Genomic DNA, 119,333 nt, shown 5'->3' with positions numbered 1-119,333 from the left:
CTCATTTAAATCTGCCCCTGGAGTCTGTGGAGGCCTTTTCAGGCGGCTGTTGAGTGCAGCTGGACTCCATCTTGTGGTTTACTCACAGACTTCATAATGGACTCAAGTTTGAATCTTTTAGATGGAAAGAAAAATGACTGTCATGCTGGAATCGTTGTGTCTCCAGGACAGCAGACCTCATGACTCTTTTAGTTTCTGATATGAAACCATCTCTTCAAAATAACAGCAGAATGCGCAGCGTCTCTATCGGGGTAATTTTAATGGTGCTTTTAGAATCCCAGTCCAATTATGTCTCAGTCCATTAGCGTTGCTGACAGGAAGGTCTGTTATCAGCCATCACATGACATGAGTAAAAGCACTGAAGTCAAGTTTGAGCTTCTCTCTGAGTAACTCCTAGCGTACAGCTAATAAGTACAGAGGGAACGGTTGTGCGCTTCGCTAGGCACTTTTATTCCCTAAAACAGAGGTTTTGTAAACCAGGAATACGCTCCGAGGTTCAGTCCTGATCAAATAAAATGTCTCTAAAGGGTTTGGGACATGTCAGGGGATTTCAGATGAATTCAGAGCTGAGATATTTATTAACAGTTGCTCCAAAATAACCCAAGACACAGGATACTATAGGCTGTACTACATATTATTACTATTTCTTACCACATTTCATAGCAAACCTAAATAATAAAAATATGAATATTAAACACACAGGCCAGAGATTTTGTCTGAAAACATTAATCGAGCTGGTTCTTTTATACTGAAAAGGTTCTACCGGAAGTTACAGTGCGGCGGCGTGCGCAGATGTAGATGCAGTTTTCAATATGACCACAAGGGGCGCTAAACATATGTAAGAACCACAGGAGTGAGCGTAAACTGCACTTCCGGTGTGAATATTCACAATAAATGAAATGATTAGAAGGTTACAAGAACATAAAATGAGTAATATAGCCCAGTGTAGTATGATAAATGATAACGTTTATCATCATAAGTATGATAAAGTATACATGAAGGAGATATCGAGAACAAATATTCTGAAGGGATTAAATAGGTAAAGAATAAAACAACTCTCTTTTTATTCATTAGATTGTTCAGTGATTAAAAAAAAACAAACTTCTTGAGTTCGTGATTCTGGATGATTCCAGAATCCACCAGATTCCCGCAGATTGCTTAATAAAACCACTCCTACGGACACAAATTTACCTTCCGACGTCAGATGAAGGTCTAACCGAGGAGGAGCCTCCGTGACACATCGAAAAGGACGAAAACAGAGACATCTTGGCTGTGATCGGCGTTTAAACTGCTGCCACAAACGAGAAAAACGAACAATACTTGGCTCGACAGTTCGATTTAAGACTTATTTACGTCACAGCTGCGCGACGAGTAAACAGTTTGGTGAGTAGAACTCCAACAAATGCTGGTTAGCATAGCTTATTCTGCTAATAGTACAGCAAATAAGTGTGTTGACAGTGTTTTCATGTTTTTCTAATGGACGAACACAAAGAGCATGTTTATGGTCCTTATTTAGTCCTTATTTTTGAGGTCCTTGTCTTATAATGTTCGATATTGTTTGGGAAAGTAAGATAGCTTCGAAGGCTTAGCTCATGAAGAGAAAATCGATTTGAGAAATTGTTTGGGTGTCATTTAAGATTCCAGGAATATTTCCTTATGGCAAAGTGACACCCCCTGTTCCATAAAATCGTAATCTGGTGTAATCTGTGGCGATGTAACTGAGCAAAATAATCTGAAATTCTCAGGGCCTGGCTAGCTTGTTTAGCTGTGTCTTCCGGAGGTTTCCGATCATGTATTTATGTATGAGTAGTTTTCAGGATAAAGTCATTTTCATCATAGTCTGTAAGCTTCCACTATCATATTCCTATTCACACCACATATTCCATCCAAGCAAGTGTATATTTTACTATCGACTTCAAAATCTTGCCCACTCATGATGACTTGGCTGATATTGACACGGCGGCTAATGGTTAGCACCGTTAGCATCACTCCCACTTTTGTTTACATCCTTGATGTCATTTTCTCTCCCTTTTTCTTGGTCTCCTTTAGTTTCATTGAGCTTTTACCAACCCGCTTTTCTGAGATGGAGTTTCCAGATTTGGGAGAACACTGCTCCGAGAAGACCTGCAAACGTTTAGGTTAGTAAGAAGCCACATTTATTCAGGCGTAACCTGCGACCACTTTAGTTGTGTCAAAAAAAAGTCCTGACGTCCAATTTGATCCCCTTAAGTCGGTTATTTAAAAAAATTCCTTGCAGATTTTCTTCCGATGAGATGTGACGCCTGTCAGGAGATCTTTTGCAAGGATCATATAACATATGCAAATCACAAATGCACGTCATCCTACAAAAAGGTAATGGCAGAAGAACCAAATGGTTAACTCCTGTTAACATGAGGTAGCATCTGAAACACTCGCTAATGTTTCTATTTTTCTGCAGGATATCCAGGTCCCAGTGTGTCCTTTGTGCAACATCCCCATCCCAGTGAAGAGAGGCGAGATGCCCGACATTAAAGTGGGCGAACACATCGACAGAGACTGCAAATCGGACCCCGCTCAGAGAAAGAGAAAGGTCCAGATAACCCTGATGTGTCCGGCGCGGCCGTCAGTCAGCAAACAAACAATAAAAGCCTGGTTGTCTTTCAGATTTTCACCAACAAATGTTCCAAAGGAGGCTGTAAGCAGAAGGAAATGATGCGAGTGACGTGTGACCAGTGTCACCTAAATTTCTGCCTTAAGCACCGACACCCTTTAGACCACGACTGTAAGCCCGATGGCAAATCTCTGTCCAAGTCCGGGTGGGTGCAGCCACGTCCTGCAGGTCCGTCTGAAGGAAGAACACGCGGCGCCATTCCATCTGATCTCATTTCTTCTTCTCCAGACATGCTGCTGTGATGAGGGCGAGCGCTTCCTCCTCCTCGGCGTCCAGCTCTTCCTCCACGGGGAACCCTCCCCCCGTTTCTAACGGCATTGGCAGAGCGCACAGCAGCAGGTTAGGCCGCGCACGCTCTGACTCCTCTGCCATAAAACTGGCTTATCAGATGGCTTTCTCCCCCCTCTCTAGCGCCCCCCAGCGGCTCCCCACCTCAGTGTCAGCACAGAATGTCATCCCTCCATCAGCATCCTTCCAGGCGGGCATGGTGAGAACATCCCAGCTGTAGTTACAATGAGACAGAATCACAACTGCTGACTTGGTGCGTGTGCGTGTGTGTGTGTTCCGCCCCTTCAGACGGAGGATCAGGCCTTACAGAGGGCGCTGGAGATGTCGCTGGCGGAGTCCAGACCAGTCCAGCCTCCACTCAGGTGAGCCGATATCGGGCGGAGCCTTTTCACACGCACAAAAATGGCGTTCGCGCCTTGAAGGGGGCGCCGCGCAGCGTCACGCGAGAAGGCTGCTCACACACGTGCGCTTTTGCATGTCAGCCCTCAGGAGCAGGAGGACCTGGCGCTCGCTCAGGCTCTCGCTGCCAGCGAAGAAGAGTACAGACGCCAGCAGCAGAGACAACAGGTACCCGGAAGGCTTAGCCGACACTAGCATGCTAACAGGAAGCCCGCGGAGGTACACTGTTGCCACGGCAACCCATTCCCTTTGAGATTTCTCTCCTGGCCGTTGTCGGCCGCAGTTTCTCCGATAAATATTTTGACTTGTGGCGTGAGGAGAACTTTTAACGGGGTTTTTTTGTCCTGTTTTCTCCCCCCCCACGTTCAGGGCAGAGAGTCCCGACAGTCCAACTGCAGCCTTTCTTAATCTGAACACGCCGCCGTCATCTGAAGCTAATAATCCACCAGCAGCCGCACATCTGGGACACAGCCGGGAGCAAGGACGCATGGACCGCCGTCTCCGACACAAGCACACGCGCGCTGAAGCTGCCGTTTTTACGGAATTCCTCTGTACATATTTTATATACAGATCTGATTTAATCATTATTATCCCTCAGTTAAAGAATAAATTATTCCTGATCTAAACAGATGGGATGTTTTCTGCATTTTTTAACTTTTGATCTCATGCGCTGATGATGTAATAACATTGACTGCGCACAGATTACCATGGAAACGACCACTAGAGACTCCTAGGACCGCGTCCAAGACAGACGCGTTAAAACCACTTAAAATTCCGACACTGGTTGGAGGGAACTGCGGCCGGGGGTGACCAGCAGGGGGCAGCACAGCGGCGGAAATCAGCTGGGACTATTCTTTATCCAAACGACGTCGACAAGCATGCAAAAAATATCAATTAGCTGAAAAATAAAGTTCCTTTTGAACAGAGATGAGGGTGTAATTTTAGGGGAGGGTTGGAGTGAAGCTGTCCACTGAATGGCTGTTGCTTCTCTTATATTCGTAAATGCTTGAAATGAAGCCAAAAGTGAGCAGTGTTTCATCTATGAAAGTTCTCACAAAGATAGAAATATGAGGACGCATGTGAGTGTGTGTTTACTCTTGTATGGGTGGGGGGTGTTTTACAGTGAGGGTCCTCACAAAGATAGAAGATTGAGTGAACAACTGGATTATGAGGGAAGAATTCACAGCACAGAAGGAAAAAGGTGTATAGAAAATGGGGGGGGGGGGGCAGAAATGATTGCTATGGTAACAACCGTCTGTGTGCAGGAGCAGCACATGAACTTGTTAATTCTGAATACTCATGTGAGCAGTCATTAGATTCATTAGTTTCAAACCTGCAACCTGTGATCCTCATGTGACAGCTGCTCCACGGTTCTCCCCGACTCCCCAGAACCGTGGAGCCCAGAACCCAGATCCTCTTCTGCAGGCCTCTGTACCATGGTGGTCAGAGCTGCCGGTTCAGATTCTCCAGGCCTCTCCGGGATTCTCCAGACTTCTCCAGGCCTCTCCAGGCTTCTCCAGGTTCTGGAAGCATTTTTCTTCCCCTCTGATGATGAAAGTTCTGCTCCTCTGTCTGAAGTGTCCTCGCCTCCTGAGCTTTCATTCGCAGCATCTCAACATCTGTCCCATCTGCTGCTCCGTCTCTGTCTGTTGTTGCTTCCTCCCAACCTTCAATTCCTTCAGTCCACCGGCAGGAACTTGCTCAAGGGCTCTTGGGAAGTTTCAGTAACCTCCTGACAGGCCTCTGCTCCTCCTGACAGACTTCTGCTCCTCCTGACAGGCCTCTGCTCCTCCTGATAGACCTCTGCTCCTCCTGACAGGCCTCTGCTCCTCCTGACAGACTTCTGCTCCTCCTGACAGACCTCTGCTCCTCCTGACAGGCCTCTGCTCCTCCTGACAGACTTCTGCTCCTCCTAACAGACCTCTGCTCCTCCTGACAGGCCTCTGCTCCTCCTGACAGACTTCTGCTCCTCCTGACAGACTTCTGCTCCTCCTAACAGACCTCTGCTCCTCCTGACAGACCTCTGCTCCTCCTGACAGGCCTCTGCTCCTCCTGACAGGCCTCTGCTCCTCCTGACAGACCTCTGCTCCTCCTGACAGACTTCTGCTCCTCCTGACAGACCTCTGCTCCTCCTGACAGACTTCTGCTCCTCCTGACAGACCTCTGCTCCTCCTGACAGGCCTCTGCTCCTCCTGACAGACCTCTGCTCCTCCTGACAGGCCTCTGCTCCTCCTGACAGGCCTCTGCTCCTCCTGACAGACTTCTGCTCCTCCTAACAGACCTCTGCTCCTCCTGACAGGCCTCTGCTCCTCCTGACAGACTTCTGCTCCTCCTGACAGACCTCTGCTCCTCCTGACAGGCCTCTGCTCCTCCTGACAGGCCTCTGCTCCTCCTGACAGACTTCTGCTCCTCCTGACAGACCTCTGCTCCTCCTAACAGACCTCTGCTCCTCCTGACAGACCTCTGCTCCTCCTGACAGACTTCTGCTCCTCCTAACAGACTTCTGCTCCTCCTGACAGGCCTCTGCTCCTCCTAACAGACCTCTGCTCCTCCTGACAGACCTCTGCTCCTCCTGACAGACCTCTGCTCCTCCTAACAGACTTCTGCTCCTCCTGACAGGCCTCTGCTCCTCCTGACAGGCCTCTTCTCCTCCTGACAGACCTCTTCTCCTCCTGACAGGCCTCTTCTCCTCCTAACAGACCTCTACTCCTCCTAACAGACTTCTGCTCCTCCTGACAGGCCTCTGCTCCTCCTGACAGGCCTCTTCTCCTCCTGACAGACCTCTTCTCCTCCTGACAGGCCTCTTCTCCTCCTGACAGACCTCTTCTCCTCCTGACAGACCTCTGCTCCTCCTGACAGGCCTCTGCTCCTCCTGACAGACCTCTGCTCCTCCTGACAGGCCTCTGCTCCTCCTGACAGGCCTCTGCTCCTCCTGACAGACTTCTGCTCCTCCTAACAGACCTCTGCTCCTCCTGACAGGCCTCTGCTCCTCCTGACAGACTTCTGCTCCTCCTGACAGACCTCTGCTCCTCCTGACAGGCCTCTGCTCCTCCTGACAGGCCTCTGCTCCTCCTGACAGACTTCTGCTCCTCCTGACAGACCTCTGCTCCTCCTAACAGACCTCTGCTCCTCCTGACAGACCTCTGCTCCTCCTGACAGACTTCTGCTCCTCCTGACAGACTTCTGCTCCTCCTGATTGACTCCTGCTCCTCCTAACAGACCTCTACTCCTCCTAACAGACTTCTGCTCCTCCTGACAGGCCTCTTCTCCTCCTGACAGACCTCTGCTCCTCCTGACAGACCTCTGCTCCTCCTGACAGACTTCTGCTCCTCCTAACAGACCTCTGCTCCTCCTGACAGACCTCTGCTCCTCCTGACAGACCTCTGCTCCTCCTGACAGACTTCTGCTCCTCCTGATTGACTCCTGCTCCTCCTAACAGACCTCTACTCCTCCTAACAGACTTCTGCTCCTCCTGACAGGCCTCTGCTCCTCCTGACAGGCCTCTTCTCCTCCTGACAGACCTCTTCTCCTCCTGACAGGCCTCTTCTCCTCCTGACAGACCTCTTCTCCTCCTGACAGGCCTCTTCTCCTCCTGACAGGCCTCTGCTCCTCCTGACAGACCTCAGAAACAGTCTGAGGTTTGTTCAGGCTCAGCTATCCTGATCATCAACACCAGGAAGGACCGAGGTTGCGTGACGACTGCTCCATCAAGGGCAGCCTGAAATGTGATGTTCCTCTGGGCTCCTTCCTGGGCCTCCTCGTTACCGCCTGTTATTATTTGTAGAAACCAGCAGTCAAGCCAAAGGTGTTTTTCTCAGCGATAACACGAGTCTCTGAGGTGAAACCAGGTGGTGAAACCCGCTGCTTCCTGCACATAAATCGGATTTATTAAAACTCGGCTTCATTTTTGTGGGCAAAGATTGCTCATTAGCCGCGTTAGCCTTTCAAAGAGACGCTGACCGTTCGATCTTTTTCTCTTTTTCCCCTCTTTTGTAACCTTGAGAGGTTCTTCCCTCCCGCAGCTTCGAAGAGGATTTTGTTTCTCTTTTCTAAATTAACTGTCTCTTGTTTTTAATCGCCTCGGCATTTAATTAAGCGGTATTCCTGTAGATGGACTGCGCTGCATGAATAATTGATGACAATTGCAATTGATTATCTATCGAGACTCTTTACAAAAGAGCACCATTAGCAGCCAGATGAAAGCGGCGCCGTTGCTGCCGCGCCCAAACCGCCTGTCAGAGCAGCCAGCAAACCCAGCAGAGGCGCATACGGTTCCCAACATTAGGCACCGATGCAATTATGCCCTCATCTGCACGCGTTTCCAAGGCAACCACGGTATAATGGAACAGCGTGGTCAATAAATGAGATCCGTGGTGGCAGGTTGGGTTTAACCAGCGGCGCGCCGCTGTAAACACCCGCAACAGGAACAACAGCACAGCAGGGATCCGTCCGACGCAGGTGTTGCGTCATCGCACTCTGCGACCTTCTTAGCCTTGTGCTGAACTTCCTGCAGCCTGTTTTGGTTCCTGTTTGGACCTAATTCCTGTTTTTTTGCCTCCTTTTTCATCTTTGTTACATCATTGATACCAATGCCGCAGTTATGGCCTTGAGAATCCACCTCCTGATGCAGCCGACTGCTGTTTTCTGAGAATCAGTCACAACTTCTGGAAAAAGGAGTCAATATATGAACGTCTCCGAGGGGTCCTCGGAGGGCCAAATCAGTCCGCCGGACTGACAACAGCAAACTAGGACTTTTATCAGTAGTGATGTTTGTGATCTCATCGGCATAGACAGGTGATCGAGGTTCAGACTCGATCTGACTCCGTCTGCCTGCTGCTGACTTTTAATTATTGACCCTTGTGCCCCCCCCCCGTATCTGCCCGGAACCTCCACGTTCCAGCTGCTCTGATTTCTTTCTGGATGGAAATCAATCTGTTTTCTCCTTTCTTTCAAAGCGGTTGCCATGGAGACGCTCCCATGGAACAACACCCAGAGGTATTTCAGAATGTTATTCCAAGCCGTCTGTGCGGATGCGAGATAGACGAGCGGATTAAAGAAAATGGATAAATGGAGGAAGGGAGCGAGTGATGGGGCGGAAGGATGGTGCTTGTCTTGCACAGGTGGTGTTTGCTGCTGGGGGCCACGCTCCGGCCCCCTCGCCGTGCGAGCAGGTGTCTTGTGGCTGAGTGACGGATGTGATTTGACAGCAGCTCGGCCTTGGTCTGGCAGCTTGTCTTCAGGGTCGGCGGGGGCGAAGGAGATGTCAGAATAAAGGTTCCGCGCGAGTGGTTCAGAAGTTAGAGCGGCTGTACACGTGACGGAGCGGTGTCAGAGCATCCCGTGATCACGCTGAAGCCTTCTGGAGGCTGATTCATAGATGCATGCACCGTCACAAGCTGTCCACGCTGATCGTGGGCTGGTCTCCTCATCTATGGAGGACTTGGTGCAGAGGGGTCCCCCTTCCAGCGCACAGCGGCGCCGCAAGGGGGCGCCAGACTTTATTTGGGGGCTTGAACTCGTGAGGGATCGATGCCGCTCTGAGGCAGCATTTTGTCAGGAAGCGTCCTGATTATGCACACACACACACACACACACATGCACACACACACACACACACCCCCGCCTCGCAGCTCTGCAGCGAAGTGTCGACGTCTGAGTGAATGTGGAGGAGGAGTTCTTGCTGGGGCTGGGGGGGGGGGGGGAGTGAGATAGCAGCAGACAGATAGCGATGAACGGTGGGAGAGCAGCGGCATCGGCGTGAGAGAGCACCAGCAGCCTCCTGCAGCGTTGGCGACAGTCCGAAGCTTTGGACACGACTGGAGCGGTCCGGTAGGTGTGCCCCCCCCCCCTGCACCTGCATAGTGATTTTTGCTTTCGGTTGGGAAATGCTGGGGGACCCTCCTCTGTTCTGTGTTTTTCTTTTAAAACATTAGCCAGGTTACGGCTGCTCCGCCGAGATGCAAACTTATGTAATCGGACCTGCGGCCCCTCGCCTCGGCGCCGCTCCAAAGTGTGTGAGCCGTCCTTCATTCTGCCTCTTTCATGACTCCCTGTCTCGTTTCCAGTGATGGGGAATGATGCACCGGCACATAAAGCGCCTGCTCGTCTGTCCCTGATTCCCCCTGAGACTCCTGCACAGGAGTCCTGGGCTTCATTTCCCAGATTTAACATCCGTCTCAGACGTTTCCCCCCAAACTGGGAATCAGCAACATGATAGAAGAGGGAGAGGAGAATCTGCTGCATTGAGCGCGCGACATTCCACTGCTGCCAACTTAATGCCGACCTCGCTTCTCCCACTTGTTTGATGCCTCTGGCTTTTATTTTGCTCGGTCATTGTCGCATGGAGCAGAGTTTCCTTTGTTAAGCGCTTTGTTGAGCTTTGGGAGGGCAAACTTCATTCACCACCTTTATTTTCAGCTCTGTAAATCCTATTGTGCCGCGTCTGTGCTGCCATGCATCCTGAGCCTCAGTTGCATGGAAAATAAGATGTCATTTAAGCAGCATAACCAGCAAGCGACTCTCCATCAAACATCTGCTTATTTAAATCGAAATTGGCTGGAAATCTGTTTCCTCCACTTGGGTCCCATTTCCATGCATGAAAAGGTGCGTAACAGGAGAGCTCTCTGCAGAGGATGATGTGACATGGATCCCATGGAGGAGGCGTCCGTGAACAAGAGATTGTTGATTGTTTTTTGGGAATCAGCGTGAAGAGCTCTGCAAATGAGCCATCTGCTCCTGAAAGCCTCACGTTACTCTCAGAGCCCTCCAGCTTGAAAGACTCCAATCGCTTTTTGTTCATTCAGTTTAGCCGGTTTTATCCCGTACCCAGCTCCAGCTCCATGTCCTGGCTGCTCTGTGGCTCGGAGCTTTGAGGAACCGACTGGAACCGGATCACAAGGCTCGGGCGGGTCTCTTTTGACTCTGACTCAGACTCCAGAACCTCTCCAAAGCATCGACGTCGCAGCCACTTCAGCTCTGTCCTAATTTTGAGAAAAGTGCGTCACTTAACGTGAGTGCCGGAGGCTGAGACGCTGGAGTTCTGCTCGCATTCAAAAAACATCTAAAAAAAAAGAGCCCATTTGGGCTTGACTAGGTGTATCCGTCTGCCCGACAGGCTCAGTCATGATTAAAGAGATGAAAAGTATTCCCAGGACGCCTCCGACTAACTCCCACCAGCCAATTAGGGAAGCGCTTCTCGGAGCTGTTGTGGCCCAGCACTAATGCACTGACAGGAGTCTTTGGAGCGAAGCCTCGTTAACTTAATTAACAGTCCGACCGTCGGTGCGCTTTTGTCCTCTCATTTCAGACCTGAAAAATGTCCGATTTGGAGGATTTGGGGAAGCTGGGGGGTCCGGCGAACGTGTCGGAGAGCTACCAAATCAACCCCACCAGCGTGATCGTGTCGGTGGTCTTCTCCCTCATCTTCCTGCTGGGCACCGTGGGCAACAGCCTGGTGCTGGCCGTGCTGCTGCGCAGCGGCCAGGTGGGCTACAACACCACCAACCTGTTCATCCTCAACCTGAGCGTGGCCGACTTCTCCTTCATCATCTTCTGCGTCCCTTTCCAAGCCACCATCTACTCCCTGGAGGACTGGGTGTTCGGCTCCTTCATGTGCAAGGTGGTCCACTTCTTCATCAACCTCACCATGTACGCCAGCAGCTTCACGCTCGCCGCCGTCTCCGTGGACAGGTACCAAATCATTCAGAACAAACAATGGGTGTGGGTGGGAGAGGAAAGAGGCTCAAAAGTCATTTATTCGGGCCACTTGCAGACAGGAAATTGAATTATTGATCCGCAGGATTATCAGGTAACAAGAGTCTACTCACGCAGTGTCTCATCAGGCCTGATCGATTCACCTCCTTGTGTTTAGTAACAGAGAGAGGCAGGAATCCATTCAGCACCCAGCCTTCATTCCAAGAGCGAATCGATATGATCTGCATTTATATTTGAGGGCTCTTTTTTTTTATACTGCGTGGGCTGGAATTGGCATTTCATTCCTTTACCACATCCTTTTTTTTTTAATATACCTCTGAAGGATAGTCATTAATCAAGCCCCCGCGAGCCCTCGCAGAGTCTGCGATGGAATTAAATACTTAATGAGGGACTCGTGTATAATCCTCCCCGCCGGAAAGGTTCTTTAGAGACGTTTCCAGCCGGGGTCGTGTTGACCGAGCCAGATTGCGGCTCCGCGGTGGAAACCCTCCGATCAAACATGTCGGAGGCTCCGTGAGCGAGATCCTAATCTGCTGCAACAGGTGGGAAAAATATGAGTTCTTGATTCGACCTTTGACCCCAGTCGGCGAGCGTCCAGTGAATGAGCGGCTGTGGTTGAATCTCACCGCCCACACACTGGTGTTTACTGGGATATTGTGAGGGGGAACGAGCTGATTCCATTAATTAAAAAAAGGCGAAGATCCCACTAGCTCACTCTAATGATTAGAGTCTAATCCAACACAACCGGGATGAGTCGGGTTCAGTTTGGGTCCAGAGAAGCGCTGAAACTGTCCAGTGTTTGAACCCGTCCTCAGATTTCATCGATGCTATCAGAACACTGTCTGAGGAGCCGCGGCTCCCCTCGCCACGGAGGCGGCGTCTTCTTCTGCTGGGATCTCAGGCAGGAGCGTTTCTGTGTGTGGAAGCAGCTACTCCTGTTAAACACCTCCCCGTTCCCGTAATTTTCTCTTCTTCTTCGCTTGTTTAATCACGGCGCCACAGTCGCAGTCCGAGGTGTGACTTCATCGCCGCAGGCAGCGCGGGAACGCGCGGCTGTTGTCATGGTTTCGAGTCCGTTCAAGATCAGACCTTCCAAAAGCCAGTTTGACATATTTCTCTGAGGTGTCTCTGGGACTCGTGCTAGACCGTGTGATTAAACCCAGGCAGCAGACCCATCCCCCACTGCTCCCATATCGGCCTCCAGTTATTACCCAGTTAAACTACCACTGCGCGCCCACCGAAACTGCTGTTTAAGTGATTTTAACTCTCTCGTCATCAGGTATCTGGCCATTCGTTACCCGCTGCGATCCAGAGAGCTCCGCACCCCGCGCAACGCCGTCGTCGCCATAGTGATCATCTGGGGCCTTTCTCTGATATTTGCCGGCCCGTATTTGAGCTACTACGACCTGATCGATTACGCCAACAGCACCGTCTGCATCCCCGGCTGGGAGGAGGAGGACCGGAAGGTCCTGGACACCTGCACCTTCCTGTTCGGCTACATCATCCCGGTGCTGATCGTCAGCCTCTCGTACACCCGGACCATCAAGTTCCTGTGGACGGCCGTGGACCCTCTGGACGGCATGTCGGAATCCAAGCGGGCCAAGCGCAAAGTGACCAAAATGATCATCATCGTCACGGTGCTGTTCTGCATCTGCTGGCTGCCCTACCACGTGGTCATCCTCTGCTACCTGTACGGAGACTTCCCCTTTAACCAGACCACCTACGCCTTCAGGCTCCTGTCCCACTGCATGGCCTACGCCAACTCCTGCGTCAACCCCATCGTCTACGCGCTGGTGTCCAAACACTTCCGCAAAGGCTTCAAGAAGGTGTTCAGCTGCATCCTCAGCAAAAACGGGCGGAACAAGGTCCACGCCGTGCACGTCGCCAACACCGTGCCCGGCTTCGGGCCCGCCTCCACCGAGGTGTCGCAGATGCACGAGGAGAACGTGAGACAGAACGAATGCGAGATGATCAACAGGCCGAGGGCGGAGCCAAGAGAGGCCACCGTGACGCTCAATCTGCCCTTCCAGAGGCAGACGTGACGCGGCGCCGGGAGCGAAATGAGAGGTTATTCACCGTACGCACGCCCAGAAACACGAGGCGTGTGCGCGCGCATACGTGCTCGTGCTGTGTCCGCATCTCATTGAGCTTCTGCTCACGTCTCAAACCGACAGCTTTGAAATCAGATTCTCAGAAATGAAATTCTAAGTGTTTCCTGTCTCCACCGATCGCCTTAACCAGGGCAGCGGCTTGGTTGTCAACGCAGCGGCGTTTCAGGTGTCGTCCTCCCGCTTTTACCCTGACAATCCTGCCTCAGACGCCTCCGCTGCATCGTAATGGGAAGAACCCTCACATGAGACTTTGGCCTCTGTCCACGTCACTGGAAGAGGAGGAGGAGGAGGAGGAGGAGGAGGAGAGCTGTGGGGTCAGAGGTGGACTGGTCAGGGGTCTGATCTGATGTGTCAAAGACCTGAAACGTCAGCCGAGGATGTCTTGTTGTCTCCTGCATGCAGCTGCTGTCAGGGTTTATCGTTACTTCTGCTTCCTTTGTTTTTTCCGTGATCTGGTGCCACTAAATCCCGTTAAGAGCGTTAAGGTGGTATTCAGATATCAGGGTAGGGAGGAAGGGAGGAAGGACTCGACGGGGAGGAAGGACTCGACGGGGAGGAAGGAGTCGACAGGGAGGAAGGAGTCAACGGGGAGGAAGGACTCGACAGGGAGGAAGGAGTCAACGGGGAGGAAGGACTCGACGGGGAGGAAGGAGTCAACGGGGAGGAAGGACTCGACGGGGAGGAAGGACTCGACACACGTTCCTGCTTTAACTGTGCTCTGCGATTGCTGCCTACTGGCACGTGTCTCTGTGGCGTGACATCTATTTAAATCGCTATATTTGGATATTTATGCATTTTTGAGCCTCGTTCATCAGCGCAGTTTTGTGTATTTAACCATATAGAAGATGTGATTTACACCCCAAACCTTTTCTCTCTGTCTTTGCTGTGAGCTTGTGTCCTACCTCAGAGCTGAAAAAGAACCTATATCCCACAGAAGAGGCGACAGAACCTTTGCTCTGCCTGTGTGTCAGGTTTGTATTTGCTGTGAGTGTTGCTCTCTTTATTCTCCCCTGTTCAAGAGAGACGATTATATATATTTAAATAAAGCTTTATCAGAAGGTTTTATGTACTTCAACACCAAATAAAATATTTTCGGAGGTGATTTCTTTTGTGGAGGTTTCATTGATGACGGGCGGATGAACAATGACGAACGGAATGTTTTGAAGATGACTGATCGTGGACCGACCCGCTGCAGCACTGAGCTGGCGTTGGCGCCAGAGACGGGAGGCGCGCTTCAATATGCGCTGCACGCGTGCTCGGTGCCTCGGGCTGGAGTCCGACGGCTTATTAATGAGATCTCCGATCACAGCCGACCGTCCCCAGAGAACAACGCTTCTCTGGCAGGTGAAAGCAGAACCGCCAGCGCAATACGGGCTGAAACTGTCCGAAGTGATGCCCGACATTTAAGCTGGGATGCTGACTGGTCCTGGTTGCATGGAAGCCACTTGGAAAGGATCTTTTTTTTCATACAGTAGAGCAGCCCATAATAACAGGAAGAAGCTGTGCAGCTATTTAAAGGAACGGCAGGGAAGGCGAGGCTTGTGGAGTCATCATCGGTCCTTCACACACCGCTGACAGCAACAGTTAGCAGCCGTGCTAATAAAGCTAATGGTACAGTGAAGACAAAGACATGCTACACAGCTGGGAGTGAACCAATGACCTTCGTATCGCTGGAGGCTCCACCTGCAGGCCCGTCCACCCTGGCAGAGACCTGGAGGAAGAGACAGGACACACTGGAGGCATCAGCACATTTCCCATCCAGTCCTGGTACCTGGATGAGGTGGCTGGGTTATGGATCCGATACACACACACACTTCACTGGTAATTGCACACATATTGGGGGGGAAGGTCCTTGCTGCGCAATTGGAACAAAACAAACATGGAGCAGGTATCACCGTGGCAACGGACAGAGGCATTGTTAAAGCTACTTTGTTTTGCATATTCCATTTGTCTGACTGAAGGTTCCCCCTCTAGAACCTGGTTGTCCTGATGGTAGAAACAAGAAACAAGCCCGAACGAGGTGACCTGCGGCGTGCGAGAAGAGCTGATCCGAGAGAGCAATAGACAATAGGCACAGGTGAGAGAGAGCAGGTGAGAGCGATCAGGACAATCAGGACAGGTGAGACAAAACCGGCCTGATGAGGACACAAGAAAAGCTCCGTCCCTGACAAGACCCCTGTTTTGTCTCAAAAGCCAGAAGTGGTGACAGGACGATAGAGACGAGCGAGTTCCTGCAGCTCTGTGGGGCTCCGACCCCTCAGGAACAGTGAGATTATTCACACCGGCCGGTTAATAATCACCACAACGTCCTGATTTTGCTACTACGCAGAAAAAAGTCCGTTTTGAGGAGCTTGAATCATTGTGGAAGAAAGCTGAACTGTGGATACATTTAATGGAAACAAGGAGAAGACGGAGTTTTAGTGACGTCACTGCTTGAGAGGGAACCTTGAAGGTGAGTTTCTATATTGGTTTCCCTGGAAACTGAAGCTGCAGGGTCCTTACAATGATCACATTGACAGTTGAAATCACAGATTTCACGTTGCCGAGGATCTGTCAGGATCCAGTTTGAAACCGGTTTAAATGGACAAAACGGTGGGAATGAGCAGAACTTTAGTTTGGAAAGAACGTCGAAGGGATGCGAAACACAACAGAGGGGTGTCGGAACTCGCAGCCGGCTGATTACAGCCCCGGCGTGACCTCGCCCACCGGTCAAAGGGCGTTTTAAACATGTGAGCATCACAGCTCTGAGACCGTGCTGGTCTGGTTATCCAGCCCTGGCTGATTGGCTTCATAATAGAGCCGCGCTCCTCGAGCTGACACAGAGCGGAGAAAGAAAGACTCGACTTCTCTCAACACTTCATCCACACTGACCTCTCTCGGGTTTCTGCCTCCAAACCCTCAATTACAGGGCAGAAGAGAAAATGAGGGTTTGTGGTGGCAGCAGTTGCAGCTTCCTCGTGCAGTCGGAATTCACCGAGGAGCCGCCTGCGTCATCAATAATGCAAGACCATTATCATCCACGCAGATCAAAGGTCGCCGTGGGCTCCCTGCGTGTTCGGGGGCGCCCCCTACAGCTGGTAGGCGATCACTGCAGGTCCGTGCTGCTATTTTACCTAATTATGCATCAGAGGTCAAAGGTCATCTGCAATAATAAAGAGGAAGGTTCTGGAAGCAGGAACGAAGGCACACAGTATTGTTTTTTAAATATATATTTTATTCTTTGTAAATAATAGAAACTTCCTTTTTAGGGTGAAGAAATTTGATACTCTATTTTTTTTTTTAAAATTCAAAAGGTTATAAATATTCATTTAAATAAAAAGGAGCTGATTATGGGATTCCATTTAGGACTGGTTGGTATAAGACGTCCCTGTGCTGCAGCCCTGTTCTCCAACCCCACCTTTGTCACAAAACGTGCGCCGCAGCCCGCCGGCCTTGACTGTCGATGCTCATTTTCCTTTCGCTTTGCTCCTCCGACAGGATTTAGTCGCTGCAGGGACTAACGAGGCTGCAGGCTCCGTCACATCAGCCTGCGCGGAGCCAAACTCGCTCTAATAAATGTCATTATTGCGCGTCTCTGCGTCACTCCGAGGCTGGAGCACGCACAGAGCCATCGGCTACATTTACCTGTAATTTCTCATCAGAAAACACAAACTCGGAGGGGAAAAAAGCGCTGGTTTTCCGTCACACTCGGTGCCGTAAGCATCTACGTGCAGACTTTATAGCGCTGGAGGCTACAGCGAAAGTGCCGCCTGACAGATTCAATCAAAGGAAAAACCTGCAAAAAAAGAGCTTTTAAAATAAATCTGATTTCTGATAGTCATCAACAGGCATTTTAAATAATTAAATAGAAAATTTGTTATTCTTTGCCACAAACTGTACATGTCTGGTACCAATATGTATAAAAAAGCCCCCCAGGTGTGTCTGTAGAAAAGAGACCTCCAGTCGTATCAAAAATATGCAGCATTCTGCTCCTCTGCAGGTCACACGGCTACATCTCCCTCAGAAGAGGGGAACCAGGTCTTCTTCTGCTACCACATTAATGCGGCGGCGCTTTCAGACCCGGTGAGAGCCGGCGCCACCTCCATTATCTTTCGTCATCCATCAGAACCACTTCCGCTTCACCGTCGTCTCGCTCCGCTCAGTCAATTTTCTCCACCTTCCCGATGATCTTCTCCTCAAAGAGGGGCAAGACGGCGTCGTCCTCGCGCACCTCCTCGAACACGACCCCGCAGTCGAACTCGTCGCTCACCTTCTTGAAATAATACCTGAAACCGGAACGGAGGGCGTGTCAGCAGGTTAGCCTCGCCGCAGATCCGGACGGTGGCAGATCACCTGTAGTTTCCTTTCTTTGTCAGCAGCTCTTTAAACTGGCCCAGAGTGACCACCCTCCCCCGGACCGAGGTCCTGTACGGGATCAACTCCTCGCAGAAGTAATACGCCACGGTGACGTTCTCCCACGGCGGCTTTTTACCGCCTTTAGGTCTGAGGAGGAGAACGGCGGTCAGAAGAATTCAGATCAAAGCTCAGCGTCAACATTGGTGTGTGTGTGTGTTCTCATATGGCACCTAGTGAGGACCAGAGCATGCGGAGAGTCCTCACAAGGATAGGACAATCCTGTGTGTTTGACTCAAGAAAAAGAAAACGGATTCTCTGTGAACCTACTCGGGCTCGGAGAGCTCGCTGTCGGACACGGCGGGCACCACGCTGAGCGGAGGGAAGAGCGCGGGCCTGACGGCGGCGCGCCCCCTCTGGATGACCTCCATCACATAACTGAGGGACATGAGAAGAAAGTGTTAACTCCACTGGCACCGGGACCAGGACCGGGACCAGGACCAGAGGCACCAAGCAGCTCCCCCCCTCACCTCTGCTTGGGCTGTAAAGTCCCAGATTTGATCTTCTCCTCCTCCAGCCGCCGGCGCACCTCCTCCAGCTGGATGAGGGGGCTGGGGGCCGGGTTGGGAGGCATGGTGGGATCCTGAATGAAAGGGTGAGACGGAAGCACGTTGTCCCGCTGCGTGCCGACGCACGGATGCGCCGATCCCGACCGCTCAACAAAGCCGAGGTGGGATCCGTTGTGGTCGTTGGCTCTCGTGGACCCGGCGGTGATCCTAAAAGAGAAGGTCACTTTATTTGGCATGCGGGAGACAGTGGTTGGTGTCTTTAACCCTCCCCACTGACCCATATGGGCTCCTCTTGTGTTGAACCATTTCTTTCTGTCCCTCCATCAGCCACAGCAGGATGTTCTGGTTCTTCTCCACGTCCTCAGCAGGTCCTGGCATGTCGTAGGGCCGAACGTCCTCACCTTTCCTGGCTGCTCGTTTGAACTGTGGACCTGCTTTATTCCTGCAGAAGCAGAACACTCGTGAGTAGAGAGCAGTGCTTCATACCAGACGATTAACAAAACCAAATGGCTTTACCCAGCATGCTCTGCAAAGCTGGCTCCCAGGCCGTCGGAGTAGCTGCGGCACTTTGATCCGTAATGGAAGCAACTGTGCAAACGCGCCGACGCCTCAGGCTCCGCCAGCTCTCTGTGGTGGATGTAGTGAGCATGTCTGTTGTGGTACAGGTGGCTGGCCTCACCCTTGACAGCGTGCCTTGGATATTTGCCCTGACAGGAGGGCACGGTCGGCCCAAACCCGCTCCCCTTGGTGCCCGGGAGCCCCTCTGGTGAGCGCGACTTGGGCGAGTGACGGCCGGTGCCCGGCGACTGGCAGCCGGGGGTCTTCATGACTCGACGGACGTGGTCGTCCAGGATGCTCTCGGGGTTCTCCTCATGAGCGTCTCTCATGAAAGGACCGCTGTTATTAATGTCGACCAAGCGGGGGTTGTAATGCTGTGATGAGGCACTAGGGGGCGCTCGGTGAACGGATAATCCTGACGCAATGGGCATGACTTCATGGCCCTCCTCCTCCTATAGAACGAAAGATAACATTAGAATGGAAACGCTAACGCCATACATTAAAAACAAATGGGTACAATACACACAAGATACTTTTATCGACCATCTTATTTCCGATATCGTTGTTCTGGTGATGTGTTGTACTGCATTTGACCACTAGATGGCGGAGTTTCATTGGGTCAAGAAAAATCTGAATCAGTTTTGCACATTTCACACACGGTTTACTTTAAAAACTCGTGTTTTCCCCCCGTTGTGCTTCCTGTATGAAGTGAAAAACCCTTTGAGACAGAAGAAAAAGAGAAGCTATGACAGTTATGATAGGAAAAACAGCAGTTGGTAGGTGGGCTCTCTTAAGTCCAGCAGCCCGTCTTCAGTCTCTCCGTGTCTATTGTGATAATAATTAAATAAACCTTGATTTGTGAGCGAGTGCCAGATTGACAGAGTTGGCCAAAGCTCTTTCATTTGCTTCAAATGGGAAAATTTCTCATCCCGTGCCGACGTAAAACTTCGCTGTTACAGTCTTGGATTTAACAGCATTTTAGGAGATGCCAAATTCATTTGGCAGGCTCTGAATTATTGATGTGTCTTTGTATCAAGGCAGGATGCAAGCACGGGACCCGTGAGTGCACGGTTCCTTTCGCAGCTGAAGAGGTGAGCTGATTGCCACGGCAACGCTTTACTGTAAAACGGCTCCGCCGCAGCTCGTTCCTATTAAATCAATCATCTCGTTTCGAGTGTCTCAGACTTTGTTGTTGTTTGAACTCATTTATCTGCTCCAAAGCCTGATTTTTTTTTTAAATTTTTTTTTTTTGCATTAAACCCCGGTGGGTTTGATTCAAGCGCATCCACGTGGCTGCAAATTCTAAATAAAACGTCACGTCCGTTTAAATCAAACGGTCAATTCATTCCTGAATTACAGCCATGTGTGTTAAACAGCGTCTTTGATATTATGGTTCACGTCTCCTTTTTGTAACGTACACCCCGTACCGGACAGAGGCATTTATTTAACGCGCGCCTGCAGCTTTATTAAAGCAAACTGGGATGGCCGTCTCCCTCCTTTCAGGTCCAGAAACACAGAAACGATCTGCCTTGAGACTCATTACTTGGCCCTGCGCACTGAGGGAGGTTCTATTTGAGCTAGCAGCAAACATTTCATCGCTGTTCAAGCGACATCAAACAGGCTGCGCGCTGTTCCAGGCTTTACAAGTGGCCAAGCGTGCAGGTGCTCCATCAGAGCCGGAGCGCCGGCGGGCCAAAGACGGAATCCTCCAAACGAGCCGCCTTTTTTTTTTTTTTATTCTGCACTCAAATAATTCAAATCATTTCATTAGAGCCAAACAGACTCAAGACCCCTTTATCACTGAAACACACACACACACACACACCGTTTCTGGCCTGGAGGTCATTCAGGGACCACTCCAAATCCATGCTGCTTTTCAAAAACCTCTAAAATAAACTCAGCTGAATAAGGTGTGTGTGTGTGTGTGTGTGTGTGTGTGTGTGTGTGTGTGTGTGTGTGTGTGTGTGTGTGTGTGTGTGTGTGTGTGTGTGTTGGCCTGGCCACCTGTCCGTGCTACCTGCCTCGTGGCCGCCGGAGCCTGAAAGTGCTTCTGCTGCAAATGGCACAAAACCGCCTCATAAAAATCCAAAAGCCGTACCAGCCGCACTCTCCTCAGACGCTCCTCCAGCTTCTCCCCCGCCTCTCTCTCCCTCAGGACGCCCTCCAGCCTGCAGATCAGCTCGGCAGCAAACCTTTCCGGCTCCACGTGGATGTCCTTTGGAATCCAGTTCGGGCGCTGAGGGGAGAGACGTCAAACTGTAAACCGCCTGATTTCCTGTCAGCGCCCACCGCCAGATCCTTGCGGACGATTTCAACACCCCCCCCCCCCTCCTCCGGGAATGAAGTACGTGAGCGTGGAACACAGACATAATCCTTTCTCCCGCACACAACCGAATCCCCACACACAAACAGTGGCAAAGGCACCAGCGTGTGGTCGCCTCCTCCCAGCAGGGAGCGGGGAGCAGCTAATCCCCCTCCCACTCCGAGAGCACTTCCTTTACTTCCATTTAAAAGAAAAAAAAAAACATGACGGGAACAACAAGGAGGCCCCGGAATGACCAGTGATGCATCCTAAGTGGACGTTAAGTCTGGAGTTTTGCTGTGATTCCGTAAACGCCGGGCAGAACCGCAAGGTGACGGCGTTGGTTAGAGGGGAAGAGGGGAAGTACAGGAAACTCACTGGGATCGGAGGTAGAGGAACTCGCCCGTTGGCTTTGGCACTTTCCTGCATCTCTCGGCGATGCTGTTTACGGTGTCTGTAGGGCGGAACGCCGTCTCTGGAAGGAGCAACAGAGAGATTCTCGTGAAACGTCCTCGTGAATAAACAACACGGGCAGCTTTGAAGCTCGACGCGCTTTCGCTGCATTCGTGAGGCCCGATTCATCAGGACGGCGGGCAATATTTTACGCCCCCCCCCCCTTTATCCCCCCCTCCGCCACGTGGCACCGGCCATCCCAGGCGGTTGAAGCCCCCCCAACTGTGAACTGGGACTATGAAGAACCCTTTCAGGCCCGGTTCAAACGTGTTCCTGTGACACATTTTTGCTAACAGGGTCAGTAGGTTACGAGCTTCACTTGCCCCGACAGTCAAGCAGGACCTCCGAGACGGAGGCGTGCGCGGGGGCGCGTGCACGTGAGAGGATACGTACATGCTGCTGTCGGTGAGGGAGAGCGAGTCCGCGTCGCTGGACACGCTCCGCTGCTCGCTGTCGTTGGCGCTGGTGGCGGGAGCCGCGGCGTAGCCCGCGTTGACGTAGTGCGGGGCGGCGGCCTCTCGCCAGGGCGCCGGCCTGCAAAAACAGCAACTTTATTCGTTCGTAGAGGGTTTCGGTTTCGATCGATCGGCAACGCTCGGCTGGTTTCTGGCGTGTTTCCGGCGGTGGCGATCGGGACGTGTGACACGTTAAAACTGTTGATCGGATTTAAGAGACAAGTCGATCTTGTGTTAGCTTGACTGGATTAGCCTGGTCAGCTGTCTGGGCTAATGTCATTTTAAAAAAAAAAAAGCCTTCCCCAGACCATAATATTGCCATTGTCTGTCATCTGGTGACATGATTCAATTCCATAAATTCCAGATAACAAATGACCTTTTGTGAGGATATTTGACCCCGGTTTTTTGACTGGTTTCAACAGCCGCTCACAAGCCGCTTCAACCCCCCGAGAGCTGTGGTTTCTGCTGCTCTCACCCCTTTTTCATCTTAAAACCAGGTTGGCAATCCCCCCCTCCCCCCTTTTTTATTTCTAAATCAGCGGGTTTGCAGAGGAAAAGTGTCAAAGCTGAAGCTTTGAGGGCAGCGGGGGGGAATTACCTGAACCCTCCACCGTCCTTGGAGCTGTCGCCGCGGGCGACCCGCTGCGGCGCCGCCTCCGTCAGCAGCCTCCGGGCCAGGCGCTCGCCCTTGGACCGCTCCTCTGCGCCACGGTCACACCTCCATTCATCGGACTCATTTAAGGTGGGTAAATAACCCAGGAGATCCGCCCCGTTGCCAGAGACGGAACTCTGGTCGCCGTGCGGCTTCGGGCTCTCCCCCCCCGTCCGCGTGTGCTCCAAATACACGTCCGACTTCAGAAATAAGGGGTAGGAGTTTCCCTCCATCAGCGTCTGGATCTCAGTCTGAGCCTGCTCAAACATGGCGGGATCCACGTGCAGCTTCAGGACGCAGTCCCGGATGAAAGACTTGGTGGCAGCTTTGATCTGCCTGGAAACGATGCCGCCGTTGTCCAGGATGTACTTCCTGTAGATGGCCTTGGCCAGCTTCACCTTCTTCTCCTCGCTCCCCTCGCGGGAGTCCAGTTTGCGGAAGCCGCTGCAAGCGAACCAGAAGTCCAGCATGTCCGCGCGGTCCTCCTGCCCGAGGAACGTCCTGAACAGATGGATGCCGTCCTGGTCGTCCAGGAGCGAGTGGAGCGACTCGGCCCACTTCAGATACGGGGGCGTGGGCGAGGCGCTCCCCTCCGGTTCGTAGCCCAGATCCAGGTCGGGCCGCCTGGGCGTCGCCGCGGGCGCCTCATCCTTGGAGGACAGGCAGAGGTTGCTGCACTGGCGTCCGTCGCTGCTCACCAGCTCGCCTTCTTCTCCCGGGACCGGAGGTCTGGGCGCGTCCTCAGTGAAGCTGCTTCCAAGGTCGGCCAGGCGGCTCCTGTTCCCGCTCATGGTCCCGGTGTCCATAAACCACGTGCCCATAGAGCTCAGCGGGTCCGGCGAGCACGTCCAGATCTCGACCTACGCAAAGCCGCTCCTGCAAGAAGGAAAATACATCATGAGCGTCGTGGCGCCGCAGGACGTCCCGGCGACCCGCTAATAGATTTAGCTCAGAACCGCTTCATCGTTTGTCTTCTTCCAATTCCGTTTAGAGGTCAGCGGGTGTGGAGCAGAACAGAAAGTCCCCGAGAACGTGAGAACAACAAAGCTTTCAGGTGCAGACAAAAGCCTCGGGTTCAGCGCCGGTGCAGGTGCAGCGGCCCGGTGGACGGCTCGACCGTCCCCGCACGGCGCCGTTGTCTTCCACCCCGGAGAGGGGCTCGTTGGGGGCGCTGCGTTGACGTGACAACCGCGTCCGGCTCAAGGACACATCCGGCTACAGCAGCTCCGGGATATTTATACCTCACATGATCCCGATTTCACCATCACCTTCTGAGGGGCTGAAACAAAATAGTCCGTTTGTGACGTCAGACAGGTTCTAATTCCCGCATTTGGCCCGACTTCAGGGCGCACCCACGCACACTAATCACAACCTTGATTGAACAAAGACAGTAAGTGGCGAATCTCTGCTGCATTTCTCTGCACATTCCTCCGGCGCGAGCCGCGTGCGTGCAGCTCCGAGAGAGAAGGTGCATCGATGATTGGAAGAGATTGATCGTCGGTGCGGCGCACTGATATTTAACCCGGCGGTGCTGTGGTCACAGGTGTGTGCGTGCGTGTGTCTGTGAGTGGGTGTGACCCGACGGGAACGCGGAGCTTTGGTGGGACCTCTGCGGGCGTGCCCGTGTCCCCTAAACTGTGCCCGTTTGTTCATCAGAACTGAGCCTCTCATCACATTCATGTCTTGGCCTCTCCAGAACTGCACAGGGCAGTGGGGGAGGGGAACCAAAAACAAACTCCGAACACACACGCACGCACGCACACGCACTGGCAGGCCTTCAGCAGCCGACCGACAAGTGCACAACTTAGTCACCCAGCCGCTGATGTCCGTGCGCGACCTCCGCCACCGGCTGCGAGCCCAACACCGACCCGCACGCCGACCGCAAACACGCCCGCCCCCCACCGCCCGCCCGAGCGCACCCAGGGAAGCCCTCATCCGTGCCCGAACAGAAACATTTCCGACCAGCAGAAGCAGAGATGGCACACGTCTCCCGATCAGCGCCGCAATCCCAGCCCCGGAGCGCGGGGAGGAAGGAGAAAAGTGGCGTGTACTCAACCCGGGGAGGATTCCCGTCCGCGTCCGGCTGCATGTGGAACCCGGCCCGGCCCAAGTCACCGCCGACACTGCCATGGTGGCGAAGGCAAGACTTTAAAATTAACAAAGGCAACAGTGGGCTCTCCGCCTCTCCATGGCTGTCTCTCCGCGTCTCTGTGCGGAGCCGGAGCGACGCCGCGGATGACGCGCAGCGCCGCCTCTGGCCACCGCGGGTACTGCCGGTGTTCGGCTCCGGCGCATATGGCGCAAAAGTGATCGTGAGTTTGATTTTATTGCAGCACTGTAAGCCCTTTCTGCTGACACTCCTGCTTCAAGCGGCCAGCCAGTGACCCATTTTGCAGATATATTAAAATTTATGGGCTGTACTAAACCCATGATGACTCGCATCAGCCTGGGAGATTAATCTGTGACGTGTTTATGACACAGATGGTGAACGCCAGCGAGGCACCTCCTCTGTGTAAACAGCGACGTGTTACAGCCGTAAAAGTGTCATTTATCCTGGCGACTCTGTCATATATCCTGCACCAGGGCTGCACCACTTAAAGTTGGCGAATCAAGAGGCTCAAAACCACTTGGCTCCATCTGTGCCGCGCGCACGGTGGCGGCGGAGCCAGCTGTTGTCCCCCACACTCAGCAAAGATAACAGCTTCTGTCCAAGCCTTTGATTATGCAACGAGCTTAAACCCTCAAAGTGCACGGGGGACAACAGGAGGATGCATTTCGCTGGTTGTGAGCGGCTCCAGGCTGCCAGGAATCCACCTCGCGGAGGAGTGCAGCGCGCGCGGCTTCATATATTTATGACGGCGAGATAAAAGATTAAAGAGACCAAACACATGTCAGCTTCTTCAAAGAAAAAAAGGATTTTCAGCTGGCAATAATTCAGACAGTCCGGTGCTCAAACTTTCCCTGAGAATCGGACTTTGGAGCAGAGGTTTGGCAGTTTAACAGCATAAACCTGGTGTTCTGGAAAGGCGCGTGAGTTGTCTGTGTACCTTCGGAGGAGGGCGGAAGGTGGTCGTCTTCCTCACACGTCCTCCGGCCACGTGTCCGCTCACCCCCAGTCCCATCACGTCTTCCTTCAGAAGGTCGGGAAGGTCACCTGGCATCACCTGGACGAGAGGGGGCGGGGCCAGAGCCGCCTCTGCCGTCCACCTGTGCCTGCAACAGAGGCGAAACATGAGCCCGTTCGTGAAGGCGTCCGCTCGTCTTCCCCATCACGGGGGGCGAGGTTAGCAGGAGCCCCAGAAGATTAACACCAACGTGTGTGCAAATCGTAGGAGGAGGGGCTTCAGACTAAAGCAGGTCACGTGACTGAAACCTGCTCTGGCTCCAGCAAGAAGGTGAAGGAAAAGTACCCAACATCTCCATTGGCAACGGCAGACCAGAGGCCAGAGCAGAACAATGGATGGGGAGGCGGGGCTGACCCCAGATCTTTACCAACAGAAAGCTTTATTCTCCCACATCAGCTCTATTACATCTGCTATTACACTCACAGAGGGTTTGTTTATTATGATTATGGTCAATCATGAAGCTAGCGCGGGCGCGTCGGCCGACTCGGCCCGTTCTCCTCTCTTTTGTTCCACCTGTCAGTGTGGATTTAGCCTCCCCGCTAGGTCCGGCTGAAACGGGCTAATCTCTGTTGTGGGCTCTCCGAGGAACAAAAGCCCATTAAAGGTGTTTAAGCGAGCGCTCCCTTTCTGGGCGCCAACAATGGAGACGTGGGGTCCTCAAATTAGCTGCCTTTAAAGAACCCGGGAACAGAGGAACACAAAGCCGTCTTTCAAAGCTCCAAAATCTGATCGAGACGTTTTATTCGGACCGTCACGTCACCAGTGTTTGCCGAAGGTAATGAGCAAATGTATTCCGGAGTCCCGCTGACGTCCTTTATCCTGAATATATCATGGCTAACAAGGATCGGACTGGATTAGGCACAGGGGGTTGAGCAATCCTCACATTGGTGCTCATTTTGCGGGATATTCCGGCTCCGACCTCCAGAAGGGAACGATCTTACTAAAAGGCAGCCGTGTTGCCCGCGGTGATATAACGCATACGTGCGCCGCCTGCGCCACAATGGCGGCGGCGCGGACGCCCGCAGCATTTAAGCTGTTGGGCGTCTTCGGAAGTCTGATCCTGGGCTGAAGATTCGCTGGTCAGATCAAATGATGCGCTCTGGTCTTTGATGGGAGGGAGGACACAACAAAAGCAGCATGACGCCGACACCAGACGCCGATGTCAGGCGTCATAACCGCTAACAACAACAGCAGCGGCCGCCCGGAATGGACGGCCGCCGCTCCCACCCTCCGATTCAAAAGCAGGCACGATTCCGGGATGCCGGGTTACCTTTCTGTCGGCGTCTCCGTCCCGCTCAGCTGGACGGCGCCCCGTCCTCCACGGTCTGCGCCGAAGACCGCCGCCATCTTTAATCACAACAGAGTCCATCTGTCGACGCTTCTTCCCTTTCGAGCCTCTTTCTCTGTTCCAGTCTCTCTGTTCCAGCCCTCTGCGTTTGTTGTGTGGGGGGGGGGGTTCTTATTTCCCATCCAACATCAAACCAGCACATCGAGGGGGCTCGTGGGCCGCCCAGCAGGGGGGCAGCGTGAACATGCTGCATTGGCTGTTGTTCTTTTCCAAGCCGCAGACAAACTGACCACATTTATTTCCCCCCCCCGGAGCGACGAAGACTTCCTTAAAATAAATAAATAAATAAATAAAAAGCGCCCCAAACAAACCAGCTGAGTTTTCCGGGCCTTTGATTTCACCAAACCAGGCCTCTTCCAGAACCGTCCCAGAACACCAGATCTGTCCCCGGGAAACTTGGATTCACTGACAAAAGCGGGCAGCTTTTCCTCCGCCGAACATCTTAATGATTCCCCCTTTAATTGTGTCTTTTGTCCAGAACAAGTGATTTAATTCAAAGTGACGCGTCAGTTTTGTTCCCGTCTCCAAAGGTGGGAAGCGAAGGCGTCGTGGAGCGCCGCCGCATTGTTCCGTCCAACTCTTTCAGGGAACAATAGGAGGGAGTTGGATGTCGAAATGGTGCGCGCTCTCACCTTCCTCTCCCGCTGGGCGGCCGCTTGGATCCCGTTCCTGCCGGGCGCCATCACAGGCGCGGTCCTCCGCGCGCCCTCCCCTCTCCAGCAGTTCGCCGCACTCACAAACCTGTTCGCCGCCCTCGCCGGCGTGGCGTTGAAAGAAGAGCATCTTTACTTTGTAGTGAAGCTTCAGCCATGCGACCCTATTGGAGGGAACGAGGACCGGATGGTTGTCTGCGCGACGGGACCGTCGCTATGGTTACAGACTCAACGTGCACAGGTTATGTGCATAATTGCTGTTTAGGTGCCGGGAGGCGAAGAGGCAGAAAACTAAGCAACTGGGGGGGAAAAAGAAAGGAAGAAAATCAGGGTAGATGAATGGAGGAGAGAGATGGATGCAGGCTAATATGGGAGGACGGGGGAGAGACGTTATGGCCTTTGTTATGATGCCTCATCACCTTTCACGGGGATTTCACGCTCGCTCGTCTGGGTGAACCGGGGTCAGACCCTGCACAGCCGTCTGTCAGACCGCTTCTTTTCTCATCGCCGTGAGAGACCCGAGCTGTCGGCTACAGGGGGTGAAACTCATATAAAGGTAGCTGCCACATAAACCTGCCTCAATACTGTAGCTCGTCGTCCGCAGGTGATGCAGATATTTGTATATTTGGCTAACTCGTTGTGTTTTAACAATGATCATTATATGCTAGCTGATGCTTGGGAAATTCCGGATGAAGTCGTCATTGTGATGTTGAAATGATTGTAGAATGAGTAACTTTTCCTTATGTTCTGTCCCCAGTTGCTAAGGTGTGCAAAGGTTGGGGAGAGCAAGATGGATCATTTACTAGTTGGGAAACAGGAGCACGTGGGGAAGCGCTGCTGGAACAGTAGAAAACCTGTCTGGAACTGCAGTCGGGGTCCAGACTCTTCGAGAGGCAGCACCCCGTTTGGCTGAATGGTAAACTTAAGCTCTGATTCTGTTTGAGGTTGGTTGGCTCTTCACTTAAATTCTATGTGATTGATTATGGTTAAAACCTTGTAATTGCAGGAAACATGTTGCTACATCACCACACAGGCTTTTGTGTTTGGACACCAGTGTGAGGTCATGTTTATGACAAAGTAACATATCTACAAACACCTTTTCCCCCTTTAAATAAATGAGTTAGAAAGTGTTAAATAATTACAGTTAATTCACTAGCTAAGCTAAGCTAACGATGCCAGGAGCTACATTAGCTTATTTATTATTATTATTAGCTTATTTAGCTTATTTATTTCTACAAAGCTTATTTTAGCTGAACAATGGGGAAACATTCATAGTTCTACAAAGATAACTTAACTTAAATTAACTTAAGTGTCTGTTTAAGACTGAACACAGTCAAAACAGGTGAAAGTGTGTTTAAAATGTTGCTATAGCAACCCGGTTAGTCAAACAGCCAATTTCTAAAGACCATAAATAGTTCATTAAACATTACACGGTGAGTATACATAACTAATTTGTTGCTTCATTCTCAGCTATTAAGAACATCAGCAGATAGCACAGGCTGTCGGTGTGACTTTCCTGAACATTGATCAGAAAATGTGTTTGCCTCAGTCTTGTTTACACAAGAAAGGATCTCAGTTTCATAAAAGAGCGTCTGTGGAGAAAAATAAATATGCTCATGGATTCAGGGCACAGAAGTATTTTTGCACAAGCAGAGGGAGAAGTATGATGATCTTCCAGAGCAATAAATAATTGAATACACGGTTGCAGCAGTGCTTATTATTCTCTGAGGGAGAATATTGCACTGTTTAGAGTTCATTAACAAGTGTTTGCATATTCCTGATTAAAACACTGTTCAGGGCAACCTCACAAGTAGCTATTATTATCTCCGAAATGCTAATAAAAACAATATTTGTCATTGTGTTTAAGGGTATTTCCAACATTATTTAGCCGTAGACTTTAGTCTTTGTGTCGATGACTTGCAAAAAACAGAAAACAAAAAAAAAGGTCAAGGTCAAAACTCCGCAATCCACATCTGTGATTTCCACTAACTCGCTCCCAATGGAAATGAGTCTTATTCATTTTTCAAACAGCCTCTAGGATATGTGATCCATAAAAAGAAGGAAATCCCTTCAGGCCAAGATTCATCTTTGATGTTTTGAAAAGAAAGACAGGGGAAAGCTGCAGTTGGGCTTCATGCATATTGCATTGTTGAGAAAAAGAATCACAAGCTTGGTTCTGGATCTTAAAACTGCCTTTAAAACACTGCTCAGTCTGCACACACTGATGTTACATGAATTCAGGGGGTTTTATGCTTTCCAAAACATTCCAATATGCTCATTTCATGACCATCTAACTTTTTATATTAATAAATGTTAATGCTATGGTTTGTGATTAGTTTTTCATTTTCCATTTACCTTCACACTTAGAAAACCTAAAGCACCTAAAAACAAATAAACTGGCGTTCTATCTACTATGTTACAAACCGGGAGGGTGGAGAAAAGATTCCTGCGTGATTGTTGCGCAACACAAACCAAAACATGGTAGCTGATGGCGCCATCCTGCGGCAGAATAGGTACACTGCAGCTGCATTGAAATTTGAGTCGATAAAGGAAATAATTCAAAAGTCGGTCATTTCTCGACTGTGACTCACATACTGACCAAAAGATAAAAAATGACCTTTTCCAGGGTAATTTTGGCTATAGTATTTAAAGGATACCGGGAGTCCGAACAGCGCAGGCGCGGTGGCCAAGTGGTAAGGCGTCGGTCTCGTAAACCGAAGATCGCGGGTTCGAACCCCGTCCGTGCCTTTTGGAGACTTGTCCTCTAAGTTCTCTGACCGACCCACTTGGAGTCAGCTACATCCTCATGCATATGTGTTGCGTTTTCATAGAATCCCACAGCGAATCCCACAGCGAATCCCACAAAAAGGAAGCTCACACCGATGATGAGGAAGCTGCCCTTCATCAGCCCATTTACTCTCATATATTCTTTTTTTCTGTCTCTGGTTCATTATTTTCCCAACATTTTTACACTGGACACTGACTTGAATTCATTGTGCTGTCAAAGACACTGTGACTGACATCCACCAACAATATCTTTTCTGCCAGCAGCTTGTTTCCATGGTAACCTCTAGACCAGCAGCGTCATGTTAAAAACACACATCAAATCCAACTCGTTTTTTTCCATTTTTTTTTTTTTGGGTTCCTCTGTGGAAAAACAAAACACTTGTTTGGATGAGGAAGGACACGTGAGGAAAGCTCGAAAAATACTGTTTATTGACCAGATGGGGTCAGTAGGAACGAAGAAATGATCTCATTCTGACACACACACACACACACACACACACACACACACACACACACACACATACACTTGAATAGAACACAACAAACCAAGAGATGCTATGTCAGATTTTTCTCGCTGTTTGGGCCAAAACCTTTATCAAGCTCCATCTGCTCTGTTAGGTCCGAACGACCTAAAACGTGAGAGAAACAACTGAGGCAAAGACAACAGCTGTAAGTTTGACTTGCAGCAAGGAGGATGGAGAGATGTGCTCAGTTACAGATCTCCAGCACGTCCTGAGGCACCTCCTCCGCCATCCTTCTTTTATTGAGATTAGGAGGTCCCCAGTTACACAGAAATCAAATGTGCCTAAAGGGAGGGGGAAACACAAGATAGCAGGTCCCATACAAAGCAAAAAATGTAGCCATAATGGTGAAAATATGCGTAGGTCTTCACTGATTCGATTAGTTTGGCTCGCGCACAGCATCATATCAGACAGATAAAAGAAGAACACCTCGTCCTTGAATAGGGGTACGAGTTCACACATCAAGCATCATGAACATCAGGCATTAACAAATAATAAGAAACATTAAGTAACGAGAAACAATATAACAAGAATACAGAACATAACAAGGTAAAAGTGGAGGAGAAAGAGGAGATAACTTTATTATAATGATTGTTAATAATGATCGCCTTTGTTCCTCTTCCAGAAGATTTCAGATGATGTTCAGTGAAATCTAAAACACAATCTCTTGCTAATTTCCCTGATGGACACCCCCTAAAGGGATCAATAAAGTACTCTTGATTGTAACGAAGGCAAACCCTTGATTAAAGAACACGATTAGCATGAAACCGGTTCTGCCAGCCGGCGGCGCAGAACGTTCTCCTCCGAACGTGCGGTGCAGGGAAGGTTGCGTCGGTGCCCGTTAGTGGGGGCCGTCTCGTGGCGTGAGGTCGTGTCGGATGAGGGGTGACACGTTTCACCTGTCTGAGTCCGGGCCGTCGCTCCGGCTCAGACAGGTGAGGGCAGAGACACGGACCAGAGTCTGTCTGCATCCAGCCAGAATGTTGCCTAAAGAACCCACCAAAAGGGTGAAATCCATCACAGATGTTCGGGCGGAATCAGACGTCGGTTTTCCTTCTTTTTCTCCTGCCGGAATTTCAGAAATGTTACAAAAGCAAACATTTGGAGTTGTTATTTGCTCTTAATGCAAACAGGAAAACCAGACTTTCCCTCTTCAGGATATGACTTTGGAACTCTTTCCTGTTGAAGGTCGACCAGCATCGTTTCATTTGGCTCCGGCTCTTGTCTGAGGGTCGACGCCGGCCTGAGCTGGGACGTTTGGGCGGGGTTTGTTTACTGTGATTGCAGCCATGGTTGCGGTGGATTTAATGGGTGTCGGGGCGGAAATGAAGGCTTTTGGCTTGAATGTGAGACTTTTACCAGCGTCCCGTGAAGGAGCCAAACCCAACATCAGCTGACCCCGAATGAGTCACGACCCACATACAAAAACAAGCACCCAGTTGGAAGAAAGTTGGACCTTTGAAAAGTGTCTAAACGCGTTTTAGCACCGCCTATCGGCGAACAGTGGAACTGCAGGCAAACTTGATCAGGCACAAACGTGTGCGACAGGTCCTCGGTTCCAGTTCCCAGATGTTCCAGACCGTCTAGAAAGAAAAGCTAGGGTGGCGATTGCCACGGAGACATGTTTTTATTTACACAAAGGCACATTTAGTGAGTAAATATTACATGTGGGCTGTTTGTAGCCGCAGAGGAAATCTGGCCACATGGCGTATTTCTGGGAGAACGGCGCCCTCCTCAAACACCGCGCCGCTTCCATGTCGCACTTGCACAGCAGCTTTTCACATTTGTCTTTCAAATCATCTGCAAACACAAGGAGATAGTGGACATGGAAATGTCTCCCTTCAACACACACTTGTGACGCTTTAGCGTTGCAGCTCAGCCCAGGTTTCCTCATCAGCCGGGACATTTTTAATGAATTCTTTTTGCCCTAAATGGTTCTTTTGCTGCTTATTCCCTTTAAAGAATGCATCTAATAAGGGCTGAAACATTTAGTGAATATTTAAGAATGGCAAACAAGCAGCATTATAAACGCTTTAGGCTGCTGCTAGTTAAACACAGGAGGGATCGGCAGATAAAGACGACTAAAAATCCAGTTTTAAGTTTAGCTGAAAGGTCCCTGTAGGGTCCAACCTGGCAGATTAAGTCTCTTTTGGGGCAGAGAGGCCCCAGACAGAACATGATGAGTTCCCAAACAAGAGGGATGTGAGCTGCATGGAGGGGCTCACTAAACAGAGCATGCGGGAGGGCCTGCCCCCCCCCCCCCCGGCTGTTACACTCCTGCGTTCATCCGTCTGACGTTTGCCAGCGATAATGTTCCGAGAACAAGTTGGAAAGTCTGCCGCCAAAATGAATGAGGCCTCCGTACCGACGGAGGGAGCTTGGAGCAGATGTTTGGATGCGACGGGAGGGTGGAAATGATGGGATGCTAACGAGCCGGGGCCCGGAGAGAGGGAGGCTCACCGGTCGGGTTCGCCCGTGGGCCCCGAGAGAAATCAGGAGAGGGAGCGCAGAGACGCAAAGAGGTTATTAAAAAAGGAGGCCTTACCGCACGCCACCGTCTTCTCCTCGCACTTCCACCGGTACTGGTCTGTTTTTGTGTGGCAGCCGAAGCGCTCCGCGTCGCCATAGCAGCAGTCGTGTCTGTGGCAGCACCTGCGGACGGACACGGCGGTCAGTGTTGGGACTCCAGACCGGCTGAGGTCGAGACAGCCGTAGGTGGATGGTTGCAGCCCTGTGGTTGAAAGCACGCCGCAGCTATTTTAACGCCAGGGTCCTTCAGAACGGATCGTTAGCGCTCGGCGGGGCTGAGGAAGGAATTTCCTTCCTATTTTGAACCAGAGTGCCCTTCATTTGGTCAACGCCACCTCCTTCCTGCCCACCACCCAGAACGTGGGGTGCGTTTATAGACAGCAACTGTGGGCATTGGGGTAAGAGGCGGGAAGAGAAGGTCATGGGGAGAAGCTGCGTGGAGCAGGGCGCAGCAGGTGCCTCGCTCACCAGTCCGCCCTGTCTCTGGGCCAGCCCTGGCCACCCAGGCCGCAGTAGCATCCATACATCATGTAGGCCAAGGCGGATCTCCCCGTGCTGCATTTGATGGCTCCCGCCAGCTCCAGCAGCCCCCGCTTTGACCGAGCGGCCCGCCGCTGGCCCGTGGAGGCCGCGGTCACTGCAACACAAAGGAAGATTAACATGCGCCTCTGCAGCGGCTGACATCTATTTCATTGGGAATGGACAACCGAGCGAATAATTTATTTCATAAAAATCCATAAAGTTGAACCGCCGTGTCCGGCTCAATAAAAACACAAGGCGGGTGGATTAACTGCAGAACCAGTGAGAGTTAACCAAAAGTCGGCTTGTTTTCCTTTCTCTTTCTTGTGGTTTAACGGCAATTAAGCGTCAGAATAAGCTCAAAACTGCCTAAAGATCTTCCCTCATTCATTTCCCCTCATCCCCATCCATCTGCATACATAAACACGAGTGGGTTCCCCTCTCTCACCTTTAAAATAACCTGTCGGGAGTCCTGAGCGTCCAGGAGCTCCTCGCCAAGACAATAATCTTCTTACCTGATAACAGGAGAAGAATCCGATGAAGAGCAGTCATGGTGCAACAGGCTGCCGAACTCCTCGCACACGAGTCCCAACGCGCAGTGAGGGTGAAGTGTTTGCGAGGAGAGCTTTTTTTAGATACTGTTTCAATAATCTCCTGAGTACTGTCACCAGCGGCCCGCTCAGCGCGCCCCCTAGCGGAACCAGCCTGTAACTTTGGACCACTTACGTGGGTTCTTATAAACAAGTTCAATAAGTAAACAACTGAACTCAACAATGTCTTCACTTTAATGCCTGGTTTTAGATCACTGTTGTAAAGTGATCTGAAATATGGATGGACTATTTATGCTTTTATTTCTCATTTCTGAAGTCAAAAATGAAACCAAACTAATTTAAATATTATGGCCAACAGGCTTCGGGAGCTAAATTCTACATCTTTGCAGCAGCTGTGGTGTTTTTAAAGTTTCATCCGTCCAATTTTCCTCTGGTTGTAAATAAGCACGTCAGCGAGCAGCACAGACTATAAAACAAACATTGACGCTGCAGCTGTTATTACTGTCAGCATGCTTTATTCTTTTTTCTCTCTAAAGAAACACTCGTCTAAGTTCAACAACAAATACTTATTTGACAAATTGCAGACCTGGCACGGGTTGTGTTGTATCGCTGCATTTCCATCTCCTTTCTTGCATTTCCAGATGGGGCCTTTTTCAGCTCTGACACGCCGCTCTCTTTTGTCATTTATAATGTGGTGAAGTCAGGCGGCTAAATCATAAAAGGCATGCTTTGGCTGATAACGGGAAACATATTCACGGTGTTTTTGTGCGATTCGGCGCTGTGGCTTCTGCACAGTGTGCGATAAGCACCTCCTCCTGGCAGTTATTTTAGCTGGCGAGATGAGAGGAGACAGATTCTTCTAACCCTGACTATCAGATTACTTTTGCTCAGTGGCTCCATTGTCGTTGTCATAAATCATCCAGTCAACATTTAGATATTCAATATCAAGTCGAGCACGCCTGACTGAAAATAATGTCACGATTTGAAGTGTAAATAAGCTACTACAAGTGTAATAAACTCTATCATAGGGGTTTGGTGGCCAGAGAGCTACAAAGGGAAACGAAATACAGAATAATGCACAATTGTCTCAAGAGCTAATGCAAAAGTATCTACGTTTTTTTTTTTTTTTTTTTTTGTTGCGGGGGGTCAGATACCTTATAATTGATTCATAACGGCGGATGTCAATTAAATACCTGCAATTCTCACTTTGGACACACAGGGGCAGAAGTGCAGCGTGTCCTTGTTTGGTTGCGCGCTTTCAGGACACCGAAGAAGACGAAGGAAAGAGCGGCCTTCGGCGGTACGGCACCAAGCTAGATGATTATAGCCAAAAACGCAGAGTTACTTTCGTTTCTTTCAAATGACCGCTGCGAGGCCGGTTTTGAAAACAGGCAAATTCATGTAAGTACGTAGAGCGGCCCTGTTAAATGATTTGTGCGACATTTCCCAGACTCGTTCAGCTCGGTTTGCTTTGGGAACTAACTTGTAGATGCCTGTGCTTTGTTAGCTCCATCTACTTCCTACAAACTTAGTTAAGTAATGCCGCTCGGAAGGACAGAGTGTCTCTAGCGAGGCGGAACACTTAAGTTTTAGAGCCTCGGACGAACAGGGCGCGATACAAACTCGCACGGATTATACACTAGATTGATACCGAGGTGTCCTGACTCAGTGGTCCCCAATCGCGCGAAACACACGTGTGCTAGATTCTATGCATCCATTGTCGGACAATCGCAAATATACCACAAACGTTGCGTTTCTCGTTTTGGTGTTGTCTTTACAGCAACGAAATCCCCCCCTACGAATCATTGTGGCCAGAGTAAAGGGTGCTGTCATCCTTCACTAAAAAAGTAGGGCGAAATGAGTATTTTCCAGCGCATCACAATATTTATGACTCATGCTTTCTATTCTGGAGCTAAGAAAAGTAGCAAGGGAGGAAAACAGGAGGGCAAATCACCAGGAAGGTTCAGACGATGACACTGCACAACCACAGCACCGCAGACAACACCAAAGAGTCTAATAATGGTCCAAATGCCCATGGTGAGACAGAAATGTTACCATGGGCTTGGTGGTTTTTGAGGGCTGGGTTTGGATTTCAGGTGTTCATGATGCTTTTTGCAGTGGTGAACTCGTTCTTGTACCTTTGCAGGTGGCAAACAAGTGGGTGCTGAAAGAGCCAAGATGTCTGGAGCGTGTCAGGACAGGAAGGGTCGCTGGCAGGAGATCCAGAAGGGGCTTCAGTTCATCCAGTAGGTGGAATGTGTTGGTGTGAATCTGCGCTCCTGTGTGGTGCCCAGGTGTTTTATACTGGACCCTGCAGCGCTTCGATGAGTGTCGAGCATCTGTAACAGCATCTTTAGGTTTTGAAATCAAAGGGAGGCTCCAAAAGATGAAAATTTGCCCAAAATCATGTGTGTTAAAGTTGGTAGACCACTGGGTTTATTTATTCTAGTTTATTTATATGATCCTGGACACAAAAGATGGTTAAAAAGCTGAATGGAATTATTCATTTATTCATATCATTCAGGTGGAGCTGGGAGCTGCCTTCATCATTAAGTGCTAAGGAGGGAAAATGAATTTCAGGCTCAAAGAGGAGCAGAAGTTGAATCAGCAGATTGTCACAAATCCTTTCATTGTGTGTTTAATTGTGCAATTTTATATTGTTGAGGGGAAAATCAGGAACATGTGTCCTTCAGTGATTTACAAATAATTTGAGTCTGTTTGAGTTACTCTTTTGTACAGCTGGAGATTTCTATCTTAATACACCCGCTATGTGGCATTTCATAGAAGTGAAACGCTTTTGTGTGGGTGCGGTGCTACTTTTGGGAATTGAAACTGAATGACATAGCTTTTGTTTATATTCCCTTCAGGTCAACACTTCCTTTCCCTGGAAGCCAGGAGCTGTACGAGGTAAGAAATAAAAGATGATCAGATCCTCCCTCCTATTAGCGTCTAACTTTCCTTCTATGTTGGATCTTTAAAACCCTCAGGTGTTCATTGGGGATCTCGTTTGGAATCTTTTCGGAGAAGGAAACGATGTTTTCAGAGAAGGCGACTGGACAAAATCTATTGAGATGTACACAGAAGCCTTGAGTGTAGCGGAGTACGCTGACTCTGAGGAAATCTATGTTCCAGCAAATTTACTGGAAAAGCTGTATGCAAATCGAGCTGCTGCGTACCTTAATATTGTTCCGGTAAGTAGGAGGGAGTGGTCACCTTTGCTGTCGTGTTGTGCCAAGTGTGCAGCAGGTAAAATAGATTCCCGGGCCTGGATTGAACAGCCAGTCCTCAGATCTCCGATCTACCAGAAACGAGGAGGCGTGTGTCCGTCCGTCAGGGGCCATGAGAGAAAACAAAGTCAATAGTTTTGTGTGTTTAACTGCGTGTGTATTTTGGTGATCGCCTATTTTGCATCACGTGACGCTCCCGCCTCGACACATTTCACACTCTTTGCTGAGAGCAACGCCAGGACCGTTTGGTGAAATGATGCTGTGGGGAAAACATTCAGTCTTTTCACGATCGCTGGGACTTGAGTGGGTTTGCAGCCAAACCCACTCTGCTGTCTCCTTCAGGGAAATCACTGCGAGGGCTCACTGAACACGTCAGATCAGTGTGTGTTTGTGCTCGCGTGTGCGTGCGTACCACTCTCTGCAACGCTGACATCTTTTTGTCTTTTGCCCGTTTCATAGGGACTGCACGACCAGGCCTTAAAAGACTGTGAAAAAGCTCTCCAGTTTAACGAGGGCAACTACAAGGCGCTTTACAGAAAAGCCAAATCCTTGAAGGAAATGGGAAGGCATCAGGAGGCCTACGAGGCCGTTGCCAAATGCTCACTAGCAGTGCCTCAGGTTGGTTGCGCAATTCCTTACAATAGTTTAAAAAAACAAAACAATTAAAAGAAAGAGGTCAGATGCCACGCAGGTGGCAGACAACACACCCAGTGGAGTCATGGTTTTGGATTGTTGTCTGGTGCCTTGAAGAGCAGGTTTGAGCTCAATTGTAGATTAAAAGATTGTGCTGTTGCACGAGTGCACGTCAGGCGGGGGAGCTGCGATTCCCGAAAGGCCTCGGCTCCCCCAGCGTCTCGCCGGGGTTCATAAAAACAACCCTGGGAGAGATTTAGATCAAAATGACTGAAGTTTCATCGGTTCAGTTGCTCTCTGAACAGTGTCGGAGGTGTTGAGTGTGAGTTTGTTGTGTGTCCAGGACTCCAGCGTCATACAGCTGACTCAGGACCTTGCTAAAATTTTGGGATTGAAAATCCGTAAAGCCTACGTGAGGACTAAGGTACACGCACCTCCAACAGTCTCAGCAACTAGTTTCACTCTGCCTGGGTCTCAAATGAAAAGTTGTAACTTCTCTCCCTCAGCCTGCCCTGAATGTTTTGCAAAGCTCGAGTTATCAAGATGCAGCGTGCGAGAAGGCAAGCGGCCGTTGTTGTGTTGTGTCGTGGCCATGCACCGGCCTCCCCAGATCCCCTCTAACCTCTCCTCTATTTCCTCAGGCTTCGCACGGTTCGGCTTCGGTTGAAGAAATAGAAATTGGCAAGTTGAACCGCCCCCCCCGTTGATGATGGAGAGAATGTGGACAGGAGACGCTGATCTGGGTGTCCTCGTCTGTTTCAGATGTTCCTCGGCAGGGCCAGGACGGGACCAAGGCCCCAGGCCCGGCCTCGGTCCAGCCTCCTCTGGCCGAAGCCGGCGTAGAGGAACTTCCTCCTCCCCTCCCCGCCAGCAACAGTATACCGTCCGAGCCGCCGGGTTTCGAGTCGGTCTCGCGGCCCGTGTCGGTGCCCTCCCCGGTCTCCCTCCCCCCGTTCGTGAACGGCTGCAGACACAGCCAGCCGCGCTCCGTGCCTCAGCCCAGCCAGGACTTTGACGGTGACATCATCGGAGACGACCTGGATAAATTGCTGGACCAGGCGGAGCCCGAGGTCGCCGTGGTGAGCACCCAGGGTGTTTTCGTCTCCTGTAATTCAAAGAAGAGACTGTGCACGTGTGATCGGGGGTGTGGCCTTTGTTTCAGGGTATACCCACGATGAAGGGGCCCCTCCCCCTGCCCACCAGCATCACCGCAGGCGGTTCCATGCCCAGTTCCTTCCTGATGCCCTCCCACAGCTCGTTCTCTTACAGCGGTAGCGCTCAGCCCTGCGTCACTCTGCCCCCACCCTACCACAAATCAGGCTCCATTGGCTACTTTGGGATGGACAAATTTGTTACCGTCCCCCAGCCGCTGGACTCCCTGGATTCTCTCTCCATTACCAACTTTAAAAGAGGTTCGCCTTAAAACCGCTGTAGGCTTCACCCCAACAGGGTTGATCTGTCTTAATCCCTCCTCTGCCCTCATTTCAGATTATGCTGCAGGTCCGTTTGCTCTGCAGGTAACGTTGGGTTTCCCCTACCACTTTCTGACTGCGTTGCGGGTTTGTGTTGTGGTTGAATTCCTTTTCCGCTGCTGTGCAGTTTAACAGTGATATCCCCACGGGGATGGCCGTGGGGATGCCGGAGGTCAAGGGGCTTCCCGCAGCCGCCGACTTGGCAAAGAATCCTTTAAGTGAAACGCACGAATTCAGACAAGCGTGCTCGTTGTGCTTCGTCAAAACTGGTGAGCACTGGTGTTTCACTCTCGTCCGGTTCTGGTTCGGTTCATTGGACGGTTAGAGGTCAAAGGTGACGGCTCTGTGTTCACAGGCCCTGGCGTGCTGGAGTACGTCCTTCACACAGAGGAGCATAAATGCAAAAAGGACACTTTGCTGGGCAGAATGAAGGTTTCACCAGATAAATCATGGAAGCTGATCCGGCCCAGACCAACAAAGACCCAGTATGTTGGGCCGTACTACATCTGCAAAGGTACCACGGCTCCTCTGCCGCCATCACGCTGCTTTCTGCCGGTGCCATAACGGACGCTGTTGTTTCAGAGGTGGCTGTGGGAAAAGAGTGTTTGTATCCTGGCCACTGCACGTTTGCGTACTGCCAGGAGGAGATCGACGTTTGGACTCTGGAGCGAAAGGGATTCATCTCCAGGGAGCTCCTCTTCGATCCCTACGGGCATCACTCCAACGCCAGGTTGACGGTCCCCAAGATCTTACAGGAGCATCACGGGATATTTATGTTCCTGTGTGAAGTGAGTATCTCCTGAAACACTCCCGTCAGGACGCGCGTGACCTTTGCAGCCGCCGGCTCCTGGTGGCAGCGTCGTCTTTTATTCCATCGTGGGGGGGGCGGTGATCCCGGTCGTCTCGTTGCAAATTGATGTTTAGCTCAAAGATGCTTCTAACAAAACCCATTTTTCTGCTGTCAAGACAACAGATGGCTGCTCTTTCTCAGGGCTGTTGTTGCTTTTTGAAAAATGAGGCCATTAGATGCAAAAATGTTGGTGGCTTGTGGATGTAATGGTGTGTTTCATTATTGGGGCTTCATCCTCTGCGCTTTTTTTGGGTGGCGTGGGGGGATTTTAAGCTGTTTTTCAAAAGAATTGAGACGGGGGAATCGGGTCCAGATGTTGTCTGGAGCTGCAGGAGGATGCGCGTAGAGGCGTCGGAGCTTTTGGGATTGAGGAAGGGGTTTAGTGCCGAAGAGTGATGATGATGATGATGATGATGATGGGCACACGAGGAAAAGCAGCTCCTCCTTCATGTCGCTTTATCTTTCAGGTCTGTTTCGACCACAAACCCAGAATCATCAGTAAAACCAACAAAGACGACCCCTCACTCTGCTCCCATCCAGTCACAAAACACAACTTTGAGCTCCACAAGTGAGTCCTTTATCTCCAGCTTTAATGATTCCGGCGATTCCGAGAGGTTTGACCGCGTTCCCCTTTTGTAGGTGTCTGGTTCACATTTTTAAGGAGAACACGGTTCGCTACTCCAAAATCAGACCCCTGAATCCTCAGTGCCAGCTGGACGTTTGTCGCCACGAGGTGCGCTACGGCTGTGGGCGGGAAGACGAGTGCTTCTACGCTCACAGCCTCATCGAGCTGAAGGTCTGGTTGCTGCAGCACCAGCAGGGTGAGACGGCCGACCTGAAATATCAGACGGACTCTCAGCAGGCCGGAGAGCAAATGTTCATAAAACAAAGGGTCTTCTGCATCCCATCAGGCACCACGCATGAAAGCATTGTTCAGGAAGCAAAGAAGTTCTGGAGCACAACCATGGCGATGCAGGGAAACCAGGTGAGATGGCTGATGTCTAACGGCTCGTAGACCTCTGCGACTGATCACGGGATTTCCATTTCCCCAACAGATTTCGGGTTCACAAAGAAGATTCGGGCCTCCAAACCTGAAGATGATGTTTGTCTGCGGCCAGTGTTGGCGGAACGGTCAACACAGCGAAGCCGACAAGAACAGGAAGTACTGCTCGGCCAAAGCCAGACACACGTACGAGGGGGGTCTGGGTGGTTCGGACGGGGGCGGGGTTTATGTCACGGACGAGAAATAGGACTCTCTCTTTGTCTCAGGTGGGCCAAAGACACCAGGGTGGTGCTCGTAAGTTCCCTTGGAGAGGGAAAGTGGAGAAAGTGGACAACAGTCAGACCGCTCCCGACCAAAAAACCCATCCCGTCTCAGTTTGAGGTATTTCCACCCCCCCAGATCGATGAGGCTGAAGCGACTGCCCTGCAGCTGTTGACCCAGTTGTCTCCCCCCAGATATGCATGCACGTAACAGCTTGGAAGAAGTGCCAGTATGTTGGAAACTGCACCTTTGCACACGGCGTAGAAGAGCGAGACCTCTGGACCTACATGAAAGAAAACAACAGTGAGTTTTCCCGGGAAGAGCCGCTCTTCCTTTAGCCACCCGGCTGATCCGTCTCCCCCTTCAGTCGCAGATATGGATCAGCTCTACGAACAGTGGTTGCTGTCCCAGAGGCCCGGCTGGGGGGAGGAGAGCTCCAGCAACTCTGTCCGGGAGAACGGGAAGCAGATCCACATGCCCACAGACTACGCCGAGGAAGTGGTGAGTCGGATACCGGAGCCGTTTCAAACCGGGTCGGGGGAGGGGAAAAGGCTGATCCGGCGTTGGCTTTTGATCACAGGCGGGAAATCACTGCTGGCTGTGCGGCAAAAACTGCAACAGCGAGAAACAGTGGCAGCAGCACATCACCTCGGAGAAACACAAGGACCGCGTCTTCAACTCCGAGGACGACCACAACTGCTGGCAGTACCGATTCCCCACGGGCGCCTTCCGAGTGTGCGAGAGGTGAGTCGGGGACGTTGGAGCGCGGAGCGCCGTTGAAGCCGCGCGCTGACCCCCCCATCCCCCTGGTTCGTCTGCTTTGTCGCCACAGGTTCCTCGCAGACACGTGCACGGAGGACGAGTCGTGTAAGCTGGCACACGGGGAGCAGGAGCTGAAAGAATGGAGGGAACGTCGGGAATTCCTTTTGATGAAACTAGCAAAAGCTAGGAAAGATCACCTTATAGCACCGAATGACAATGACTTTGGAAAATACAGTTTTCTGCTTAAAGACATTATATAATGAGGTTCCGACGGTGCTCCTTCACTGGAGGCTGATGCAGTATTCTAAGAGACCTTCAATCAGGTGACTGTTCGAGGCCCCCGGGGGCCCCCGCAGGATTCGGCCCGTTCGTGGCGTGTTGTTAAAGTTCTGGAGCGGTCCGCTCTGGTCTGAACCGCAGGAGGGGGCAACATGCTCGCGCGGGCGTCGCTCGGCAACCGCGGCGAGATTGGCACGTTTAAACCTTGATCCGAGGCTGCGTTCTGAGAGTTGACTTCATTATCCTCCTTTAGTTTGTGTACATTAACATTTTACCCTTCAGTACAGTGAAAGCATGGAAGTCTTTCAAAGTTTGCACTCACTTTTTCCTCAATAGTGTTACCAGTGTAACAGCCGCCACAGAAATAAATCCTACTTTTTTTTATTTTAAACGTGTTTGACCCGTTTTATTACATGTGGATAAATTAACAGCATTTGCCTGGTTTTAAATCTCACTATAGGAGGTCCAACTTTGTCCCTAAAGAGAAATAAATCCGGTAGACGAGCAAATCGTTCATCTTTAGGCTCTCTCCTGTCCTGGAGAAAGGCGTCATTCCCGCCTTCCTCCATTTGTGGAGACCCGCCAGCGGGGCGTGCATGACAGGCAGGGATGGAACCTGCGCTCAGGCCAACACCTGCTGCAGCTCCTCCACCTCCAGCTTCCACGTCCGCCTGTGGAGCGCGGCGAGCTCGGAGAGGTCCGCCATCTTCACGGCGCGGACGCGTGGCTCCGGGGAGGCGGCCTGGATCACACCCATCACCATGACATACTTGCCTGCGAAAACAGCAGCAGATGGTCGATTGTTCGACGACCGATTCAAGACAAGGAAGACGGGGACAGCGGAGACGAGGCTGCTGTCAGATTTTCGCGTGACCGGAAAGTCTGTCTCCCTTTGGGCTGTCTTTTTTATTTTTTTCCCCCAAATCTGCTTCCAAACACAATGAACGATGTAAATTATGAGACAACAGAAATGTCCTCTGAGAAATCAAACTTTTGTGTCTTTAAACAAATGCTGGTTGTTATCCTGCTGCTCATGAATGTGCATTTTCTCCCCTTTGAGAGGACATGTCCCGCAACAGCTGCCAATAACGGCTCGTTGTGGGTTAGTTTTGTCCTGATAATGTCCCCCTGCCACAGTGATACGACAAACGACATGAATTTGCAATCGGGGCGACATTTTTGCAGACTCATCTCACGGGTCTGTACCTGGAGATAGACACGGTTTCCCTTTGGGGATGCCTTTCACGCCCTGAACAGTGAACGTCCCCGTCTCATCCATCAGCAGCACGGAGTCTCTGTCCAGCTGGACCTCCATGACGGTCCCCTGCATCCACACCAGGGACACCAGCAGAGAGCGACCCTTGCCCGGCCTCACACAATACGAGTCCCCGCAGTTTTCCGCCGTCCTCAGCTGACTGGACAAGACTTTGACGGGCGGCGGTCGCTTCTTTTCCGTTTCTGTCTTAGACATCCCGAGCTGCTACGGCATTGTCGCCACCTGATTCTCCCGCCTAAACTTAGGAACTAAGCCCCTCCTCTTCCTGTCCACAGGTGCCACTGTTGTAGTTAAAAAGCGACAGACGATTTTTGATCAAATTAGATTATGTCTCGATATAGATAAGCGTTTGTTTAACTGCTGGAGGTAGTAAATAAACGTAGCTGTTAATCGGAAAGCTATTAATATAACGCTTTTAAAGCGTCTAACGCCCAAAATAGTGTACGTCACCATGCGTCCCGGCTAATAGCGCTAACAGGCAGCCACACGTCATTTCCGGTCGCAAACTTTTCACCATAAAGATCTGTCATCGGAATTTTTTTTAAATTAGTTTCATTTTGTATTTTGAGAATATTAAAAAGCAACACTGCAAAAAAATTGATTTCATTAAATAAGTTTTATTTCTTTAAGAATAACTGAGGAAAAGTGTTAGCAATTTCTGTACAATTGTTTCATCTTATTCCCTTGGATTTGCTGAAAACCTTTAATAATCAACAGAGCTGTTATGCTGCCACATAGTGCACTTTTAACCTAAAAACAATGATTAGTCCACAGGCATCTGTCCATTTCCTTCTAATACCAAGAAGGTCCTTAAACCTGGCTGTTGACTCCAGTTTGAATTTTTTTTCCCCCGTCGGCTCCTCGTGGATCCCAGTCCATCATCAAAAAAGAGGCACATTAGAAATACTGCCATTTTCCAAGGACGGTGTCTTTGATTGCATCCACAAACTGTGCAGGCACCCAGTAGACCCAATACTGAGAAGCTTCTGTTGGACCCAACTGAAAAGCCTGCGGAGGGACGAGGAGAAGGATCAGCGCAGGAGCGGCGGCTCGAATTCTTTCACAGATATTTCAGATCGAGATGGTTGTAAATCGGGAGCGGACAGTTACCATCATGTGATAGCCCTCGTGGTCCTCGATGGGTTCAGAAACTACGTTTTTAATGGAGCCCATCGGTACCTTCTCTGTCCTCTCTGTGGAGAAGAATAAAAACACAGGTGAATCCCCGCAGAGCCGCTTTGAGCGTCAACGCTCCGGCGGGCTGAGCCGACCTTTAGTTCCGATCCACAGCTGATCCTGCTCCAGCTTGAACGTGAGTCGAACTTTTCCTCCGGACTTGTTGAACATTCCGGATAAAGGCACTGTGGGTAGGCGTTCCTGCGGGCACGACGTCACCGTGGGTCAGCGTGTTTGGTGATGAATAACCCCCCCCCCCCCCCAAGGGTTTTTCACTCACCTTTGTTCCTTTAATAGCCGGCATGATGTCGTCTGGTTTACCTTTGTCCAAAACCTTCCTGTGTTGCTGCAATGACAGGGCAGATTTGTAAAGGCACGGAGAGGAGCATCCACCATCAGAGAGGACGTGAACCCCACCTTCTGTCTGCACAAAGGCTCCTTCTTGTTCTCCTCCGCTTTCACCTCCTGCTGCATGACCTCTTTGGGCGTATTCACGGCCAACACGTCGTTTATCGTCGATCCCACCACCATGATTTTGGCACCGTTTGTGATCTTTATGTCACGTAACGTCTTGTCCTCCGGGAGCAAACCTTTGTACATCACTTTCTGCATGGCCGGAGGGAGACCTGGAGAGACGGCAGAGGGCATTGAAAGGGCCGACCACGGCGAACCACGGGCGGCTTCTCCTGCCATCTTACCCGTGAGAGAGTGAATGCTCTCCTTTAGTTTGGCTCCGGTGTTGTCCACAGGGATTTTCAGGTCATATTTATTTTTGTTCCAGATGATCTTCAGCTCCACCATCTCTCGCTTGTCGTCCGCTTCATCTCCGTTGCTAATACTAGAGTCCTGAGTTGAGGTATTTGCTGCGTCCGTGTCGCTTTCTGCGCAGCCTTTTACAGAATCGTTGCTGACCGGTTCAGCCCCTTTTGGCTCCGACTCCATTAGAACGTCCTCACTTCCTGGAAGAAGCACGAAAACGTTTATTTTTTGATTAAAGCGGTTCTCCGACAGTGACCGATTCACCTGGAAGGCCGGGTACAAAGAAACTTTTGCATTTACATGCTTGCAGGAGGAGATTTTTTTTAAAAATAAAAATAAAATAGAGCTTTAATTCCACCTCATTCCAAAACCTGACATTAACGTGCTTCTAAAGCTGCACTTTTACAGGTAAACAAACACATACATCAAGGCAATGCTTTGTTTTTAGGGGAAAAATGTCAATGTGCGCGCTCAAGGAGGCCCATTAAATACAAATTTGTCATGGAAATTCTTTCATAAAGCTTGTTCTGCTCCTGAATGATTGCTTAAACTAATCTGGGGCTCTTCGCCGTGATGCCTGTCTGGTTTATTGTTTACTTTCTTCATAAAAACTGATGTTAATCAATTTAACGTCGTCGAATGAGAGAGCAACCGGGAGCCTTCAGAGATGCTGCTGTAGAGGGAGCGATGACGTGTTACATCGATGCTAAATTCATAACCACACTTAAACCCTTTCAGATTCCCCTTTGAGCTGACGCCAGAGAAAATCCACAGTCACACCACGACAAGATGAGTGTTATTATGCAAGAAAAGTGGCGCCAAGCAGCCCTCCAGTACTGTTAAATAATCCAAGTGGTCTTAACCTTGAGTCACCACCTATTTTTTATCCTAATATAGTGGATAATATTGCTGCAAATATTCTCTAAGATCATCATCTTTGACATCATTCAAGTCCATACATTAATGGGCCACGTTTGACATCCGTGCCAATTGAAGGAATTCCCCTTGTGATTGAGGCACAAAGGCAACATCAGTTATAATTAAATGATAAATGTTAAAATAAAAGCAACTCGGTCCATTATCATCCTATCGAATGCCAGTTAACTCTTAAACTGACAGCTAAGCACAGCCCTCCAAACTTCATTTGTCAGTGCCGTCTTAACTGTTCAAGTAACAATCGTGAACTAATGACGATGAAAATAAAAAGTGAGTAGATATTAGAGAATGTGTCCTGAAGTCCAGTTTCGCTGCTTCTGCACCCCCATTTCGGTCTTCTAGCTCTTTCTATGGCCCAGTTTCTCGTTTGGGGGGGGGGGGGGGGGGGGGCTGTTCTGAGTTGTGCAACTAAAATTAAATATAATAAATACACGACAGTGTGCGACACCAAAATATAGCTATAAAGATGGAGATCTGGAGAAAAAGACGGTTTGATCACGTCAATCGTCAAATCGTTAACGTATCCGATCTTAACATTTAAACTGCACTGGTACTTCATTTACAATCCCCAGCACTCCGTGTTAACTTTATCCTGATCATTAGAAGAAATTTACAATAAAGTGAACAGAAACACTAGTAAATTACCCCTTGACATGAACTTTCATTTTCGGGTACATCTTGCTAAATTAAACTGACGTAAGCTATCGGTAACGTTAGCTAGCATCAACACTGGGGAACATTTTTTGAAATAACGTGACGGAGAACACAAATGACCAACGAGTGGCAAAGACCGGATCATATTTAAATATGCCAGCGAGAAACATGGGTCATTTCATTAACACTGTCCTGGCTTAGTGTAAAGATATCGGGCAAATTATGCTATAACGTTATTTTCTCTATACCCACCATCCAGGGTCGCCATGATGATTGTGTACAATCTGTTGTAGGCTGAAGCGAAGAGATGACAGAGAGCAAGATGACTCCTGCTGTTCAGGAAACAAACATTTCCACCGTTTTAATAAAGCGGTGGGCAGGAGAGGAAATTTGAGCAGTCAAAGAAAAGTTGGAAACTGCATATTTCAAGCACTCTGGAAACGCTAACTACCCTCTTAGATGTCAAATGTCAGGATATTTTTAGTTTCATTTGGCCGGCGAACGTGACAGAATGCACATGCGTTGCCAAAATCCACTACTCCGAATAAAATTTGTTGTTAAAAACATTATTGTTTTATTATTTGACCAAAGTGATGAGATAATAGGTCTGTAAGAAAACAAAGTTTAGTAGTATCACTAAAATCTAGTGGCACGTCGGTGAACCCGGAAGTACATGGTAGGGTATTATCTCGTTTTGCACGGGTTTTCTGGAATTGCAGCTAAAAATAGAAACCAATAGGTGGCGCTGTGTTCAATCAGTATTGGTCAAGTTCTTCTTCGTCGTAATAACTGTTTAGGGTATTCAAATTATTAATAGCGTTATCACTGCTTTAACTTTAAAATTATGGGGTCTTTTTCAAACACAACAGTACAGTGACCTATGTCTCATGTTTTAATTACTGTCAGGTCATTATGTATCCCCAATTTCACACTTTTTTTTTCATTTTTATTGAGGAATTTTTGCTAACCACGTCATTACATTTTAAACTGTCTTAGAACACGAGCAAGGCAACAAACTATATATTTTGCATCGGATAATTTAGACTTTCTCACTTCTCTTCTACAAAACGCTTCTAATTCGTCTGTTAAACTTCTATTTCAAATGGCATTCAATCCATTTCTGACTGTACAGCGTGTTTATTTCTGATATGTTTGTATTATGAATGATAGAAATTGTGAACTCTGAAGTCAATTCATTTCCTCCCCTTTTCTTGATTTGGAAGAAATGGTTTTAATTTTAACGAGAACAATGCAGTAAAAAGGCAGCACGATTCCTCCCTGTTCGTCTTCCTGCACGTTTCTCCCGGTTCCCTCTGGAAGGCAGCAAAGTGAAATGGGTGGGGAAAAGTTCCCATGAAGAAGAAGCTTCTGCATCGGGATGAGGACGAATCAAGGAAGAGAAAGCAAGAAAAAAAAGTTCCTAATCAGAGTCACAAGTTGTCATGCGTCGCGGGGATGACAGGGGGGAGTTGCAGCGGAGCTCCTGCCTTCATCACACCGCCTCTGGGCGCCATGGAAGCGGATTAACCTGTCGGGGACGCGAGCAGAAGGGCAGCCGTTCACAGATCCGCAGCCGGGATGAGTTAAAACATTTGGCAGAATAAACCTGACATAAAAGTTGGTAACCGGGGCCATGGCGGACAGAAGGACTCTCAACATTGTTATTCTGGGTTTGGGCTTTCTCTTCATTTTTACTGCGTTCACCACATGTGGGAATGTTGAGGTAAGTCCACCGTTATAACTGTGTTATTACTCGTGAGTGGCGTTTGTGCTGAAAAGGTGCCCCGAGGGGCATTTATGGGATGGTTGCAGCTTATCGTGTAGAATAGTTATTAAAAATATAAGTGGCTTGGTTTTCAACACAGACTTTTAATATTTAACGTGAAAACGTAAATACGCTGTGGCGTTCAGGGACCGCTCGGAGATGTAGGTCATGCGTTCCTCGTGCTTCTCATTCTGCTCAATGATCAGTGATCAAACTGCGCGACTCGAGGATACAATTATGCCTCGTTTTCTGTAATCTGACCACGTGTTTCCGACATTTCGTTTCTCCGCAGCACACTGTGGTGAAGAGTCTGGAGAACTCCACTTTCAGCGGCAGCGGCTTCCACAGGTGGGGCCTTGAACTACCCACTCAACCATCCCTCTTTCGTACGTTTGTTCCAGCTGAAACCAGCACGTTCACACTCGTATTTACATCCCGCAGTCTAGGAATCATCTATGGGGTCTTCTCCTTCTCCAATCTACTGGCACCGATGGTGGTCGCGGTGATCGGACCCAAGATTTGCATGTTCATAAGCGGCCTTCTTTACAGGTAAAGGTTGCCGCGGTGATTAGATACAGGATGCTGTTGCTGATGCCCTTGGTTCTGTGTGTGCAGCGGTTATGTGGCGGTGTTCATCGCCCCGTCAACGTGGGCCCTTTACTTCACCTCGGTGCTGATCGGCGTGGCTGCAGCCTGTGAGTGAACAGAACACGTCAAGGTTTAAACGTTGCCCCCCCCCCCCAATGTAAACGCCATCTTTCTCGCTTCCCCTCAGTGCTGTGGACGGCTCAAGGACAGTTTCTGGTGGCCAACTCAGAGGCTTCCACCATCAACAGGAACACTGGCATGTTCTGGGCTCTCCTACAGTGCAGGTACCAACCCCCAATACACCGGTCACATGACCCCACCGGAGGCGGAGCAGGAAATGTGTCTCGCCATGTTTTCTCCTGCCGCCGGCCGTTAAGTCGTTGTAAAACCTTCCTCCTGCTCCGAGATGATTCATCTCCTGGGTTTCTAAGCGAATTTGCGCTTGTTAAAATATGCAAATTGTTTTAGAGTCATAATTACATTGACTGTCACTTCTGCCAAAGCCCACAACAGGGCAGCGCTAATCCGACCACGCCGCAGCGAACTCACCAATCAGCCCTTCACAGACACAAACACACACACACACACACACACACACACACACACTCACGTCATCTTTAATAAACAGCAGCAGTTATCTCTCCGACACCTTCCTGCTCCTTGGTTGGATTCAGTCCCGTGGAAGCGGTCTTCTTCCACGCCGTGGTCACGAGGAGTCGCCCGATAAGACCGTTATCTGTTCCAAATGCGTCCTTTCCTCTGCTGAATGACCCGTTTATCTCCTTGCCAGCATGTTGTTTGGAAATCTTTACGTCTATTTCGAGTGGAACGGAAGGACGGAGATACCAGGTAGAGTCAGCCCAGTGTGTCATCGTCGCCGTGACGACGGAGTTCTTGTAGAACGTTAACGTCATCGTCCCCTCGCAGACGACAGCAGGAGGAACGTCTTCCTGTCCCTGATGGTCGTCTCCGTAGTGGGGACGCTCAGCTTCCTGGCGCTGAGCGCGAGCCGCCACGAGGAGGACGTCCTGTCCGAGGACGAAGGCCAGTCGCTGCTCTCCACGCCGATGATGTAACGTAGCGTCCAACCTTCACGCGCACGGAGAGGGGAGCCTTGGCGCTACTGACGGGACCTGTTTCCTGTTGTTTAGGTACAAGAACCGGGCGGACAGCGCCATCCAGGACACCAAGTCAGACTTCAGTGAGTTTCATCAGATTGTTGCGCAAGTCTGGATGATGCTGCCTGCAAACTGGACCCATCTGTGATGCTCCAGTAGAACCTTGAGCTCCCGGTGATGCCAGAGATCAGCGCGGGCATCATCGCTGCCGCCAGCAGACCCTTTTGTTTCCCTCCGCGTGAAAAAGCAGCACTCCTGCCGGGCTTTTATTCCAGATGTTATCGTTGGCCGTCAACAGGAAGCGCGCCGCTGCCAGCAGTTGTTGCTCGTTGTCTCGTGTGCGCGGAGACGTGAGCACACCTGCGTTAAAGCGAGCGCTTGAGCGAGCGCGCTGATTCATGTCCCATGTGAACAGGCTGCCTCTGAAAATCCTGCACTGGTTTGGGATGAATCAGCAATTCTGAGGAGGTTTCTTGTCCTCTCTCGTGCTCAGGAACCATCAGGCAGCTGCTGAAGGATAAAACCATCGTGCTGCTGAGCCCCAGCATGGCGTACAGCGGTATGTTGAGCTGAACTCGGGCTCCCGGGCTGCAAATGTGCTGGTGACAACTCTGAGCTCGCCCCCCCAGGCCTGGAGCTGTCCTTCTACAGCGGCGTCTACGGGACCTGCGTCGGGGCGACGGCGCAGTTCGGAGCGGCGGCCAAAGGCTTGATCGGCATCTCCGGGATCGTGGTGGGCGTCGGGGAAATCGTGGGTGAGTTTAGGCTCTGGGTTCAGATCATTGGTGGGGGTGGGGGTGGGGGGGGTCATCTGAGTTCACCCACGGGCTGTTCCGCCAGGCGGGGGACTCTTCGGGCTGCTGTGCAAGAACAATCGCTTCAGACGGACCTCTGTGGTGTTCCTGGGGATGGTCGTCCATTTCGTGGCCTTCTACCTGATCTTCCTCAACACGCCCGACGACGCGCCGGTGGTCTTCAGCACCGCCACCCAGAAGGAGCCATTTTTGACTCCCAGGTAGCCCATTGTCGCGCCGACGGCGATGAGGGCGGCTGGGTCTGGGTCTGAACGAGTGTCTCCTCTCCTCAGCGTGTCCATCGCTCTGCTGTGCAGCTTCCTGCTGGGACTGGGCGACAGCTGCTTCAACACGCAGCTCTACAGCATCCTGGGCCGCGTCTACGCCGAGGACAGCATGCCCGCCTTTGCCATCTTTAAATTCGTCCAGGTAACCGCAGATTCCCAGGCCCCGCCCACTTCCCCAGAAACTGGGCAGCAGCCTCCCACCAGGGGGCAGTAATGATGCTTCGCTGTCCGTAACCACTGTCCTGCTGCTGCTTTGGAGACTCGTTTTAATAACACCCTTTTCCCGCCAAAATAAGAGCATGTCCTGTGTCAGTCTGTGTTTGCAGCCGTGGCGTTCTTCTACAGCGGCTACCTGATGCTGACGTGGCAGCTGCTGCTGATGGTCATCCTGGGCTTCGGCGGGACGCTCTGCTTCTTCATGGTGGAGAGGATGCAGAACTTCTCCATAGATTTGCAGGAACATTAGCCATAAAAGCGCCGACGCCTTTTTAATGTCCTATTTTTGCACAATTCAAGCTGGACAATCGTAATCAAACACCCTTTTTGTCGACCTTCTGACCTTTTTAAGGATTGAAGCTATGAAAAAGCAGCTGCTCTGTCTGATTTTTACGCAAAAAAATCATCATTTTTTAACTCTCAGGACGTGTTTTGCTTTGGAATCTGAATTGTCAAGTGTCTTTTGAAGCATTAATAGTATTAACTCGGCTCAGCGCTGCTGCCGTCTTTAATCTGTAACATGATTTCAGTCTCGTACTGTCGTCTCTAACCTGCTTCGCTTCCAGCTCAGGTTTCTTATTTAAGATTCTCCGTTCCTGTTGCTTCGGCCGAGCACGAGAAATATCGGATTTCGCTTTAATGATCAGCGGCTGACAATCGTTGGATCGTCTCTGTTGCTTGTAATTAATAAATTTACATTCATTTTACAACACAAGTATCGGTTGCCAGTTCTTCCGGAACAGCCCCTTCTGGATTATCTAGATGACTTGTGGACTCGGCTGCCACTTCATTGCATCATAAACAAGATAAATCTCCTGGACTTAATCTTGATTTGCCAGATTTATTTGAAAATCCATGAGCCCATTAATCAAAAGAGGAGCGTCGAACAGGTCTCGGTGAAACAGAGAGGGATATAGACCCGGGGACCTCGCTGGTAATTGAGTATCGATTAGATTATAATGAGAGTAAGCAGTTTTGTGTGATCTGAAGTCAATTGTATCAGATCCTTGACAATAACAAAGCGCCGACAGGCTAAGTGAATTATGCAGCATTTACCCACAGAAGTCAGGATTCACGCCACGAGAGAAACGTGCAAGCGACCACGTTTAGAGAAGCCCGTCGGCAGGAGGCGGGACGCTCCGGCCTCAGAGCGCCTGATTTAGCTCCTTCCTGCATCTGCGGCTCAGCCGGTTGCGTCGCTATTGTGGCAAACGTGCGCGAGGAGGCTCAAAGGCGCCAAATTTGAGAGCAGAGACGCCCCCAATCAAATGATTAACAAGCGTGTGTGATCAGACGAGTTAAGCGGCAACATTTGTCTGCTGCGTCTCTCCCCGCTGCTAGCGCTCCGCACAATAGTCGCAATCACCGGCAACAACAATTAGACTAATGGCTCGGCAGCACGCGCCGCTCGTTCACGGATCAAAGGTTCGTGCAAACAGTACTTGTCGTATAATTGGGAATTAGCGTCAGATTAATTCGGCAAACAAATCAGATTTTGCGGCGCGTAATCGTGTCGGATCCGCCGTCACGACCACCAGAAGCTGACGGAGAAGCTGAGCTCCAGCGAGCGGACGTAGTGCCAGTGCTGGACGGGGATGAAGAGCACGTCTCCGGGCTGCAGCACGCAGTCCAGGTACGGCGCCTTGGCGAACTCCGGGAAGCGCCGCAGGTCGGGGTTCTCCACCTCCACCTGTGGGGAGACAGACGCAGAAGGGAAGAGCTGCATATCTTCTCCAAGTGTCTCTCTGGACTTTGGTTCCCACCTGACTGGTGTTGTGGAGGAGCTGGGACTGGTGCGGGTACAGCTTATCGGTGTCCTCTGGGGAGTACAGACGGATGTATTTGCTTCCCACCACCTGATGTATGCACGCGGGAGAAGCCCATGTAAACAAACAGCAACGGAGGCTCGACTCTGGACATAACTCATTCACGAGGCGCCGCTTGTATCCTCACCTGAGCCAGGAAGTTGTGCTGAGGGTCCTGGTGCAGAGGAGAAACTGTGCCTCCGGGCCCGAACCACGCGTTTACAGTAATATCCTCCTCATCTCCCTCGCCGAGGCAGCAATAATCAGGGAGGCGGATGTCTTCTTTTAGCTCTGGTATCTGAGGCAACATCCATCAAGCACAAGCACAGCGAGAGGACCTTTAAGACTCCTTCACTCTCTAAACACCCCGTTTGTTAACTAAATATGTGCAGATGTTACCCGGCGGCCATTTCAAAGACGAGCTCTCGGACTGTTGGACCAGCCTAACTTCCTCTTTCCTCCTGCTTTCAGCATCGGTGCAGGAGTTAGCGCTGCTTTTAGCACTCACTTTCAAACCTCAGCCTGACTTCATGTTAATAAACCATTTGTTGGCAGTGTAGAAGCTTTAGCATCTGTTTCAGCTGTCACCCATGCTAGGTATAGGTTAGAAATAAACCGATCAAACCAAACCAATTTGAATAAAACCCTCAGAAGTCGCCTCAACAAGCTCAAGCCACTAGAGGGCGATCAAGACGCTCTGCCTTTACATATTAGCTTGCTATTGATTCATGCAGACAAATTAGCAACATTAACGCTTCAACTTATTCCTGGAAATCTCAATCTTATGAATATTTAAAGATACACTCTATAGTCCAAGGACAGAGCTCACCCACCCGACATTCCTGCCACTTTTCCAGCTCATTTCCCGCTGTAGCCGCCGGGCGAGGGAGCCGCCAGGGGCCACAGCCCGTTTCTGATGAATTAGCCCTGAAATCTTTTCCTGTCATTACAATCAGGACTGGGCCCGTCAAGAGTTTTTCTCCCCGGCGATGATTCCGATTCCCCCTTTTTTTTCCCCCCATGCAAGTGCGCTGGTGCTGAATACCAAAATAACCCCACCTGTCTGTTCTCGCAGATTTAATATCTGGGGCCCTCGCTGCGCGCAGGACCAGACGCCGCTGTCGCCGTAATGATAACAAACGAGGGTTCGTGGCCGCAACACTTAGCTTTCAGATGAGTCGCTTCATAATGGGTGCCGTCGTTAGACATGCAGCTCCGCTCCCCATTCTCTGCACGTAAGCTCGCTCCAGGCTGGAGTCTCCAATTATTCTCCATAATCAAAAGAAAACGCGCTGGCAAATGATAACGAACGTGCGCTAATTACGTAAAGGGAAACATCTGATTTGTTTTCCCAGCTCCACGTGCGAGCCAACGGCTGATTACAGGAGGTGTGAAAAATCGATGTGAGTGATGAGTCTTTGTTTGGCCTCATTCGAATTCATCATAACGGCCCAAAATACCAAACTTTGAGGCTGACAAGGTGCCCTTTTTAGAAAGTTCACCGCCAGACGCCGCATCGACTCGCGGAGGACAATCAGGACAGCGGAGCCGAGAGCGTTCAAACAAAAGCTGGAGGAACTGAGAAAAGTGAGGACAAAGGTCAGACTGAGGGGCGACGTCATACCTGGTCAAACAGCTGGTGCTGCGCGAGGTAGCCTACAGCTTTGGCTCCGCCCTAAACAACCGTGCAATTAAAAAAAAAGCACATTATTACTCTAAAGTCGGGAGCACAACCTTCTTCACGCTCACACTCACCTTTCTTGTGATGTAGCGGTCGATGAATTCATTGACGGTCAGCAGCGTCTGCGACCACTCCTCGTCCGTGTACCTGGACCCCACCTCCACGGGGACGGTCCGGCACCCGGCCACGGACCGCAGGTACTCGATGCTGCGTGGAGGCGGAGGAGCGAACGCGTATTAAAAACAACTGCTCATTCAGGATTCGGCGACGGCGCAGAAATACATCATTTGTGCTCCTCCGGGTGTCTTCCTCTTCCTCCTCCTCTGCCATCAGTCGCCAGCAGCCGTATGTCAGCTGTCAGCGGCGAGCGGCGAGAGGGAGGACAGTGAAAGATATCTTCAATGGAGGGGCGGTTATATCGCACTCTGGTGTCACGCATTAGAGGCCTTCAATCACAACTGTTTTGACAACTAAACCGACTGGAACTCGTCTCATTTCGCCGCCGCTCCCGCACATTTTCTGGCAATTAAGCCTGAAACGTGCGCGGGATGTAACCCGGCGCCCGGCGCCGACCCGCGGTGAGATTTAGGTCACCTCCTGCAGCTTTTGTCTTCTTCCCGCAGCCGCGGCGAGGAGCTTTTAGACGAGGCGGATTTCGGCGGCGAAGTTAATCGACTCTCCTGCTGATGATTAATGGCTTCATAATTGGGGGGGTGACACAGAACAGAGCAACGTGCATACGCGCACTGATTAATGATATCATGCAAATGGCGCTCTTTGAGAGCCCAAACCTCCAGGGGTGCTGGTTGAAGGCGGGCCAGTGGTCAGTGATCCCTTCTAGAATGGCCGGTTTGTGTGGGAGCAGGTAGTTGGTGCTGAAGCTCTCCAGAGAAGGGCGCTTCACTCTGGGAACTGCCAACTCGTCTCTGATCACAGGAACGTGTGGGCGCGCCGTCTTTATTCTCTGTTAATGATGCCAAACACAACGCCGGCTCGTTACAGCCGTTCATTTCCAACAGACAAGTCAGAGAAAGCAGAACGAAACCTCGTCTCTGTGCAGTTGGGTTGTTACTGAACGCCCAGGAACGAGTATTAAAACACTTTCTGACAGCGACGACGTGGCCAGCGCAGCTGAAATTGTGTTCAATGGGAGGACATTTAAATTCCACAGTATTAGGAGCTGTAGGAACTTTCCCTGCGAGATGAATTATTCATGTTCCATCACTGTAACCTGGGGCTCAGCGCTGTGACACTGGCTGCCAGCGCTATAATGAGCTGCTGTTCCAGGGCACCGTGAGGCTGCACACCCACGCGCTAATGGGGGGAAGTTTCAAACACAATCAGGGGGTCAAACCTGGTATTACACAGCAGTTTGAGATGAACGGACGAGCCGGAGTCTAAACGGTTGTTCTAGCACTTAGCGTGCTGGCCAGGCAGGTCACGGCCGAAAACAACAGCCTTGACAAAAACCCTGGTGTATATTTCGATGAGAACATAAACATTGAAACGACAGAAGCGCTGGAAGAGAGTGAGAGCATTTTCAACAAACAGCCCACCCACCTTGACCTCAGAGTGTTCAGCCTCGTCCTCTTCCTCAGTGGATTTTCTCACTTCCCGCTGCAGAATCTGAACAATAACCTGAAGTATATTGTCCATGATGGCGGCGCCCATCAGCAGAGCCATGTCACACGTCCGCACAGCCTGCAGGACGTCATCCGCCGACGGATCCCGGTGACACAGCGCGGCCACTTTGAACAGGCAGCCGTAGGAATAGACCCGTCTCCAGTCTTTGTCCACGTGGCGCCAGGTGCCCGTGTTGAGCTTCTCCCACGAGTAATCCAAGATGATCTGAGCCTGAAGCATCCTGCGGGTTCCTGCGGTCTCCCGGTACAACAGCTGTCTGGACCGCCTCAGCATCTCCACCACGCTTGACTCCACTTTGTCGCTGAACTGTAGCGGGAACTCTTCCTCACTGAGAGGAAGGACGGCGGAGATCTTTGACCACAGCGTGGCCATCGAGGGCAAGGTCTGGATCAAAGAGCCAGAGTGAAGCTCAATTACAACAGTGGATTCCCAAAAACCTGCAATATTAGAATAAATCTGCACCATTTGGTTGGTGTCTACACAGTCAGGGTGGTTTCCAGAGGTAAATATCATCTCTGCCTGTTAATCATTGCCGGTGTCAGTTTGCTGCCCACCCAGTGATCCATGCACACTCCAAACACTTGCAGATTTAAACTCTTCACGTCCAAATTGGCAAATGCGAAGCAACAGTGACGCCATTCTGCCGCGTTGCTTCCATAACTGCCAACTCTGCCTCCATGTGACTCCGGCTCTGTTTGGATGCTTCCTTTAGGAAATAAAGCCAACGGATACAGCAGCCAAATCTGAGCACATGACTCACACATAAATACAGCTCGGGGAGCTTAAGTGAATGGTTGTATTTAGGTATTATCACTAGAAATATGCAGCGCAACTTATCTGTCTAAACTATCTGTTTTAGTGAGGTGGGACAATTTGCAAAATAAGTCTGTGCAAACCAAACTATATAATTTCATTACTATTGAAATTAATATTATCCGTGAAGCCATTGCACATTAACTTTTCCTCCCCGTGAAATTGGCTATAATGCTGAAATAAATTTCCGGAGAGACACCAAAAGGTAAATAAAGCAGCCTGTCTACAGCATTCAGTTTAATTAATCAGCTACGTGAATTTCATCCTCAGAATCAACCTTGACGTTCGAAGGTTTCGAGACCAGTAATTCTAAACAGTATAAGTTGTACGTACCTATTCCGATATTTACACCGTTACTTTAATTCAATTTAATTGATCAAAGATTGTTAAAAGACGCAGATGTAACCGCATCTTCTCTACATGTCACACAGCAAAATTATACCGGAGGGAAACAGGGATAAAAAAATAACAGTTCCGCGTGGTAGGTTCCCCAAATCGGTAAAGAATATCAAAGCGCTCGTCTGCGTTCCCGTAGGTAGTGGTAACAACTGCCTGTGCTCCACCTTATGAAAATCTCATTTTAAACCCACATTACTGATTCATTTTTAATGTAGACGCACCTGAGTGCCAACCAGCACCGGCGTCGCACTGCGCATGCGCCCTCCCACACGCTGCTCCTACACTGTCCCATCTGTCAAAACGGTGGCAGCACGAAAACGTGTTACTCTCTCATCAGAACTCTTTTATTTAATACATTATCACCCAGATGGAGGAAAACTGAAATTAAAATTTAGAGTGAAACCTGATTATATATGCAGTGGGGTAAAGATAAATAAGTTAAGCCTTCATGATGGTGGTTACAGCACAAATTTTTGGCTCGATTGGAGGTTTAGCATTCATGTCTCACACAGATCCTTGAGAATTTTTATATTCCGTCTCTCTTTTCATTCAAAAGAAAAGGGGAAAAGCCTGAACAAACAGGACAGGAGAGCACAGGTGTAGAATCTGTGAACACACGTCACCATTATCAAATGTCAAACACGATGAAATTCAAATAATCTCGCTACAATGTTTGCAGCTGTTACTGTATGTAAAACAGATCGAATCAGGAGGGGGAGCCTACCTCACCGGGGCCCACAAGGGAATTTAAAATGCATCAGGCACTTCAGCTCATTCTCCCTGTGTAAACTGCAGAATTCTCTCGCTTCCCCACATGGAGGTGGGGAATTAACACGAAGGCAAAGAATGCAGTGGGGTGCGTTTACTCTTTAAAGTTCTTACATTTAGGAAAATGTAGATTGAAAATCTAACACAATTTAAAGAATACAAGCCAAGAGAAAACAATATTTGATGATAAGTTTTATAAAGGAACTCGAGAAGCTGGAGAAATAGGCTGAAAGAGGAGATAGACAGAATGTGGGGTGTGAAGGCAACACTGGTCCCAGTAGTGATCAGGGCACTAGGGGCAGTAACACCCAAGCTGAGTAGATGCTCCAACAGCTACCAGGAACCACATCAGAGAAGAGCGCACTCCTGGGAACAGCTAAGAACCTATAGTTATATATATACACAGCAGTTTCAGCATGATCGCAGCACTCAGGTACCGAGTGCTGGCATGTTCAGAGTCTTGACACTTGTGCTGTGAACTGGGTTTCTGCACCTGTGCACGCAGGTGCATGTGGTAGCAGTGGACTTGGTCCCAGTAGGGGAGGTATGCATTATTCTGACACATCTCACTCTGCGCTCGCAAGACACCGTGGGTTTACGCTTAAGGTCAGAGACGTGGCCCCTTTACCTCCCTCTTCACCAGGGAAGGTCCACCTGTCTGGTCTCCGTCAGCAGGGGTCAGTGAACTTTATGTAAAACGAGGCTGCAGTCGCTCCTGCAGGACCTTGTTAGCTGGTATCAGTCTGAGATAAATGGCAGGTTTGACTCTCAAGCGATGAACACGCTTTCACCATGTTCTCCACACGCCATTCCTTTCCAGTAAACCCCCCTCACATTGCTTTAGTCTGTACCAGCAGCGCTATTAGGAAAGGCAACTAACATCCTGGTGGCCCACCTGGTGGCAGGTTGCGGTATAAATCACCGAACTCCTCCATAACACACAAACACCACACCACAAATCAAATGATGTGATTTAAACATCCATTTTAGGGATTTTTCTTTAGCCTTTGTTCTAAGCTAAGCTAATTGGCTGCTGGCGCAATGAAAAAATGCAACTGTATTTCTTTTTATAAGTGACTTTTGTTAATCATTCATCAGTCGCTGTGTTTGGTGCGTATAAATATCCTCCCTGTATTCTCTACGTTAGTCACACGGCACAAAGAGAAAGAAATGTTGAACAAAAGAGAAGTGTGTCAGCCATCGCGCAAGCAGCGGAGAGCGAGGGAGGGAGAATTCGTTCTCCTCGGTCGCTCGCTCCCGGTAACAGCAGAACAAATGGAATAACAGCAAATTCTAACCTGCAGAAGAATAGGCAGAGCAGCGACGGAGAATGCAAAGGAGGTGATGAAGGAGAGTGAAAGAGACGTGATGTCTGTTCCCTGATACCGCAAGGAATCGAGGGGCATTAAAGCCTGAATTCTTTCCTCCCGCCTCAGCGGACGGGCTGAAAATAAAGGTACCGTGATACAGCGAAATCCTCCAAAACTGCATTTAATTTATCTCGGCTTGAGAGGGGGGATGGGGGCGTTCTCTGTTGTTTGGAATCTCGACTGTTCCTGTGCTTGTGTGGTAATTAATTTGGTGTCTCTGCAGGGCCGTGACAAAGAACATCGGCGGCGGCCCCGTGTTTAGCCGGCGGCTTAACCGGGCGGCGGAGACCGTGACAGTCGGCAGCGTATTCCCAGAGGCCGGAACCGCTGCGACGCCCCGGGAGGGATGTAATCACCATCACCACACTCCAGGTGCTGCTGACATAAAGGACGGACACGCGCCTCTGGCGGCGTTGCCATGGATCGGAATCCAATTAAACACTGTTTAGCTCGACATAAACTGCCCGCCGTAGCCTGTTGACATGAAATGAACGCATTGTTGTGGCACAAAAAGACCATTACGACAGAACGCGCGCCGTGACCCTCGGCAGAACCCACTTGAGCCACTCGAGCTTGTTTCTCGGCTGAGGCGAAGTGGTGGCTGCCCGTTCAAAACTGGGCCGTTCTGCCGGGATTTGAAGGCCGCTGAGCCTGAAACGCAGCGTTGCGTTTGTACCCGAGACGATCTATGCAGATGTGAAACCTAGCCGAGGTTAAAGGTCGCCGTCTTCCTGGAGAACCTAGTAACGGGCGCTTAGAAACCCCCCCGAGAAGGTAACAAACGAGAGGCGTTAAATTAAACGTCCTGTGAAATCACCAGCGGATCAGAAACGAGCCCGTGGGAGTTTTCCACAGACAATTATCCCCCGTGTTCGCCGCCCTCGGCTGGCGGCGACCACAGGTCAGGGCTGGCTGCGCCGGGTCAGGGGCGGGGATAACGGAGCTCTCCCCCGGGTTCGCTGCACAAACATGGCGCCTGCCGATGCGCGACACGCATTCCAACCGAGCCAAATTAGCAAAACACCCTTGCCCGCTTGCCCCGAGCAGGTGCTCGGTTCCAGAGGCTTAATGTGGGACGCGGCAGCGCCGGCGGCCTGTCAGAACCACTTTGGATCAGATGGATGCAGCCAGGTGTGCCCCTGCATTTGGGGCTCAGGTGACACCTGCTAGTTCCCTTTAATTAGAGCTCAAACAGCTGTTTTAGCACGGGCAGACCGGGACGGTGGGCCCGGAGTCACATCCCTGCCCCACCGTTTGATACCGTGGCGTCTGATTATCCCAGCGTAACACAGATAAACACATCAATATGTGACAGAAGGGGAAACGGGTTCGACTCGCTGTCACGGTGAAAAACAAGAGTGTTGAATGTGTTTCCTGCTGGGATAAACCTTTTTTGTTTTTTACTCATTTGAAGAACGGGCCACTTCTGACAAATGTGACTCACTTGCAAAGCAAGGTGAAGATAAAAGTGGAGGCGGTCTTCACCTCGTTATTCTGGTGCTGTGGAGAATCTTCCGGCGGCTGCGAGCTCAGAGGGCCGTTAGTTTGCTTTGATCCTTCTTTGATGCGGTTAGGAGCGTCGTCCGACAGTTTCCAGTTTCCTGAAAAATGACTTCCTTTTGCTTCCCCAACAAAGCTAAAAAGAGGTGGGCGGTTGGCTCCTGGGGCTCGCTGCGAACGTGCGGGAGACCCGTGCAGGTAGGGGGCTCGCGAGGAATCGCTGCACATGGCCCCCTCCCACGGTGCGGAAATCTGCAAGTCGCAAGGCGCCGTGTCGTGACGCTGTGGGAAGAGGAGTCGGAGCATTTCCGAAGCAGCGGGTCGTCTTTACCGGGTGCTGCACCTCACAGCTGAACTCCAACAGGATGGTCTATTTAAAAGAAACCAGACAATCTGAAGGATTGGTTCTGAACCGCCCCCCCCCCCCCCCCCCAACCCTAAAGAGGTGGCTCAAAAACCTCTGCACCGCTTCAAAGCTCCGTTTATCACACAAGAAGTTCATTTGCCAGCAGAGAGCAGCATTGTGGCAACAAATCCTCCCCCCACTGCGGCTAATCACTTAGCATGCGAAGAGGAAACGGAGATAGCGGCCTATCTCGTGCTTCTTTTGTTGACAGTGTTTTGACTCCGAGAACTCCGTCGTGTCATATTTATGAATGACATCCTCAACATTTCAGAAGGAGGCTGCGGAACAGAGATTAAGCCTTCACACTGCTGTCAGACGGCGTTTATTATGAGCTACCTATAGGCCTCCGCCGCACACGTTCAGATTTACTAGTTTCATTCAGTTTCAAAGGGGGATCAGGCTAATCGCTTCAGCTAAAGGTGCCACAAAGAGAAAAGTGTCAACACAGCAGCTAAAATCACCGAAATGAGTCTCAATATCAGAGGTTTCAAATCTGTTGTTGAGTCTACAATGACGTGTAAACAGAACCTTTTCATTTCCGAACAATAAAGGTGACAGAGGAGCGTCCAAAGCCGAGGACGAGCTCCACCGTGGAGAGACGTTCCGCAGTCAAGAACGCTTTCCGGCAGGATCGTGCAGGAATAAAAGGTGTGGGTGTCTGACATTGGCACACGCTACCACCAGCTTCTAACTGGGTCGGCGCTCACCTTTGCACACGCGCTGAAGGAGATGTTCTCGGGCGCCGTCCTGCACGTGTAGAAGGCAACAGAGGACAACTTATGTTCCCTTTTTCTCTCAGAAAGGCACAATTGCACATCGTTCTTGCGTTGTCTTTGCAGGAGATGCAGCCAGGAGTCCATTAAAAGGCAGAAAAATCCTCCACACACACACACACACACACCCCGGGGCTCACATCACAAGCGGCTGTCAACCGGCGGCAGATACATCAGCCAAGTTCTGTGTTCCAATTTTGACACTTTGACCTCTGACGAATTCCGGATTTTCTGAATTTCCATGTCACAACAACAAAGTTGCCGCTGTTCTCCGCTCCAGTTCCGGTGAGTGCGTCAGGGTGAGTGTTACTGTCACGCTGGTGGACAGTTTGTTGTTGCCAGACTACTTTTTTCCAACAGAGCAAACATCGAAATAAATACACCCTTTCTCACCTCGGTGGGTCGAAGGCATTTACTCAATCCCTGCAATTCCCACTCTCACCACTAGAGGCGAAGGACATTAGCATCCAGAACTGGACCAGTTTACTCTCAGAAGCCTGTAAAACTCAGCTGGGACTCCACATTTACCTCTGAAATGACGTTTCATCTTGTTTTATACGTATTTTATCCACAACCACCTCAGATTTTATGCTACAGGCACATTTCTTCTTCCACATCTTCGGAATTATAGCCTTCGGAATCATAGCCAAGGTCACATAACATGTAGCAAATTAAGCACCGAGTGAAGCAAAATGACAGGATGTGTTGCACAGTTGTCAGAGAAAAACTATGTAGAAAGTCTTATTGATCTTTTTCCTCCTTTTTCCAAAGTCCATATTTCAAAGTATTTTGTGGCACACTTTTGGTTGTGGCACACCAAAGAGGATTTAGGAGTAATCAATAACGTACTTCGTGGGCCTAATCCACGAAACCAGTCAAAATGTGAGTGGGAAGACCCTTTGATCCTCCGTCTGGCCCGGAAAACTCGCTCTTTGCCATAATTCCTCGTGTTGAAACACAGAAATGACTCCTTCGCTCGCAGGATGCGAAACATTTGGCAGTGAACTGAGATCCGGCAAACTTGGCAGGCGGAGCGAGGCTGCGTTTCCACTGCCGACAGACTCCAGCCGATCCAGTTTAACTCGCACAATCTTCCCCGAATATGCGCCCTCTAATCTTCACGCTGATGCGAAAGGAAACAGAGCAACATTCCGTTACGGGCGCGGTCCGGCTGGAATCTCCGAGGTGATTCAAGCTATTTTCTTCTCTCGGAACCAAGGAAATTCCTCAAAAGTCAACATCGTTCTGCTGTTTTTCTTCAGCCGGAGGACAACGTCAAGGTCGAGGACGCTGTAGGCGTCGCCGTCATCAGGCACAACAACAACAGTGATTATTCACACCAAGCATCAACAAACCGAAAGCCTGAAAAACAAAGAATGGCAGAAAGTGGAGGATCGGAAAAGAGAGGAACTCCTCCCTGTTTGTTTCTGCTCAGATGATAAAACCGGTTTGATTCCACCGATAAAGTCACATTTTATTCCCATGCTCCTAAATCACAATTTGGCCCCGGGGGGGTGGGGGTGGGGTTCATCCGCAGCCTCTCGCTGCAGGAAGGGTGAAGAAATTAGGGAGGAAAGAGGGAAGAAGGGAGGGCGAGCTCGCAGAGGAGCCAGAGGAGGGACACAGGGACCCTGTGAGTAATTAACCGTTAATGACCCTCGTCCGCACTAGCGCGTCCAACCGGGGTCGGAAAAAATCCGTCCAGATTACGCAGTTGAGGAATTTTCATTAGAACATCTCAGGCGGAGGGACGCGCTGCTAAGCAACACCGGTTATCACGCCCCTGTTCCGTGGCGTCAGACCAGCGCCGTGTCGATATCACGACCCCGGCGACGCTCCGTCCACTGGATGTGTTTACGGTTAGCGGGCGGGCCTCAGACATTATTTACACCGCCGCAGTGACTCCGTCCACAGATCAGATCAGAGCTGGGTAATATTGCCTCACATTTCATTTCCATTTCTCTCCCCGGCTACAGCACGCGCGGGCATGATTACCTCTCCACCTGCGTGATGGAGACGATCCCTCGGTGGGCCGGGATCCCTCCGCGCTTTCATTACAACACAACCATACATCTTCCCCGTATCTCGATGGCGTTCGGGGAGCGTCGCGGCCGTCCGGGGAAGCGTTCGGAGTCCAGCACTGTATCATCCGTGGCAACCCATCAACGCCAGCCTTTGATTCTGATTTAGAGGGAGAGGCGGCCAGCAGGGCCGCCAACACGATCCTCCTCACGCCACAACGAGGGACCATCGAGACCGACTCGCCTCCAGGAGAAGCCTGAGACAGGGCTCCTCCTCCCGCCATGAATTATCCACCGCTGCGCGGGGCCTTGATCAATTAGTCAATCTCTCAACTGCAGCCCGCAATTAACGAGATGATGCGTCCCGGCGTCTTCCGTGTTCGCCAGACTTTGGCAATTAAGTCGGCCGCAGCTCTCGGAGCGGGCGCGGGTCAGGGATTTATCTCCAACCACTTGGCCTGCGCTGCTGAAAATGAGGGACTAGAAGGAACGGCTCGGATTGATGTGCTCGGGGATGCTGTTAGAGAATTGATTTTCTTATAAATTCAGAGAGAAGGTGCCAATCACCTGTGCTGGTGGTCCAAGAAAACACCCAGTCCGAGCTGAATCTGAAAGAAAAGCCGGGGTGGAAGCAGACGTGAGGGATGGGGGGGTTCAAACAGAATACAGATTGGTGGAGGGATGCGCGGGGCCCCCGGTGCTCCTGAGCAACACACCGCCAGGCTGACTTCACTCCAACAGACCGCTGCACGTGTCAGGGGGACTCTGGCGGGCCATGCTGGCTGTAATTGGAGAAATCTGCTCCTTTGGCCTGCAGCTGCAGTCGCTCTTACACGCTGGAAACCCTGCAGCTTTTTACTTTCTGATGCTGCCTGAACTCAGCGCTGCCCCACAGGCTCCGACCTCCGACCTCTGACCTAACGCTGCTGCAGCGAAAGCTCCTTTTTTACCAATGAGAAATGGCGTGATGACGACATCAGGTGCATGTTATGATGGATGGATGGATGGATGGATGGATGGATGGATGGATGGATGATGGATGGATGGATGGATGGATGGATGGATGGATGGATGGATGGATGATGGATGGATGGATGGATGGGTGGATGATGGATGGATGATGGATGGATGGGTGGATGGATGGGTGGGTGGATGATGGATGGATGGATGATGGATGGATGGATGGATGGATGGATGGATGATGGATGATGGATGATGGATGGGTGGATGGATGGATGGATGGATGGGTGGATGATGGATGGATGATGGATGGATGGGTGGATGGATGGGTGGGTGGATGATGGATGGATGGATGATGGATGGATGGATGGATGGATGATGGATGGGTGGATGGATGGATGGGTGGATGATGGATGAATGATGGATGGATGGATGGATGGGTGGATGATGGATGAATGATGGATGGATGGGTGGATGATGGATGAATGATGGATGGATGGATGATGGATGGATGGATGGATGGATGGATGGATGGATGGATGGGTGGATGGATGGATGATGGATGAATGATGGATGGATGGATGGATGATGGATGGATGGGTGGATGATGGATGGATGATGGATGATGGATGGATGGATGGATGGGTGGATGATGGATGAATGATGGATGGATGGATGATGGATGGATGGATGGGTGGATGGGTGGATGGGTGGATGGATGGATGGATGATGGATGGGTGGATGGATGGATGGATGGATGGATGGATGGATGGGTGGATGATGGATGAATGATGGATGGATGGATGGATGGGTGGATGATGGATGAATGATGGATGGATGGATGATGGATGGATGGATGGATGGATGGATGGATGGGTGGATGATGGATGAATGATGGATGGATGGATGGGTGGATGATGGATGAATGATGGATGGATGGATGGATGATGGATGAATGATGGATGGATGGATGATGGATGGATGGATGGATGGATGGATGGATGGATGGGTGGATGGATGGATGGGTGGATGGATGGATGGATGGATGGATGGATGGATGGATGGGTGGATGGATGGATGGATGGATGGATGGATGGGTGGATGGATGATGGATGGGGATGATGGATGAATGATGGATGGATGGATGGATGGATGATGGATGGATGGATGGGTGGATGATGGATGGATGGATGGGTGGATGATGGATGAATGATGGATGGATGGATGATGGATGGATGATGGATGGATGGGTGGATGGATGGGTGGATGGGTGGATGGATGGATGGATGGATGGATGGGTGGATGATGGATGAATGATGGATGGATGGGTGGATGGATGGATGGATGATGGATGGGTGGATGATAGATGGATGGATGGAAGGAAGGAAGGACGGATGGATGGAAGGAAGGAAGGATGGATGGAAGGAAGGAAGGAAGGAAGGAAGGAAGGAAGGAAGGAAGGAAGGAAGGAAGGAAGGAAGGAAGGATGGATGGATGGCCTTGAAAGCTCAACAAAGCGACGCCACCATGAAAGCCGAGCTAAAAGCCCCCCCCCCCCCCCTCCCCTCCTGGTGTAGCCGCGCCGCCGCTCCTGGAGAGACAGGAAGCGCCGCTCACGTGCCGCCATCATCTCCTGAGCCGACGCCGCTTCCATCAGAGCTGCCGGGGCCAGATACATCCCATTTCTTGGCTCATTGAAAGCGCCCCCACCTCCGCGCCGTTCTCTTTTCAAATTAGCCACGCTTTGTCGGAGGAGCGTCCTCCTCGGCGGACAGATGAGATCCGTCCCGCGGCCGACCGCTGAGGCGACCCCGCGCACGCACACGCGCATCAGCTCGTGATTGAACGGGCTTAAATGTGTCATAATTTGAGGTAATGGCTCGCTCTGGCACCTCATTTAGCCCGCTCGTACAAACAAGCAAGAGGAATTGCGTCCGGTGGCGTTTGTAAAATATCTCCCGCGCTCGGTCTCGGTGATGCATCGGGTGCTTGAGTTCGGCAATTTAATTCCCTAATTGCATCAGATGTGGCCGCCGCCACCTCCCCCTAAAGCGGCGGCGTGTGCTTGGCTCCATGTGAGGCCGTCTCAATCATCACGCGTGTCCCCCTGAATTGTACATGACAGCCCGCATAATTGCCGGGACCCCGGTGGGTCTCAGCAGCCCCGATGAGGCCTGGTTCAGGGAGGCTTTTCTTCCTCGTGGGGAATCAAAAGAGAACATTACAGGTGTGATGAGAATAATTAAATATAATTAGCATTCGGATGCTTGGAGCCACGTGCACGGCGTTGGCCTGAATTGTGGCGTTCTGGTAAATTAGGGGCGCCGCTGATGCTTTGCCTTTTTATCCATCTCGTCTCCAACCGACTGTGCATTAACGACGCGTCGTCATATAAACCACCAGTGGAACCAGCACAGGAAGCCATTAAGAGGACACATTTACATGTTTCTATATGTTTCCACGCTCCGTTCTCCACAGAGTCGCCGTCGGCGGCGCCGATGGGGGAGGCTGGCGGCGGGGGGAGGAGGGATTTCATGTTGTCTCTCGCCTTTTGAAGCACAATTGCACTTTTGCCCATAAGCCTCCCCATAAAATGGCAATAACGGCCACAGTGATGAAGCTAACGTCTAGCAGAGAGCAGCCGTTGGAGGCGTAGACGCTGATAACTCAGGGTAAATAAACGCTGTTTTCCGGGGCTTTGAAATGTTGCGTGTCTGTCCGTCCTTAAAGAGCAGAACATGAACATCGTACGTTAAAAACCACCACGCTGGCATCGTAATACCGCTGCGTTCGTATAATATAAGCGTGGCGATGGCGGTTCGGATGGTTTTGAGATGAATGACTGCTGAGTGGTCCGTCTGAGATGGCAAAATGCTAAAATGCTAAAAGCTAATGTGGTTACAGGCCAAGCTAGCCTGTGAGCGGCGTCTGTGGACGCATGGGTGGACGGGTGGACGGACGGACGGACGAGCCCTGGGTCTTCTGGCTGCCTGGGAGAACGAGGGGGCTGGAACCAGCCTCCTCTGCAGCAGCAGATGGTCGGACATAATGACAGAGGAGTCTGTGAGCTGGAAAGCAAACAGATTAATTTGATTTCAATGAAACAACAAAATAAATCGAGCTCACAGCCCGACTGGTTTGGTTCATCAAACAGGCCTTTATGGGCATCCTAATTATAAATTATCAGTGTGGTTTTTGTGCTTTCCCAGAACTGGGATTGGTCAGGTTACATTCAGCAGCGTCACTTTCCTTCTGATTTATTTCCCTCCATTTCTTTACTCCTGCCTCCAATTTTATGAGTCATTTAGAACATAAACCGCATTTTCAAAAACAACTTTATGCACGTCTCCGCTCCTCTTTCCCGCTGCAACTTTTTGGACGCCGTCAGCACAGTCGCCTCCCAGCAGGAAGGTCCCGGGATTTGACCCCACGACCCTGATTAGGAGTGTGTGGAGGTTGTCAAACTCCGCTGTCCTTTTTGTAATTACTGCTTCTTTACACGTTTATTAATTCTCCTATTATTCCTAATTGGGGTCACCAGGAGTGTTGGAGCCCATCCCAGCTGACAGCTTGCAGGACACACACACACACACACACACACACACACACACACACACACACACACACACACACACACAGTGTTTTGCTTTTGAACTGTGGAAGTGAAACTGGATCACCTGGACAGAATTTACACAGACAGAACATCCTTGAAGGTCCTGGAACTAAACCTGGAGCCTTCCTGCATGTCTCAAGGCCCGACGAGCCAGAACCGTGCGCTTGTTTTGGCTCCGGCGCCGCCATCTTGGCAGGGTCCCGAGTGTCCGTCTGACTTCTGAGCTGCGAGGCTCTTCAAAACCCACCACCCGCGTACGCGAGAGACCTTTTCATCCGTCTCAATTACCTCCGAGATGAATCCTGGAATGTCTAACGGCTCAAACTCCCTGTGAGTGATAAGATGGCTGCGCCACCCTGGACATAATTGGTACGTCAGTAATCCATTTAACCCCCCCGGCGAGATAAGGTAAGCGTGGGTCGCAGGTCCAACGAGCCCCGATAACAAATGAGCGCTCACTGTCGGCGTAGATCCTCCTCACACTCGTGTGAATATTGTCAGCTTTTAAAATGCCAAATTCCGGCTCCAGACCTTTTCCATTAGACAAATAAAGCAAAGCCTGGGATTTTCCTTATAATGCAGTGAAGAAAATCCCTCAGGATTTAACGGAATTCCACTTAATTCAGCGGCAGAATCTGTTTTAGCATATGAGCACAGAAATAGCGGGTGCTTAATTAAAAAAAGGAATGTTTCTGGTGCTCGGACGGACTAATATTCCCGTCCTCTGATATATTTTGCACAATCACTAATTGATTTCCTTTCATCATTATTAAGCTTTGGAAATATGCTTCCTATTATTCGCGGCGGCGGCGGCGAAACGCAACCACAGAGTGACGATCGGGAAGGTTCCGGAGGCGCAGAACTTTCCGAGGGATCCGTTGTCCCTCCCTGCCTGCGCTCACGTCCTGTGAACTCTGACCTGCGGAGCTGTGGCGAGGACAGAGTGATGATTTAGAGGTCAGGAAGCCTGAGCGGCGCCATCTGGACCTCTGAGGAGGACATTGAGAGGAAAAACCACAGAGGATGTTTGCATGAACGTCGAGGAGACCCTCGAGCGATGAAAGAAAAAGAGCTTTTGTCACAATCAGGAGTCCAAGGTTCTCTTCCTCCGCCTGGTTCAGCTGGGCCCTTTCACGCCGTTTCATCCCAATTTTCCATCCTCAAAAGTCACCAAGGTCGCGGAAATATCCCAGTTTTGTGCACCTTTTTGTCACGAGAGCAGCAGCAGAAGAGTCGGGCGGCCGTGCGGCTGCGCTGGGGTCCTTCAGGGCTCGCTAGCGTCCCCGGGGGGGTTTGGGGCTGCGCTGCTCCTCAGCAGTAAGGACTGAATTAACTCCGCTTCCCTGCAGCGCGTCGGCGCCACTTCCTCTTTTGCTCTTTGTGCTTCAGCAAAGAACGACTGTAGGCAGCGGCGGGCGGGCAGGGGGGACGCCAGGCCGGGGGGGACGCCAGGCCAGGGGGGGACGCCAGGCCGGGGGGGGGGGACGCCAGGCCGGGGGGGGGACGCCAGGCCGGGGGGGACGCCAGCCTTTAGAGTGTTTTCAGCTCCGCTGTGACCACGCTCGCTCCAAACAAACCGCTGAAAATGCCACCGCGGGTCGTTGATGGGAGCCGACGCCGTGTGGGGAGAAGCAGAGAGAATGAGAGGAGGATGGAGGAGAGGAGAGGAGGATGGAGGAGAGGAGGATGGTGGAGAGGAGGATGGAGGAGAGGAGAGGAGGATGGAGGAGAGGAGGATGGAGGAGAGGAGAGGAGGATGGAGGAGAGGAGGAGAGGAGGATGGAGGAGAGGAGAGGAGGATGGAGGAGAGGAGGATGGAGGAGAGGAGAGGAGGATGGAGGAGAGGAGAGGAGGATGGAGGAGAGGAGGATGGTGGAGAGGAGAGGAGGACGGATGAGAGGAGAGGAGGATGGAGGAGAGGAGAGGAGGATGGAGGACGGAGGACGGAGGAGAGGAGGATGGAGGACAGAGGTCACCCAACCGTCGCCGTGGCCCCAGGACCCCCCCAGGACCTCCCCAGGACCCCCCCACCCCCCAAGAAGAGCACCACCGGTGGGGAGGTGGGGGCACAGGGCAGCGTCATGAGTGAAGGTCTCTGGGGTGTGCTGCAGACGTGCACGCACACACACACACACACACACACACACTAATGAGGTGATGAAGCAAATACACATTCGTCATTTCACACTGCTGTAACTCTGCTACAGGAAGCAGCGTCGTTTTCCTCCATCTATCCTTCTGTCCGTCATCCCTCCATCCATCCATCATCGACCTATCCATCCATCCATCATCCCTCCATCATCCATCATCCCTCCAGTTACTGTTTATCCATCCATGTATCCATCCATCCATCGTCGACCTATTCATCCATCCATCCATCCATCCATCCATCATCCACTCATTATCCATCCATCCATCCATCCATCCACCCTTCCATCCATCCACCATCCATCCATCCATCATCCATTCATTATCCACCCACCCATCCATCATCCATTCATTATCCATCCATCCATCCATCCATCCACCCATCATCCATCCATCCATCCATCCATCCATCCATTTATGATTCATCATCCATCCATCATCCATCCATCCATCCATCCATCCATCCATCCATCCATCCATCCATCCATCCATCCATCCATCCATCCATCCATCCAACCATCCATCCATCCATCCATCATCCCCCCAAACCCTGGTTTGGGCAGTGTTCCCAGCGTTCCCAGCGTTCCCAGTGTCCTCCTCACCTCTCTGCACAGTGAGTACCATCTCAAGGCTTTTCCTCCCCTTCGCATGAATCATGGAGGGACGGAGCCGCAGGAAGGAATTCAGCGTTTCCGTCGTCGGTTGTAACTTTAATTTATTTATTCTGTGAGACTAAAGCAAGTCGACCGAAAATACAGCGCCGGTCTCTAAATTAATGAGGGAACCTGGGATCAGAACAAGAGTTCTGGAGGTTGTGAACCTGTTAGCAGGGTGTCCGTGTGATTAATGGGGAATCAACTGGTTAAACTGGAATCTGGCTTCAGTTTCTTTAAACCAGTTAGATTTTTTCCTCTGTTTTTGAATATCCTGACTTTTCTCCTCCGGCTCCTCTCGATTTTTCATTTCACCATCTTGGGACATTTGCACGTTGTTTGTTGCATCAAAACAACTCAGTTACCCATCATGCACTGTTGTCCACCTCCTTAAAAGTCAGAACTGATTCATTAAAGCCAGCTGTGCTGCGAGGCACGTCAAAACGACTGCGGAGGGGGAGTTAGAGCGCCCCCTATCGGTCAAGTGGAAACACTACAGCCTAGGAACTGAAGATTTTCCCCCCTTCATGTTAGCTGCTAATTAACTGCTTTAATTCCGTTAATCGAGCTGGTGCCTCCTCAGAAAGGCCCTCGGAGAGTTTTACACATCATGGTGTGAGTCTCTGCACGGGTCAGGCCAGCGTGCGCTCGCTCACGCGACGCACGACTTTGATGAGGAGGAATAATACAGACTTAATTGCCTGGAGCTAATAATTTAAGGCAACGCCAGCTCAGTGCCTTCCTGTGATGGCGAGGATGGCGGAGACCCCCCCACCCCCCACCCTTCTATCAGATGAGCCGCCGGTTCAAGCTGCTTTTCCCCATTAATGTTAATAAACTGAAGTCTGAGGGAGCTCGGATGCTAATTCGAGCGTCTGCAGCTGCAACTCGGAGCGCTCAACATTTAAGCCGCTCGCAGAACTCTCTCCTGTTCCCTGTTACTATGGTGTTGGCCTTGGCTGGAATAATGGAGAGCTCCCACTAGTTTGATGAAAGGACTGGAGTGCTTTCTTGTTTTGTACCGAGCGGAGCCGTGTTTGGGGGGTATTAGGCCAGGAACATGCGGCTGATTAGGAAGACTGGACCTCAGATGCTGCAAATCAGTCCCTTTGTGTTGCTATCTAGAGAGACAACAGAAAGAGGATTAAAGTCGTTTTTTAGACCCTCGGGGACGGAATCTAAAGCAGGCTTTCCAGAATGCATCAGTGAAAGAATAAAACGGAGCATTTTTTATCAACATTGTCCCTGAAAATCACTGATTCTAATGGGGCCTTTGTTAAATCCTCATTAGCCGGCGCTAACGGCACAGATCATCAGACATGCGGAGCCAAGCTAATGTTAACATTTAGATGTAAGTTGTGCTTAATATCAAATTTAGCTTTGACCTATTAATATAGAGGGAAGAACGTGGACCGAATGCCAACGTCCTTCCATTTTGATGGAAAAAAAGGAAAGAAAAGAAAACCCCTCAAGGATGTGACGCACAGGGATGGGCTGAGGAACGTCGGTGCCGGAACAGTCTGTCAACAGATCTGACGCAAGCACAATTGGAATATTTCAGAAGGCCTGGTGCCGTGTCAGGGTGCGTTCAAAGTCGTTCATCTCCACTTAAGGTTCCTCTCTACTTTAAATATAAATCACAGGAGCGAGCGAGCGAGCGCCGGGGCTTCTCTCCTCGCCGACGTCGTGAAGGCATCTGCAACTGAAGCGTGATCAAACGTCTGCCACGGCCGCGCACGCGGTCTCTCGTGCAACGCAGATCTAGGCCGAATCAATAAACTGCAAGTCCGCGTGGACTCGCGAGTTCTGTTAAAACCTGCAGAAAACGGCACCGACTCCGCAGCCGCTCCAGCTCTCTGGCCTCCTGGGGGGGGGGTGAGACCTTGGCTCCTCTGACCCCCCCCCCCCCAAAACCATCTCTTCTTCACTGCTGCGCGCGTGTGAGTGCGTGCGTGTGCTCTGGGTGTTGCGTTCAAGGACCGGATCAGCACTCCCGAGATTATCCTCACGCTTCTGGATTGATGTCTGTCAAGCTCCTATCAAATCTAAACTACATCCAGGTGAGATTAGGGGTGAAGGGTAGTTCTGGTGATGTCGAGGTGAGCTTAGACGAGGCAAATCCATCCCTGCAGTAGATGGGCTGAGCACACACACACACACACACACACACACAAGATTAATATTATTGGGATAAAGTTCATGTCCAAACGATGTCTGCTCACACGCTAACCTTGACCAGAACGGGCGATAATTCCGTGCGAGTCTGTGACTGGAGGGCCATTTGGAGCCTTTTCGTGTTGTTGGTAGGAGAGTTTATATATTTGGAGGGTAAATATCAGCCTTTCTCGAATGACGCTGGATCTGGGTTGAGTAAGCCCTGTTGCTAGAGGTCAGCTAGCTTAGCGTGTGATAAATATTGCAGAATTCAAACAGCTAGCCCAAAGAGACAAAACAGAGCTGAGCCTGTTTATCTCTAATTCATCGGTTTATAGCATCGGAACATCGCAGTGTTTACGTTTCAGCTTTAAGGAAACGAATTAGTTAATTCTGATGTGTTCTAAACACATGATGGTTGACATGTTGCGATGGCTGATCCAACCATGCAGCTGCGGAAAGGTCTCAAGCTGGAACGGCAAAGAATTCATCAGTAATCCTTTAATCCCGTCTATTTTTATCGGGAAACTGCGTCAGACTTGCGTCGCTCTGTTGCGGCCTGAGGTCAGAGGTCAAACCTCACCTTTCTGGTGTTTCTTGAGGCGATACCTTGCTGGTTAACCTCCAGAACGATGAGAACGCAGCAGGATTCCCGGCAACCCTTTGATCTCACCTCCAGGCTTTAAACTTCTAAACTGACCATTGGCCTCTAGAGGGCAGTAAAGAGTGCTGCAGACCCCCAGACGGTATTCCAAAAGACGCTCCCGGAGGCCCATTTTCAGGACTTACCATCGAGTATCGATCAAAAAGCCTGATCCGATCGATCCGATAGATGCTTGTTGAGCTGTCCAGGTGTCCCGGTGTTGGCCGGGAAGACCGACATAAATCCACAGCCTCGTTAACGATCGGCGCCTTGATTAACGAGTTGCGGATTCAGTTCTTTGGGATTTAAGGTTGCCGCTAATTATCCTCCAACATCATTTTACACACACTGCAGAAAGGATAAATTAATCAATGGGGAAATAAAACTTAAATTAACTGGATCCTATTAACAAGATTCTGTTAATTTAAATTTAAGCGGGGGCCATTATCAGGTCCCCTCGACTACTCTTCTCCGTGACCAGGGCGGAAAACGATCTCACCTCTCTGATGGCGAAGCCCTTACGCTCAGTGTTATTGCCCTCCGGAGGGTTCCGTGCACGGCGTGTGCCTGGGGGGGGGGGGGGGGAGGAGGATATAGCGGCGCCATTAATTTGCCATCTCCGGAAAAGGGCGTCAGTGATCTGTGAAATCACTTTGTTCGTTGGAGACGGTTTCTGTTCATTTACGTCTGATAATGACTCGGATTATGTGAGTCTCCCCCGGACTCCTGCCTCTCGCTGGCATGAGCAGTATGTCAGGCGGGAACGCTCCCCCCCCCCCAACACTCAAACGGCCCCGGCTTTGGGGTAATCACAAGAACGTTTTGGTGGAACGGGGGAGGGGGGGGGTGTTCCGGGATCCTCCCTGTGAACCAGCCAGGCTTTGCTTCTCCATGATCCAAGGCATCATGTTGGGGGGGGGGGGGGGGGGACATGAAGCACTCCGCTCGCCGCCGCTGTTCGGTTCTGCTCGTGTGGCTTTATGGCTCCACGGGACGTCTCTGGCACGTCTCTGCCGTCTATTGTCTCTCCGCTTCTGTTCCGTGTGGGAAGCTGTCGGTTCCTCCGAAGGCTCCCGAGCCTCCTAAAACTTTTCCTGGCGTCGGCGTCGCCGCTGCAGATGCTACGTGGGCGGACGCCGGTGAATGTAAACTCACTTGAGTTTGAGACCTCACGCCGCTAAACAGGAAACAAGTGGGACGACCACCCTGATTGGTCCAGAACCAGAACTACTGTGTTCTCACCGTGGGTCCTGGTTGCTGCCGTAACAGGGCATAACAGGTGGCGCCCCCTGGCTGTGTGGAGGGGGTGTAGCGCTGCGGGTCCCACCTATTGTTTTAATCTGACGCAACACTGGCTAGCTAAACATCCGCGCGCTATCCAGCTGTTAACCAGGAAATGTGAACGTCTCATGTTTACAAAGACACAAACGGGGTTTCCGAGCATCGGACCGCTAACGTTGTCGACACGTCTCGGCCCCCGCCAGGTCGTACGTCCTCATCATGCTTCTTTTAGCCGAGTCAGCTGATTCCGAACATCGAAAAGCGATTCCTCGATATATTGGCGGGTGAGTCCAGCACGGTACCGCTACGCCGCTGCGAGCGGGTCCGCGATGACTCCGCGGCACACTCCGTACCCGCTGGATTGCGCTTTCACGCTGCAGAGTTATTTTCTCCTCCTCATCGCCTCTGATGGGGTGGGGGGGGGGGCCGAGCAGGGGGCCGTCAGTGAAAATGGAGCCCATTTGGGCCATTTTATTTGCTGCTCCATCATCAGAAATGGCTGCGATGAAGTCGCCACCAGAACCGAAGCAGAGTCATCTTCACGCTAACGTTCTCCACCGTCGGCACGTCGACGGCTCTCCTTCGTGATTAAACCAATCCTGGAACATCAGACTTCGTCTTCCAGTGCTGCCGGTCCGATGTATTTTTTTTTTTAAAAAAAAACAACCTTGATTTGCAAAAAAGGGAATGTCAAAAATTGTTTTCTTGCCAGAATCCCTTTAAATATTAAAGACCCTCAAAAGTATCTTTTACATTTGCAGACCTGAAAGAACTCGAGTCTGTTTTTTGCTCCAGCTGAAGCTGAAAGAACCCAATTAACCCGTGTCAGAGCCGGAGCAGCACCGGCAGCAGAACCCCTCAGCACTCAGGAGATCACTCTCTGCTATTAAAGCTAACGCGCTCGCAGGCGCCACACTTTTTCTAATTGAAACCTCTGGGACTTTTGAGCTTCGGGGGGGGAAAGAGCTTATAAATGTCTGACACTTCGGATCAGAATTCTTCAGCTCCCGGAAGTTCGGACCCACAGTCGTCCGCCAGCTCTTCAAATCTGGGAGCCAAAGTCATAAAGACGACCTCACAGAACTCTTAGGCTAACGATGGCGAATGAAAGAATTAATCAAGGAAGTTAATGAATAAATAAAATCCATTTCGGAGCTGTTGACGAGCCCCAGGGTGGACCAGAGGTCACCTGACCCAGCCGTTAGCGTGGGGCCGCTGCTAATGTCCACCTCATTAAAGCCCGCCCAGATCTTCATTATCGTTAGTGTCTTTTAATGTTTCACTATGTTTTCTATGTAAATTGAGCTTTTATACCGAAACTGTCTGAATCTAAAGGGTTTAATGTGCAGATTATCCATAAAATAAGCCTAAATTTCAGAATCTGCATCACAAATTTACCTATTGAAACTATTTCTGGGAACAAGTTTAACACAGACACTTTAATAACGGATGCAGTCGGATCCCCGATGGCGTCTCTGTGAGTCAAACTGGGTTTTCTGGAGGCCCCTGATCAGCCTTTGTTAGCGCGGATCAATGCTGCGGAGTTCTGTCCAAACAGAATCCTCTAATAAAGCTGTCAGACGGCAGCTTTGTTCTGGAATTTCTCTCAAAACAAACTCTACGGGCTGAGCTAGCATTCCTCCACGTCGCAGCACAGAAGGACCCAATCTCTGGAATATCTTCTCAAATGCCTCCTTGGATTCAACACAGACATGTAAAAGTTTACGTAAACCCTCTGTTTTGAGGGGAAAAAAACACATTTAAAGCTGCATCTAGTCCGATAATCCATCCCAGCTAATCCTCTTAAAGCAAATTAACAAACAGATGTAACGAGACGCTAATTTAACTTTAGCTGTCCGACCGCTACGCTAAATGTTGCGCAGTAGCGCTCAACGTGAGGACCAGGACCCCCCCCCCCCAGACTCTCCTGAAGCATTTCCCTTTTATCAGGTAGATAAAAGAGAGGCTGGTGTTCAGGCGTTCCTGGAGAGACGGGTTTGTTGTCGCCGCGACTGCGACCAGAACGGAGCAGCCGAGGCGCCGCACGTGCGAGCTAATTAATTTGTGTGGGCTGCTGTTGGACCGAGCTGAAGTGGGGGAGAGCAGAGATCGTTTTTGTGTTAAACATAAACGGCGAGACGCCGCTTGCACATTGATGCCGACGTTTTAAAATCATTTATAGCATTTTTATTTTATTTTTATGACACTTCGGGGATGCTTTCCGGGTTTCTACGCTGCTAGCTTCAGCTTGATGAGCCTCTTGTGTTCAAATACCCCCCCCCCCGATTTTATTAAAACGACTCACTCCTGATAACGGAGCGATGGTGGTGACAGCGTAAGTTACTGTGGGCTTAATTGCTGTATTTTTCTTGGTTAACCCCCCCCCCCCCCCCCCCCCCACCCCCCCCCCCCCCCATCCCCCGCTGTCTGAAACGTTCCAGTGAGCTGTGGAATAACCAGTCAAACTCCTCATTGTCAGTGTGCAGCAAATTACAGTGATAATGGGAGGAGGAAGAGGAGGAAGAGGAGCGAGGACAGCAGAGATCGGCTGTCTGACTTGGCGGTTCGTGGGTGTTCCTCCACTTACACACACCCCCCCCCCCCCCGGGCCCGGCTGCATTTCCATAGCGGAGCGATCCGTGTGCCCCCGGCTGTGACGGCTCATGCGGCCGTCGTTTAAATGGCCGTTAGTTATTTGTTCTGGTTCTGGTGATTTAAAGGTTGGAGCAGAGGGTAATTGGGATGAGTCAGCTTCCCCGCTCGTGCCGGCAGATCTATGGATTCCCAGTAGATCACCGTCCGTGGAGCCGCTGAATCCGATGTTCTGTGTGTTTTTCCAGGCTTCCTGAAGGAAGCTGCTCCTATTAGTTTGTGTCACACAGACGTCTCCCTCCGCTGTCGGTTCTGGAGGTTCTGCCACTGAGACTTCCTGTTTCCGTGAGAAATTCCCAACGTTCTGACTCTGCTCTCTCTGCTCTGTTTCTGCTCCTCTTCCTCCTCTCCAGAACTCCTACTGGGTCAGTTTTGACTGGAACGCGTCCTGCTTTTTCCCGGCTGTTTGTAACGAAGCGAAAAGGGTTTAGAACCGACTCCGATTCCAGTCAGAATTCCCCCGACTGCCGTGAAGCTCACCTCTATTTTTATCCGTCCAAACCTCGCTGATGGTTTCATTCTTGGCTCTGCTTTATCTGCTCTGTTGTTATCAACCTGGGATCCAGCCAGCAAACACTTGAAAGCGGAGTTAGAACCGAGCATCCGAGCGGGAAAAGCGTGTGTTTGAATCCTGCAGACAGCGTGTGTGTGTGTGTGTGTCTGCTGGGAATCCAACATTTGATGATTGTGAGGTGTGGAGACGCGACTCAGCTCTGAATTAACACGACTGTTGGAAGCCAGTTTATTTTTTATTAATGCGATTTTAAAAGTTTCATCAAAACAGGCGATTTCCTCCCCGGAGGATGCAGACGCTCGGCAGCGCCATCGAATCTGAGGCCTTTCATGGACGCTGGTGATCCACAAACCTGCCCAGGTTGACTGGTGTGTGTGTGTGTGTGTGTGTGTGTGTGTGTGTGGTTCACCTGCGTCATCATTTGGCCTCCTCCTCCGCTGAAGACTGGAGTCGATGCTTAATTAGCTCCTCCCCCTCCGTCCAGCGGGTTCGGGAAGGCCCGTTTTCAAAAGGAGCGTCGGAGAACTCGTGTTTTTTTCCAAATCGGACTGTATAAATATTTGAGCGGCTTAATGACTCGGGAGCGTCTGAGGTCTGAGCGGAGTCGTTGGCTAATTCATCTCACAGAGGAACATAAACAGCTGCTGCCGAGTGACGGCTCGGGGTTGGAGCCGCGGTTCTGCTCGGCCCGTGTGGCAGCTGCCACTTAGCTGGACTTCAGCTCCGACAGGAGCCCGAGACTGACGGGTGGATGGAGGATTCAACCCCCCCAACCCCCCCGTTGGCTTTGGCTACAAAGAGATTCTGCTCAAGGTAGCCGGTGCTAATCTGTGGCGCTACAGCAGCTCCTGGTACCAGACGGACCAAAAATGCAGGTTCTTCCGGGTTTTAAACCCTTATCTTCAGACGACCCACCACTCTTTAGGAGCATTAGAGATGTTTGCCCCCTCCATTTTCTTCCTGCACCAGCACAATCTGGCTGTAGGAGGATCCCCACATATTGGCCTGGTCCCGCTCAAGGTTTCTTCCTGTTCAAGGACCCTGGAGATGATCTTGGTCATCACAGATTTGATAGAAATGCAGCCGAATTGGATCAGAAACGTCCTCCAGGAGGCTCCGTGACGGTCCTGTTGAGTTCGGACCAGTTTAAGCTTCATCTTCATCTTCATCTTCATCTTCATCTTCATCTTCATCTCAGGCCCCCGATAACCGCTAACACCACGAAACTGTGGCGCTGACGCTGCTGAGGCGCCGCCGCCAGCATCACGCTGCGAGAGCCGAGCCGCCTGCCAGGAGCACCGCGGTGCCTGGGGAGCCTACAATGGAAGCCCCCCCCCCCGGAGAACGGAACATGCCAGGACTCATCCTGCATCTCCACATCTGAAAACACCCAGCAAAAACAATCAGGAGGCTGAGGTTTGTGGCAGACCTGCTCTTCGTCTCGGTTCCTCCTCCTCCTCTGTCCTTGCTGCACACGTGCACACGTGCTCACGTGCACACGTGCACACGTCCACCGTCCACCACCGTCCCCGTCATGGTCTCTGAAGAGCTTCTGACTCTCTTTGCTTGTTTTTCCTCCTAATTGTTAGCCAACAGCCTCTCTCTCACTGGTTTCTAATTAATGACATGGACCACGCGTGTGTGCGTGTGTGTGTGTGTGTGTGTGTGTGTTCTCAGATCTAAAAAGGCTTTTATAATTAACTGTTTACAATCTGGATGCTAATTAGACGTAGATGAGTGTCAGGGAGTGATTAATGATGCCCGACTGTAAAAGATTCCACCGCTTCCGTCGCGCTGACGCGTCGTCGCCTTTAAAGAGAAACGGGAGAAAAATCGTAACGGGCTAATTCAAAAACGGACAATTCCTCGTTTCCGGGAGCGTTTTAGCTGCTTGTGTGCGTTGAAAACGTGTTTTTTTTCCACCATCGTAGAAGCTCGTCCCGTCCTCAGATGCGAGCGCGTTGTCCCACAACGTTCTTCACTCGTGGGAAATGTCGCAAAAATATAAACGAGACAAAAGCCAGGCGCCCCCTACAGGCCGGATCTATTAGCGCATCTCGCACAACAAAAAAAAAACAAGTGCAATGGAAATAAACCAGCCGGCTAACGGCAAAAGATACCCAGGTTTTAAACCGATAATAAACATAAATGATGAGGATGTGTGCACGTGTGCGCAATTGTGATTAATGCCACGTGTTCAGGTCAGGTGCTGATTTAGCACAGTTATTATGAGGGAAAGATAAATTTAATTTGTCGCTACTGTTGTGTAGCTAGTCAGCAGAGTATCCCAGTACCTCCGGTTATTGATGAGGAGGTGCCAGGTGGATCCCTGAGAAGGCTCAGGTGGATCCCTGAGAAGACTCAGGTGGATCCCTGAGAAGACTCAGGTGGATCCCTGAGGAGGTTCAGGTAGAGCCGTGCCCAGTGTTAGCGGGAGAAAACAGGAAACAGTTTTATTACCGCTCCTACTGCATGTACGAGATATTTTATAAATATAAACACTGGCATCATCATCATAATAATAATAATAATACTAGTGAGGACCAGTCTGTGCTGCTCTCACACACACACCCAGCAGTATCTGGAACCGGGTCAACACACACACCAGCTGCCAGGATGATAAATGTGTGGCGATCTGACTTTTCCGGACGCGTCGGGAAAACCTTGAAAGTCATGATGGCGGAAGGCTCTCACCTCCGACCTCGGACGTGGCGGGCGCTCTCCCCGAGGCCCCCGATGTCGATGTGAGGTCAGACGTGTCGGATTCTGAACAAAAACTCCTGCTCGGAGCGTGAAGCGCGTCCTGCGGTTCCGGCAGCTTTGGCGCCGAAATCCCGTTTTTACTGCGACACATTTTTCTGTTTGTTCCGTCCGATTTTAGCTTCCCTTTGTTAGTCAAACAGCATTAACGCAAAGGTGCCAAAGACGGCGCCCAGAGGCACCCCTGAGTCGGGGAAAGGGGAATGTGTTGAAAGCCCCCCCCACAGCTCTCCCCCCCCCCAGCTCCTCTGCTCCAGCCTAAAGAATGTTTTCATCGATAGCGTTCGAGATCGAACTGCCGAGGGAGACGCGGCGATTAAACCGAGCGACCCCCAAACTTTAGAGCCAATAACCAGAAAACGGGTGGGGGGGGGGGGCACAGGGGGATTCTCCTTCAGCTGCTAACCACACGATGCTGGAAACTGCAATTTAACTGCGTTTGCTAACATTAGCAGACAAAGCTAAAGGTTTCAGTCCTCCGACGGCTTCCTTTGCTGCCACTTCATGGCGACGATGCTACGGGCTAAATGTCGCCGCGCACGGCAAACGGTCCTGGAAGGGGGGACGGAAATAAATGACTTTGGTCCCTCCGGCGGTGGGGGAGCAGGAAACGGTTCGAGTGTGCACGTGTGTGAAAACGGAGTAAACAGAGATGCAGCAGGAAGAGTCCCACTCAGATAAACATCAGAGGACGGGGTCGAACAGCGAGACGGTTCTGTCCTCGGACGTGGACGGGAAGGGGGGGGTCAAACGGGCGAGACTGTCTGTGACCGTCGCCTTCGGAGGTCTGGCGAACAGATGTGACGGGGGCAGACTGACGGCAGATGTTCGGCGCTCTCTTCTGCTCGGGACGGACGGACAGTGGACAGGAGGGTTTTTGACATTTGCTGCAGACATTTTTAGCCCTCCGTGGAAGCTGTTCCTAAAATCTGACAACTGGAACGTGCACTTGTGCCCAAATTAGCAGCCAGAAAGCCAAAAGAAACCAGCCATTTAATCCAACAGTCAGCCAGTGAGAGGACGGCTGTTTGTCTCCGGGTGGTTCTCAGTGTTTGGCCACCTTCATTACGTCAACCGGTTATTATTATTATTATTATTACTTATTTTTAGCCGCGTTCTTTTCAGGTTGCACCGCAGGCTCATTGTCACATCAGGGCCGCCTGCTGTAGCCGACACAGGTAACACGCTGTAGCTAGCGTGCGCGCCCACGGGGACGCCGCGTGATTCTCGGCAGACCCACGCCGTGTGTGCACAGCTAACCGAGAGCTGACTCTGGTGCTAACTAGTGGATTTGTGCGAAACTACCTGGAAAAAAAAAGAGAAAGTGAGCAAACGGGATCATTGCTTGGCGAGTAGAGTCATAATCTATGAGCACACGTGCACCCGGTTATGAACACGCACGATGGCTTCTTGTCGCCGAGTCCTGGAGATCCCTGGAGACTCCTGGAGTGACCTGGAGACTCCTGGAGAGAGCTGGAGACTCCTGGAGAGACCTGGAGAGTCCTGGAGAGTCCTGGAGGGACCTGGGTTAAACGTAATAGCGGCACGACAGTTGTTTGAAAGTTTGTGATGCTGGACAACCATCATGGCGTCATGTGACAGAGGTCTTTCTACAGAGGTGATATGTTTGATGCCCACGTGGTCGCTGCGATTGAGAAGATGCTCCAGGTCTCCCTCCGCTCGCCGTCAACTCCTCCCTCCCTTTGAACATTAATCCCGCGGCGCTGCTAATTCCAAATACAGAAATAAAGAAGCGCGGAGGACACGGAACCTTCTCATTCCTCTGCGTTTGATGCTACGTTGATTCTCAGGCTAATCAGCGCCCGACCCGATTAAAATCTTCTTCTCTCAACAGAAGCAGCTTTCTTGTGTTGTTAGTCCATAACGAGGGACTGGAACTAAGACGCGAGTCCTTTAACGAGCGTTCAGGCAGCAGTGCTATTTCCGTCTCATATTCCCAGTCTCCCGTGTAACAGGAAGCAGACAGGACTGACAGGAAGCTGCGTCTGCCTGGCTGCTAAAGCTAGTCCGTCAGAACTGTCATCGGCTTTTCCTTTACTCAGGTGAGGAAAGATGCGGCTTCTCATGCAGGTATTTGTCTTCTCGGGAGCAAGGCCGGGGGATTACACAGCCGAGCGCTTCGTTTCCATGGTTTCCGCCTCCCCTCGCTCTAACACCAACCGTAAGGTGGGAACGCCAAAGACAAACGGATCCTATACAATGGAAAGTGGAATGCGAGCGGTGATTTACATTAAGTTAGCTCCATCTGTGTAGCTGCGACACTCTTGGCTAGCTCTTCTTTAAGTCGCCATCTGTCCCGTTTGACACCTCGCATGAGAAGAACGCCACGGCGGACCCGGTCTGCAGAAAGCAACTTTTGTTGCACGTGAACTTTCATTCTTCTCAACAATTTAGCATTTTTACCGTTTTGTTGGAGGCTTCTGTCGAGTTTCTTCCGTTGTTTTCCGCCAACTCTTATATTTATAATCTAATTCCGCATTAACCCCCCATTACCCCCCCCCCCCCCCCCCCCCCCCCCCCCCGGAGACGCTGGATGCACCAATCACAGACTTTTGATTGTTCTGTCAATAAGGACAGCTAATGTTAGCTTAGCAGGCAAAAATGCCTCTCGACTGGTAGCGCCCCCTACAGCTAGATTAGGAATAGTGACTAAATAGTGTAAAAGCAGGCAAAGAAACACAAAGACCACAAGAGGGCGACATTCACAGTCGCTGATCTTATTAATTAGGTTAAACCGCCGCTAACGTATCTTTGATCATTTAGAAATGTGAAACCAAGGCAAAATTAGCTCTTTGGCCCAAAACTCAGAGTTGTTGTTGTTGTTTTACACCTGCCAAAAGATGCTAGCTGTCTCATTTTCAAAACTCGATAATTGCGGTCTCCTCCTTCCAATCGTAGCGTCTGATCCGCCGCGCGTCAGGGGTTAAACGCTTTAGTGGTGAATGAAGGCAGAATAATCTGAGATAATCTATCAAAGGAAGTGCCCCAGGAAGCGTCGGGAGTGAAGTGATGTCGTGCCAGGAGAGGTTCTGCACGGCTGCATCCGCATCGCTGGAGCCCGCAGCCACCGCGGCTCCGCTCGACTTTAAAAATAACAGCCGTCTCTTTTCATCCGGAGACGACTGACGCAGCGGCCGAGGGAAGCCGGAGAGGCCCGGCGGTCGGGTGTAACTCTGCGGGTCAGAGCGAAGATCTCCGGGAGGAAGAGCAGAGCAGACGGAGCGGGATGGAGAGGAAAACAGGTCCAAATCGAGTCACGCCGCCGCCGCCACTCCAACCGCTCCCGTTTAATCCCTCCATTGATCCACGATCATCCGGAGTTCTGCTGCGAGGTCGGAGCAGCAGGTCAGTCAGAGGGCATCTCCGCTACGCTCTGGTCCTCCACTGTGTCCTCACCTCGTCCCCACGTCCCTTCACTTTACCCCATCGGTTTGTTAGCTAGCAGGAGCTACTGGAGACAGAAAGAACAGCTTAACTGACTCTAAATAAATCACTTGACTCCAACAAATTCCGTGTTTGTTGGCGTCCGACACGATCCGGGAGACTTTGTTGTCCATCACGTCGTGACACAGACGCCGCACAGTTGTAAACAACCGCAAAAAGACTGAAACCAATGAAACTTTGTTGATTGTTTATGCTGCACACACACTCACGTGTTTAAATGTGGGGTGTTTTTTCACGTTTTTCTGACGTTCGTTTTGGGCTTGTTACGATGTTACGTGTGTGTAAGTTTTGGGGAAATTGGGATTGTTAGCTAGCAACATTGTCGCACAAACGGCGTCAAAAGTGAAAAAGTGCCTGATCCGATACAGCTGATCGGAACGGCGGAAAGCCTAAATTTCCATAATCTCGCCACATCAGGGAAAATAAAGGAAGTGGGTCTTTAACTGCGACGAAAAGGTCTCGTATGTTTCCTCCGCGCTAACGACAACCCAGGCGGACGGAAGTCATCATCCTTTCTGCCTTTCAGGGGCCAGTTTCGGGATTCCGGGCGGCTCCTGTGTCTCCTGCCGACCCTGGAAAACAGACGCAGCCTTGCAAACAAAATGTTATGAATAAATAATAGAAGCGGAAGCTCCGGGAGGTCCAGCGGAGCACCTCGGACGTGGGCTTCAACTGAAATCTGTCACGTTTAGAACGCTGGTTCCTCTCTGGCGTCCCCGGGTGTCACCTGGATCCTCCTCCGGCTCCACAGGTGAAAAGCTACCACAAAAACAGGCTCAAAAATCGCCATCACGGACGCACTTCTCGCTGGGAAACGTTCCCATGGAGAGCGACACAGGTGATGTCCTGCTGCCAGAGTCCATCAGGACCTGTGACACGTCTGTGGGAACGCGGATCCTTCCGTCCCCTAATGGCTGCTCTCCGGTCACTCTCACGCCCCCGTTTATAAATAAAATAGCTGTAGCGGTGTTGTGAGGCGACCTGAATAACAAATCAGCCATAAAACACATTTCCACAACAGTCTGTAGCTCCATCGGCCTACAGGCGACTTCTGTAAGCAACAGCAATCAGTCAGCGTGTCACACAGGCGACACCTCAGTGGCGGCGTTTAATTCCGCAGCGCCGCTGGCTGCTGCTTCTTCTTCTTCTTTTTTTATTAAACAATTAACTTTAGCGATGAGGCGCGGAGACTTTTTTCTTTTTTCTTTTTTCTTTTTTTTTTTACTTCAACGGCATTAAAAGTGGAGAAATCGGAGCGGAGTTGGTCATCTGGTCGTGGAGGAGGTGTAGGTGGCGTTAGCAGCCGCTAGCGTCTTTTCAGTCGCTGCTATTAATGCTAACAGAATCGCGTTATGTAATCAACTGTCGGGATGCCGGGACCTGAACCGGAGAGTTTCTCGTGTAGCTTTGACAGCTGCGGAGATGCTAGCTGTAGCATCAGTGACCCGTGGTGTCCGTATTTGAAAGTCCTGAATATTCGTAGGACAGCGTTTGCTAGCGCTCTCCTGTTTAGCCTTCTCTGGCTTTACTGGTTCAACAGGAATCACTTGTTCTATCACAGGTTATTTTGTTAGTTAGCACAAGCTTCCCCGGGACTCTCCTGGATCCTCATGAACTTTCCTCGGCTAGCAGCCGGAGGTCACCCTGTGGGCTAGCGGTGATTCATGTGCTTCTCCACCTTCACTGCTGTTCCTTACGCAGGGTTTTACGCCCCCTGCTGGTCCGGGTTGGTGCAGCTTCTCCACCCGGCCGTGGCTGCTAACGAAGGTGGAGGATGACGATGATGAAGATGATGATGGTGAGGAACGTCATCCCACCAGATGTTGCTGCTAGCGGTTGCAGACGAAACTGATACTTAACACGCGCCAATAAAAGCAATTTGCACCTTTTTCTGAGCTGCTACAGTACGATCGCACGACTGAGCAAAAGCCACGTTTCCCGACTCGTGCTGTTGGGCACATTCCAGACACCCGTTCCAGGAGAGGGGCCGTTTCTGGGGAATGCTGTAGTTTATTGGCCCAGGTGACTTATCTGCAGAGGTCTCACAACAAGGCGTAGCTCACAAACAGCAGGTAATTTGACTGTAGCCTGAGTAAACAGTCATCTGGGGGGTGGGGGGGCTCGGGGGCCCTCGGGGGCCTTTGGCCTGTTTTTACGTGTAGCCACATGTGAGGTGGTGATAAGGAACCCGCTGTGTTAATGTGCAGGATGGATTAGACCTGTACCGGCGAACTGCATAATTGATGCGGTGCTGCGTCCCAGCCAGAGATGCGCAAGCTAACGGTCTGTGATGATGGGGGGGGGAGGAGGGGGGGGGGCAGGGACGGGGCCGAAGCAGGTGTGGAGTTAAAGAAAGAACCCTCTGGCTCCGGAGGAAGGGAAGTGGGTGCAGTTTAGAGGCCTAGAGGGCCCACAGGGACCAGAGGGACCAGAGGAACCACAGGGACCAGAGGGCCCAGAGGGTCTAGAAGGCCTAGAGGGACCAGAGGGACCAGAGGTCTCCGTCTCCCAATGAAACTGACGATGTGACACAGAAACATGATCAGACTCCAGATAATGTGAGAAACCAGAGTTCATGATGTCCCGTTCTCATTATCAGCTCCGCAGGAACGAAGCGTTCCGAACCTGAAGCCTGGCGCTTCCTGACACGTGCACACAGACCTTAGTGTCCAGCTGTGCCACGGCTGCAGTGGCAGGATTCCAGTCCTGCTCCAGGTGTCTTCCAGGCTGGTTCCAGGCCTGCTCCAGGTGTCTTCCAGGCTGGTTCCAGGCCTGCTCCAGGTGTCTTCCAGGCTGGTTCCAATCCTCCTCCAGGTGTCTTCCAGGCTAATTCCAGTCCTGCTCCAGATGTCTTTCAGGCTGGTTCCAGGCCTGATTCAGGCGTCTTCCAGGCTGGTTCCAGGCCTGATTCAGGCGTCTTTCAGGCTGGTTCCAGGCCTGATTCAGGTGTCTTCCAGGCTGGTTCGCTCCCTCCGACGCGTTTGTTCTTCCAGGGAACCGCTGGACATCAGTAAAGGTGCTCGTAAAGATTCCAGAACATTCCGTTACAACAGAATAGAGCGGCGTGAGAGGCGCCGCAGGATGGAACATGGCGTCCATCTTTCAATGGCCGGGATTTACAGGGATATGCTCCGTGGTGCCTTCAGGTAAATCGGGAAAAAAAGGAAGAGCGGCGTTTAGAAGAAGCTTGTTTATATCCCCGCTAGCCTGCCGCCGCTGGGTTTTCCGTCCTGTGTTTCAACACCACGTTTACAGAAACAACAAACCCGGCGCCACTGTGCACGGCGAACGCATGTGGCCTCGCTGCCAAGTCTGGCAGAAAGTAACGGCGCCATCAGCTGTACCCACACAGACTTGGGGAATATTCAATCTGAAGGCTGTAACGGAGCGGCGGCGGCGGCAGCGCTGTTAACAGCCCCCCCCCCCCTTAAAAGCAATGTCTGGTTACACGTTAGGACGGAACCGGTGGAAACGCCCCCCCCACGGAGATGGATTGTGAAGATAATGCACCGAGAAGGATGTCATAGTCGCAGCTTGGGCCGCCCCTCCCCGGCGGCGTGGGCGTCCTCTGGGGGCATCAACACGCCGCGGCGGCGGGAAAGTGATAAATCTAATACGCGCTGACTCGGGGGTTTTTTCACGCTGGTTTGAATAACTGCTTCATTCAGACAGAAGCCGCAACAAACAAACGCGGAGCCGGAATTCGCCCTCGCCGTTTTCACGGCACCGGCGGAGGCCGCTCCCGCCCCTTTGACCTTGCGTCCCTGGACGTGGCGAGCGCGGGCTGTAATACGGTTCTGACAGGGTTATTTCATGTGCTCGCGTGGGAAATGGAGACGTCAGCGCGTTGTTGTCAGGCGCTAATGTAAACAGATATTTTTACGTGCCTGTCAGGCCGACGGGGGGGGGGGGGGGGCGGCGTGCTCGCTCGCTCGCCGCGGGTTCACTTCGCCATATTAGATTCCTGACAAATGCGGCGAGAACGAAAATGAGACTAAACACGGCGGTTGAGAGCGGCGCGCGAGGTCAAAGAGGCGCCCGAGCAGCGTGCGCGCTGATTGTGGCTTGATGTGAGCAATCAGGACCACAGACCCGATAAGTGATGCAACCGGTTCTGTTTGAAGAGGCCGGCGGCGCCAGCGGCCTCCTGATTAGGTTCCGCCATCGATTACAAATGTCACCTCTTACCGGTGTTGCGGGGTTGCCTTTTGGAATGAACCGAGCCTGGTCGACGCTAGCTCTAATAGGCTAGTACAGAGTTAGCTTAGCTTAGCATTCGTGGTCATGCGTCTACATCTGGTTTTGATGCTTTATTGTGACGCTCATGAATCGCCAACCAGGGCTGGGTCGACGTATCCTACACTGTTTCTATGCTAACGTCGCTAACTGTAACCACACAGGGACGAGAGGGATCTGAGAGGGAGAAATCAGCGGGAATGTCTTGACTCCGTTATCTTCCCGGCAGACGGTCGGCGAGCAGGAGCTTCAAGTCATGATTAATTTAGCGTAATTAAGACCAAAGAGCCTTTTTTTCTGTGAGACACCGGCGTTCAACTACTGACGGACGTGACGAACGTTAGCGCTAGCGCGGAGTTTGTGTTCCAACAAGCTCCCTGAAACTGACATCCGCTTTCACTTCAATCAACCTGCTCTGAGGCGGGAATAACGAGCTGTTTCCTGTAATCTGACAGACGTTTAATCTGACTGAACGGGAGATATCGATGACCGATCGGTGATCGCAATTTAAATCCTCTCAGCCGCTAGCTAAAATGTAGTTGTAGTTTCAGAAAGCTACTCCCGGTGGTGTGAAGCAGAAGCTAATTTTGGACTCTGTGACCCCCCCTCCTCTCCTGGGATTACCTGCCCCCCGCTGGCCGGCTGCAGTACGTTCAGCTCCCCGGGGACCATCACAGTTCCCCCGTGATCGAGTGTCTTGAAGAATCCGGCGTTAGCGTGGTGGCTCGGCTCCCTGTTTAAGGATTCAGGCGGCGTTCGGCCCACGTGAGGGCGCATGCAGGAGGGCCGCACTTGTTTATACGTCGGGGTAAAGAATCCTGCTGGCTCCAAATTAAGCATTCAGGCTCAGCAGCGCTGTTGTGCTCCGCGGTGACGTGTGGAGGGTGCTAATCTGACTCCGGCTACACTGCAATCCTGTTCGGGGGCCGCGAAGCTTCCGAGGCCGTCGCAGCCGCAGAAACGGCTTCAGCAGGCAGGATTAGCATCGGATACGTTTATTAGAAGAAGCGGAGTCCGTCGTTTATGTCTGGGAGGCGGGGTGACGTGGGGGGTGCCTTTATTTCATTTTGACGTCATCGACGCCTTTAAATCAGTCGTAATTATATCGGAATTATCTGTAAATGTGGTTTTGGTTTTGCTGAACGTGTTTTATTTATAGAGTCCCTGATCACTGATTGGTTCCTCGGCCTCCGGCTGCATCACGTGACGTTTGTACAAAAATATTTAGACTTGTTCGTGGCGCTCCTTCGGCTCAACCCCCCCCCCCTCCGATTGGCTAAAAAGGTGAAATTCCGAGATGAAACGCAGGTTTCAGATCCACCTTTTCTGGTGAAAATAGCTGTAAAAGAAGACGTAGGATCACAGAAACATCTGAAAGAGCTCCTGAAAATAGATCCGGTGCGGGGGAAAAGCCGGATCACACACTTTAGAGCAAATTCCTCCATTACACGCATAATTAAGAAGCACGTGTTTGTAATTTTAGCACTTGGCTGAACGCAGGCTGCGTTCAAAATCGTCTCTGTTATTCCGATTATTAGAATCACATCAAAACCTGCTGCCCGGGCCGCGGGGCGCTACCATGCTAACAGGCTAACGCCGGATTCCTGAGCAGAATGGACCTCGGAGGTCGTGTTTGTTGCTCCCGGGATCTAAACACGCGGCAGATTTGTTTGTTCGGCAAAAGTCATTAAAAAGCAAAAACACGTCAGGTTTTTCCGTAAAAAACTTTTTCCTTCGGAAGTTTTAAAACGGCCAAAAGGGAAAATCTGACGTGACGTAAAACGTAGGAGGAAGTTTCGGTGTCGGTGACGCGGGAGAACCGGACCCTTGAGGCTTTGGCGGCCGGATGACGGAAGTTCGTCTCTGGCAGGTTGAAACGAACGTTAAATGGAACGAAAACGTCGTAGCTGCTGAGTCATCGTGATGGAACTGCGCCCCCTACTGGTGAGGACGATGATGAGGCAACACAGAGCTTAAGGTTCCATAATTCATCGCTTCATGATGTCATCAGGCCCAGAAGAGAGAAACCACGAAAGAAGGACAAACAAACAACTTTTGTGTGTGTGTGTGTGTGTGTGTGGGGGGGGGGGGGGTGTATTGTTTATTAATTTGACTGAAGGACGGCCCCTCAGTGAAGCAGGAAGTAGAACACTCAACAGACGGATGACAGAACTGTTCCAGTCCTGCAGGTCCGGAGCGGCAGAAATCTGCCATCACAGCCTGCAGTGACACGGGCGACCCCGCCTGGCGTTCCCTGGCGTTAGCGTGAGCGCCACCCTCGTCTCCCACGGTCGTCTCCAGCTGCGACTGGTCGCCGCAGACAAGAGTGCAAATAACGAGGGCGAGTTCTGCGGCGCCGCCGGGGCTACTGGACCGACCTGGTGGAACGTTTGAGAGAGAGAAGACGGTGAAAGGAAAGAAATGTGTAGTTCAGGTCCAAATCAAGGAGGGAGGAGAGCAGAGGCCGTCGCTGCCGCCACCGCAGAGCGATAGATTCTATCTGCATTTGGTTCTGAAGCTGCTCCGATGAGCAGGAAGGAGCCGGGTCAAGTGTGGTTGCAGAACCATCCCAGAGGACGTCTGAACCGGCGTTCGTCGATACTCCCACGGCGAACCTTCTACCACGGGGTCAAAGCCCGGCCTAATGGGTCATGTGACCGGCCACACCAGCGCACGCCGTATGAAATTCCATCCGCGTGTTGTCGCTCCCAGTAGGAGGTCGGAGGTCAAACGCAGCACCGCAGAGCCCCGGCCAATCACAGAGCGGGATTTCCTCCGTCCCTGACTGAGACCTGGCTGGTTCAAACATGCTACGTTAGCATCACAGGCTACAGGGACGAACTGAGATGCTACCCTGTTAGCCGTCCACCTGCTCCGGTGTGGTTGAAGTTGTTTTCACGTGTTCGCTAGCTCGGCTGGACGGCCGTTAATGGCTGAAGTTAGCGAGGGATGCTACATGTGTCCCCCTGAGGCTCCGGATGTCCCCAGGACCCGGTCCTAATGAAGCCACCCGTGCTCCGAGCCTGAGGAAGAAGCTCTTCCCGTTCTCAGTGACACTCCACGTTGACGCCGGCCATTTAAAAACGCCACGATTTCACCGGAGCTGGTCTTCGTCTTTGCTGGTGTCGTGGCCGAACGGGATATTTTCTGCGTGCGATGTCGCGCAGAGAAGGACGCAGCTGCACTCCGGGAAACTCATTTAGTTCAGGAGAATCGGAGGCGCCTCCGATAAACAACCTGCTGACTTCCTGATTGGACATGAGTGGAATATCGCCCACCGCTGCGACCAAAGAGTTACGGCACCTCTCCTCTCGCGGAACGTCGGTCAGGCGCCGTCAAAGGTCCGGCTGGACGAGCAAGTGAGAGACGGATGCCGTCGCCACGGCAACCGGACCGGGGCAAATTTAAATCCACGATTGCCACGAAGGTACCGTGACTCGTTTGTGGTTATTAAGACAATGGCGCTGCGGCGTCCGTTAGCAGCGCTGACATGGCCATTTCCTGCATTAGCTGCTTGTTTTGTGATCAACGCTGCTTCCTCTTGATCTCGCCGCACTAATTAAACATCCCGATATTACGGAATAATGAGTCAGGAAAGAAGGTCGTGTTAGCTACTGGTGCTGCGTCAAAGGAAGCCGCGATGCCTGTTTGTTTCCCGACTGCTCCCATTTCTCAGGGAGAATTTAATTGCTACAACAAAAGCAACGTTCCCCCCAGTAAACCGGCAACATTAGCGTCAAAACTTTATTGTTAACAGAATACTGATAAATTTTAGTCGCAATCGAGGCAAAAATACAGGCTATATTAGCTCGTGGTCATATTTTTCACCATCGTCATGGATGCGTCAGATGTGATATCGCAACATTGGTGAGAAACTTGAGCTCGGCTCCATTGAGCATAAAATGCTAATGCGGAGAGTGAAGGAACATTAATTTACAGCAGGCAAATATGAGGACACACGGTCAAACACACACTCCAGCTGCTTCCAGGTTTTCTGGATCTCCGCTCCGTCCGCAGCCAGAACCAGTTCATTGTTTTTAAGGAGGTCAGTATGAAGACAATTTTAGCCGGCGATACATCCTCAGCGGCGCGAGCGGCCATTTCTCAGCTGTCACCCCCCCCCACCTCCCCCCACCTCAATAACTTTGAGGGATTGTCCGGGACAAGGTCGCTCCTCTGTCACCGTGTCCCGGTAGTTTCAGCGGATCTCAGCACGCTCACGGGCAGCTGCGAGGAGTAAGGAGGCTAATGCGATGTAGCACGGACCGGAAAGGTGACGTAGCAAACAAACCAGACCAGGATTAACGGTGGAGCAACTGCAACTTTTGCTACGTTGCTTTTGCTACGTTACTTCTGTCACGTTTTCTTACGCTGACTGTTCACTGTAGCATCGTTAGTCGACGAACTTTATGCTAGCTGCTGTATTTCATCCGCTGTCAGTATTAAAAACACGAGTCTCGTTTGACCGTCGGCGCAGCGGCGGTCGAGCCTCGCGTATGAGTTCTGCAAAAATCAAAACACAAAAGGCTCCTTCATGCTGAGCTAACGTGCAGGAAACTCCATTAGCTTCTGCTGAGAGAAAGATGAGAAAATCGTTAAGGGACTTTGGCCCTGTGATGCACTGAGAGAAAATAAAACCACTGTCAATCGAGCGTTGGAGCTCGCTGAGACGCCAACGCCGGAAAAAAAACAAAACGGTTCATGACGTTTGGCTACTTTGGCTAATTTCGACCCAGGAGTCTGTTGCTAGCCCGATGGTCCAGGAGCGGAGCCAAAGATTGTTGTACACCGATTAGCTACGTCGGCTCGCGTTAGCTATCATTTGCACAAGTTTCCCTGACAGGGAAATTCTCACTTTGTTCTGCACTTCACAGATGCCAGCGTGAAAAAGTGTAAAATCAGTGTAAAAACAGGCAATTAGCAGCAGGAGGGGGCTCTGATTGATTGTAAAAATCCTTTTCAGTGAAAAGTTCCCTTTGCCGTCCTGAATATACGTCGCTGGATCAGTCAGCGGTGCGTTGAAGTGGCCAGCGTGTCGCCGTGACGACACGTCTCGGTGATTAGCGGCATGACGGCTCAATTAGCCGCCTTCTGGAAATGGGCATTGAAACCTCAGCTGGGTAGAGCAGGTGCACGCTGGGCTTCTGTGTTTGTTACAGCATGTCAGGAAGCTCCGCCCCCAGGTTGCTGCTCCGCGGAAAGTGCTGCTGTTTGCAACAACGGCCGCGTCCATTTATCAAAACAGGCTGAAGCTCATCTCCTTCAGCACGCACCCCCCCCACCCCCCCTTGCCATAGCGGGCAGAACACAGGTGCATTCATTACAGCGTAATTACCCGCCGTTAGTCTCCTGGTAGCTCGTTCATTAGGAGCGTTCCCTGCAACGGCGGAGACGGAGAAGACGGGCCTCAGCAAGTTGCTCCGCCATCATCACTGCTGCTCTGCGGTCAGGAAGTCACCTGATCTCGCACACGCGCGGTGGACAGGTGACTCTTTCGGGGGGTAATTGAAAGTGTCAGGGTGGACGAGGGCCGGCTAACCCTGATTCCAAGGAATGCCGCAGGAATCGGAACCCTGCCTCGACCCAGGAGAGGTCGGGTGACGCGGATACATGACATGATGTGACGTAACCCGCCGACCCGCGTAATGACAAAGATGTTCGCGCTAGCAGAGCGCTCACTTTGTGTATTATCAGAATTTAAAGGCACCGAAGAGTCGCAGGAGGCAACGCAGCAGATTATTGGGTCTCCTGTTGCCAAGAGACAGCCGGCAATTAAAGGCGAAAAACATGATCATTGGTTTCTGGTGTTGGGGGGTGGCTCCAGCCCCGTGTGAGGGAGTGTGTGCATGCGTGCTGGCGCTCCGCACCCTCGTATTGTGCACTGTTTTAAAGGAAAATTGGCTTCCTCCTAACGACGCCCTCCTCAACATTTCTGTGTGACCTGATGGACGCCGGTCCCGAGCCGGCCTCTGTGGTCGGATGAGGAGCGGGTCGAGCCAAGCGGCTCCGTCAGGTTTTACGTACGGTGGACGGATAAAGCTTTGCCGCGACGGACCTCGGAACAGGCTAACGCGCGCTACTGATAGACCAGAGAGACATTTGTGGCTTGTTTCATCATTACATTTGGAAAAAACAATTTCCTTCGTTCCCAAGAGGGAATCACATCTTAGTCGTCCAGACAGGATGTGCTCGGAATGCTCATCGACTCCTCAAAGCTACGCGGCTAGCTGCTTATTGCCACGCAATGAGCCGTCGATGTTGGACCGCGGTCATCTCGTTCACCTGCAGGAGAGGCAGAACTCCTAAATGAAGCTTTGCCGCCTGCGTTTCCAGGCTCAGGCTCCTCAGACTCGCAGCCCTCCTGCAACACAGCAGCATCCATATTTCAGCAGCGCAGCATGAATTATGCACAATGAGCAGGGAGAAGCAATTTAATGATGCCTCTCCGGCACGGGCCACCTCGGCGGGCCGGGAGTGAGGCCTCCTGTCTTCTCCGGTGCTGCGGACGCCGATTTGAACAAATCCTTGACCTCATCCTTCTTCCCGGTCGCCCACAGTCGATGCTGAGGTTTGGAGAGGGAGGAACGATGCCGTCGGAATATTGATCCCCTCTGACGTCTCGTGTAACGATTCTGTGTCGGCGGGGGAACGACCGGGCCGGATCGGATCTCCGGTGACTCTTAATTAAGGCCGCTCAGCAGCTGGACCGCGGCAGCAGCCAGCCAGCGAGTTCTCCTTCTCACTTCAGCCGTAAATTGCCGGAGTTTTGCTGCGTCTTTGATTTGCGAGGCGGATAAACCGTCCGTCCCGAGACGAGGCCGTGTCCGTATAAATCCAGCTCCTCTGAGCTTCGCCCGATAAACAACCGCAAACATTTGACGCGAACGTCGGGGCTGCATTCGGAGGAATAAACCTGCGGCTGAGTGTCGGCGCGGAGCTCTTCAGATTCGAGACGGAAAAACGAGTTCGGCTTCTAACTTCATGAGCGTTACCATAGAGACGGACTGGAACCCCAAACCACCCGACCTCGGGTCAGCTCCATCATTGTCTCATCGTGGATCTGTCTGAGCGCGAGTGGAAGTGGGCCGAGCACGCAGCCCTGTGGGACGCCTGCATCCAAGTGAAGCTGAGGCTAAAAGACTTCAGGAACTTCTTTTTTTAAAATTTATTTTGGATTTAGGATTTTTAAACAAAGACAAATTGGCAAAAAAAAAATCTGCTGGGGGGGGGGGAAAGCAGCGTTCAGGTGGACGAGGAAGCTAATGAGGATAATTATGCTGTCCTGGAGGAATCACGGAGCACAACATTTTTATCCCGAACTCTGTCCTCTGCCGCCTTCCGCAGTTTTCCAAACGCTTCATTTCTCGCGTGCACGTGGCCTCGGGCTCCCACTTCATTCGCGTCACAACACCGCGGATGCCTTCGGACACGAGCTGTCGCGGCGCTGAGCTATGCTCACTTTACTACCGGCCCGCTTCCTTCAGACCGTCTGGGGTTGTCGTCAAATTCATTTTTCGGTCACGATTCCGAGAGAAGCAGAGTCGTTTACGCTCAGAATGCTGATTTTTTTAGGAATATATACATCTTTAGGCTGGCGGTGTCTGCCCGGCAAACAGGCGCCTGCAACAGATCAATGACTCGGATGCTGAAGGCATCGAAATGAGCCGGAAGAGACCAAAAATCGGGTTGTCTGCTTATTTTTGTAACGAATGAATCTCGGCAGAGTTTCTAGCAGCCGCGGAACAAAAGAAAAGCGACCAAAAAAAAAAAGAAAAGAAAAATCCCTGGTTGGGCAGAAAGACGCAACAGCTGCTCTGAGGTTCTATCGGACCTCCACCGGCTGCAGCTCTTCTGTACCCGCTCATCTCGCCATGCGCTGAATCCATATGTTGTCAATTTCCTATTCAATTAAATGATAAGCGCCCCCCCCCCCATCCTATTCAGATGAAGGAGTGTCCAAACAATTGTCAGAAACAGTCTGAACAGATGAATGAATAATTTCGCTGCGAATCCGAAGTTTCCTGCGTCACTTGAGCCTGTAACGTTGGAGAAGAAGAGAATAAAAACCAGGATTTGTTGAATCGGATGAAGAACAGACTTTTATTTTTTTTAATGTCGCCTTTGAGCTTCGGCTAAGACTCAGAAACTGGTGTTTTCACCCTTTTTGAATATATTAAAACATCACTTGTTTGACAGCAAAGACGGGAATGTGAGAGGATCCGCACGCGGAAGAGTAATCCCATGAAGGTTCATTACGCTCGGCTGGCTCAGCCGGCGTTCCCGAGAGGAAACATCTGAGAAACACACACTCCCTCACACTCCGGCTTATTTAGCCGACAGGAAACCCACCCGATGGCGCTCTGTTGTCCTCCTGAAACATTGATAAACAGAGAAAGACTCTTCCTGATCAAACAATGCTTTCCCAGGTTGGGCGCCGTGCGTCTGTGTAGCATTCCTGCGCTGTTGTGCTAAGACGGTGTGACGCCGGAGGCTAAAACCTGCCATGTCCTGAATCATTAATGCCACGTCAGCGCCGGACTCCAGCCGGTGAACAAATATATCGACAGGTTGCAGCCGCTGAAAGATTAATTCCGAGTTTGCCGTTGTTCCGATGAAAACAAGAGGGCTTTTATCCCAAACGGATTTCATGCTAATTGAAAGATTTATTACTGCTTCTATATCTTCTATATAAGAACCGAGTTTAGTAGCAGGAATCCCTCACTGTTGCTGTGGAGACGCATCATACTGTACTTATTTAGCGTATCATCGTCATCTACTCAACCCAACGTTTGACCCTGACCAGGGGGGTAAAGCTCCAGCTCTGAGCCACGCTGGGACGTGCACCAGCCCCCTTAAAATAAAAATAATACGTCATAAACGCTGTCAGGATATATAAGTGAGACATCCTTCATGTTGCGGCGCGCCGCGGCAGCTACGAGCTGCAGCGCGGGTGATTTACGGCAGTTTGCTACTTTAAGGTTCTGGCGGTATTTTATGAAGATGTGACAGCTCCGAGCTTAAAAGCGATGAATAAATCGATTGTTTTCATCGGTACCTCCTGTCAAGTTAGACTTCTGCTTGCTTGAAATCCTGATTGTGGACTGATTTGCATTCGGTTCCACAGCAGGTTTCATTAGCTCCAGATTTACGTCCGCCACGTGCTAGCATACTTCAGACCTTATGTGCAGGCTGATGGAGGTGGGGGGGGGGGGGCAGCCAGGACCGGAGAGGCTGTACATCACTTAGAAACATTTGGAGGAGAAATTTATGGTGAAGGGAAACGTAAACCGATGTCAAACCCAGCTGGGACTGAAGGTTCTGCCAGCGGGAGGAGGTGGAGGCGCCACCATTGTTGGTTTATGTGATGGAAGTCAGATATGATATGTGGGAAATAATATAAAAAAAATCACCCTCCAGAATCAGGATAGCTGTTTTCCGCTGTCCTGTAACAACATTATTTCATGCTGCATGTTGCCTTGAACAGCTGATCCAGCTCTGCCCCAGGGGGGCAGGATCCCACTGCACCGCCGAGATTTAGCATGCTAACAACTCATCCTTGTTTTATACTGGTTTAGGCTACCAATTGTAGCGCTACGGCTCGCCGCGCTGCCACCGAAGCGCAGGAAACCTCTACAGACGTGACGGGCGTGCAGTGGACTCGGTGATTTGCTCTCCTGCGAGCGTGTAGCTTCTGTTTGTGCTGCAGGTACAAAGAGAAACCGGCAGAATCGTCCCATTCCGCGCACACATCTGCACTCTGACCTCGGCAGCTGTCTGCTTCCTCTGAAAGTTCCTGTTTGGTTTGCTGGACTCCCGTTGTCGGAGTCCTGTTGACTAACGGGGAGTCTGGAGAAGAGTCAGAATCACGATCACGTGGGCCGGCGGCAGGAAGCAGGTGCTGGAATCCCTTCTGCAAACATTCAGAGCACGATAATTGTCCTGGAAATACATGCCTGGTTCAAAACAAACCAAATTAGCCCCCGGAATGGCTGATTCCCGGCGTGGGCGACAGGATTAGAGCACTTCTGCAGCACGCGATCAATAAATCGATCATCCGGGCGCGAGTCAGCCGGACGACACCGAGGACCTGCGCTGCCAGGGGCCCATTAATTGTTTTGTTTATGTACGGCGCCGACCGCGCCGCGCCGCGCCCCTCCCACGGAAAAATGAACGATCCCGGGCGAAAGGTTAATATCCACCCGGCTGAAAATGAATTCAGCGAATTAATGAGATCGTTACGCGCCCGGACTGATAATGAAGGTAATCACGTCGGGCGGGACTTTGTGGGCTGCGAAGGTATCGATCGGAAAATAATTCTGCCCAAACGGGCCGACCAGCTTTCACCACGCGGTGATGGATGTTCTCAGCAAATCACGGGTAAAAAAAACCCCATATCTTCGCTACAGCCTGGTTCTCCGGCTATCTACGGCTTCAGTAACTATCCGCCGGGCCCTCTGGGCCCTCCAGGACCATTGTACTGGCTTATTAATTGGCAGTCGGACGGCAGAAAGGCTCTGGAGGTTTGTTGATTCATGTATCGGTTCTCGGTTTTCACAGGCACTGCGGAGTGGAACGGTCAAAGCCCATCTGTGACAGAAACGGCCATTTAAGAACCGCCACGGCCCGGTTGGAGCTTTTCAACGCCGTAATCCTGTGAGGGGTGGGGGTGGGGGGAGGGGGGGTTCGGGTCAGGTTTGGGTTCGGGTCAGGGGTCTTTGTTTTGGGTTTTTGTAAACTTGAAAACCTCTGATTTAGTAGCCGGACGTGACATAAGATGGATTGAAAGAACCAGAGCTCTTTATTCTAGAGGCTCTACCCACTCGTGAGGTTCAGGAAAATAATGGAACAGGTGTAACAACGTTGATGTCGCGACCTTGGAGATTCACCTGAGGTGGGAGGGCAGAAAAAAAGACGGCACAATAATGAGAAAAAGCTTTCAAAGAAAGTGGAGCGAGAGTGTGTGAAATGGAGACTCCATTTGGACAAAGTTCAAAACAATGTTCTGTCCTCAGCACGGGAGTAAAAGGCTCAGCGGTTCTTCCGACGTTCCTCAGTGAGCTCCAGACACCGTTTTTCAATTAGCTTGTTTGTCCCTGAGCTGCGTTTCCTTTGGATACGAAACTAACTGGAAAACAAACACTTTTCCAGTTAGAGAATTAGCACTGTGCTTTTAATCGCTAGTTCATTAGCACATTAATGTGGTGGGTCGGTCCATCATCCATCCACCCGTCCATCCATCCATCCATCCATCCATCCATCCATCCATCCATCCATCCATCCATCCACCCGTCCATCCATCCATCCATCCATCCATCCACCCATCCATCCATCCATCCATCCTTCCATCCATCATCCATCCATCCACCCATCCACCCATCCATCCATCCATCCATCCACCCACCCACCCACCCACCCATCCATCCATCCATCCATCCATCCATCCATCATCCATCCATCATCCATCCATCCATCCATCATCCATCCATCCATCATCCATCCATCCACCCACCCACCCACCCATCCATCCATCCATCATCCATCCATCCATCATCCATCCACCCACCCACCCATCCATCCATCCATCCATCCATCCACCCACCCATCCATCCATCCACCCACCCATCCATCCATCCATCCATCCATCCATCCATCCATCCATCCACCCACCCATCCATCCATCCATCCATCATCCATCATCCATCCATCCATCATCCATCCACCCACCCATCCATCCATCCATCCCTCCATCCACCCACCCATCCATCCATCCATCCATCATCCATCATCCATCATCCATCCATCCATCATCCATCCACCCATCCATCCATCCACCCACCCACCCACCCATCCATACATCCATCCATCCATCCACCCACCCACCCACCCATCCATCCATCCATCCATCCATCCATCCATCCATCATGACTGTGATTGATTTGGTGCCGCTGAAACTGTGAGGTCCACCCCAACCACTGGGGGCGCTATTGTTATAATTAGACAGTTGAAATAGAGTTTATTGGATTTTTGTTGTGTTATTGATCCGTCCTGTTACTTTAGAGAGCAACCTTGAGGACATCTAAGACCGTCTTCCAACCTTTTAAATATTTTCTGTCCTTGAAAAAGTGTGTTTTCGAAAACAGTCGTTCAGCGCTGGACTGAAACTAATACTTGCATTCAGATGATGAAGTGTGCGTGTGTGTGTGTGTGTCTAAAAGACAGCGTGAGCATCCAAGATAATTGTCTGCCTGTTTCATTAAACATACATAATTATGTCCGCCTAATTTATTGGACGACAGGTTTATTTTCCCATGATTAATGTTTAACCGGTGATTAGATGAAACTATGAGGTTTTGTATAATATAATATCTGAGTCATCTTTGCACGGGTCGACCTCTAACACCCGTCTCCCGCAAACCTGCGCTTAAATAGTCTAATGATACAAACGGAGTTCTTGACTTGATCGTGCCTTGTCTGGTTTGGACTCAGCAGTACCAACAGAGGCCTGAAGGGGGCGTCGATCGGAGCAGATGTCGGTTTTGGAAAGTCGTAACGTTGCTCCTGCAAATTTCACAGGGCGGTCGGGTTTGGAAGGCCTTGGTTTGGTTGTGTTCCCAGGGAGGGTCGTGTTGGGTGTCATGAGATGGACTCTGTGACAGAGGACGCCCAGTCGAGTCCTCTTTGTCTCAAATCCTTTCACCCTTTTACCCCCAGTTTCAATGCGCGAAAAGGCTGAAAGCTGTTATTAAAAGCTGTTTTCGGAGTGAATTCCCGAGTCTTGCTGCAGTCTGGGAGGACGTTGGTGTTTCCTGTCTGGGTTGTTAATCTCCTGTCTGGCTGCTGGGGCCCACGCTGTCCTCCGTCACAAACGGATGCGCAGCTCTGCTCTCCGCACGCCCCAAAGCAAACATCCAAGGAGACGGAGTCAGAGGACACCTGCAGAGGCCGCGGCGAGCTTTAATCAATAAAGACGCGCTTGCACCTAAACGCGCCCCCTGATCCAGTGCAACTTTAGAAAAAAAGCATCGCTCACGGCTGAGTTACAGTCGCACCCACACCCTGGATGGAACTGTTTTGTTGCTCCTGCTGTTGTTGCAACATGCTAAATATAACACGGGTGTTGAAGCAACGTGTTGATGTCAGCTGCTACTTCACCTCAGGGTGTCGACCCACTTCATGCTCTCATGGTGTGATCTCCTAATTGGGTTACAGGCGTCCCCTCATCCAACCAGAACTTTGGTGGCTCTGAAATGTCCTGTGGAGAGTCCAACATCTAAATGTGGTTTTTGGAGTGGTGGTTGTGTGTGTGGGGGGAAGGGGGTTCTTAATAGAAAAATGTTGCATAATTCTGCAACAGCCCACCCGTTGGTGAGATCCAGGTGCGCGAGGGAGCTGCTGAATTCGATGAGCAGCGGAGCCACATGGGGAACATTTCCATGTCGATGCAATTACAGTTTGGATAAATGAATCAGTGTGTTTGGGGGTGAAAACGATCCTCGCCATATTTCATTTGTTGGATATTCTTTTCGCAATTGCTCAAAGCTGGAAGCTCAGACGTCGGCGTTATAGACCGTAGTCACGAAAGTTGCTGTAGGCTCTTCTGAGCTCTCCACGGTCCATTAGAACCCCCCTCATTAGCCGTAAAGCAGTGCTAAATGTTAGCCTGCTAGCTGTTGTGGACGACTGTATAGGCAAAATGTTGCAAGGTGGCTGTTAAAAAGGTTGAGGAGTTTCGACTGGAAGTTCAACAGGAAGTTTCGGGAGCAGCTGGTTGTGGTGGGTAAACTTACTTTGATTGAGCCTCTAGCGTAGCTCCTCATCAGTCACTCAAATGCAGCTAACGCCAGTAAACAGTTACAGCTCACACAAGAGAGAAGAGAACATTCCTACAAACGCTTTTGCTGAGAACGAACCCATGAGAAGAACATTCCTCGTGCCGTTAGATCCTCGTTCAGCGTTCCAAAATTTCATTTTGAGAGAAGTTGGATGAGCAGTTGATGCTCATATATCATCACCGCAACTCAGGCCGGGGAGGCTGAAGGTTAGCCTAGCACGCCCTGCGTGTGGTCTAGCTCTTATGACCTACCGAACACAACGTGTGCGCCAGTGCTTTCGGACAAAGTGGGGGGTGATTCACGAATTCGCCCCAGAAATGCAAATGAAGGATGGGAAATGGAGTCCTCACCTGTCCTCTCTCAGTGCCTCCTGTGAGCGTCTGCCCACTGGGGGGGGGGGGGGTAACAGTCTGCTTTCAGAGGGCTGAATATACGTGTTCTAAAGCTCTGGGGGGGAATTAATAACGATAAAAGCAGACTTCTCTTACACGAGGCGCCACACCTCTGTGCAGCATGAGGGGGCTCCTGGGGGGGGGGGGGGGGGGGGGGGGGGGCGGCTCAAAGCAGACTGGGATACAGCAGGGGCGGCTGCAAAGGAAAGCCTCAAAGTCGAAGGTGGGACAGCGAGGGCGGCTGAGCGCTGAGGCTTGGCGCTACAAAGGACAGTGTGGTACTTACTTTGATTGAATCAATCGCTCGCCGTAAGTAGCTGCCGGCGTCGGCCTCCCCAGGGTGACGGAGAGGAGCCGTCCGTGTCCCGGGAACAGAGAGGATTAACAGAGCCGTGCATCAGAGCCGCGGCGAGCGGCGACGTTTAGCAGACTGCCTTTATTGACTCATTGACTCCATTGATTGTCTCAATTGATAAAAAGTCCCGAGACAACACAGAGAAAGGTGCAAAAGGAGAAACAAAAAAGAGAAACAGCGTTTTTTTTGTTTGTTTTTTTAAAAAAAACAACCACAATCTTCAACATCTTCCACAATCGTCCGCCTGAAGCAACCGTTTGTAGCAACGCTGCGGTTATTTTCCCCCGCAGACATAATCTCATTAAAGATAATACACAGGATAATGGCTCGCTAATTTACCCAGCATGTACGCAAGTTTACCTTGACAGCACATTTACTCTGACTTTGACATTGTTCCAGAAGCGGTGGATTATTTTACACTCCATTAATCTCTAATGGCAGAAGACCAGATGTTTGTTAGCAAACTTCTGCTCGGCCCTTCCTTGTTGTTCTTCGGGGGAGGGGGTAGTTGGTGCAATTAGCCGTCAGTTTGTGGTCTGATCCAAAGCTAACCCTGGCTCGTGCACGCCGCGTGGATGCATACATTAAGCGCCGATCCTGCACCGTGGTTGAGTGCATAGCCGTCAGTATGCTAATTTTCTAGTTTGCGGTGAAACAATCCAATTACAGAAAAGCGGCGCTCACATCGCGGTCAATAACCAGCGAGGCGCGACCAGGAAAATGACGGGCAACACTTTGGCAAACGGGTACAACAAAAGTAAAACCCAAACAGAGATCGTCTCCTCTCGAAAGACGGACAACGAAAAAAGCTGCGCGCCGTTCAACGACTCGGCTGCGCCCATCAGTCTTTCCCGTCTTCCTTCTCAAGCGGTAGAACAGTGGAGAGACGAGCACGGAGCACTTCAAGGCCGTCAACACAGACACGGAACATGAGTGAGCGCTAGCGAGTGGGTGGGAGGGCAACAGAAGGCGGGAAAGTAAAGGGAAGGGCAACACGCAGAGGTTAGCTTTTGGGCTCATGAGGTAAGGACACTTAACTCATCGCATGCACTGTTCCATCAACACCTTCCAGCTGCTTCACAACCAAATGAATAAATCATCTCCGTTTGACAAATATAAATATAGTTTTATGTTCCGTATGTACAGCAGTGATTCGCCATCGTGGTCAGCATCAGTTCTGAGGAGAGAGCAAGCGTGTAGCAGATGAATGCCGGCTGCGGCCGTTTGGCTGGGGGGGGGGGGGAGGGTCTGCTAGTCCTGAGAGCTTCGGGAATCTCTGTCCACCTCCAGCTCCCACTCAAAGTTCTGGCCCGTCATTTGGTAGAACATCATGTTAAAGGGTTTGTAGAACTTGTGCAGCCGCTGGATCACTTGCGGCTCAATCTGAGGGTGAGTTCTGCCTTTGGATTTGCCCAAGCACCTGGGAGTGCTGCTGTCCTCGGGCTTTTTCAGGCAGGGGAAGCCTTTAGTCTTGTTGAAATAAAAGTGTTTGTCCGTGACGATGCGCTTCAGGCCCAGAAAGTCCTGCACCTTGGCCATCTCCCCTGCCGGGTCCACGATGAGCCTTTCCCCACTGACAAAGTGCATCTGGGAAAGAGGGAAATACTGCATCCAGCTTTCCAGGTGCAGGGCGTATATTCCAATCCGCAGCGCGCTCCACGAGGCGTCTATGAGACCCAGTGTCCGGTTCTTAAAGGCCAGAACCTCAAAGGTGGGGATCTCGGGTCTCTTGGACAGAGTCTGCGTGTAGTCTGAGATGGCCCGTGTGACCGGATTACGCACCACGATGATCAGCTTGATGTCGCGGGCCATGGAGTGAATGCGCTTTGGGGCGTGGTTGGTCACAAAGTAGCTGGGCGTCTTCTCCATGGTGATCTGGCCCTCCAGCGTGGACGGCATCAGGTCTCTGGAACAGGAGGAGACAGAGCGTTAGCCTCGGCACCATCTCCCGCCCGCGGTGGCTGCCCGGTTTGCTTTCTTTCATTAAGCTTTACAGTATTTGAAATTGCGTGTGAAAATAGTCGTTATTATCTCCGGACCTTGTGTGGCGAGCAGAAACACACGGCTAATTACAGCCACGGAGTAATAAGCAAGAGATAAAAGAGGGGAGATGAAAGTGGCCCAGCCAGTGTGTTCATTGCTTAATTGACTCCATCTGTGTTACTCCAGGAGCTGTTTTGGAACTTTAATAATGAGTTTGCTGCATATCATTAATACCGGGGTGCCTGGGGTATTGTTTTTGTCATACATCTATTATGCATGCAGCCTTTATTTCTCCTGCACGTGCGGGCTCCTTTCTTCCCTCCGTGAGTTCAAAGTTGGAGGGGCCGCTCACCGGAGGCCGCGGTGATTAATTATCAGATTCAAGGTGATCATTTGCAGCACAATAGAAACGTCCCCGCCTGGAAAATGATCCCGGGGAGCCATTTGTTGCCGCCAACGTTCTGCTCAACCCGGTGTTTGAGCTGCAGGACGGAGCGGCATAAAGGGGGCGAGGGAGGGGTATCATCCGCGCCGGAGCGCCGCTTCTATTTCTGTATCAATAATAAAGCGCAGCGTTCGCTTGGAGCAAATCCTTATCAAATGTTTACACTGATGTTCATCCCAATCCGCGCTGTTTTCCTTTGTTTGGAGGCTGTGTGACTCAGCGCTAAATCGGTACATTAAATCCACTGCGAGACACCCGTTTATTTAACTCCCAACCCAAAGAGAAGTGGCAGTAAAAGTGAGGCGCGATCCATGTAAATCAGGGAACATCAACAGAGCAGGAACGGCGGAATCGTTCCCCCCGGAGAGCTGCAAACGCTCCTCGGACAGCAGCGGCCGAGTCTTTAAGGTGCACCTCCAGACGCGCTGCGGGAGCGACATCAATCATTTGCATCTCGGACATTTTCTAAATGAACCGATTCTCCTGCGAAGAATCCAATTTACCCTGAAAAACGATGAGAAGAAAACGAAAAATCAGAGCTGTTATACACATATCGACCGCGTTCTCTCTCTCTTACACACACACACACACACACACTTGCACCCATGGCTACCAGAGCCAAAGCCTCACAAGTGGCCTGGTAATTGCATCTCAGTAACAGTATTGCCTTCCTGATGGGTAATTTCCCTCTGGATTATGTTTGTCTCCTGACAGTAAAGAACTCCGGTTACGTCTGCGCCTGTAATGAGATATTAAACATCTTCAGATCGCACAGCGGCGGGGAAGAGTATTAGTTTTCATTATATTCTGCCACTTTTTTCAACTTTCTCCCTCGCAGTAATGAGGGGCTAAAGATTTTTGTAACCTTTCAAGGACTTCCGTTGGCTCCGAACTGCAGTAGGTGGTCCGAGGGTCCGACATCACCGCTTACGGCTCCGACACGCCAGCGGAAATCACCTTGAAACAACCACTGTCCATAGCCGAGCGGCGGCGTCTCATTGCTAATGCGCCGTGCATCTTTGGAGCACATCCAATTGACAGGACAGATGTACAACTCAAGGTTACCTTGTTGGAAGCACAGCGCGAGCAATTGTCCTCGCTGGGTTCAGCACTAATTATGATGTTTTATTAATTATAAAGCAATGAAGAATGCACAGGCCAAATGCTGGTGGTGCGTTAGCGGCACTCCATTCCGATTGGGAATCAGTCATGGATCATGTAGATCCGAAATGTCAGAGACGGTTGAGGCAGCGCGGGAAGCAAAACAAGCTAATTTTTCCACGCATGGCGAGTGACTCCTTTGGCCTTGCAATCTAGTGGAACCGGAGTAAACAAAAGCTAACTAGCTCTTTCTTCTTGTTGCTCTCTGGAATCAAGCTCTATTCGCACTAGTTTCCATTCGTGATGTGAACATGCCCCTTAAAGTTGCTTTTAATGATCTCTTGGAATCCTGGCCAAGGTCAAAGGAACAACCTTTGTTGCCATAATCGATGCAACATGGACGCATTTGTGGGAGCTGCCAACGCTGAACAGCTGATGAACTCATCTCTTAAAGATGCAAAGACGCTAATGTAACGAACCCTTTCTGTCCTGGATGTCTCCAGGCAGGCTGAGGAGGAGAGTTCACCTTCATTGACATTCCCTGACGGTGCGAATGTAGGCCCGTTCGGGCAGGGGCTGGTAAGCTAAGTTATTCCTAATAAAGTCTGGCAGGAAAATAAACGCTCCCTCAGTCTCTCATTTGGATTGATCAGCCCTGCTGCCGAGTATCAATCTGCCTGGCTTCCTCCTTGTCGCGTCAAATACAATCAATTATTCTAAAGGAGTCCACTCGTAATGAGCTCCCCAGTCCTCACGTTGCGGGGAAGGTGCCTCCACAGCCGGCAGGCTGCGCCGGGTGTTTCCCTTGTTCCTCCGGTGGGTTGTAAAAACGTGATGTTTATCACAAGCGTCGGTGAAAAGTGGCTTGATCACATGCATCTGACGAGCTGTCATCAACCGCCAGACGTCCCGCAAATAGTTCAGGATGAATAATCCCGTTATTACACCCGCAATTATGTCGTTACTGTAGGATGGAGTGGAAACGGCGAGCAGTGGAGGGAGATAACCGTCGGCCAGATGACTCATTCCTCACTCAGAGCTCTACGAGTGGATGAGCGAAGTTTGCAGTGTAAAAAAAGGAGCAAAAAACAACCCCAAAAAACCAGCCTGTGGACTGTGGGGGGTCTTGGCGCGTCTGCTTTGGAGTGGGAGGTTTTGTTTTGTCACATGTGAAGGTGCAACTTCAGGAAAACATACAGGGAACCACACTGGATGTTTGGAGAGCTGAACCACTGGGTCACCTCCAGGGTAACCATGATAATGATGGAATCTCCCCCTGCTGGTTGGCGGCAGCATTGCCCGTCTCGTATTTTCAGACACTTTATATCAGTCAACTATTGGAGGGGTTCCCTTGTGGCTCTATTTGTAAATCAAGGTCCTTGGCTAAAAACAAGATGGCTGCCGTTCACAATGGTCGGGGCAGACGAGCGTGTTTCGTAGCTCCTCTCTGATTTACTCTTCAGACTCAAATTTTTCAGAGTTGCACCTGAAATGAAGCCCTGGTGGGAGCTGAGAGGCCGCCTCGCCCTGACGCTCTCCAGTTATTCAGATTCTCAACACCTCCCCCCCTCCCATATAAGAGTCTTCCCACTTCGTTTGTGTATTTCTTTTGTGTTCGGTCATGGTCGTATTAGGAGGGTCTGGGTCATGAGTTTGCAGCGATAAACTCTGGGACTGAATCACAATGGAGACCCGGTGTTGGGGCTGATCCCAGAACTATCCCGTCCCTCTGAGTCCAAGTCAAGGGTGTCAGGTTGTCGTCTGATTGCACCCGCAATGGAAGCGGCTGTGAATCGGCTCATCCCGTGCAGCTTCGGCTTTGGCTGAGCGCCGGAGGACAGATGTGACAGCTGGTCCTGATCAAACCCTGCTCCCTGCTCTCCTTCCCTGAAACCCTGAAGACCCTTCCCGTCCCAGGAACCTGTGAGCACATCACCAGGGCCCAAGGCCGTCTCCAGATGTGCTTCAGACATGAAGCATCAGAGAATAAAAGGGATGAGGGAACAGTTCATATGTTTGCGTCGCAATACGCTACGGCGAGTTTGAACTAAAAAATGAGTCTATTTTTACCCGAAGTCCACGGAGACGAGTGAAGTGTCTCAGATCAGAGGCTCAAAGAAGATTTCTGCTTTTGTCAGCGTCTTGTTTTAGCATTAGCGGCTATATAAAGACCTTCAAATACATATAGAACAAACCTTTACGCCAAAAATACATGCTCTGAAGCCAATGTTTTCAGCTTCCTCCAGAGAAGCTCCTAGATTTTGTTGTTAGCATTAGCGCAAGATGACGGCACAAACTCGGTCCAAGTGGATCGACCTCCCCTGAATATCGAGTCTGTAAAGCTTTTGCTTTTCACCAACCAAACTTTTTCTCTAACTTGGCATCAAACCATCTCCAGATGTGCGTTAAAGGAAAAGCACAAAATAATTAGACGTCACAGGCGAATACGCCTGAGTCAAAGGCCGAAATTAACATCCAGGAAATGTTGCAGATCCGCTTCAGCTGAGCAGAACCAATTAATCAGATGCATTGGACATGATAGATTTCCTTGTCGGACAAACACGAAGATCTCATCACTTTTCTGAAGTTGGCTGATCGTAGAGACGAGTCCTCACTCCGACTCTTCGCTTTTCCAATAACGGGCTGCAACTGACGAGTCCCAAAATTTGCCAGTTCTCAATCGGAAAACCAAAAGGTGCCATCAGAGCTGCTGCGGACGCAGACGGAGTAAAAGTGGCCCTTAAAAAGACAAAAATTAAATAGCATCTGTGTTGGATTCGAATCTCTGCGCGAGAGCAAACATAATTTCGTTCCGACTGAGATTGGCTGATATGGCAGCGACCTCGCCATTATTTCCCTGAGGTATTCTGAATTCAGTGCAGACCACAGTTCTCGGAAGTTCTCCAGTTTTTTCTGGAGTCACTACGGAGTGGGAGGTCAGCGAGACACTCGGGAAGCCAGACGGAAAAGCGACAACACCCAGAAAGTCTCGTCTCTTCAAACCAACACGGTAAACATTAGCCTGGACGCTGCCGCCGCCACTGCTGTGCAGGTGCTCGCACGCCATTTCTGCAAGAATTAAACCTGCGGTGACACAAATACTTTGTAGGGAACATCACCGGCGTGAATCCTTGATGAAAACGCCTGAACAAAAAAAAGGAACCCATTAGGTGAAAATTGTGTGATTCTTTTTTTTTTTCCCATCTCGCAGAGATCAAAGTGAACCCAGCTGCAAAGGTCAAAAGGGGGTCGGGAGGAAATGAATTCTTCCAAATATCAGCATTTATGTGGTCCAGGCGGACATGTTTGTCGCACACGGAAAGGTCTACGCAGCAGAGCGAGAAGACTTGGAACGTTTGATCCGTATTTCGTAGGTGGGAAATTCCTCGCAGGCTGTTCTGAACCTCGGCAGTGAGGACGGTGTCGGGAAACATCCACCTGGTCTCCGGAGATCCTTTAACATCTTTATCCTCCTGCACTGAATCATCCAGTCATGCACTGAGGCTCCAACGAGAGATCAGTGACTGCGTTAACGACAATTAACCGTTTCTCCCCGTGGCGTTTGACCCCTGTGTGACCCCTGCATGACGGCCACACGTGTGACATCAGCGGGTTGTATGTTCATTGGATTATTTGAAATTCTGCTACAACTGAAAAGCTTTTAAATTACGCTTTAAAAAAATAAAAGAAAAGAAAATGCGTGCGAAGCTTTTGCCGTGCAATTTACAGTCACGACTGGTCAGCAAGTGTGACAAACGGTAATGATTTTCCCTCCGGTTGGGGGGGTGTTGTGGGTCCATTCCATACTGGGTGATCTTGGAAACCTGCTGGTGTGTGTAATTTAAGACGATTCACGGCCGGATTTATGGTGCGGAGCGTCGCCGGTTCTTTGTAAACAGAGTATTTCATTATGAAGCCGGTGTAAATCAGGTGCGATAACATACAGCGCGCCTGCTCCGTCGGTAAATTATCGTAATGTTACTCCTGGTAATGGCATCCTCGCCGCTCGCGGCTGGTCCGTGACAGCCTATTTAAATATTATCTAGAAACTTGGTCGTTATCTTCCCTCGATGGCCACCGAGCGCATCCTTCAGTGTCAAACTCCAAGATTGCTCTTTCCAATGGAGACAAGATAATCAGTCTGTAGATCTATTCATTTTGACTGGTTTTACACCCTCAGTTCTTGAAGGTCTGCTGTTTACGTTAGCCGTTGTCACTGTAGCTTGTTGAGCACCAGCAGGGGCACTGGTGCTACATGGTTAGCATGCTAAGTCATTGGTAGCTAATTTGTAGCTAGATAGTTTGAAGCTACAAAGATATGTAAAGTGGCTTGATTACCGATAATTCAATAGGCCCAGAAGAGATGAGACCGGTTGCTGTGGTTACCATTAGCGTAGAGTCAACCTCTGTTTCTGGTGGTTTTATCTCATTAACTTTATGCTGGTCTCTTCACTGGAAGCGCTGAATCGGGCGTTGAATGGAGTTAAATTGTTTCAACGGCGGCTCTTCAGTCTGCTAACGAGCGCTCTCACATCACACCGCTAAATGTTTAATGGACACAAAATGCACGTTTGTGGCAAAAGTGCCTCCAGTCGAGCTCTAAACCTGACAACTCGGATTCAGAGCACCAGATGTCAAATGGTGTTTTCACCAGGTCATGTGACCAAGCCGGCCTGACACACAACTGAAATATTCACGAGGACTGCAGCCGGGGGACGAGAGGCTAAAGATGAGAGGGAATTTTTATTTTATTTTTTTAAAACGAGGGATTATTGGTAATGATTCTGTTAGCATCAAGTTGATATCACGCTTATGATTGGAGGGAATTCTGCCTGGAACTTGCCAGTAGAGCCTCTAAAGAACTAATAAGGCAGTTCTGTAGGGATAAAATCATCTAGAAAATGTCCCTGAAGAAGGACAGATCACTCAAACTTAAATGGAACCTTCAAAAATAACACTGTGACCGTCTTATCGGCCTCAGCCTCCAAGTTTTAACCGCAGCTGGATAAAAAAGACTTTGACACTTTAGGAGCAACGGGGAGACCAAAAGGAGCTCGACATTGAAAGGTTTACAGGCAAAATTAAACAAAACTGGCGTATCCATGGAAACTGACGACTGGAAGCTGTGATAGAACAACAGGACACATCCAAAAAGTCCCCCCACCCCCAAATCCAACATCTGGATGCAACAAAATAGGCTGCTAAGAAGGTTCTAATCACGCAGAGACGGCCTAAGCTGCTCCATTACGGGCTAAGCTGACCTATCAGTGGGGCTTTTGCTAATCCAAATTGTGCTTTAGCTGGCAGAGATTGCTCAATTCAGGCCGTTTTTTGGGGGGTGGGGGGCACCTACCAAGCAAACGGCTATCATCTATCTGGTGGTGTTAAACATATGCAGAGTGACGAGCCTCCTTTCATTTGGGAAAGCTCATTTTCACGCTGAGGATTGGATCTGCTACATGCAGCCGCGGCCTGTTCGGAGCGCCTTAAGCGCGCTCGCCGTCTGACACGGGCTTAATACGGCGAGCTGCCAAACACGGCTCGCTCAAAGAGCCTGAGTGACAGCTATGTTTACCGCCACAGACGCGCACAAGCGCTCCTTTTATGCAACATTCGCCGTGCTAACGACCCGAGGTTAAGGGTCCTCGGAGGTCAGTGGCCTGGTTTCCCGATCCAAGCGCCACCGCGGCTAATCTGAGGGTGGAGGTAGAGCCGACGCGGCGGCGTGGAGGTTCATCTGTCTGTCACTGCTGCTGAACCGGACCCGCCGACCCAACAGGAAGGAGAAAACGCCTCGGCTGTGAAAACGGCGGCGACGAGTCGGCGAACATCTGGCTTCTTTTCACGATGGACAGGAGATATGAGGATGTAATCCTTGAATAGATCTTAGCCTTCAGCTCTTTGAGCGGCTTGTTCGAGGACTTCCAGCAAAGCCACGAACAGCCTTAATCTCCCCGGCAGGAGAGTTCGGCGCCGCGCGCAAACACACATCACAAATGCCGGATAATGTTTCACAGATAACATAATCCCAGCTGCCGGAGGCGGAGCTTGTAGAGAAAACGCATCAAATGTTTATATTTAAAATCAAACCTCCGTCTCTCGCTCCCGTTCCACCGTTCTGTCGCGCTGCTACAAACCAAAAGTGATGGAAACAGGATCGATGACTGACTGGAACAACCTGATTCGAGACTTTCCAGGAATTTCGGAGTGGTCTAAATGGCTCCTTTAAGTACCCTGAAGACCCCCACCTCAATGGGGCCAGTTTGATCCGGGGGGACAGACGCCCCATAGCGAGGGGGTCCAGTTGGCTCCTACTGGAACAGAAGCCAACAGGTTCAGCGACGTTTTCCTCTCTATTAGGAGCACGAGAGAAACAGAACTGGGGAATGTTTTCATGAATAAAATGGCCAAAGTGTGTTTTGGTTTCCAGTGTCGGGGAGAGTGTGTGTGTGGGAGGGGGCCGATCTGAAAACATGGCCCATGATTAACTCCTCAGCCACAGCGGTCACGCTTGGCGGCCCCCGCAAACCGCTCACCGGGTCGCAGCGACTTCCAGTGATGCATGCTGGGAAGAAAGCAGCCGCTGTGGTGCAGTCTATTGGACAACCATTTCCTGCGACATCCATCCATCGTCTGGCTGGAGCCGCCACCCCGACGTCCCGGGGTTTTACGCGGGATTCCGTGACGACCACGCGTGATTCCAGATGAATCCCATGATTCATGGGTCACGTGATTTGGCAGAGCGGCGGTCTTCTTCCCTGTTGAGGTAAACTCGCACCGGCGGGGGCAGCGTTTACTTAAATGAATATGATCATTACAGGAAAAGCCGCGCCAGCACGCCATTCCCAGGAACACCCGACAAATTTAGCGTTTGATGTCGTTGTGACTTTTGCCGCCTTCCCGTCTTCGGAACGGAGGAAATCTGGGCTCCAAACGGCCGTTTCATCTCTGCGTGCGCTCCTTCTGTGAGCCGCTGCGTTCCTACTCATTATACGTCATTAACTACTGCCGGCTCTTACGGATTCATCATCTGTAAATCTACGTTTTTTCCCCCCCGTTCCCCCGTGCAGCCGACCACACCATGAACTCTGCAGAGGTGCGTCCTCCTCAGATTAACTAGAGACTCTCACACACGGGACACATGTGCTCCCGATGGCCGTGGAGGACTGGAGGGCTGCTAGTGCAGAGGCCTCGTCTTTGTCCCTGACTGGCAGGAAAACCTGCATAAGTGTGTCCCGGGTCGTCAAACGTGTTGAAGCAACAGCGAAAGTTTGCGTTGATGGAATCGTAAACAGTGATGAAAGAACACATTTTTATCTTTGGGAGTCTTCCATGTTTAGCATTTTCAATCTGTAACCTGTGTGTGTGTGTGTGTGTTCTTGTATTCGCTACATATTGAGGACCAGCCTAATTCTACTCATAAAGAGGGACCATGTTTGCAAAGTAGCGGGCTTGTGGGATGTTTAGGGTTCGGGTTAGGGACCTGGGTAATTTATTGTTTCAGCGAAAGTCCCCATAAAGATAGAAATACATGGCAGTTTGTGTTTGTATCTGATATTCAATCACACAAGGTTGCAATAAAACAGTATAATTTCATAACACATCTTCAATAATTGAACATTTTCGGGTCATTTTGCAGGCAGCAGAGGTAAAAGCAGAGCGCAGCTTTATTAATAATTCAGGGAAGATAAATAAAGTGATGATTATTGATTATTTCTCCAGTTTTCTGATGAAGTCGCAGCCTCTGCGAGGACCTGGAACACAGACTGCCAGCGAAAACGTGGCCCAAAAGAATCAATATTTGATCCCTGTAGGAACTGTAGGAACGCTTAAATGTTCCGGCAGTTTTCATTAATTATCGCAGATTTCCACGCCGTCGTTCCGCCGGCTGAGGACGAGAACATTCTGTTCTGCCTTTAGAACCCTTTCGTCTGTCTCAGGGTTGTGGTCTGAATCGAGATCATCTCAGATCATTTTTCGCTTCTTAATGCTTTAATGGACGGTTCTCAGAGTCGCACTTAAAAGCTTTTTCACCGTTAATCCGCCGTCGCTGACATGAACCCGTTTTTTTGGGGTTTTTTTTCAAAAGTCTACAGGCTGTAAAACCATCAAAGATTGCCATTGATGGTCTCCCGTGTCCCCAGCTGTGTCTCTCGGCGGGGGGGTGGGGTGTGTGGTTAGAAGCCTAATATGAGAAACGGTAATATCACACGTTAAAGCAGATGATTGCTTTGTTGTTCCCTTTCTGCTCTCTGCCGGTCTTTGGCGCTCAGCCCCGAGACCCTGATGCCTCCGGCCGAACCCCCGAGTTGAACCGAATCCTTTTTTTTAACCGTCGCGATATCGCACACAACATACGATGCTAAATCACTTGGCTTTCTTTTGCTAATCCCGCGACAGTCCCGGGTAAAAGCAAGAGAAGACGGAGAGAGAGCGGCTGGTGTGGACGAGCCCCGTTGGCGGGGACGTGTAATTACTTAATGTGCAGTTTGTGACAACCACCCCAGCAGCACCTTTTCAGACGTCTGCGATAAAAGCTGCAATTATTCACGTTCATTCGGTGCTAAGAACAAAAACTTCAGCCCGAATACCGTTTTTCTCGACGCAACGTGATCCTTCTACATTTCAAACCCAAGAGGTCCTGGAATGACAAGTTGAACACATTGTTTGAGAGTGATTAAGATAATAAAACCATGAAAGTGCAAGTAGCTGCTATACTGTAATTTCACAAGACTGACCATTTTCCTTGTAAGCTAACCAAAATGTACTTTTGGTTAGCTTGCAACAAAGCTAACAACAAAGCTTGCGTCATATTTAGGAGCGCTCAGAGATCTAAGAAACGTTGTTGGATTAATTTCTTGGGTTTCGCTGTTTAACGCGACAAATTCTAACGTAAATGTTAAGCTTCTTGTTCGTTTTTTGTCTCGTGTAATAACATTTTAAACTCTGAACGGGCCTTGTTCTCCTCATTAAAACCCTATATTGTCTTTCGATGGCCGGGATTTAGTTGTTTTGTTGTGTTTTGGCACCCTGGCGTCTGAATCCTTTGCTGTTTCCTGGCAGCATGACCACTACATACTGTACAAGCGTTATTATTTTGTCCTTTTGTTCTTTTGAGTTGCTAAGTATGTTAATTTAGCTTTACGCGTTCACCATTGTTGCTCCGGAGCTATTTGTCACTTTTTGTATTTCAATTAACGCAGGCTCTCCTGAATACGGCGGGCGCTGGTTCTCAGCCCCACCCTGGAGCCAAAGCCTGAGGAAACTAAACAATTAGCAGCTGTGCTGACACTTAGCTCTGCTGCGCTGTGCTGTTTTCATTATCTGTGTCAAAATCGTTTAGCTGTGTCATCTCCACAGAGAGCAAACCGGAGATTGAAGCCATTTCCAAATGGCAAGCGCCATTTAAAGATAAATAACTGGAGTTCAGGGAGTTTGTCCTCTTTGGGAAAGCGTCACTGCGGTAACATACAGTGAGAAGTTTCTCAATCACTTTGAAAATTAAATCACCATGGTGATTTGCAACCCCCCTCCCCCCCTCGGTGAACGCTAGCTTTAAAACAGTGTGTTTTCCAATTTAGGTAGCACAAACTGCTAAAACAGCCACCTTGTGTTAGCTAGCATGCAAGGTGATTGTACAAGAAACCGAAAAAATCAATACACTGAATTATTGTTGCAATAAAGCAAATGTTGTTAGCCTTTCTTTAAAGTTTAAAACATCAAAGGGCTCAGTGAGGCGAGATTCACCCCCTCGTTTTTGCGGCCTGTCTTGTTAACATTACAGGTTTAGCTAAACACATAACTCGGGCGCCCCAGGAAGACTGTCTTCATTACCATTAATTAGCTAAAGTAGGTATTAGAAGCTAAATTAGCTATGGCCACGTGCTAAAGGGGGCATCACCACATGTTGAGTGACGAAATTACAGTCTACAGTCTTTGTTCAGATTTGAGTCGCGCCACTTCCTGTATCTAGAACGTTGTGAATACGACCTTAAACTTCCATCCTCCATCTTGTTGTCACATTAAATTAACATGTCTTGCACTCGATGTTTCCATAAATAATTTAACAGCTTTTTTACAGACTGCCACAAACTCTTTGGCCTCTTCTAATTTCAAGCAGGTTATTCAAGAATTCATGTTTTTTTCTGGTTTAATGTGCAAATAAATCGTTCCTAAACGGCTGTCATCATGCCTCTTCAGAACTTCAAAGGTTCTGCAGAGGAAACCCTGAGTGCAGGCCAGAGATTTCCTCTCAAACCCAGAGAAAATGTCAGTCAAAACTATTAAAATACAGCATGAATCAAGGTTTTTAACATAGATGCACCAGTACGAGGGTGAGCTATCGGCCCGCTTCCATTTCCAAGCAATCTTTAGATGTGTCACTGGGGTGTTACA

At 50.6% G+C, this 119,333-nt stretch overlaps 10 protein-coding genes and 1 non-coding gene across 23 annotated transcripts in view; 5 read left to right on the top strand and 6 right to left on the bottom strand.

Moving 5' to 3' along the window:
- The first annotated feature begins 1,185 nt into the window (after nucleotides 1–1,185).
- zfand2a (zinc finger, AN1-type domain 2A) lies at nucleotides 1,186–3,963 on the top strand. Of its 3 annotated transcripts, none has more exons than XM_011604135.2 (10): nucleotides 1,188–1,383; nucleotides 2,050–2,138; nucleotides 2,258–2,352; nucleotides 2,438–2,569; nucleotides 2,644–2,795; nucleotides 2,879–2,989; nucleotides 3,062–3,137; nucleotides 3,227–3,300; nucleotides 3,421–3,556; nucleotides 3,707–3,963. In XM_011604135.2, the coding sequence occupies exons 2-9, from the start codon at nucleotides 2,084–2,086 to the stop codon at nucleotides 3,530–3,532; spliced, it is 807 nt and encodes a 268-aa protein (XP_011602437.2). In that variant the 5' UTR covers nucleotides 1,188–1,383; nucleotides 2,050–2,083; the 3' UTR covers nucleotides 3,533–3,556; nucleotides 3,707–3,963. The 3 variants fall into 3 exon arrangements, with proteins under 3 accessions (XP_003964828.2, XP_011602437.2, XP_011602436.2); XM_011604134.2 differs by having other exon boundaries at nucleotides 1,189–1,383; nucleotides 3,421–3,505; XM_003964779.3 differs by having other exon boundaries at nucleotides 1,186–1,383; nucleotides 2,879–3,137; nucleotides 3,421–3,505.
- A 3,834-nt stretch (nucleotides 3,964–7,797) lies between these two features.
- galr2b (galanin receptor 2b) lies at nucleotides 7,798–14,261 on the top strand. Of its 2 annotated transcripts, none has more exons than XM_003964853.3 (3): nucleotides 7,798–8,332; nucleotides 10,644–11,026; nucleotides 12,330–14,261. In XM_003964853.3, exons 2-3 carry the CDS (start codon nucleotides 10,653–10,655, stop codon nucleotides 13,090–13,092), a joined length of 1,137 nt encoding a protein of 378 aa, XP_003964902.1. In that variant the 5' UTR covers nucleotides 7,798–8,332; nucleotides 10,644–10,652; the 3' UTR covers nucleotides 13,093–14,261. The 2 variants fall into 2 exon arrangements, with proteins under 2 accessions (XP_003964902.1, XP_029692706.1); XM_029836846.1 differs by lacking the exon at nucleotides 7,798–8,332 and adding an exon at nucleotides 9,035–9,166.
- Nucleotides 14,262–16,365: 2,104 nt separating this feature from the next.
- Nucleotides 16,366–27,714, bottom strand: axin1 (axin 1). 3 transcript variants are annotated; one of them, XM_029836830.1, is made up of 12 exons: nucleotides 27,588–27,714; nucleotides 25,530–25,695; nucleotides 22,429–23,358; nucleotides 21,769–21,909; nucleotides 21,301–21,397; nucleotides 20,719–20,856; nucleotides 18,579–19,072; nucleotides 18,340–18,504; nucleotides 18,024–18,269; nucleotides 17,824–17,931; nucleotides 17,494–17,643; nucleotides 16,366–17,426 (listed from the first exon to the last, which is right to left on the bottom strand). In XM_029836830.1, exons 3-12 carry the CDS (start codon nucleotides 23,301–23,303, stop codon nucleotides 17,300–17,302), a joined length of 2,541 nt encoding a protein of 846 aa, XP_029692690.1. In that variant the 5' UTR covers nucleotides 23,304–23,358; nucleotides 25,530–25,695; nucleotides 27,588–27,714; the 3' UTR covers nucleotides 16,366–17,299. The 3 variants fall into 3 exon arrangements, with proteins under 3 accessions (XP_029692690.1, XP_029692689.1, XP_029692688.1); XM_029836829.1 differs by lacking the exon at nucleotides 27,588–27,714 and adding an exon at nucleotides 26,878–27,013; XM_029836828.1 differs by lacking the exons at nucleotides 25,530–25,695; nucleotides 27,588–27,714 and adding an exon at nucleotides 24,539–24,694.
- A 2,570-nt stretch (nucleotides 27,715–30,284) lies between these two features.
- trnat-cgu (transfer RNA threonine (anticodon CGU)) lies at nucleotides 30,285–30,356 on the top strand. Its single transcript has one exon. It is a non-coding gene; the product is annotated as a tRNA-Thr (tRNA).
- Nucleotides 30,357–31,065: 709 nt separating this feature from the next.
- On the bottom strand, nucleotides 31,066–35,293 carry pla2g10 (phospholipase A2 group X). 2 transcript variants are annotated; one of them, XM_029836851.1, is made up of 4 exons: nucleotides 35,102–35,293; nucleotides 33,914–34,082; nucleotides 33,462–33,568; nucleotides 31,066–32,716 (listed from the first exon to the last, which is right to left on the bottom strand). In XM_029836851.1, exons 1-4 carry the CDS (start codon nucleotides 35,148–35,150, stop codon nucleotides 32,544–32,546), a joined length of 498 nt encoding a protein of 165 aa, XP_029692711.1. In that variant the 5' UTR covers nucleotides 35,151–35,293; the 3' UTR covers nucleotides 31,066–32,543. The 2 variants fall into 2 exon arrangements, with proteins under 2 accessions (XP_029692711.1, XP_003964900.1); XM_003964851.3 differs by lacking the exon at nucleotides 35,102–35,293 and adding an exon at nucleotides 34,480–35,082.
- Nucleotides 35,294–35,763: 470 nt separating this feature from the next.
- Nucleotides 35,764–43,393, top strand: zc3h7a (zinc finger CCCH-type containing 7A). Of its 4 annotated transcripts, none has more exons than XM_029836827.1 (25): nucleotides 35,774–35,916; nucleotides 36,296–36,362; nucleotides 36,433–36,552; nucleotides 36,662–36,761; nucleotides 37,383–37,422; nucleotides 37,503–37,706; nucleotides 38,202–38,360; nucleotides 38,719–38,799; nucleotides 38,882–38,935; nucleotides 39,017–39,056; nucleotides 39,138–39,454; nucleotides 39,538–39,787; nucleotides 39,864–39,892; nucleotides 39,975–40,116; nucleotides 40,203–40,361; nucleotides 40,430–40,635; nucleotides 41,165–41,265; nucleotides 41,337–41,518; nucleotides 41,609–41,682; nucleotides 41,753–41,886; nucleotides 41,967–42,081; nucleotides 42,156–42,264; nucleotides 42,329–42,462; nucleotides 42,542–42,705; nucleotides 42,794–43,393. In XM_029836827.1, exons 3-25 carry the CDS (start codon nucleotides 36,486–36,488, stop codon nucleotides 42,981–42,983), a joined length of 3,051 nt encoding a protein of 1,016 aa, XP_029692687.1. In that variant the 5' UTR covers nucleotides 35,774–35,916; nucleotides 36,296–36,362; nucleotides 36,433–36,485; the 3' UTR covers nucleotides 42,984–43,393. The 4 variants fall into 4 exon arrangements, with proteins under 4 accessions (XP_011602434.1, XP_029692687.1, XP_011602433.1 ...); XM_011604131.2 differs by having other exon boundaries at nucleotides 36,428–36,552; XM_011604129.2 differs by having other exon boundaries at nucleotides 36,296–36,552.
- rmi2 (RecQ mediated genome instability 2) lies at nucleotides 43,378–44,787 on the bottom strand. Its single transcript, XM_003964849.3, has 2 exons — nucleotides 44,209–44,787; nucleotides 43,378–43,776 (listed from the first exon to the last, which is right to left on the bottom strand). Exons 1-2 carry the CDS (start codon nucleotides 44,471–44,473, stop codon nucleotides 43,625–43,627), a joined length of 417 nt encoding a protein of 138 aa, XP_003964898.1. The 5' UTR covers nucleotides 44,474–44,787; the 3' UTR covers nucleotides 43,378–43,624.
- An 88-nt stretch (nucleotides 44,788–44,875) lies between these two features.
- Nucleotides 44,876–48,199, bottom strand: ubfd1 (ubiquitin family domain containing 1). The gene is made up of 7 exons (XM_003964778.3): nucleotides 48,056–48,199; nucleotides 46,153–46,413; nucleotides 45,872–46,080; nucleotides 45,735–45,800; nucleotides 45,550–45,655; nucleotides 45,389–45,471; nucleotides 44,876–45,286 (listed from the first exon to the last, which is right to left on the bottom strand). Exons 1-7 carry the CDS (start codon nucleotides 48,069–48,071, stop codon nucleotides 45,176–45,178), a joined length of 852 nt encoding a protein of 283 aa, XP_003964827.2. The 5' UTR covers nucleotides 48,072–48,199; the 3' UTR covers nucleotides 44,876–45,175.
- Nucleotides 48,200–49,121: 922 nt separating this feature from the next.
- On the top strand, nucleotides 49,122–53,281 carry LOC101064309 (UNC93-like protein MFSD11). Of its 2 annotated transcripts, none has more exons than XM_003964848.3 (13): nucleotides 49,122–49,526; nucleotides 49,861–49,916; nucleotides 50,010–50,117; nucleotides 50,184–50,263; nucleotides 50,344–50,440; nucleotides 50,947–51,005; nucleotides 51,084–51,228; nucleotides 51,308–51,357; nucleotides 51,768–51,833; nucleotides 51,904–52,029; nucleotides 52,115–52,289; nucleotides 52,362–52,497; nucleotides 52,669–53,281. In XM_003964848.3, exons 1-13 carry the CDS (start codon nucleotides 49,437–49,439, stop codon nucleotides 52,819–52,821), a joined length of 1,341 nt encoding a protein of 446 aa, XP_003964897.1. In that variant the 5' UTR covers nucleotides 49,122–49,436; the 3' UTR covers nucleotides 52,822–53,281. The 2 variants fall into 2 exon arrangements, with proteins under 2 accessions (XP_003964897.1, XP_011602430.1); XM_011604128.2 differs by having other exon boundaries at nucleotides 49,455–49,526; nucleotides 50,015–50,117.
- A 111-nt stretch (nucleotides 53,282–53,392) lies between these two features.
- kdm8 (lysine (K)-specific demethylase 8) lies at nucleotides 53,393–61,000 on the bottom strand. Of its 3 annotated transcripts, XM_011604126.2 has the most exons (9): nucleotides 58,848–59,057; nucleotides 58,164–58,407; nucleotides 57,618–58,085; nucleotides 56,849–57,021; nucleotides 56,132–56,264; nucleotides 56,001–56,051; nucleotides 54,525–54,674; nucleotides 54,335–54,427; nucleotides 53,393–54,261 (listed from the first exon to the last, which is right to left on the bottom strand). In XM_011604126.2, the coding sequence occupies exons 2-9, from the start codon at nucleotides 58,212–58,214 to the stop codon at nucleotides 54,097–54,099; spliced, it is 1,284 nt and encodes a 427-aa protein (XP_011602428.1). In that variant the 5' UTR covers nucleotides 58,215–58,407; nucleotides 58,848–59,057; the 3' UTR covers nucleotides 53,393–54,096. The 3 variants fall into 3 exon arrangements, with proteins under 3 accessions (XP_011602428.1, XP_029692700.1, XP_011602429.1); XM_029836840.1 differs by lacking the exons at nucleotides 58,164–58,407; nucleotides 58,848–59,057 and adding an exon at nucleotides 60,980–61,000; XM_011604127.2 differs by lacking the exon at nucleotides 58,164–58,407.
- Nucleotides 61,001–105,451: 44,451 nt separating this feature from the next.
- The window catches only part of hs3st4 (heparan sulfate (glucosamine) 3-O-sulfotransferase 4), a 38,869-nt gene continuing 24,987 nt past the window's right edge, over nucleotides 105,452–119,333 (bottom strand). Inside the window, exon 2 of the mRNA XM_003964775.2 lies at nucleotides 105,452–107,315. Coding sequence (XP_003964824.2) covers nucleotides 106,661–107,315 — 655 coding nt within the window. The 3' untranslated portion in view covers nucleotides 105,452–106,660. The remainder of the gene's footprint in view (nucleotides 107,316–119,333) is intronic.

The sequence above is a fragment of the Takifugu rubripes genome, chromosome 5 (assembly GCF_901000725.2).
Source record: "Takifugu rubripes chromosome 5, fTakRub1.2, whole genome shotgun sequence".
Lineage (NCBI taxonomy): Eukaryota > Metazoa > Chordata > Actinopteri > Tetraodontiformes > Tetraodontidae > Takifugu > Takifugu rubripes.
Note: the sequence above shows the minus strand (reverse complement) of the source record. Positions and strands in the feature narration are given on the sequence as shown.

What these genes read in the sequence shown, in the direction of transcription:
- zfand2a (XM_003964779.3), top strand. Translation starts at nt 2,084, where the DNA reads ATGGAGTTTCCAGATTTGGGAGAACACTGCTCCGAGAAGACCTGCAAA. An exon ending in GAAGACCTGCAAACGTTTAG is followed by an intron (nt 2,139 to 2,257) that starts GTTAGTAAGAAG and finishes AATTCCTTGCAG; the next exon opens with ATTTTCTTCCGATGAGATGT. An exon ending in GCACGTCATCCTACAAAAAG is followed by an intron (nt 2,353 to 2,437) that starts GTAATGGCAGAA and finishes ATTTTTCTGCAG; the next exon opens with GATATCCAGGTCCCAGTGTG.
- galr2b (XM_003964853.3), top strand. Translation starts at nt 10,653, where the DNA reads ATGTCCGATTTGGAGGATTTGGGGAAGCTGGGGGGTCCGGCGAACGTG. An exon ending in GCCGCCGTCTCCGTGGACAG is followed by an intron (nt 11,027 to 12,329) that starts GTACCAAATCAT and finishes TCTCGTCATCAG; the next exon opens with GTATCTGGCCATTCGTTACC.
- axin1 (XM_029836830.1), bottom strand. Translation starts at nt 23,303, where the DNA reads ATGGGCACGTGGTTTATGGACACCGGGACCATGAGCGGGAACAGGAGC. An exon ending in AAGGACGGTGGAGGGTTCAG is followed by an intron (nt 21,910 to 22,428) that starts GTAATTCCCCCC and finishes CTGTTTTTGCAG; the next exon opens with GCCGGCGCCCTGGCGAGAGG. An exon ending in AGCTTTGCAGAGCATGCTGG is followed by an intron (nt 18,505 to 18,578) that starts GTAAAGCCATTT and finishes CTGCTTCTGCAG; the next exon opens with GAATAAAGCAGGTCCACAGT.
- pla2g10 (XM_029836851.1), bottom strand. Translation starts at nt 35,150, where the DNA reads ATGCAAGAAAGGAGATGGAAATGCAGCGATACAACACAACCCGTGCCA. An exon ending in TACAACACAACCCGTGCCAG is followed by an intron (nt 34,083 to 35,101) that starts GTCTGCAATTTG and finishes TTTGTGTTGCAG; the next exon opens with TGACCGCGGCCTCCACGGGC. An exon ending in CCCAGAGACAGGGCGGACTG is followed by an intron (nt 33,569 to 33,913) that starts GTGAGCGAGGCA and finishes GTCCGTCCGCAG; the next exon opens with GTGCTGCCACAGACACGACT.
- zc3h7a (XM_029836827.1), top strand. Translation starts at nt 36,486, where the DNA reads ATGACACTGCACAACCACAGCACCGCAGACAACACCAAAGAGTCTAAT. An exon ending in TAATGGTCCAAATGCCCATG is followed by an intron (nt 36,553 to 36,661) that starts GTGAGACAGAAA and finishes GTACCTTTGCAG; the next exon opens with GTGGCAAACAAGTGGGTGCT. An exon ending in GGTTGAAGAAATAGAAATTG is followed by an intron (nt 39,057 to 39,137) that starts GCAAGTTGAACC and finishes CGTCTGTTTCAG; the next exon opens with ATGTTCCTCGGCAGGGCCAG.
- rmi2 (XM_003964849.3), bottom strand. Translation starts at nt 44,473, where the DNA reads ATGTCTAAGACAGAAACGGAAAAGAAGCGACCGCCGCCCGTCAAAGTC. An exon ending in GAAACCGTGTCTATCTCCAG is followed by an intron (nt 43,777 to 44,208) that starts GTACAGACCCGT and finishes CTGTTTTCGCAG; the next exon opens with GCAAGTATGTCATGGTGATG.
- ubfd1 (XM_003964778.3), bottom strand. An exon ending in GAGCATTCACTCTCTCACGG is followed by an intron (nt 46,081 to 46,152) that starts GTAAGATGGCAG and finishes CCGTCTCTCCAG; the next exon opens with GTCTCCCTCCGGCCATGCAG. An exon ending in AGCCTTTGTGCAGACAGAAG is followed by an intron (nt 45,801 to 45,871) that starts GTGGGGTTCACG and finishes CTGTCATTGCAG; the next exon opens with CAACACAGGAAGGTTTTGGA.
- LOC101064309 (XM_003964848.3), top strand. Translation starts at nt 49,437, where the DNA reads ATGGCGGACAGAAGGACTCTCAACATTGTTATTCTGGGTTTGGGCTTT. An exon ending in AGCGGCAGCGGCTTCCACAG is followed by an intron (nt 49,917 to 50,009) that starts GTGGGGCCTTGA and finishes TACATCCCGCAG; the next exon opens with TCTAGGAATCATCTATGGGG. An exon ending in GAGCCATTTTTGACTCCCAG is followed by an intron (nt 52,290 to 52,361) that starts GTAGCCCATTGT and finishes TCCTCTCCTCAG; the next exon opens with CGTGTCCATCGCTCTGCTGT.
- kdm8 (XM_011604126.2), bottom strand. Translation starts at nt 58,214, where the DNA reads ATGATATTTACCTCTGGAAACCACCCTGACTGTGTAGACACCAACCAA. An exon ending in TTCAACCAGCACCCCTGGAG is followed by an intron (nt 56,265 to 56,848) that starts GTTTGGGCTCTC and finishes GCCTCCACGCAG; the next exon opens with CATCGAGTACCTGCGGTCCG. An exon ending in AGCACCAGCTGTTTGACCAG is followed by an intron (nt 54,675 to 56,000) that starts GTATGACGTCGC and finishes ATGTTGCCTCAG; the next exon opens with ATACCAGAGCTAAAAGAAGA.